The sequence below is a fragment of the Delphinus delphis genome, chromosome 17 (assembly GCF_949987515.2).
Source record: "Delphinus delphis chromosome 17, mDelDel1.2, whole genome shotgun sequence".
NCBI classification, from domain to species: domain Eukaryota; kingdom Metazoa; phylum Chordata; class Mammalia; order Artiodactyla; family Delphinidae; genus Delphinus; species Delphinus delphis.
In genome coordinates, this window is record NC_082699.1 from 64,624,818 (window position 1) to 64,746,713 (window position 121,896).

At 45.6% G+C, this 121,896-nt stretch overlaps 3 protein-coding genes, 2 long non-coding RNA genes and 1 other non-coding gene across 9 annotated transcripts; 1 reads left to right on the forward strand and 5 right to left on the reverse strand.

Moving 5' to 3' along the window:
- Positions 1-3,232: 3,232 nt before the first annotated feature.
- TRNAM-CAU (transfer RNA methionine (anticodon CAU)) lies at positions 3,233-3,305 on the reverse strand. Its single transcript has one exon. It is a non-coding gene; the product is annotated as a tRNA-Met (tRNA).
- Positions 3,306-10,399: 7,094 nt separating this feature from the next.
- LOC132413245 (uncharacterized) lies at positions 10,400-20,929 on the reverse strand. 2 transcript variants are annotated; one of them, XR_011246785.1, is made up of 7 exons: positions 20,826-20,929; positions 19,217-20,698; positions 18,426-18,630; positions 17,391-17,480; positions 11,441-11,574; positions 10,886-11,118; positions 10,400-10,736 (listed from the first exon to the last, which is right to left on the reverse strand). It is a non-coding gene; the product is annotated as an uncharacterized lncRNA (long non-coding RNA). The 2 variants fall into 2 exon arrangements; XR_009516644.1 differs by lacking the exon at positions 10,400-10,736 and having other exon boundaries at positions 10,817-11,118.
- A 189-nt stretch (positions 20,930-21,118) lies between these two features.
- On the forward strand, positions 21,119-42,458 carry FAM83A (family with sequence similarity 83 member A). Its single transcript, XM_059995148.1, has 4 exons — positions 21,119-21,638; positions 31,703-31,870; positions 33,487-33,611; positions 41,924-42,458. The coding sequence occupies exons 1-4, from the start codon at positions 21,159-21,161 to the stop codon at positions 42,456-42,458; spliced, it is 1,308 nt and encodes a 435-aa protein (XP_059851131.1). The 5' UTR covers positions 21,119-21,158.
- On the reverse strand, positions 21,134-27,001 carry LOC132413246 (uncharacterized). The gene is made up of 3 exons (XR_009516646.1): positions 26,901-27,001; positions 21,543-21,684; positions 21,134-21,197 (listed from the first exon to the last, which is right to left on the reverse strand). It is a non-coding gene; the product is annotated as an uncharacterized lncRNA (long non-coding RNA).
- Positions 42,459-56,599: 14,141 nt separating the features above from the next.
- Positions 56,600-79,590, reverse strand: C17H8orf76 (chromosome 17 C8orf76 homolog). Its single transcript, XM_059995150.1, has 6 exons — positions 79,441-79,590; positions 76,374-76,469; positions 75,517-75,660; positions 70,602-71,059; positions 61,039-61,171; positions 56,600-56,918 (listed from the first exon to the last, which is right to left on the reverse strand). The coding sequence occupies exons 1-6, from the start codon at positions 79,555-79,557 to the stop codon at positions 56,721-56,723; spliced, it is 1,146 nt and encodes a 381-aa protein (XP_059851133.1). The 5' UTR covers positions 79,558-79,590; the 3' UTR covers positions 56,600-56,720.
- A 12,282-nt stretch (positions 79,591-91,872) lies between these two features.
- Positions 91,873-109,292, reverse strand: ZHX1 (zinc fingers and homeoboxes 1). Of its 3 annotated transcripts, XR_009516647.2 has the most exons (4): positions 109,177-109,292; positions 96,754-99,603; positions 96,271-96,367; positions 91,873-94,238 (listed from the first exon to the last, which is right to left on the reverse strand). XR_009516647.2 is itself a non-coding variant. In XM_069541571.1 (3 exons), the coding sequence occupies exon 2, from the start codon at positions 99,376-99,378 to the stop codon at positions 96,757-96,759; it is 2,622 nt and encodes an 873-aa protein (XP_069397672.1). In that variant the 5' UTR covers positions 99,379-99,603; positions 109,181-109,292; the 3' UTR covers positions 91,875-94,238; positions 96,754-96,756. The 3 variants fall into 3 exon arrangements, 2 of the variants coding, with proteins under 2 accessions (XP_069397672.1, XP_059851132.1); XM_069541571.1 differs by lacking the exon at positions 96,271-96,367 and having other exon boundaries at positions 91,875-94,238; positions 109,181-109,292; XM_059995149.2 differs by lacking the exon at positions 96,271-96,367 and having other exon boundaries at positions 91,875-94,238.
- Positions 109,293-121,896: the final 12,604 nt, after the last annotated feature.

Consider the following 121,896-nt stretch of genomic DNA (forward strand, 5'->3'; position numbering starts at 1 on the left):
GGCAAAAGTAGGTACATTTAGACCTGCCCAGAAGTTAATGTTCTAATGTTTTATCCTATTCGAAACCACCCACTGAATTCTCTTCATTTAACTTAGTTTAGTTTCAAGTTTTGAAAATCTGTAGAGACTATTTTAGATAGACATTCCCAAAACATAATTATTCCTATAGAGTCTACCTTAAAGTCTTACCTCATTTACCTCTATTTTATTTACTTAAAATCTTTGTCATATTGTTGTTTTTCTTGCTGACAAACTTTGTAACAGGAATAATAAGGTCTTACTTCATTTCTACTAAACCTAAGTACAATAAAAGTATTATACTTAACGTTGATGACCCTAAAGACAGGTATGTATTAATCAAACCAACAAGCTCAAGCTAATTAATACCAGATATTAATTCAATACTGAATATTTCCTAGATCATGTGAACCCGAAATTCATTCTGGCCAGTTTCTTTTATTTTTGAGTATTTATATAAGTGCTTAATTTCCTTTAAGCCAATTAAATAGAGCTCTTTTAAAAATTAATTTTGGCAATGCCACACATCTATAACACATGTACAAGTACACAAACACAGGGACCTCATGGTTACCATTCTGAAATTTCACCCATGAATCAGGTCCAACAGTGTAAAACCCATCAGTTACAGAAGAGGTTAGATTCAGATTGGGTTTCTGGCAAATGGGACAAATCAAGGTCACCTGTCTAGATGGCTAAACCCTTTTTACTAATATTAATGGAAAAGACACTTCTATTTCTATTTGTAGCTTTTGGTGATGTTAGGAAACAAGTAGAACCTTTCTCTTCTTCCTGTGAATGTCCCTCCCTTGGACAAGAACAGACAGGTTTTGGTTTTGTCTTTTTCTGTTCCTTTCCTCCATTTGACATCAGCAAAAGTTTTAAGTATCACAAAACTGATTTGGCTGTAAATGGAGAAATAGTACCAAACAAAATGAAACGGAAAACGCAAAGGACAAACAGAAAATCCTAAGTAAACCCTCAAGTTTGGTCTTGAGGTTTTACATATACCAACGACACCGGAGACCATAAGGGGATCATAAATGAAGTAATTAACACAGCAAGGGTGGCAGTACATGGTGCACAGGGTCCCAGGATAACCCTGCCTAAACCCCTTGCGGAGATCCTAACAGGTACTGTGGCCACACATTGTTACAATAAAATGTCATCTTCCCCTCACCCATGGGTTCATAGCTGTAATCAGATCACTTATCCAAAATGCACCTCGGAGGACTTTCTTTAGGAATAGTTGAAATATTTCCCTTTTTTTTTTTTTTTTTTTTTTTGCGGTACGCGGGCCTCTCACTGTTGTGGCCTCTCCCGTTGCGGAGCACAGGCTCCGGATGCGCAGGCTCAGCGGCCATGGCTCACGGCCCCAGCCGCGGACGGCACGAACCCGTGTCTCCTGCATCGGCAGGAGGACTCTCAACCACTGCGCCAACAGGGAAGCCCCATTTCCCATTTTTAAAGACAGAATTTCAAGACGAGCAAAACACAAACCCCAAACACAAATGCTAGCGTCCAAAGAAACAAATGAACCAGTTCACAAATCAGGTAAAAGTCCAACAACTCCTTCCTCTCTCCAACAGGGTACCCCACTCAAATACAAATTGGCTTATTCCAGAGAAAACTCCCCAAACCCCAAATGGAGAGGAAATAAAGCTCCTGGCTGTACACAGCCAGAGTGACTTACCCCCCTGTATGGAGCCTGTCTGCTCCCAAATGTTGATTCCTTGCTCCAACTGCCAAGCGCTGGGGCAGTCAGTGCAGCTTCGGGGAGTTCTGAACGGAAGATCCTCAGGACAAGCGGTTGCAGCAGCTGCTGGGCCTTACCCCCAAATCCCCCAACTGCCAGCTAGCCAGGAGTAGCAAGGCAGGACAGGCCAATAAATGGAGAGAGGACTTGCTGGGGCAAGGAATAGCGACTCTATTCAGAAAGCCAGCAGACCAAGAAGACGGTGGACTCGTATCCCAAAGAACCACGTTATCTGAGCTAGAACTGAGGCTTCTTTTATACTAAAAGTGTGTGTTTGGGGTGGGAAGTAAAGTCAAACACTTCCTGGTTCCCATCAGCCTCCGGAGGGAATGTGTTAATTTCTTCCTCGCTGCGGTCATGCACAGGTGGGCCTGGTCAGGATGTTTCCTGTGAGTTAAACAAAGGTATTTCAGCTTAATGCTCATTACCTAGGAAGCAGGGTTCCCAGAGATGGGCCGTTATGTATAATTTAAGCTTATAGGCAACATCCGTTTAGTGATTAACTTGTAACAGAACACGAAGGTTCTTCCCTTTTACATCACATCTCAATTTAATTTGCTATTTGACCTGTTCAGAATGACTGAATTATCAGAAATTTCACGGGTGATCATTGCAATGCAGCAACTGTTTCAGATGCAGCGTCAGCACAGCCCCTGTCACGTTAGGCCGGGCTGCTGCCTGCATGACCTCCCTAACACCCCCATCCCCGAGACCGATCTTCTGCCACTTCAAAGCTCTGCAGCCCAAACTCCTCACCAAGGTGTTCAGCGCGGTGCACTGTCTGGCCTCTCATCACGGTGCCGCCCACTTCCCCACAGTTGCCTAGACCCACCCTTCCCTGGGGCCAGGTGTTGATAATCAGGACCCTCCCCAGGAAACTTTGGGTTCCAGGCACTGCCCTGGGGCCTCCATTAGGTGGCTTTGCAGGCAGCGGCGCCCTCAGCGTCCTCCTGGACCTCGAGCACCCCGGCCTCCCCTCACCCAGGGCTGTGCACGTTCCCGCCACCATCAGGGCTCAAGGGCCAAGGTAGGACACCTGGTGGAGGGTGGGACGACAGGGTGAGTGCACCTCCTGGGTACCCGGGCCGCAACGCTGGTGGTGAGAGTGGGGATCTTCCCGAGGGGCTCACCCGGGCCCCAGCCCGCCGCGCGCTAGTCTTCCTCACGTGCCCACACCCCATGCCCCACCCCCTGCCGCCCCGTCTTCAGGCGCTGGCCTCCCTTCCAGTCCTCCCACCCGGGCCCAGAACGCCGGAGCCGTCAGGGCGGCGGAGCAGAAGAGTGGTTATCTTCCATCAACGACTATGCCCCGCCTCGGTACTTCGGGTTGGCTATGCCAATACGCTGGTGACCCCAGGGCGGAAAAGCGCGGACGCCCAGGGTCTACAGATCCCCTCACAAGCAAGTAAAACCTATCCTTCTAGGACGATAAAGGAGCTGGAGCGAACAAAAGTATCGTGCCCCGTGTGAGGATCGAACTCACGACCTTCAGATTATGAGACTGACGCGCTACCTACTGCGCTAACGAGGCACCTACCAGCCGTTTCTCGGAGAATGATAATGAGTCTCATGCGGCGGCCCAGTACGCATGCTCAGAAAACCACGTTTTCATTTTCTCCGCTGAGTCCCTGATCCCGGACACAGGAGTTGCCGACCCCAGTGCCCGCCCTGGCTGAACCGGCCACGCCGCTCCGGTCTTCCTCCGCCTACCGGTCTATTTATCAATCAACAAGCACTGCGGCTTGTCGGACCCCATGTGCCGAGTACTGGGGATCCGGGGCCGTGGGATTCTTCCTGCTGTTGTAAACTCTTATTTTTGTAGACTGTTTACAAAGCGTTTGCACATGCGTTATCTCGTGAAACACTTCTTGGGCACCTACCGTGTCCCCGGCCTTGTGCTGGGTGCTGCGTTCACAGAGACACTCTCAGCCTCAAACAACTGGAGTCGGGGCGCACATGCATAATGATTTGAAAACACACACGCGCACACACAATGCACACTACTCCGGCCCCACCGCAGATCCCCAGATCCAGTCGGGTGCCCAGCCCCTTATGACGCTCCAAGTTCCCACCTCTGCCCGGAGCTCGGCGGCTGAGACCACCCTTCATAGAAGCGTCCGCAGCTCTGGAAACGACAACTCGGGTCGCAGCCTCAGCATCTTGGAAGCCCTCTCCCCTCTCCTACCCCCAGCCCTTTATATCAGCTCATTTAAATACATTCATCGTTAAAGGAAACTTTGTCACTATTATAAGTGGAAAACAGATGTTTATTTTTCACCTAATACACGTTAAAATAAATATTAAAATAAAAAGCACTCTTCCATGTACCATCTAAAATCGACCAGAGGAAGGCACACTTAAAATCTGTATATTTCGCTGTGTGTAAATTTTACCTTAAAAAATGTAAACTAAGACTGAACTCCAACCAACGACAGGCTAACAGAAGGGCTTTGGACGATTGCAAGTTTGAAGTGTTTCAAAGGGTAAGACGGTTTGATAGCCTGACGGACCTAAGGACAGAGAAGTGGGGAGAGATTCGGGAGACTGCGAGAGTAGCGAGACGTTAACGTAGGTCTAGGAGGTGGATGTACGAATATTCACCGTACTGTACAATTGTTTCAACGTTTCAGTTTATCTGAAAATGTTTCATTATGAAGTGTTGGGGAGTGTTTTTTAAATCACCCATTAAGAGGGAAACTCACAACATCAGCGTAAGAAGGTGAAAAATAATATCTTAAGAGCAGGCACCAGAATTCCTGGTTGTTGGTGTAGAGAACATTGGGCGGGGGAGCGCGGATTATTTGGAGAGAGACCCCTGGGAGTGAGGTCGGTGCAGATAAGGGGTGGGCACCTTACGGCGTCCTCCCGTCTCGTTAGGAGGAGTCGCGGACGGCGTAGGTTGCCTGGACCCCGGGCCTAGCAGATTGGATGAAACTTACCCAACCCTGGGGGAGCTCTCCCTCCCACGCTCCGCTGCGGGAACCCGGCCGAGGGAGTGTGCTCCGGCCTAAGGTTGCTGGGGCCCCAGGACGCCCGGCAGGTGCGGGAGAACAGAGGCCCAGGCAGAGGGATCCCGCCCCCAGCACACACGCACGGAGGAATCCGGGGACCCCGAGAACGGCAAACAGGGAGTGTCGCGGCAGTTTCACCCAGGTCTCCAGGCCTGGGGAGCGTTGACTGACTTCCTTACTGCCTCAAGGAAGCCCAAGCTGCGGCAGAATCTGGGCAGATACAGAAACCCCACTGAGCACCTCCTGGATACGCTGGAGGGACCCGACGGCTGGCTGCGCCCTGAGTCCTAAATAAAGGGCTCAGTGGTCGGTGTTACGTGCCCATCAGGGTCGCAGGCGCAGAGGCTCCTGCAGGTGGCGACCCCCAGGCTCGTCTAGTGATGGGTGACCGTGGCCGGGTGAAGGCAGGTTGTCCCTTTCCGCCGGGGGCTGGGGGCAGGGGCTCCTGGAGCAAGCAGTTCCCACCTCCAGGCCTTCGCGAGGGCTGTTCCCTCCGCCTGACACGGTTTTTCCCGTATCAGGCCCCTTTTCTGTGCCGGGATCTCCTCCTTGCCCTTCTTCAGCCAGGTCAAAGGACACCTGCTCTGAGCAATCTCATCCCCTTTTCCTTCCAGGATTGCTTCTCCCTTCCCCACCTCCCCCCCTCACTTGGCTGAATGGAGGCTGAACGCTTACACGGCGGCGGCTCATTTACTGCCGGGTAAACCACCCGGAGGGGGCCGGTGTTACCGCTGCACTACACACACCGATGCGCAAACGCAGACTCACAGAGGCTGGGCGACCTGCCCAAGTTCGAGCGGCTCGTAGCTACGCGAGGCGGGGCTCCGTCCCGAGTCGGACCACGGCGCGGCGCGGGGCTCTCACCAGCTCATCCCTCACCCCCAGCAGCAGTTTCCGCAAGTGTTTCCTCACGTGCACCTCCTACAATAATCTTGAGAAGCGTCTACACACCTCCTCGATTAATGCTAAATTTGTATCTAAACGTTCTCGTTGTAAATTCAAAGGATGTAATTTCCAGTAGATTGTATATGCTGATTTTCTAAAAATAAAACTGCATGTATGATTTTTTTTAACCAGGCATCCAATGAAATCGAAATACCTTATGGAGTCCATACAAACCATAATCTATTTTAAATACTCATGAGTAAGCGTCTCTAACATTTGTTAAGTTTACATTTATTTTCACCCCAGAACTCATATTTCCATTATACTCCCACCCCCAGCATTTTATCTTCATATAATAGTTTATGTTTGAATGTCTGTTACTGAGCACCCTAACTTGCCTCTCAGCGGCAAGAATATGTACATAAATTGAAAACTTTGTTTCCTGTGACCATAAGGTTTTGTGTCATATTTTTCTTCTAAGTTGACATCACTATTTTTGTTAGTACACAATCAAAAATCATAAATATATTTATGATTTTGAAGAATAATTATTAAATGGAAAATCTGAAACAAATATCCATGAGATGGATGCAACTTTTTAATTCCACTTAATTCATGTCTGCATGGCTAGCTATTCCCTTTTTCTAGAATGAGATGGGATTCAGCATTAATTCTGTTCCTATTTTCCATATTTATAGATGTAAATGTTGAGACACTCTGTTCATATGAAGAAATAAAAAAGGATGGAGAGAGCTTTGTGTCGACACTAAAACTCAATTCCTTTAACAATTTTGAGCTATATTCTAAACAATCATCTCTTACCCATCGCCTTGGTTATGTATGTCCTCTTTCAGTTTTGAATTAGAAGCCACTACAATTAGTCATTAGCGTCTTTCACGTTCTCAACTTCTAAACCAATGTTTTGAACTGAACATTCCCTTTATTTGCAGCACTGGAGGTTTTCTCATCTTCCATAAAATCCTGAAGGTGGAGAAAGAACAGATATGAAGGAGAGACAGGAAGGGAGCAGAGGCCCGACCGCCTACAGCAGCTTTTTCTCCAGCTCATCAATTTTGGGACATCATCACATCGTACCCCTGAGGTGCATATCCAGGTGACATTTGAGGGGCTTAGATTTGTTCTGATGGGCAGCAGAGGCTGTCGTAAGCCTTCTTTACAGATGAAAAGCGTGTGTGTGTGTGTGTGTGTGTGTGTGTATGTGTGTGTGTGTGTGTGTGTGTGTGTGTGTGTGTGTGTTGAGAGGCAGGCTCAGGGCTGGCTGAGCAGAGTAACGTACTGGAAACAGGTTGCAAATTATTCTTCCCCCATGGCCTGGATAGACCCTGGCAGGGAGACCACCTGGGAAGCCAGGAAACAATCCAGGCCAAGGGAGATGAAAACATGTTCTGGGAGATGCTGCAGAGCCGAGTGGAGACACAGTCTACAGGAACGGCCAGGATTTGGGTCTGGGTTACCGCCAAGAATAAAGAGAGAAGCAAAGTGTCACTCCAAATTTAGAGGAGCAATGTCCATAAATGCCCTGGTGCCACCACTGGGCAGGAAAACAGAAAAGAGGGGCCTGTTCAGAGGGAACCCGATAAATTCTGATTTTGCATATTTTTATTACACAAATAATATGTGCTCATTATAAAACACATGCATACATACTGTATCAGTCAGCTAGTGCTGCACAAGCGCTGCTTAACAAATCACCCAAAACTTAATGGCTTAAACAATGTGGGTTTCTTTTTGCATAGCTTTATTGAAATATAATTCTCCTGCCATACAATTTACTTGTTTAAACTGTATATAATTCAGGCACTTCCCTGGTGGTCCAGTGGTAAAGAATCTGCCTTTTAATTCAGGGAACATGGGTTCAATCCCTGGTCAGGGAACTAAGATCCCACATGCTGCGAGGCCACCGCACCACAACTAGAGAGAATCCTGCATGCCTCAGCAAAGACTCTGTGTGCCACAGCTAAGACCCGACACAGCCTAAGGAAAATAAGTAAATAAAATAAATAAATATTTTTAAAAGTAAGGTGTACAATCCAATGTATTTTTGGTATATTACATTATTATTTTTTAAAATTGTGGTATGAGATATACATAACACAAAATTTACCACTTTAACCATTTTAAGTGTCCAATTCAGTGGCATTAAGTACATTTGCGATGTTGTGCAACTATCATAACATCTGTTTTCAAAACCTTTTCATCCCCCCAAGCAGAAACTCTGTGCCCATTAAGTAATAGCCCTTCTTTCCCCTCTCTCCCCTCATTCTCCTCCCCTGGTAGCTTCTAATCTATTTTCTGTCTGTGAATTTGCCTTTTCTAGATATTTCATATACGTGGGATCGTACGATGTTCGTCCTTTTGTGTCTGGCTTACTTGACTCAGCATAATGTTTTCCAGGTAAGCATGTATTTTTCTTGCTCACAGGTGTGTTGTCGGCTGGGCTAGCGCCAGGCTGTGGTTCGGTTCAGCCCTTCTTGTCATGTCTTCATGGTCTCCATTGGCAGCAGGAAGGTCAGTCTTAAAGACTGTGGTCTTCGTGGTCAGCCATTTCCTGGGGTGCCTTCTTCTCACTGAGGGTCACAGAAGCCTGAGAGACCAAACTATACCAAGCAAGCACATTTAAGGCCTCTGCTCTGGGCACCTCCATCCAAATTCTATTGGCCAAACCAAGTCACCCGGCCAAGTTCAACATCCACGGGCCAGGGAGATATACCCAGCCCACAGGGGAGAAGCTGCAAAGCCAGGGCAAGGAGGGGAGTGAAGAATTGAGAACAATAATCCAATCTCTGCACAGACTTACACATATAAATGTCTCCCTCACCCCACCCTTACCCCAATCCTGTTACCTCTCCAGAGGGAACCACTGATATCAGTATCATATTGTCCAGTGACTTACTTTTTCCACTTAACAATAAGCTGGGAACTCTTTCCCTGTCAATACATATAGATCTTCCTTGTTCTTTGTAACTGCAGTGAAACTGTTTCTGAGAACAGGAGATTAGGATGCAGACCTGCCCGGGGGAAGATCAGATGAAGACTCAGAAGGAAGGTGGCCGTCTGCCAGCCAAGGAGGGAGGCCTTAGAAGAAACCAACCCTTCCAACACCTTGATCTCAGCCTTCCTGCCTTCAGAACTGCGAGAGAACAAATTACCGTGGTTTAAGCCCCACCCCACCCCTGACCCCTCCACCCTCAGCCTGTGGTACTTTGTCCTCGCAGCCCGAGCTGCTCTAGGTCTTCTAATTCTAGAACATCGAATTCTTCCCAATTAGTAACAATTACTGTAGCGAACATTCTTGTACACCTTTAACAATGGACATGTGAGGAGCTTGTAGGCAGCTGAAAAATCTGTTCTGTCCTGGATTCAGGTGGGTTTGCTGTTTCACCCCGCAGGGAGCACATGAGGAATTTTCCATTTATCTGAGGGTGAAGACCAGAGGTTCTGGGCGTTTGCCTGTGCTAGGGCAGTTGCCGCTGTTAAGAGCTTTTCTTTTCACCCCTGACCTCTCCCTGCACTTCCATCCTCCCCCACGGGTCATGGTCTCCATCTGCTTGGCAGGGGTCACAGCCAGATTGTGGGTGGCACCCGACCTGACCACAGCCCACGGTCTTTGCACAGTCCCCCGCAGTCACTGGTCCAGTGGGAGGGAAGTCGGGGTGAGTGGGCTTCAGAATCAGGCTCACTGTGACTCTCAGCTCCTTTCCAGTTCCCTCTGCTTACAAAAGTCAATAAATAAACATTGAAAATATAGAGGGAGTCAAGAGGCTAAGTAAGGAGAAAGCTTACTGGGGAAGGAAGGAGGCTGGAGAGAAGGGACCGGTTTGGGGTGTGGATTCTCCCACGGTGCTTTGAGAGGGAGCAGAGGTTTCCCAGACCTGACTCCTTCCCAGCCAGGACTCGATAACGTGGCAGGGCTTGGCCGCGGGCCCACAGGTCCCATCTGGTTATTCTGGCTGTGACAAGCCAGAAGCCAGGGCGCAGCCAGCTGGGCAAGTTCAGGGAGGCAGCGGAGGCCGCGCGTGGGGCGGGAGGGGGTTTTCCTCAGAAACGCCCTGCAGGGAGCAGCTGGCACGTCTTTGCCATCTGTCCCGGGCAGCGCCAGGCCATGGCCCTTCCAGCTCCATCTTTGACTGGGCGAGCGGCCGCCACCGCATGAGTCAGCCTGTTGCTGGAAGCTTCTGAGAGTCACTGCTCTGAGCCGTGCTGACAGAGCACCCAGGAGGAAGAGGGCCTCGCCCCTGACTGCCAGGATGTTCCCTGAGGGGCTGTGTTCTTGCCACACTGAGGCCAGAGGCAGCTGTCACATGTTCTTGCCACACTGAGGCCAGAGGCAGCCGTCACAGAAAACGCTTGTCTGGCCTCCTGTCTGTCCGCGTGACAGCTTCTGTAGCTCCCACATCCATGAGATAAAGACCCAAATCCTCTTGCCGTGCTCCCTCCCACCAGGGTCTGACCTCTGGGCTCACCTCTTCCCACTCTTGTGCCCCCCAGCACACACCCAACCCCTGCACCCCTGGGGCACCCATTCCCTCCCACCTCCCCCAGCTAATGCCTCCAACCTGTCGGGACCTCAGACAGGCCTCCTGACCCCAGGCTAGGTCAGCCCCCCCCCCCACCACCCCCCCCACCGCCCCCACCACCACCCCCCCCCCCTCGCTCTCTATGCTCCTGGCTCTTGCTTCTCTGACCTTAACACTCATCCCAGCTCAATGTCATGACTTTTCATTTGCCGTCTTTCCCACTGGACTGTAGGCATGGCCACAGTGGGGGTCATGCTATAGGCTCTGCAGAGCCCATGGTGGGCCCTAGAGCATTTGATGATGACAGAAAAGGCTTCTCACATTCTACTGTATTTGCTTGTCTTTCCTTGAGGGCAGACGCTGCAGTGGGTTCATTTCTAGATCCCCAAATTTTAGCCTGATCAAAGACCTCATTCCTAGTTCCAAAGATGGGCAGGCTCTGATTTCAATAACCAAGCAGGCCTTTCCATGAACTGGCCAGAAACACATTCAGGTCCATCTCCCATGCTCCACATACAGAGAGGTCCCCTAGCCAGAGGAGAGGAAAGGGTTACAGCACTCACCTCTCAGCGCCCTCCCACCCCACCCCCTCTGACAGGTGAGACAGGTGGTGGTAGGTGTGGTCCCAGCAGCCCTGGGGCCACAAGGAACTGGGCCTGCCCCTTCCAGGTTCAGACCTGGAACAGGGCAGTGGTTTTGCCCACAGTTCCAGCAGGTGTAATGGCAATGGCAGAGGTCACGGTATATGTCCTGGCACCCCAAGCGGTGCTGGGATGCAGAGCCATGAGGCCACCTTCATCACAGAGCTCATGGGTGTCGTGGCTCCGGCCTGAAGTCGGCAGGCATCCAGGGGCTGGGCTGCTTGCACAGTAATCCTTTCAAATCATGTCACTGACATCTATTCCTGCACCTGTGTTTCAAACGTAGGGTTTGTGCCTGAAATTGCACAACCCCATGGGAAAGTTGCATTATCAGGCTCATAATTAAAAGCTTAGAGACTTCAACTAATTTAGGTGACAGTCTGATGGCCAAAAGGAGAAAGTCTGATTACAAAGGGGCATTTATTGGGAGGTCTGGATCCCTTCCAGCACCTTGCACATACATGCATAGGAGGCACTTGGTACGTGTTTGTGGAATGAATGAATGATATAATGTTTGCCCTCCTGAGTCTGTGGGTCTTATTCTATTCAGAAATCTGTCCCCAGCTATCACACACAGACACGTATACTCACCACAGAGCAGGGCTTTGCTCATTGAAGGGAAGCAGGGAGCTGGCCACAGTGAGCTGATTCATCCTTATAGTCTTTTTAAGTCACTAGCAACAAAGAGGGGTGCAAGTGGGAATCTTCTACAACATTGCATTTCTCTGCAAAAAGAGGCAATCAGCAAGTGTTGGTGGCAGTGGGGAGCAGTTGTACGCATAGAGGGAATACAGCCCACTTGGTCCACAGAAGTGGTGAGGCTAGTGTTTCTGCTCTCTCTTGGGGTAAGGGGTGCTGGAAGGTGACCAATTATTTCACCCAACAGATAGCTACCAAGTGCTGCTGTGGGATAGCCACTGGGATCAAAGTGGTGAACAAGACAGAACTGGTTCCTCCTCATTAAAAGACACTAAGTAGGTAAACAAATATATAAACAAGGCAATTCCATATTTTGGTAAGTGCTATGAAGGAGACAATAAAAGATAAGCTGAGACCCAAAGGTTGAGTTCTTCATTGCAGACAACAGAATCCACTCTAACTGGTTAAGTAGAAAGAGGTTTGTTGCAGAGACTTAGTTCACTACAAAATTCCCAGGAGGCCTAGGGAACCACACTTGGATGCTACAGAAAACAACCCAGCCGGGAAGATGCCCAGTCCCACCATGGACTGCTCCAGTGGAAGCCTTCCTGCTGCCACCGCTCTCCACCTCTGACGCCTTGGACTAGCATCAGTGTTCCTGTCTGCTTAAGCTGCTGCCACAGAAAAACCTTCCAAGTCATGTGAGGATGCTGCTGCCTGTCAGAGCTTGGGTTCCATGCAGAGCTCTGCTTTTGGGAGGCCTGGGAAAAAGAGTTTTGAGCTTCCCGGATGCCATGGGAAAGCACATGAGAGGGAGACTGCAGTGGGTTCTACAGGATCTAATCTACATTGTTGCCACAACACACAAGAAAATGTTAAAAATTACAGTGCAGTGGCTAAGAATCCACCTGCCAATGCAGGGGTCACGGGTTCGAGCCCTGGTCCAGGAAGATCCCACATGCCGCGGAGCAACTAAGCCCGTGCACCACAACTACTGAGCCTGTGCTCCAGAGCCCGCGAGCCACAACTACTGAGCCCACATGCCACAACTACTGAAGCCCGCGTGCCTAGAGCCCATGCTCTGCAACAAGACAAGCCACCGCAATGAGGAGCCCATGCACCACAACAAAGAGTAGCCCCCGCTCGCCGCAACTAGAGAAAGCCCACGCACACAGCAACGAAGACCCAACGCAGCCAAAATTAAATAAATAAATTTATATTTAAAAAATTACAATGTCTAATGGTGTGGCTATGGAAGATGTTTGATTTTTTTCTTTCATTTTAATGCATTTTATTTATTTTTGCTTGTTTTCCCCAAATTTTTATAATGAACCCATAATATTCACAAAACAAAAGCAAAAGCCAATAGAGTTATTTTCAGAAGAAAAAAACCAGAGGAAGAGTTTCCCAGCCCAGCTCGGAGGGAGAGCCCTGATTCACATGGCAGCCCAATGGCCACCTTGGGCGGGTTCTGATCATTTGGCCACCTGCAGCATTTCCACTTTCCGATAAGAACAAAATACACATGCATGTATAAATGAAATACAGACCATGTAATTTCAGTGATTCTACATACAAGTTAAAAGCTCTCATATTTGCATTTATAATGGCTTTGCACATGGGAATTCTCTGGTGGTCCAGTGGTTATGAGTCAGCACTTTCACTGCCATGGGCCTGGGTTTGATCCCTGGTCAGAGAACTAAGATCCTACAAGCTGCGGCCAGAAATAAAGAAAGAAAAAAAGTCTTTTTAAAAAATGGCGTTGCACAATATAAAAATAAATGGTAAATGGCAAAGTTCATGCTAATAATTTTTAATTTTAGTTTTTCTTTACTTAAAACATTAAATAGCAAATTTAAAAAAATACCATGAGAAGATGAGAGAAAGACTACAGAAGAAAGGAAAAAACTTTCTATTTTAATACCATTAATGGCACTTTTTCCTTTTGTTTGAAACAAGGGGGCTCACATTTTCATTTTGAATTGGGCCACGTAAATTATGTAGCTGGCCCTGCTGTCGCCAGCACTGGATGTCATCATTTTGTAAAGTCTGTGCAGTAACAAAGATATGGGGCTACCAGAAGTCTCCTACATGGATGGTGGGCATGTAAAATGGTACAGGATCTTAGAAGACAGTTTGTCAGTTTCTTATAAAGTTATCTATACACCTACCGTAGACCCAGCAATCTTGCTCCTAGGTATTTATCTAAGTGAAATGAAGACTTATGTTCATACAAAAACCTCTATATGAGCATTTACAGTGGCTTTATTCATAAATGCCCCAAGCTAGAAACAACCAAATGTCCTTCACCTGGGAAAGGGATAAACAAGACGTGGTACATGCATGCAATGAAACATGACTCAGCCATAAAAAGTAGCTAAGCAGGGACACACACCACAATATGAATGTATCCCAAGTGCATTATGCTAAGACAAAGAAGCCAGATTCAAAAGGCTCACGCTATATGATTCCATTTATAGGACATTCTGGAATAGGCAAAACTTTTTTTTTTTTAATATTGAGGTTTTTGATGTTTGTTTTTTAAACTTCTCTATTTTATTATTATTTTTAAATTATTTTTGGCAACACCACATGAGATCTTTAGTTCCCCAACCAGGGATTGAACCCATGCCCCCTGCAGTGGAAGGGCAGAGTCTTAACCACTGGACCACCAGGGAAGTCCCTAGGTAAAACTTTTGGGAGAGATAACTGATCAGTAGTTGCCAGGGGCTGGGGGTGGGGGAAGCAGTTGACTACAGAAGGGAATGGGGATTTTTTTGTGTGGTGATGGAAGGATTCTAGATCTTAATCATGCTGCTGGTTATGTTACTGAAGCATACTTGGGTCCACTCACCCACACCCAGTAAAGCCAATCCAATGACACTGGGTTGTGGTGAAGGAAAGGGCAGCGTTTATTGCAGGGCACCAAGCAAGGAGTCCAGGCAGCTAGTGCTTGCTTATAAGACCTGATCTCCCCAATGGCTTTCAGGGAAAGGTTTTTAAAGATAGGACGTGGGGGCTTCCCTGGTGGCGCAGTGGTTGGGAGTCCACCTGCCGATGCAGGGGACACAGGTTCGTGCCCCAGTCTGGGAAGATCCCACATGCCACAGAGCGGCTAGGCCCGTGAGCCATGGCCGCTGAGCCTGCGCATCCAGAGCCTGTGCTCCGCAACAGGAGAGGCCACAACAGTGAGAGGTCCGCATACCGCAAAATAAATAAATAAATAAATAAATAACGATAGGATGAGGGAGAGGGGTTGCAGGGTGTGTGGTCAGCTCGTGGACATTTTTCTGATTGGTTGGTGGTGAGGTAATCAGGAGTCAACATCATCAACCTTCTGGTTCCAACTGGTCTGGGGTCTATGTGCTTGTGGGCAGCATACAGTTAACCCTTCCACCTGATGGGGGTTTCAGTATCTGCTAAATGGCTCAAAGGACATGGCTCAGAATATTCTCTATAGTCCTTGAGGAGGAGTTAGATGTCCTTGACTTTAGCCATTAAACAATGGCTAAACTATTATTTTGTCTTGCTTGACTGTTTTCCTTTGCTTTTGCCTTTTATCACTTCTCTGATTAAATTTATTCTTTGGAACTCGGGGAAGGCCTAGGAAGCTAAAGTTTTTCTACAAACAAAAGGGAGGTTGAGGACATGGGGAGGTCTGTCCCAGGAAGACCCTGTAGGGTCCTGCTCGGTTACAGTTATACAACTGTACACATTCCTCAAAACTCATAAAGCTGTACAGTAACAAGGGTAAATTTTACTGCATCTAAGTTATACTTTAATTTTTTAAAAAGCATCTGCAAATTTATTAGCCAAGAAAAGGGAGCTCTTTGTGGTTTTTATGCACGTCAGAAACCTCGAGCAATGGACCGGGAACTCGAAAGTAGGAAACTTGAGGGAGCAAAGGGACTTTGCAGCTGTGGCTTCCTGGGAGTTAAGCTGTAGCTTTGCTGGATGCCGAAGATGGACTTGCCAGGAGGCTGCTCCCATGAAAAGCAGTTGTAGAAGGACCTGGGGGTGGGGTGGGTTTAGGGTACCTGGCTGGACACCCTGTCCCATTTCTGCTCCCACCCTAGGCCCTGGCCTGCCAGCAGCAGCAGCAGCTGCTTGAGCTCTGGCCTGCCTGCACTGAGCTAATTATATGCAGAATGGATTGATTGGTGTTGACAGGGAGCTATTTACCCGTCTAATTAATTATGCCAACTAATTTTCAACTTAATTGCACTTCTTGGGTCGCTGGGTAATGCAAGCGTACAATTTTCCTGCTGCTGCAGGCCTTGATGGGGATGTGGTAGGGAGAGGCTGGCAGGTGCTCCGGGAGCTCAAACAGGCGCCCTGTTCCTCCAGGTTCCTGGGCCCACAGCCCAAGCTCTCAGGCCCCTGCTGCCCCACAGACAAGCTCTGGAATCCTATCTGAGCACCTTCTGCCTGTGCAAGTGGGCCTCTGCCCCAGGAGCTCTGAGCCGTTTATTCACCTAACAAACATTCATTGAATGCCTACCACGTGCAGCCCCAAAGTGGGAGAGGCGCTGGGGAAGCTAAGTCGTGCCTAACCTGTCCCGTCCCCCGCCTCAAATCGCTCACAGTCTAGAGGAGGAGATTTTCACTTACACCAGCAATTACAGAATTTGGGTGCAGATAGGAGCCAGGTCTTTGGAGACAAACCCAATCCAGGCTCTGCAGTTGGGCTCTTGAGGAATTTACTTAACCTCCCTGTGCCTCGGTTTTACAAAGACATGGCAGGGCTGTGACAGGATGCAGTGTATCATATAATATCGACAATATTCCGGAAGACATATTGGTGCTGTATTAGGCTGAGGAGCAGAGCAGAAACTGGGCAAGTTTGGACCACTCATCACACAGGCCTTCTCCCTTAGATCTCACACCCTCTGAGGCTCATCCCGTCAAGGAGGCAGAAGGCACCGTGGTTACCAGAGGGACCGGACCACCCGCCTGCGGCTCCTGGATCAGCCACTTCCCGGCCAGTGAACTTGGTAGTCAGGTAACCTCTGTGTTTCAGTTTCCTTCATCCATGAAACAGAACTGGTCATAATAGCACTTACTCACAGGGCTGCTGTGAGGACTGAATGAGTTTACACACGTAGAGCACGTAGAAGAGCACCTGGTACTTAGGACGTGTTCCAAAAGTGTTCTGTGGTTATATGGACAGAAAAGTGAAGTTCAGGCAGGTCCTCTAAGTTACCTACCTGAGGTCACATATTATCATAGGCACAATCTGAACACAGTTGTGCCTGATTCCAAGGGCATGGAAGCTTTTTGACTTTGCACCACTCAAGGAATTAAATGCAGTGGGAGATGGGGAAGTGCACCCATCACTAGTACAAGACTGACTGAGACAAGTTCTAGAAGCACCTTGGAGGCTCAGAGGAGAAGCAGTTAAGGCTGTTTAGGAATAGTCGGGAAAGGCTCCCTCCCATAGATGGGAATCGGGAGAGATCTTGAATGCAGAGAAGGATTTGAATAAATTGCGTTGGGGGAAGCAAGGACTTCCAGCTGAGGGGGCGGGCTGAGCAAAGGCAGGGGACTGGACCTCCTACATGGGCGAGGGCCAGTCATGTCACTAGTCATTCCCCGGGCCCTAGGCCAGGGTTCCTCAGTCTTAGCACTATTGACATTTGGGGCCAGATAGTTCTTTATGGTGGGGGCTGTCCTGTGTACTGCAGGGTGTAGCAGCATCCCTGGCTTATACCCACTTGATGCCAGTGGCTTCATCACCCCTCCAAGCTGTGACAACCAACAATGTCTCCAGACACCGCCACATCCCCCCCTAGATGGGCAAAATCGCCCCCTGTTGAGAAGCATGGCCCTAGACAAATGGAATTCTCAGGAAGCCCCAAACACCACTCATTTGCTAACAGGAGACTGGCTTCTCATTCCTTACCTCTTTGTCAGTATCCTCATGAGTCAGAGAGACTACACTTCAGGTCACAGGATGGAAGAAGGGAAGTAAGTTGTCCATAATCCACAGCGCCTGGAATCAAAGGCTCTTTGATAAGGATTTCTCAACGTATGACAATGTGGCTCAACAGCTGGCCAGACTTCCTGGTCCAGAAGTGCAATCCCAGGGGAGAAATTTGTTATTTCAGCCAGCAGACCCAGCAAGAATGATGACATTTCACATGGCTGGGGCTGCAGAGGAGGGGAGGGCCAACGCTGATGACAGTCACTGGCCAGCTGTGTGACTTTGAGAACAGTCACTTTCCCTTTCTGGGCAACAGTTTTCTCATTAGTACATCTTGGATGTACGGTTTTCTCATCAGTACATCCAAGATTCCTTCTAGGTGAGAACTTCTCTTTGAGCCCCGTAGAGAGCAGTGAGGGGATGGTTCCCAGCTTACAGGGAAGAAGTTCTATGATCAACTAGTAACGTCTGCCAGGAGTGCAGGAACGGGGGCAAAGGTGGGACAGCACACAGAGACTGCATTTGCTGTCTATTCTAAAGGATTTGATAAGAGTCCCTGGGGTCTGCGTAAGGGCAGGGAGCTGGGGACAGGAGAAGCAGGGCTCTTCTTCCTCCAGCAGCTTGAGGGGAAAGTTCCACTCAAAGAGTCTTTAAAAAAAAAAAAAAAAAAAGATAGCTACTGCGCAAGTAGACTAGTGAAAATGGCCCCCACAGGCCACGGAGACCTGCCTCTGTCTCAGAGGGACCTCCCATCATTTATTCATCTACCAAAGAGAATCAGGCCCAGGTGAAAGGCGAGCCCCAGAACATCTACCCACTTCTGTCCTTCTCCCATACACACTTTCTGGAACTGATAAGAGGACTTGGATTGTTCTGAGAGTGGAAAGGGACCGGGGAAAGGAAGGGAGGGTGAAGCTTGGCACAGTGGAAAGTGCACTGGCTTTGGAGGGACTGTGTCGGGCTCTGCCACTTACTAGCTGGGCAAGTTACTCAACTTCTCTGAAACTTGCTTACCTCATCTGTGAGACGAAGCCTCATCCTCCATGTGTCCCTTAGCTCAGAGAGCCAGCGTGCAGGGAGGACTCGATGACGGCCAGGTGGAGGAGAGGTCAGGCTGCAATGTTCACACAGGTCACAGACATGCAGGGCCCCAAAGGCTAGGCTCGAGACTTGGTGCTCAACGTGCCAGGCAACTGCGAGCCATCCACAGCTTCTGAGCCTCGGAGGGAACCAGCACAAATCCCACGGATTATTATCCCCTCACCAGACTGGGGACTGGATTTGATGACAGATTGGAGAGTGGGCTGAGGACCCAGAGGAGATGGAGAGGAGGGAAGGTCCAAGGAGAATGTGGGCAAGAGGTGAAGTCAATCTGCACAAGCAGGGAGCTGGCAGAAGGGAGGGCGTGCGGAGCCAGGGGCACCAAAGACAGAGAGGGTATTAGCTTTGTCCCCATCAAGGGTCCAGGCCCTGTGGAAGGAGATAAAGTGGAATAAGGGGAAGGGTGCCCGAGGTCTTGAATTAGATTCCTTCTATATCCTTCAAAAGAGAAGAAATCCCTTTTAAATCCCCTTTCTCTTTCTTGGACTGTGCGTTTAAAAACACTGCTCTACTTCCAGACAGCCTCCCTCCACAGCTTTTGTGGGGTTACAGATGCTTATATATAGCACTGTCCTCCAAAGAGTAGATAGATGTGCCGCAGAGAGGCATCTGGCTCTTACCACGTGCCAGCTGTTTGAAGACCACTCAATCCTAGTTTCCTGCCATAATTCTCATAGCGGATATTGTCAGGGCCCCGCTCTTACCTCGTTAGCTTGTCCTTTGCACTTGTGACCTCTGCCTGCAGGCTTCCTCGGGCTCCAGGGCTGTGCTTGGTGAGCCCACAGAACCGGCCAGTAGGGCTGGGGAACTAATGCAGCCCCAGAAGCAGCCCTGGACCAACGATCAGTGGGGGTTGGTAGATAGATTCTGCAGTTTTCTCAGCCTTTGGGTAGGAAAAGTCTGAGATGTATTCTATACCGTCTCCTGGAGGTCCCCGGCAGGACCAGAGCCCAGACGTTCCCACAGATGTTCATAAATCCCAGATGTCCACAATGGTGACATGCTCCTTAACATACCCTGCCCCGAGCAGCTTCCCCTCACCTTCCTGTCTCACTCCTCTGCTCCCCTACCAGAGCATCTTGGGATCACCTCCCAGTTAGCTACTTGTACTCGAATCCTAGTCTGTTTCTGGAAGAACCCAATCAAAGGCAGTCCGTGTAAGCAGCTTTGGGCAGGAAAGAGCTCTCTGCAGGAGGCCCCTTTGTCCTGTCACTAACCTCAAACCAGGTGCCCTATGCCCTACTCACCTCCGGCCCTAGCACACCTTTCAAATCTTTTGATCACACCACACCTTGTCTAATCTGTTGGTTCTTTCCATAGATCAAATTAGAAATGAAGAATAAGTAATCAGCCGATGACCAGATCTCTTCCCTAGCTTTTCTTTCAGCAATCTCACGAACAAACTGTGTGAACAAGAGAGCACCTAAGGGAGAATCACAAGGAGCCGACAAGCCTGCACACGGGGAGGGATGGCGACGACTCTGACTCCCTACGTCAATGACTGAGATTACTTCCCCTTTTCCCTTTACAAACTCCACGGCTGAGCAGAATTTTGGGAGGTGGGTTTTGGGGACACTGGGTCCATTTCCCCAGATTGCCAGCATTCTGATTAAAGGCAGCTTTCCTTTTCACCAACTTTTGTCTCTCTCTGGAATATTGATTTTTGCGCGTCAAGCAGTCAGACCTGATTCAGTAACATCAGGGCTCTAGGTTTTGCATTCCATTGACGTGGAATTGACCATGGCCTGACCTGGAAAGAAAAAGTGGCTCCTCCCTTAGCAGTTCATCTACTTCAAACACGCCTGCGGCCACCTGCCCCACCAGCACCAAGACAGACTGATCCCATCGGTCCGTGGGCCCGGACACAGCTGAAGATTCTTCTCCAGATAGTATTCCAAGCAGCCGTCGCTTCCAACAGATCAGCGCCGGCCCCAGAAATGGAACCTCTCTGGGGGTTCTGTTCAAGCATGACCGCTGCAAACACAATAAGGGAAGAGAGATGGGAAAGAAAGCTTTTCCAGAGAATGGGGAGGGCTGGGAACTTGGAGGTGTTACCAAGAGAAAGGAGCAGTGCCTGGTGAACAGTGCTGCCTGGGGGGCATCCAGCTTCCCTCCTCACATGGGCACAGGATGGATGGCAGATCTCAGGGGCCCATCAGGGAAACTGTCTCTGAACCAACTGGCGTCTGAAATGAGGAGCACAGGAGGGGACCTGAGGCACAGCGGTGACTGTGCTGGGAGAGGCTGCTTGCTTTGTAAATGGGGCCTGAGGGTCTTGCGAGAATTGCACAACAAGCTGGAAAGCTGGCTCACCTTGGCTGCTGGGAGGAGAAGAAGTCTCCCAGGGCTGAGTGTGCCCAGGCGTGATAGAGCCAGCCCTCCTGGCCCGCGGGTAGGGCGGGTGTCGCTCAGAGATAAACCAACCCCTGGCAGTGGGTGATGATTCCTGTGAAGCATTGCTCAGGAGGGCAGGATTACCTTGGAGCAGGTAATCCTGGATGCGGGCCGCACACCAGTGCTAGGAGTGGGTGCTTTCCAGAAGCGCTGTGAGCCCCGCTCCTCCTGGGTGGTGTGGCCCGCTTGCCCCTGACATCAGGAAGAGCTCGGGTGCCGGCTGCCCCCCACACGACTCAGGGACAGGGCAGCATGAGCGGGGCAAGACACGTGGGCAAGATCCAGAAACGCCTGGAAGAGGTCAAGAGCCAGTGGGTCCGGCCAGCCAGGGCTGACTTCAGTGACAATGAGAGTGCCCGGCTGGCCACAGATGCCCTCTTGGATGGGGGTCCCGAGGCCTACTGGCGGGTGCTCAGCCAGGAAGGCGAGGTGGATTTCTTGTCCTCGGTGGAGGCCCAGTACATCCAGGCCCAGGCCAAGGAGCCCCCCTCTGCCCCGGAGCCCCCAGGAGAGGCCGCGGCAGGTTCCAAGGGACTCGATTCCTGCTCCGTGGCCTCAAGTACCTACTTCCCTGTGGCCTCAGAGGGCAGCGAGCCGACCTTGCTGCACACCTGGGCCTCAGCTGAGAAGCCCTACCTGAAGGAAAAGTCCAGCGTCACCGTGTACTTCCAGACGGACAAGCGCAACAACATCAGGGACCTCATCCGCCGCTGCATCACCCGGACCAGCCAGGTAGCGATGGCGGAGTCTGCGTCTCCTTGGCCATGGGGTGGGGGGACTGGTGGAGAAGAGGAGAGAGGGATGTGTCCTGCTCTAAGGGATGGAGTCCAGGTGACTGGAGCTTAGGATGGAGCCAGGGATGTTACGCTCTGCCCTGCCCCAGATCATTGATTTCCTGATCCCATTTGTCACAGTCTGGGTCCCGGCCACCAACACCCATCACTGGAACTCCGGCAATAGCTTCCCATCTGACCCTCCTGTTCCATCTTGAGCCCGACCACCTAGTCTCCAAGCTGCTGTAGACACTTTTTCTATACTTCAAATTTAACTTGGTCCCTTTGTTGCTTAGAGCCTTCAGTGGCTCCCAGTTGCCCCCAGTGGGACCAGCAGACTCCGTAGCATGGCTCACGGCCTCTCCAGCTCCCCTTCCACCCCCTGCCACTCAGTCCTGAGTGACCTGCAGATTCTCAAACACATCAGGTTCTGTCCTGAGGCCTCTGCACATGCCGTTCCCTCTGCCTGGAGCCCCCTCACCTTCCCTGCTTTTCCCTTAACACCTACTCCTCAGGACCCAGCACTGAAGTCCTGTTCTCAGGAAGCCTTTCCTGAGTTCCCCAGCCTAGGCGAGGTGCCTCACTTCTGTATTTCTGAATGAAGCGGCCACTCCACTGGGACACAAACTCGCCCTGTTTCCTCTCAGGCTCGGCTTAGACCTGTCTGCCCACAAATTCAGTGCAGCGCTTGAATCCAACCTGTGGTCAGGCAGAGACAGAGGAGGCAGCAGAGGTTTCTCCCTCCCCAGAGTGTTTATATTTTAATAAGTGACTTTAGAAGAAGAAAAATCCTTCAAGGCCAGAGCTTAGCTGGCAGAATTTCAGGCACCGGGACTGGCATTTGGCCGGGAGTTCTCCCAATGCTCCTGGAACTGCAGGCCCACAGGGGCTGCCTGCTCCCCCGGGGAATTGGCGGGGGGCACCCCCGATCATTCTACCCAGGTGCACAAAATGACCATTCAGCACAGGGGTACAGGTGCCCCTCCACCTCCTGAAGCTGCAGGGGCAGGGGTGAGAGTGGACCCCAAGGAAAGGACTCAGTGTCATCTGCAAAGGGTCTCTCTCATCACTAAAATTATTTAGTTTGTTCCACTTAAAAGAATTCAAAAATGGGCAAATTGATATTTAAGCTCATTTTCTGCTGAGATCCCACTCTCATGACAGAATCCCCTCCCGTGTCTAATAGTGTGTGTAATCTCATGGCTCCAGAAGAAGCCACCAGGAGGGGGGAAGCTGTGCTCAAACGGGACGGAGGGAGTGGAGCTCTGGAGAATAAAATAGAAGGTGACAAGGGGTGGAGTATTGGCTTTTCACGCTGCTGGGCTACTTCAGAGCAGCATTTCATGCTTCCCTGGCAAGGCAGCATCAGGAACTGACAGGTGGGCTCAGGCAGGCAACCAGGAGTGCCCACACTGCCTGGGGTGGGCTGCACAACGCAGGGCAAGTCCCTTGACCTCCCCAGGCCCCAGATCCCACACTGGACTAAGGGGTCCCTTCCAGCTCCCAGGGCTTGTTCTTAAGTGTGCTACCTCTGGTCTCTGCTGGAGTGCAGTGCTCGCCTGAGGGCGGGGAACCAATGGTGTTGGCGAAATTCTCAGCCGCAGCTGCTGCGGCTCAAAGGGTGAGTGAGACTCCCTGGAAAGAAGCCAGGTTGGGGCTTGTCACAATCCCCAGGCTGAACGCTTCCCCTTCCCCCTACCCCACCTAGAGAGGCTTCTCTCTCTTCACCTCTGCGGCCTTGAGGCCTGCTGCTGTCCTTTGCTTTATCAACACAGTATGTTACAAATTTAGGACAACACTTAAAAATCAGAAGATTTCACCTGAAAGTAAGAATTTCCAGTTCCTCTTAGCAAGTCGGAAGACCTGGCTCTGTTGGCGCTGAGTTGAGGTCACCTCTTTGGGTGGGTCACCTTTGCGGCAGTCCCCACCACTCCCTCTTGTCCCAGGCCATGATGAACTTCACCCATCTTGTTACCTGTCAGACTCTTGCAGGCAGTTTGCAATACCATTCCCATACACAACACACACACACACAACAACACACGCACACACACACACAGAGGGCTCAGGAGTGACCAGTGACCTGTTCCCACAGAGATGCCAGAGGGGGCTGGATCCCCAGCCACAGGCTGTAGATGGAAGTAGGCTGTGTCCACACAGAGGGAGGACAGGGGGTTTGTTTTCTCCCTCTCCTGTGGCTTCAGCCCCCTCAAGAAGAGAAGACAGGGGCACAAATGGAGCCAGCCTGCTGGGCGTCTCCCGGAGCGGCTTCTGCTCCCTGAGGAGCAGGCATTCTCCCTCTTTCCCTTCATGCTCTCATCCCTTTATTCCACAAAGCCAAAGTCATTGGTCAGGCCCTGAACCCAGGATGGCAGAGCAGAACAAGGGGCCTCCCTCCCTCCAGCCACCTGCCCTTGGGGGAGAGGTGGGAAGAGAGGGGACACTGGTGGATGGCAGTGCTGGGCTTGAGCAACGCTTTGTGCCGGGGAGCAGACGGGAGGGTGACTAAGGCAGGCTTCACAGAAGCGGTGGCCTCTGAGTTGAGTCTCAACGGCTGAGTAAGAGTTTGCTGGGCAGAGAAGGGAGGTAAAGGAATTCCAGGTCTAGGGTGTGTCAGATACAGACGTCTAGAGGAGTGAGAGGTCTGGATGACCTGGAGGTAGGGAGGCGTGGAAAGGACTGTCAGGGAGGAGGAGGTTTTTGCTCACAGTGTCCTAGAAGCAGGAGGCACCACACACTGTGCAGGGCCACACGGGGAGCACCAGGGTGGCGAGGCAGGGCCAGGTGAACAGTTTAGGATTGGCTACTTTGAATAATTCTAGCAGGCTCTGGGCCACCTATGGTCCCTGGTTGTCCCATAGCTGGCACTGGGGTGGTTTAGGATGGGCAGGGAAATACTGTCTGGATGCTGGAGAGTCAGATAAAGGAGGCTTGGGACATGGCTCTGGATTGCTCGGTTAGCATATCAGAGGCTGCGCCTAGTCGAAGTGCTTGTGATCTCTAGTAATCAGTTGGTGCTGGGATGTCAAAGTGTCATAAAACACAGAAAACAAAAAACACGAATTATCCATCCTCCAAGTGTGGTCCAGGATCCCTGAGAGTTCCAAAACCCTTCCAATGGGTCTGTGAGGTCCTGCCCTTTCTAACCACTTATCTGTGTGAGGCCAGATTATCTTTATATATCTCCTTCCCAACAACACATCACAACAGATTGCTACAGGAGCCGATGTGAGAACCAGCTGTCTCCTGGTAAGCCAGACACCACAGAGAGTTGCAAAACTGTAAAAGGATGCCATTCTGCTCACTCATTTTGCTGCTGCTTTGGAAAGTATAGTTATTTTTGCTTTAAAATTGTTATTTATGTTAACATGTAATGGGCTTAATATTGTTTTAAGTAAGGAATATTAGTTATTTTAAAATAACTAATAAACACTAAGAATTTTCTCTGTTTGTTTCTAATCTGACAAGTCTCAGTAGTTATGACCCACAGAAACCAGAGCCCTTTGGAGCCTCAGTAACTTCTAAGAGTGTCAAGGGGTCCCAAGACCAAAAAGGTGGAGAACTTGAGCAGGCAAGCCCCCTGTCCCTGCTCGATCCCCTCTCCCTCTCCCTTTCACTGCACAGAGAAAAATCTATTCAGTTCTCTGGGGAGGTAGGGGGAGAGTGGGGTGAGCATGCAGAGGACCAAGGGGGCAGCTGTGAGAAGGTCCCAAAGAAGCTCCCCCCACCCCTAGGTGTCAAGGACCACCTTTTCAGGCCAAGCCCCTGCCCTGGGAGCAGCTGAACAAGGGACAAGGGTGGAGGGATGGGACACAGCAAGAAGTCTGAGCAGGAACTGCACAATCCTGCCCCCACCCCTACTGCACCCCCAGGGAGCTGACGAGCAGGTCTGCCTCATGCCTGACAACTGGGATTCCAGGGCCTCGAACACCACCAGGGTCCCCAGGGCGAGGTCTCCGGCTGTTCCCCCAACAAGGGCCGCTGAGGGACGGGCAGACCTGGGAGAGAGGGGTCTAGCCTGCCAGGCCTGTGGGGTCTCTGGGCCCAGGTCCCATCTAGGTCCTGCCAGAGTGGGGTGGGACGGCCCCCAAGGGCCAGCAGAGATGCTCCCTGAACCCCCGGCATCCTCCTGGGATCTGTGATTGGCCTGTCTCCCTTCCCACGGGAGTTCCCTAGAGGAAGTCCCTCTCCCCCTCTGGGAGGCGGGGCTCAGCGCTGGCATATTGTCACTGCTCCAGATTGGCGGTGAGGGAGGGGAGCGCCAGGCACACCCAGAGGCGACACAAACAGGTGGGAACATGTGGTTGCAGGGGTATGGTCCTCTCACTGCTGCCTTTTTAAGGGCTGCTGGCCCCCTCGCACTGTGGTCAGCAGATAGGTGACGGGGGAGGGTCCACCTGGGCCCCCTTCCCTTCTTCTGTCCACATTCTCTTTGAGTTCTGCTCTGGGGTCCCCCAACCCTCCCAGGGCTTGACTCTCCCTACTTGGCCCATCCTAACCCACAAGCAGAGGAGGGACAGGCTGTATCTGATGTAAGCAGAGATCAGAGTCCTTCTCTTAGGCCTGCAGTAGACTGCAGTTGGGAGCATGGCTCTGGGTTGGGGTCTGGGGCATCTCCTCGCATTCCAGCTTTTGGAAAGTTACTTAACATCTCTGCACTCCTGGCTCTTCACCCGGGAAGCCAGGGTAACTGTGCCGTGAAGGTTACAGGGGACGAACATACGGCTGAGAGTAGGTGCTCAAGAAAGAGTTGCTGGGGGCTTCCCTGGTGGCGCAGTGGTTGAGAGGCCGCCTGCTGATGTAGGGGACACGGGTTCGTGCCCCAGTCCGGGAAGATCCTACATGCCGCGGAGCGGCTGGGCCTGTGAGCCATGGCCGCTGAGCCTACGCGTCCGGAGCCTGTGCTCCGCAACGGGAGAGGCCGCAACAGTGAGAGGCCCGCGTACCGCAAAAAAAAAAAAAAAAAAGAAAGAAAGAAAGAAAGAGTTGCTGCTGTTATTACTCATCCACCAAAAGCAAGCTCAAAAACGAAGCATCAGCACGTAGGAGAGAAAGAGGGAAGAGTAGCAATCGAAGCACAAACTGGGCCTTGGGGTGCTAAGTGCCCCCCAACAACTGGCCCCAACATGCTTGGTGGTCCCACCAGGACCCAAATCCTCTTTCCCCTCCTGCCCCCTGCCCTTCCCAAAGCAGCAAGATTTCCAGCCCATGAGGAACTCACGTCTGCCGCTCAGGTAGTGAGGGATTCTCAGCCAGAATTTGAGGTCTCTGCAGGATGACCCCTGTCTGTGGGTATCACCCTAGTTGACCAGCAGCCCCCTGGCTGGGCCCCGCCATCTCACTGAAACTCCAGATTCTCAGAGCCTGCCGGCCAGGCAGCGCTCCCAGACCAACTTCCTTCCTTAGCACGGGAAGTACCTCCTTCCTGTTCTCAGCCAACCCCACACCTCTGGGCTGGGCCGTCTGATTGGCCCTAATAAGAACCCTACTCTGTTCCTTTTTTATGCCCATAGTGGTGTGGGCACTAATTTTAACCGTCTCCCATAACCTGAATTAAAACAACATTCTCTCATGCTGGTATTCTAACATTATCCACACTTGCTCAAGAATAATGCATATAAAAATCACAATCATATTTTAACGACACACTTTACTTCTGCATATGTTTCCGTTTATATTACCTGGGCTTACGGTTAGACCCAACTTACATGACAGCTAATGCTCTTCTATCGTGCAATGTTTTATAGGTAAAGAAACTGAGGCCCAGAGATGGTAAGTGAGTTGTCCGAAGGCACTCAGCTAGCCTCCACTAGCGCCACAGCTGGAGCTAAAGTTCCCTATCTTCCAGATCGTTTTTCCCCTGGATTATGTGCTACTGCTCTGTATTAGTTTCCTAGGGCTGCCGTAACAAATTATCACACATTTCGTGGCTCGAAACAACAGATAAGGGCTTCCCTTATGGCACATTGGTTAAGAATCCGCCTGCCAATGCAGGGGACATGGGTTCGAGCCCTGGTCTGGGAAGATCCCACATGCTGTGGAGCAACTAAGTCCGCGTGCCACAACTGCTGAGCCTGCGCTCTGAAGCCCGGGAGCCACCACTGCTGAAGCCAACGTGCTGCAACTACTGAAGGTCACACGTCTAGAGCCCGTGCTCCGCAACAAGAGAAGCCACCGCAATGAGAAGCATGTGCACCGCAATGAAGAGTAGCCCCCGCTCGCCACAACTAGAGAAAGCCCACACACAGCAACGAAGACCCAACGCAGCCAAAAATAAAATAAAATAAATTTATCAAAAAACAACCCTTAAAACAAAACAAAACAAAACACAGATAAGTATTCTTTCACAGTTCTGGAGGCCAGAAGTCCAAAATCAAGGTGTCAGCTGGGCCATACTCCCTCGAAAAACTCTAGGGGAGGATCCTTCCCTCCTCTCCCAGCTGCTAGTGGCTCAGGTGATTCTTGGCTTGTGGCTACAGAAGTCCAGTCTCTGCTTCCGTCCTCACATGGCCTTATCCTCTTCTCCCTGTCTCTCCTCTGAGGGCCTTTTATAAGAACACTTGTCATTAGACTTAGCGTTCACCAGAAAGCCCAGGATGATCTCATCTTGAGAATCTTAATTACATCTGCAAAGACCTTTTTTCCAAATGAGGTCACATCCACGGTTCTGGTGGTTAGGATGCGGACATATCTTTTGGGGCCTGATTGATCAACACACTACACCCTGCGAGGTAGAACGCCCACGTAGGGGATGCAAGAAGTTATTGGCCTTGAATCGATCCAGCTGGGAGGCAATCCCAAAAGGAGGCAAACAAGATAAACCTAGCTATCATGAGCCTGTCCTTCCCAGCATCGCTTAAGTCAGGACGCTGGGTTTTTTGCAAACCTCTCCCCTTCTCTGTCAATCGGTCACCTGCTTACCAGCCCTGTCTCTGCCAACGAAGACTCACTGGAACACAACTGGGAGGATTTACTGACCTGCTGGGGAGAGAGCATTGTCTCTTTTGCCAATACCTTGGATGAGGAGGCATTTATCTTTCAGGAGAGAGGACCTTATTGGTGCCATAAGCTTCAATGTGCACATATACCTAATTGTGTGTTAACAGGGCCATGGCTCTAAAGGATCAGGGGCCTCACTACTAGAGCAGCTCTAGCTCTAGTGACCTCTAGCCGAGGGTGAGCAATTTCTTCACAGTTCCGTCCCCGGTCCAGGCACCCACATCACCTGAGCAGAAAGTCAGCCCCGAGTGGGTACCAGCCATCTCCTTCACCTGCCTCCATGACACTCTTCTTGTCCTTGCTACTTCCCAGATGTGGATGGTCAAAAAAATTTATTGTAATTAGTAGAAAAGTGGTTGAACGTTATTATTACAGGTAATGTTGAAGAAAAGATCGCCATAGTCCCCCATCCAAATATGACTGTTAGTTTTTGCTTTGCACTCATCTATCCATACACCACCTTCCCTTGCTGGCAATAATAATGGACATGCTATAATTTTGTGCTTTGGTTTTTTCTTTTTTCACTTAATTCATTGTTAATGCACATTTGTTGAGCATATATTAAACAGCAAGTTTTACTTTAATATTTCACCGTGATTTATAGTTTCTTTTTTTTTTAATTTATTTTTTTATTTTTGGCTGCGTTGGGTCTTCGTTACTGTGCGTGGGCTTTCTCTAGATGCAGTGAGTAGGGGTTACTCTTCATTGTGGTTCGAGGGCTTCTCATTGCGGTGGCTTCTCTTGTTGCGGAGCATGGGCTCTAGGTGTGCAGGCTTCAGTAGTTGTGGCGCACGGGCTTCAGTAGTTGTGCCACGCAGGCTCAGTAGTTATGGTGCCCGGGCTTAGTTGCTCCGCGGCATGTGGGATCTTCCTGGACCAGGGCTCGAACCTGTGTCCCCTGCATTGGCAGGCAGATTCTTAACCACTGCACCACCAGGGAAGTCCTATAGTTTCTATGTAACCATTATAATGATCATTTTTACTGGCTGCCTAATAATCCACTTCTCAACACACCACAATTTAGGTACTAGAAGGACTTTTGATTGAGTGACAAAGAGTTCTAGTTCTGTTCCATTCCACTGTGTGGGAGCCTTTCCCACAGCACCAAGCAATTCTTGGACATCAGCTGGGTGTCCTACAACTCAACTCATGCCAATCGCAAGCCGAGATTGTCACCTGTGCTTCTGACCAACTAGCGACGGATTAGAGATTCCAACAACACCCTCCTTGGGTTTGATCAATTTGCTAGAGTGGCTGAGAGCAGTCAGAGAAACTTTTTCCTTAATCCAGTACCAGTTTATTATAAAAGGATATAACTCAGGAACAGCCAGAGGGAAGAGATGCACAGTGCATCTCTCTGAGTGCACCAACCTCCCTAAACCTCACGTGTCCAACAACGAGATGCTTTCTGAACCCTCTCCTTCTGGGTGTTTATGGAGCTTCATTACATAGGCGTGATTGATCAAATCATTGGCCATTGGTGACTGATTAACCTCCAGCTCCTCCCTTCTCCACCAGAGGCTGTGGGGTTAGACTAAAAGTTCCAACCCTCTGGTCACAAGGTTGGTCCTCCTGGCAAAGAGCTCCACATCCTTAAGTGCCAATATCCTTAGGTCTGAAAGTCTCCTCATGAACATAACAAAAGACCCCTTTATTGCTCTCAGCTCTCATCAGGTTGGAAATTCCCAGGGTATTAGGAGCTCTGTGCCAGAAACTGATATGAAGACCAAATATACATTTCTTATTATAAGTCACAACATCACAGAAAGTAACCCCAAAAAGCTTAAGAAGGGGACCATGCATTGACGTCCTCAGTGGACAAGTCAAGCATAAGATTGGCTTCAGGGGTAACTGAAATCAGATGTCGAAAGGATGCTGCTGGGCATCTGTCTCCACCTCTTAGCCCTGGTTTCTCCAGATCCGGCTTTGCTTTCAGGCAAGCTGTCCCCACATGGGGCAAGATGGCTGCCAGCAGCCGTAGTTTATAATCTACTAGCTAAGCAATCCCAGTAGAAGGAATGCCTCCTTTCCCCAGGAGTCCCAGCAATAGTCCTGGGCTGACTCCCATGAGGATAACGTGTCATGTGACCACCTTTGGGCCAATCCCTGTGGCCAGTGGTCTGGCTTCAGTGTGCCTCCCCCGCACCCAATCCAGGGCACGGCAGTAAACCCACCCAAAGCACATGCATGGTGGAGCAGAGGTAATTCCTTCAAGTGAGCTTGGGGGAGTTCCCTGGCGGTCCAGTGGTTAGGAATGGGCGCTTCCGCTGCAGGAGGCCCGGGGTCTATCCCTGGCTGGGGAACTAAGATCCCACAAGTCGCACGGTGTAGGCCAAAAATAAAATAAAGTGAGCTCGGGGTGCTGTTGGCAGGAAGGAGGGGTGCCTGGCAGGCAGGAACACACCCGTCTCTCCCCGTTGTTGGCTATCTAGGGCCCCCCATCCCCCAAGTTTCTGCTATGATGGAGGATGCAGCACCTGCTGGCTGAGCTGGACTCCCTTCTCCCTCCCACTGGGGCAGCTCAGCCTAGTCTAGTCTATATCCCCTGGGGTCTCCACAGGGATTTTGTTTGAGGCGAGGATTCCACGGCTTAAAAACATTTGAAAGCCAGTGGCCCTCGAGCGTCTTAAAGCTCCAAATGTTTGAGAACCTGTGACTTTAAATCTGTCCCTCTCCTGTGACCCTGCCAGGCCACTGCCCCTTGGCCTCATCTCCCCCCCACCCCACCCCCGCCTCATCTTTTTGCTCATCTCCCCTTTCTCCTCTGCACTCTCCATGCCAGCAGTGGGTGGAGAGGCCAGAGGATCTGTGGTGGGACTGGAAAGATGACGTCAGGACAGAGGCAGGGCCCGCACTGCAGCTCTGCGCCCCTCCTTGAGTCCTGCCCTGTCAGACCCTCCCCGCTCCAGTGCAGCAGCAAAGGGAACAGCTCTCCCAGGCTGGCTGGGACTGAGGGGGTTTGTCTGAAAGAAGTCAGCACCTGGCCCTGACTCTCTGGTGTCCGACCCCTCTGCCCTGGCCCAGGTCCTGGCCATCCTGATGGATGTGTTCACAGACGTGGAGATCTTCTGTGACATCCTAGAGGCGGCCAACAAGCGCGGGGTGTTCGTCTGTGTGCTCCTGGACCAGGGAGGCGTGAAGCTCTTCCGGGAGATGTGTGACAAAGCCCAGATCTCTGACAGTCACCTCAAGGTAGGGTCCCGTGACAGTGTAAAAGGTATTTTGTGTTAGGATAGAATAGGCTACGCTGTGGTAACGCATGCCTCCATCTCAATGGCTTAACACACATTCCTTTCTTGTTCAAAGTCCAGTTCAGACAGCCCTCCCTCACCTTGTAGCTGCACCACAAGGAATACACGGCCCCCGAGACATAGTGACAGGGAGAGAGAGGGAGGGAGGATTCTGAGGGATGTTTTTAGGACCTGGCCTGGAAGAGATTTCCATCATTCCCGCTCATAGCCCTTTGACCTCACACAGCTCCACTGGGGGCTGGGAAGGATAAAGGGGCCCGACCTCTGCCTTTTCTCCTCTCAGCTGAGGAGACCCGGTGGGTGCACTTCTGGGGCAGTGAGACATCCAGGACCTGTGGGACGCAACTTTAGGGCTCCACGGCCCCAACAGGATGCTGATCCTCTTGGACTTAACCAAACTCCTCACTTCCTTCTTCCAGCAAGGAGAAGGGAAACCCAGAGATGAGGGTTCACTTAGTCACGGCAAATTTGGGGCAGCTAATTCAAGCTCTAACGTGAAACCGCCCACAGCTTTCACAAGCAGACCCAGCTGAACAGCTGACAGGTGGTTTCCTTGGTGACTGCCCCCCAGCTCAGGCAGGTCAGCCCCGGGAGACCCCAACCTCCCCGCCTTCCTCCTTCCCGTCCCCTCCACACTGACCGGGATGCAGCTGAGTCCAGGCACCTCCGGTCGCCACAGGTCTCAGGTCCCCCGACTGCTGGGTCTGCTTGACGTAACGTGGATCACACGGCCTCAGCATGAGGCCATCGAAACAGGTCCAGAGAGTCAGTGCGGGCCTTGTCCTCGTGGCCCACACCCGCTGCACCAAGGGACAGTGGGACGTGGCCCTGTTCCCGCCACCCCCAGAGCTTGTGGAGAGGCTGGAAGGAGTGGTTGGAGGCGCTGGGCAACCCCTTCCCAGAGCCCGTCCAGCTACCAGCAGGCATTCTCGGCACCAGAAGCGTCCCGCTGGCCTCTGACAGCCCCCTGCCTCACCTGCCTTTCATTTCTTCAGCTTCCAGGGGTGCTGGCTTGAGGGCTGGAGCAGCGGGTGCCACTGGGGAGGAAAGGGACAAACAGGGCCACAATTTGGGTTGTGGCCACACCTTTTCTTACAGCAATCTAGGGTCCACTGAGGTCTCCACAAAGCCGCCCCCTCTGATTGCACTGGGCCTTCCCTCTGACCAGCCTGGAGTCAGGGACTCATGTCACTAAAGCCACTTACAGGGTGAGGCTGGGCCTGCCAGGCCTCTGTGGGCCATGGGAGCCTGGACTGAGGGCTCTGTGGACACCAGGCCCGCATCTTCCTTCTACTTTCTGCTTTGTTTGAATTCTACCATCTCCCCTTTCTTTTCTTTTCTTTTTCTTTTTTCTTTTCCCCCATTACTCAAATAATGTCAGGACATTGAAGAAAATTTAGAAAATTCGGCCAAGGAAAACATAACAATGGCCCACAATCTCACCAGCTAGCAATAACCCTTCTACTCTTGGCAAGCATCCTTCCAGATGTTTTCTTAGGCAAGTGTGTGTCTCTGGGTACACAATTAGCGAGGATACCTTGACTTCCCTTGCAACAGAACGTTTCCATCCGGAGCGTGGAAGGAGAGGTGTACTGCGCCAAGTCAGGCAGGAAGTTCGCCGGCCAAATCCAGGACAAGTTCATCATCTCGGACTGGAGATACGTGCTGTGCGGATCGTACAGGTGAGCGCTGCGCTTCACCTTCTGTCGGGGCTTTGCGGAGGCCAAGGCCCACAGGCCCACCGGCAACGCCCTGGGGGAGCTGGGGGCTCATCATATACACAGGCTGGAGGCAGGACCAGCCTGCGTGAAAGGGGAAAATCTGGGCCCTTCCTGGGAGGACTTCGGGGTAGGGAGACACTTCCAAGTGCCTTGGTTTCCCTTTGCGTGGCAATAGGACATAAAATCCTGTTTCCCTCCTCAGATCTCTCAGGTGTGATTCTAAAGCCATGTGATTTGTTTGGTTGTGTATGGGGGCCCCATTTTATTTTTAAAATGTTTGGTTATTTTAATATAGTGAATGTATTGAGATGTAATTCACATGTCAGATACTTCACCCATTTAAAGTGTGCAATTCTTTTTAGCATCACTTTTCTCATCCGTAAAATGGGGATAACAATACTTCCCCTTGCAGACTATTGTTAAGACTCAACGAGATAAAATTTGCAAAGCCTAGTGTAGCTCCCAGCACACAGTAGGTGCTCAGTAAGCGGTTGCTATCAGCCAGCCAAAGCCCCAAGGGAAGGGACACGTAATAGGCAAGACTTGAAAGGGTGTGGGCTGAGAAGACGCTGGTAGTGAAGGGCTGCCCAGCAGAGCAGGCCTGGGCGACGCCCCGTTGGCTGGGGGAGAGGGTGTGTGGGCCCCGAGAAGGCTGGAGAGCACCGAGACAGCCCTCCTCTCACTTCAGAATTGCCAGGGCTTTCTGAGCTGTCACCATGTCCTAGATAAGATTACAAGCGTCACCCTCTGTGGCCCCTGACCACCAGCTTCCTGGCCCCTCCTCCACTTCCCTGTCAGAAGTGTCTCCAAATTTCATGGGACCTCAGGCTGGCACTAGGGACGGGAAGTGGCAGCAGCCCAGCCTAGAAGATAGATAAGCTAAGTTCAGTTCCCAGCTCTGCAGCTTCCTGGCTGGATGACCTCGGGCAAGTCACTGCACCTCTCTGTTCCTTCATTCGCTCACCAGCTATGTAGAGACCTAGTAGATACAGACCAGGCCTGCTGCAGGCATGGAACAGGATGGGGCTCCCTCCTGCAGCTCTGCTCGAACTAGGCGGGTAACCGATAACAAACCCAGGGGAGGGAAGGGGGCCTGGGATGGCGCCAGGGTGCCCCTCTCTGGCTCCCCATTTCCACCTCTTCCTGAGCCTGTTCTCCTCAGCTGTGCGAAGGGCCTGTGGCCTCCACCTCACAGGCTGCAGTACAGGAAGCTGGGAGGCACTGTCCCTCTGCGAGGGGAAGAGCTGAGGTTTTACAACTAGTGTGCAGGGAGGGGGCTCAGGGACGAGGCAGCCCGGAGGGGACACCTCCAGTGTCCTGGGGCCACTGAGCCCACGTCTGTTTCCACCCACAGCCTCTCCCCTCATCCTCTGCTCCATCCGGGGGCACCTGTGGAAAAGGAGCCCCCCTGCTTCTGATTCTCAGGCCCTGTCTCCAGCCCTTGGTTGTTTGTAAGAGGCTGAGGTGGGGCTGAACTCCCCTCCCCAAGTGGCCAAAGCCACCTTATCAGCCTTTTGTTCTTTCCCTAGAGAGGGACAAAGGCCTCTGGGCAGCAAGCACATAAAGCTCAGGGCAGGAGCTCAGCCTAAAACCCTACATCAGGCCTCTGACCTTGACCTCTGACCTTGACCAAGCACCACTAGACCGAGTTCACCACCTGGAGGGCAAGGGTGAGGGCCGGGCCTGGGCAGTTGCCCCAGACCCCAGGAGCCAAGCCTGGAGGGAGGGGTCAGTCAAAGCAGAGGAATTCTCGCTCTCTTTTTTATTAGGTGAAATTCACGATAACATAAATTAACCATTTAAAATGTACAATTCAGAGGCACGTAGTACAGTCACAGTGTGTGCAACCGTCACCGCTATCTAGCTCCAAACACTTCCATTGCCCCCAAAGAAACCACGCACCCATTGTACGGGGAGGAAGAACTCTTTTCTTTTTCGGCTACACAGCTTGTGGGACCTTAGTTCCCTGACCAGGGATCGAACCCGTGCTCCCTGCAGTGGAAGCGCAGTGGTCCCGTGCCACCACTGGACCACCAGGGAAGTCCCAGGAAACACTTTTTTCTAATATCCTTCTCGGTTCTCTGGCTGGGGCCCTGTAAAATGGACTGGTGAGAGAGAGATGAACAGGAGAAAAGCAGACAAGTCTATTTAATACAAGTTTTACGTGACACAGGAGCCTTCAAAAGGAAATGAAGACCCAAAGAAATGGTTAAACCTTGGTGTTTTTATATGAGGTTGGATGAAGAACGGACAGCCACGGTAAAACGTGATAGGACGAAAGGGAAGAGCTAAGGGTAGTTACTGGGGGAAACAGAGCAAGGCTGGTCCATTCGGATCCCTCTGAGTCCCCCTGCCCTTGGAGATAAGGATGCTCCTTTCCTCTGGGTACAGGGAGGGCATCTCTCACATGAGGGCCTTGTGACTGGCTTCAGGGAGAAGGGGGAGGCCAGAGAGTCCTTCCTGCACCTGCTTCTCAAATTCCTTCAGCTCAAAATAACGTCTTTTGTCAGAGCGGCATACACAGACGTGGGGATGACACATCCACAGCCCCTCCACCACTAAGCGGTCACTTCCCCTTCCCCATCTTTGAGCAACCAGTTGTGCGACTGGCAAGTGGCTTACTTAGCCATTACAAAGACTTCCATACATTTGAAAAGGACAGAGAAAGAAATTCTGAAAGGAGATGAAGAGGGGGGAAGCCTCTCCTCTTATTTTCAATAAGGAGAATTAACTCTCTCAGGTTTCATTTGTATTTGCCCTTTGAGCTCATAATGCAGGGGTGGCCTTGCCCTTGGAAGGGGCAGAAGGAAGCATAACCACCTTGCTGAGCTTTGTGCCAGGCCCTGGGCCAGGTGCGATCAGACCTTTAGTAAGGATTTAATCTTCATGACTTCTTTTTTTTTTTTTTTTTTGGCTTGCCACATGGCATGCGGGATCTTAGCTCCCCAACCAGGGAGCAAACCCATGCCCCCTGCAGTGGAAGTGCAGAGTCCTAACCACTGGACAGCCAGGGAAGTCCCTTAATCCTCGTGACATTTTGAGGGAGGCATTATTCTTCTAAATGACAGAAGGGAACTGAGGCACAGAGAGGCTAGGTGATTGGGTCAGGGTCACCAGCTTCCTTGACTAGGATCTCCAGCTCGTTAGTGCCTGCCGAGGCCAGGTCGGGCTTGATATGGGAGGTACCAGGAGGAGGGTGGCAGTGGGCTTGAAGACATGCCGGGCCATTCCTGGGAACTGTGGAGAATCCAGCTTCTGGAGGGAGGGCAGGACAACTATAATGTTTTTGCTCTCAACATTCAAAGGTGATCTGTTTGCCAGCCTTTCAGAGGATCCTTTTCCCTGGGACCCTTAGAGCTGTTTCCAATAAAAACAAAAAATCAATCAGAAAAGCCTTCACCCCATCCTTTCAGTCCACCTGTCTCTGGGCCCCTCCCTCTGGTTGCACACAGTTTTCCCAAACTGAAGGGCTCTGTCCATTTCTCTGGCTGAGTCGTGGGGGTGGGAGTGGGGAGGGTGTGCATTTCAACATTTCAGCTCTTGTTGAGGGTCTCACCAGCATAGGGCTGTGCCACATGCTGGGGACACAGAACTCCTCTCTCTCCTTAGGAAATGTAGATGAATGACCACAGGGTGCGGTATGGTGTATGCTCTAAGATCAGCATGAGCTAAGAAAGTGCTCTGGGGTCAGCCAGGAGGGAGCTCCCACTTCTGCCGGCAGGTCCAGGAGGCTGGATTGAGGCTTGGAGGATGAAGAAGTTTGGGGCGGGGGTGAGGTGCAAAATCAGGCAGCTGCAACAGCATGAGCGACAGCATGATATCAGCATGGCCTTCCAACCGGCTCCTGAGTCCACTCCTGCCCTGACCCCTGCTGCCACCCTGGGCTTTACCAGGAACAGAAAGATTTTTAAACACAAACAAGATCAAATCACTTCCATCCTTAAAATCCTTCGATGCATGTCATTGCTCCTAGGGGGGAAAAAAAATCCACCTTCTTACTGCGGCCTCTGTCTTAGCAGAATTCTTCTTCCCCTCCTCTGTGCTGCAGCCACACTGGCCTCTCCCCAGGTCTTTCATGCCTCAGGGTCTTTACACTTGCTGTTTATTCCCTTTGCTGGACAGCTCAATCCTGTTGTCCTTACCCTGCTAACTCATCTTGCCGGAGGCAGCTTCCAGATCATTCCCTAGAGACCTTTTCTGTGAACTTGTTTAGCCAAGATTTAAGAAAGATGACGTTGGGGCCTGAGCTGGGTCTGTTTTCTTTTCTATTGCTTCCTGGCAGGAAGTACAGTTAATACAGTGCCGGTATGTTTATACATGACCATAAATATTTGTTGAATGAATGGATGTTCATGTTAGGTCCTGGCCATCCAGTATGGCTAGAGGAATACAACTTTTGAAACTGTGCATCCCTGTCTATGAAATTGATTTAGTGGCTGATCCCCAGAATTCTTCAAAAATGTTCTGAAATAGGACAGAACAAAAGTAATCAGAGCACTGAGGTAAAGGATGTTCTGGAGATTGTTGTGAGGTTATGTACGTATCTGTGTATGTGAGGAGGTTACAGTGTATCAATAAGATGTATTTCTCCAAGAACAGCCAAGATGAGTCTGAAGAAGAACAGGCAGGGCGGACTTGCCCTTGCAGATGGAGCTGTGGTAACCAAGACAATGTGGCATTGGGTGAAGGACACACACAAAGTGACAAATGGAACAGAACAGAAAGCCCAGACACAGATTCCCACATGACAGGGCATGTCAGAGCAGTGGGGAAAGGTGAAACTGGAAAAAAAAATGCTCCATGTGAGAAGGTGGATTCTACTTCACACATACACACTCACACATGCGGTGCACACACACAAAATCACCTCCTAATAGATTAAAAGAACTTAAATGTCAAAAACAAATTTTAAGACTCTTAGTAGAAAATATAGACGAATGTCTTTTAGACCTTAGGATAAGGATTAGGTGACTTAACATAGCCCCCGCTCTGTGTTAAACAGAACACAAAAAAGCATTAACTATAAAAGATTGCTAAATCTGACTGTATTACAATTAAGAACTCTGGTTCCCTCAAAGACAGCTCAAAGAATGTGAAAAGTCAGATTACAAACTGGGAGCAGGTTTTCATGATGCCCTGACAAGATTAGTGTCAAGAATCACAATGAACTCCCACAAACCACAAAAGAAACAGAACAATGAAAGTGTGGGGTGGGGGTGGGGGAGGTGAGAGCAGGTGGTTCACGGGGAGGAAACACAGGAAAAGATGTTCAGCATCCTCAGTGACCAGCAAAATGCAAATCAAGGCTAGAATGAGTTAACCATTTTATACCTATTCAGCAAAAAAAAAAAAAAAAAAAAAAAAAAAAAAATTGGGTTGGCCAAAAAGTTCATTTAGGTTTTTCCATAGCATCTTACAGAAAAAGCTGAGCAAACTTCTGGCCAGCCAGTAAGAAGCCTGACAGTACAAAGAGTGCATTTACAAATCTCTACACTGCTGATGGGATTGCAAATCGGCACAGTGACTCTGGAAAGAGTGTGGCATTTTCTCTAAAGCTGAACATTCACCTAGCTTTGTCCAGCAATTCCACTCCTAGGTGTTATTTCCAAGAGAAACGGGTCCGCAGGACAGTAGAAGACGGGTATAAGAGTGTTCACAGAAGCACTGGTCACAACAGGAGAACCATGGAAACAACCCAGATGCCTCTCAATGAGAGAATGTATGAATAAACCAGGATATAGCCCCCAGTGGAATATCATACAACAGTCAAAGACAAGTGAAGTACAGCAACAAGAGATAACATGGATAAACTGCAATGTTGAAGTGAAAAAAAATCCCCAAAGATTAATCCCCAAAGATATATGTTAAAAACAACGAAAATAGAAATATTTACAGTTGTTCCTCCGCATCTGTGGGGGATTTAGATACCTAAATCTGAGGATGCTCGAGTGCCTTATATAAAATGGTGTAGTATTTGCATATAACTTACCCATATCCTCCTGAATACTTTAAATCATCTCTAGATCACGTATAATACCTAATACAACGTAAATACTATGTAAAGAGCTGCCAATGGGGCAAATTCAAGTCTTGCCTTTTGAAACTTTCTGGAAAATTTTTTTCTGAATATTTTCCATCTGTGGTTGGTTGAATCGTCGGATGCAGAACTCGAGTATATGGAGGGCTGACGGTACTTTCAAGAGTATAGAAAACTTTTTCTTACTATAGAAAAAGGAAAGTTTGGGAACCATGACACAGGCTTCTGGGTGATGACTTCCTCTATTTGGGGGAAACTGGATGGGTTCCTAGGAGGGACCATGTGATTAGATGCTGGTTATTGTCAATGCTAGCTTTTTATTTTAGGTGATGGGTTCATAGGTGCTTATTAGAGTATTTAAAATAACTAAGTAAAGGGATTTCCCTGGTGGTCCAGTGGTTAGGACTCTGCACTTTCACTGCCAAGAGCCCGGGTTCAATCCCTGGCCGGGGAACTAAGATCCCACAAGCCGCTTGGCGTGGCCAAAAAATAAAATAAAGCTGCAGAAATGTAAATGGGCCATTAATAGATCAATGATGAGAGTGAGTCTTGAGCCAAAAATTATGATTAAATCAACTATCTGTACTTAAGGGCCAAAAAAACAATAAAAATAAAATGTAATTCTTACCATGGGTGGTGATAAAAGAAAGTGTAAAAGCTAGAGCACAGGATGAATGGACATGTGGGGTGTAGAGGAGGGAAACCCATGAGCAGCGAGCAGGGTCAGGGGATGGCACTCAGGTGGTGCAGGGATACACAAGGGGCACAGGGGCACAGAGGGTGCATGGGGCCCTGAAACACTGCCAGGGCACCTTTGGACCTGCCTTTTTTTTGGGTGGGGGGCCATGTGGCAGGAGGGATCCTAGTTCTCTGACCAAGGATCGAACCCATGACCCCTGGAGTGGAAGTGCAGGGTGTCTCAACCACTGGACCGCCAGGGAAGTCCCCTAGACCTGCTTTGTTAAGAAAGCATGCAGTTGCTTGTTCTAATCTAGCCTGATTCCAAAGAACACAGGGCGATTGATTTCTTCGTGTAGCCAAGAGTCCGGCTGTCCCAGAGTTTGCTGCCTTCCCCATCACCTGGTTGGCCAGAGGCACGGTATCAGCTGCTCACCTCTCTGGGGTGCATGGGTGGCTCCCGGGCAGGAGGTGAGGTTTAAACAAAGCCTCGCTGCTCTTCCCAGGATTGCTCCGGCCTTGCGTGGGCCCTGCCCTGCCTCACAGAGCAGGGGACTCCAGAAGCTGGGTCCGCCTTTTGGTGGCAAGACACGCGGGCTGGGGGCTGGGGGCTGGGGGCTGGGGGCTGGAGGCTGAGACTCTTGGTTGGGTCCTTTCTGTCCCCCACAGTGACCCTGTCCTCCTCTGACCATGCTGTCCTCATTGCTCCCCACGCCTAGGTCCACAGTATTAGGGACCCAGGAATCTCTCAAATGATGTTCTTGGTGCGTCTCCTGTGCTGCCACCAGGCTTTTTTGCGGGGAGTGGGGTGATGAGGGGAGTTTCCCATCAGAGATAGAAAGGAATCTGTTTAAATTAGGGAATCATAAAAGGTAACACACAAATGCCTTGAACATTTTGTTTCCATTTAAAATGTGTAAATGGAGAGAAGGCCAAGGCCTCTGCTTAAGGGCGGCCTCCCGTGGGTGTCTGGGCAAGCCCACTGATGCGGCATCTTTCCCATCCTGTGGGCTCACCCCTGTGTTCTCCTTTCCATCCCCCAAAGAGCACAGGAGTCTTCCCCCCACTCGCACCCCTTCCGGCCCATTTGCCTGAAAACTGGGCTACACCCTTCAGCTTTTCATGGAAATACAGCCCTTCCTTCCAAGGAGCAGCCCCAGACTGCTAACCTATTTGGTTAGAAGAGGCAGGTGTCACACCTGTCACAGGTGGAGCCGCTAAGGCCCCAGCAGCTGGTGACTCACATCAGCACAGAATTGGGGACACTGGCACTCGGCCCCTTTGGGCCTCCACAGGGATCTTCTAAGGGGCCATAATCTGCGCACCAGGAAGGAACACTGACCGGAGGCCCGGATTCACTCTGCATCTTAGCTACTCCCCTGCAAACACTTGCTGGTCTCTGAGCTTCAGTTCTCCCATCTGTGGGAGGGGAGGGTTTGGGCCTGGGTGGAAGCAGCCGGCGCGGAGAAGCGGTGGGCACGCGTTAGTGGCCCTTCGGGCGCAGGGTGCCCAAGCCCTCCCCATCCCCAGCCCTCACTCTCTCTCCTCTCGCCTCCAGCTTCACCTGGCTCTGTGGGCATGTGCACAGAAACATCCTCTCCAAGTTCACGGGCCAGGCGGTGGAGCTGTTTGACGAGGAGTTCTGCCACCTCTACGCCTCCTCCAAGCCCGTGATGGGCCTCAAGTCGCCCAGGCCGGCCGCACCCCTCCAGCCCAGAGCAGCCCCCGGCCCCCGACCCGGCCGCCTCAGTGGCAGTAGCTGCTCCACCAGCGACGGCACGTCCTCCAACCCCTTCAGCAGCCTGTCGACAGGCAGCAACCCCCAGAACCGGAGTCTGTCCACGTCCTCGGGGCCCGGCAGCCCCCTGGCCCCAAACCCACCTCTGGCCCCTAGGTTCCAGCCCTATCATGGCCCTTGGAGGGCCCTGACCTCACAGGCCCACTTCTCCCCGAGGCCCCATGATGGCCTGTTTGCTCTCTACAGCAACCTCAACGGCTACAGGCCTACGCGGCTGCAGGTCGAGCAGCTTGGCCTGGTGCCCAGGGTGGCCCACACCTGGAGGCCCTTTCTACAGGCCTCCCCGAATTTCTGAAGGGTCCCTTCCTCCAGCTGACCTCCCCAGGGCCAAAGCTGGGCATTCTTGGATTTTCTGGCTCAAGGACCCTACCTTAATCAGTGGCCCTTTGAACTAAAGGCACTTGGACGAAACCATTGCCTGTGTTTGAATGTTCCCAGGCCTCAGACGGTTCGCTTCCTGACCCCCACACTTCCCTGGGTTCCCCTCTCTAGTATGGCCTATGCAGCACATTCCAGAAGTTTCCAGGGAGGTGGCGGGCAGGGAGCTAGAGGACAAAATCATGAAAATAGAGCCCCTTTCTCCAAAGAGCAGCCAGTGCTTTCATATTAACATTTTCCAAATCTCTGTAATGTGAGAAGGGGCTGATGCAGCCCGAGTTTTACATATGGATAAACTGAGGCACTGAGAGCCAGGGGGTAGGTGTGACCAAGGAACTCCTGTGTCCCAGTGCCCAGGGGTGGTCTGCTCCCCAGAGATTCTGGAGAGACAGATTCAGGAGAAAGTATGGGGACATTCTAGATGTTTCTGGGAGGGGAGGTAAACTCTTCCTCCCTGGAAGAGCATAATACTAGAGTATCCCTGGCCCGATGAATGAGGGATGAGGCCCCAGAACCTGCCACTGTAAGTTATGTGTGGCTGGTTGAAAGGGTGGCCACCAAGGGTGGAGCAAACCAAGGCATCTAAGGGATGGACATGGACAAGGCAGTTTGGCAGCTCAGGTTTTTGCTCTGAAGAGCCTTGGGCTGGCCTGGAGGTCCCTGGAGTCTGGGCTGGAACCCAGGGGTTTGAGTTGTCAGATCTGGGAATGGCCCTGCAGCAGTGCTTCAGGAAGCCTTGAGCAACCAATGAGGACCCCGCATTGACCTTGCAGCTCCCAGGCTTAGTCAGCTACCTCCAGATCCAGGCCCCTCACCAGTCTCATCATTCTTTCCTTCTCAGAGTCACAGCACGTCCTGTTTGTTGCTGGGGTGGTAATAGATGCTAAGGCCACAGCGTTGCTGGGGTAGAAAGAACACAGGATGCTGAGGGAGCACAAAGGAGGGCCAGCCAGCCCAGCTTGGGAGGCCAGGGGACACTTCCCAGAGAAGCGACAGGTAACCCAAGACCTAAGGAACAAGGCTGTATGGCTGGGGCGAGGGATGCGACTTGGGCTGTTTCAGTCCAAGAGAAGCAGGGGCAAAAGCCCCACACATGTCTTTCGGTTTCCATGTCCTCCCCCGCCACCAAGTCGTCTCAGCAAATGTCTTCCTGTTGCCCTTCTCCGGCTCAGAAGCTTTGCCTTTGCTGCGGAGGCTGGAGGGACAATCCTTCCTCCTGGTGGCCTCTGAATCCTGATGCACATGGCATCCCGAGTCGTGCTCTGCAGAGGGCATCTCCCTGCAGCCCAGCCCTGTTTGTATTTGTCCAACACTCCTGGCAGAGGCAGAGGCAGAGGCATCTTTGCTTTTGTTTTAAACTGTGTTTCTGTCCTCACTTCACCTTTTTATTCCTTAGTTCCTGAAAATCCAACAATAACACCAAAAGCCCTTTGGCTGCTGAAGGTTGTTTTTTTTTTTTTTAAAAAATAAATCCATTTATTTATTTATTTTTGGCTGCCTTGGGTCTTTGTTGCTGCATGTGGGCTTTCTCTAGTTGCAGCGAGCAGGGGCTACTCTTCGTTGAGGTGTGCAGGCTTCTCACGCGGTGGCTTCTCTTGTTGCAGAGCATGGGCTCTAGGCGTGTGGGCTTCAGTAGTTGCAGCACGTTGGCTTCAGCAGTGGCGGCTCCCGGGCTTCAGAGCGCAGGCTCAGCAGTTGTGGCGCGCGGGCTTAGTTGCTCCGCGGCATGTGGGATCTTCCCAGACCAAGGCACGAACCTGTGTCCCCTGCATTGGCAGGCGGATTCTTTACCACTGCACCACCAGGGAAGCCCCTCCTGAAGGTTTTTTAAACCCCGGTCCTGATGACCGCCGTCATGAGGTTAGAATGACCAGGGCTGTGGAGTGTCCTAAGCTTGATTTCACAGCCTGACGAGAAAGCTTTGGGAAGGTAAAGCTTGCTGGGGTGCCCAGAGCTCCACAGGTGGGCTCTGTCCCCACATCCGGCTCGGTCTGGGTGGAGAGGGGGTCTGCAGCCAGAACAAGCCCTCCTCCTCCACCGGCCAGTTTCCCCTCTGCGGTCGTCTTAGGGGTTTGCGAGTATTGTTTTTCCTCCGCTGAGCACCTTGTCACTTCCTCGTGATCCCAGCTGGCCGGGAAGTTAGGTTTGGTTGGCTTTGGCCAGTGGAATGCGAGCTGAAGTGTTGAGGACTGCTTCCAGCTTTTAAGCACTTGGGTGCAGATGGCCTTACCTCAAGATGGAGCGCCTTTCACCAGTCCAGGTTTCTAGGAGACTACAAAGAACAGGACACGCCTACCGCACTGACCTGCGGTGGCTAAGTGGTATGAGCAAGAAATAAACTTTTGCTGTTTAAGCCACTGAGAGTTGGGGCTGTTTCTTACTGCACCATGATCCAGCCTAGCCTGACTGAGAAAATCTCGGGACCCACTGATGTGAGGCTGGGCTGTTCCTTTGTGGGACTGGACTCTCCAGGGCCCCCAGCCTTGGGCTCTTGTCCCAAAACATTATTTCCACCAGGGGACTACGTGGCTTTTACACACCTGGCAAGGCAGTGCTTGAAAGCCAAAGCAAGTCCTTATCCAAGTTTCCAATCCTCCCAAACCCAGTTTTGCCCAGCTTTAATTCTGCTCCAGGCGGGACTCACACCTGCAACTGCCTTGGCAGGCCTGTTTCCTGGGGGCCATCCTGAGACGTACAGAGTTTCTCCTACAGTGTGAAATTCAACGACAGCAGTGGAGTGCCCACCGTGTGCCAAACAGATTTCAGCAACAGGCAAAGAGACCCAGCTTCACATCCGTCCTGGAGAATGCCAGAGTCAGCTGGGGGCGGCGCCCATGAGAACCACCACCGTGAAAAACATGAGAGAATGGGAATTCCCTGGTGGTCCAGTGGTGAGGACTCTGCGCTCTCACTGCCGAGGGCCCGGGTTCAATCCCTGGTTGGGGAACTAAGATCCCACAAGCTGCGTGAGGCGCTGCCCCCCAAAAAAAGAAAATAAGAGAATGAAATTGTATGATGGTCATGTTCGGGGGGACACGGTGGAAACACAGTCCCCAACCAGGGATCAGGGATACTATTACCCACCTGTAGGGTTATCAGCCAGGACTGGGGTGTTGATTGGAATGAGCATCCCTTCCCCTCAGGCCTCCCTCTCCTAGAAATGATCTGTGGCATTCATTGGTCCTCACCAGATCTCCCTATCTGTATTGTAAGAGGCCCCCCATGGGTGGTCCCACACACAATGGATGCTAACTGACTGGTCAAGGAGCTTTGCTCCTGAGGGGGTCAAACATTCAGACACCCCAGGATGACCTGTACTCGCCCTCACCTTGACCTGGGCTCCCTGCCTCTCCTCTGCTGGCCCTGCTGGCCTGGCCTAGAAGTGCTAGAGCCGCATCTTCACATGATTCATTTTCTGGACTCAGTCCAAAAAGCTGTTGGACACAGAGAAACTGTCACTCATTTTCTCAGCTTCCTCCTGAAGAGGAAAAACTGTCATCAGAGAATGTAAATATTGCAGACACACGTACGAGTATAAACGACCTTTTTCCCTGGTTGCTCACTGCATATCCACTGAGATAGACATGCTGCCTCCCAGGGGCTCCATACTTCACTCCTCTGCAGGGTGTGGTGAGTGAGGGTGTCCACACGATGATGTGCCAGCCTGAGTGGACAGAGAGGCCCAGAGGAGGTGGCGTAGCATGAGGCTGCAGTGTGTGCACAAGGCCAAACGTGAGGGGAGGGTGGAATCCAGCTCTCGTAAGTGTGCTTGCCAAGGCCACCTTCCTCCACTGCCTGCTCACCGCGCCAGGCAAATTCACACAGACACCTTCTAGGCCGGTGGGCTGGGCTCTGAGAACAGAGTTTCTAGACCCACCCACTGAAATGGTTGCTAATGAGGAAGCCCCAAGCTCTCTGAACCTCATTTTCCCTGTGATCCTGAAGCGCACAAGCCAGGCCTCTCCCCTGACTTTTCAGAAATGGTGAGGACCTGTCCATTGGGGCTGCTGTAACAAAATACCAAAGACTGGGTGGCTTCTAACCCAGACATTTCTCACAGTTCTGGAGGCCGGGACTCCGAGATCAGGGTGCCGGCATGGTTGGGTTCTGGGGAAGGCCTTCTTCCTGGTTTGCTGGTGGTCACCTCTCACTGTGTCATCACATGGTGGAAGGGACAACCTAGCTCTCTGGGGCCTCTTTTCTAAGAGAACAAATCCTAATAATGAGGGCTCCATGCTCATGACTTAATCACCTCTCAAAGGCCCTGCCTCCTAACACCATCACCTTGGGGATTATGTTTCAACATGACAATTTTGGGAGGACACAAACATGCAATCTATAGCAAAAGGTCATAAGCATAGAAGGTATCTGAGAGAAAAAGAAATGAGTAAGAAGTCCTCTCAGGGGATGGGAACATCCCTTGTTTGGAAGAGAGTGTATTTATTTGCCAGGGATGCCGTAACAAAATACCACGGACTCGGTGACTTAAACAGCAGACGTTTATATTCTCACAGTTGTGGAGGCTGAAGTCCGGGATCAAGGTGTCAGCAGGACTGGTTTCTCCTGAGGCCTCTCTCCTTGGCTCGCAGATGGCCATCCTCTTGCTGTGTGCTTATGTAGTCTTTCCTCTGTCCATATGCATCCCTACTGTCTTTTTTTTTTTTTGCAGTACGCGGGCCTCTCACTGCTGTGGCCTCTCCCGTTGTAGAGCACAGGCTCCGGATGCACAGGCTCAGCGGCCATGGCTCACGGGCCCAGCCGCTCCGTGGCATGTGGGATCTTCCCGGACCGGGGCACGAACCCGTGTCCCCTGCATCGGCAGGCGGACTCTCAACCACTGCGCCACCAGGGAAGCCCCCTAGTGTCTTTTTGTGTGTGTCCAAATTTCTTTTCCTTATAAGGACACCAGTCAAATTGGATTATGAATTTAAGGGGATGAAGTTGACAAAGTATGGACTTTTGATGGCTTATTTTATGTGTCAACTTGACTGGACCATGGGGTACCCATGTATTTGGCCAAACATTGTTCTGGGTGTTTCTGTGCGGGTGTTTTTGGATGAGATAAACATTTAAAATGGTAGTGTAAGTAAAGCAGATTGCCCTTGCAAACGCGGGTAGGCCTCCCCAATCAGCTGAAGACCTGACAACAAAAAGGCTGACTCTCCCCCAGGTAAGAGAGAGTTCCTCCTGCCTGACTGCCTTCAAACTGGGACATAGGTTTTTCCTGCCATCAGACTCAAACTGAAACACTGGCTCTTCCTGGGGCTTGAACCTGCTGGTCTTTAGAACTAGACCACTGGCTCTCCTGGGTCTCCAACTTGCCGACTCAACCTGTAGGTCTTGGAACTTGACAGCTTCCACAACTGTGTGAGCCAATTCCTCATAATAAATCTCTCTGTACATAAGTAGCTATAGATATAGACAGATAATATAGACACAGAGATGCAGATACACATACAGCTATAGATACACACATCCTATTGGTTCCGTTTCTCTGGAGAATCCTGACTAATACAGATTTTGGTGCCAGGAGCTTAAAGGTCTTATCTCCTAATACGGTCATATTCTGAGGTACTGGGTTAGGGCTTCAACGTATGCCCTTTAGGGGGACACAATCAGGCATAAGAGGCAGGCCTCCCGTGTCAGCCCACGTGGCCAGAGGAGTCCCTGCTCTGTACACCCACCTACAGCTGCTCGCTCTCCGCCCCCGCACACTCCCCGGCCGCGCTGCAGGACAGTGGGCACCTGCGTCACCTCAGCTGGGCCTCCGGAGATGGCCCTTCTCAATACAAACTGCTCCTCTCTACCAGCAGAGCCAGCACTTGCTTCTGGTGGCCGGCTGCTCTTTGAGAACAGCGGCCCTAAAGTGGAAGGTCCCAGGGCCGGCTCCCCGATTTTTCCCCCCAACGCCCACAGCTGTGCTGTCCTCCCAGCGCAGCTCCTGTGAGAGACACAACAGCACTGCTGCTCTGGGAGCCCTCCCTGTGGCCACGGTATGAAGCAGCATCCAGTTCAGAGTCCCCTGGCTGAATGATTCTGTCCCCCGTCGTTGGAGGCCAGTCCTGGCTTCCATTCCCAAAGGGCCTGAATTCATGTATTTAACCACACGCTTGCCCCCAACCCTGTCCCCCAGTATGCCAGGGGCTGGGCAGCCCGCATGGGTGGAAACAGCGGTGTCCCAGCTCCCAGAGGGCTTATGTGATGGTGCCAAGAGCCTCCCTGCCTCCAGCGTTTGCTTCCCTGATCGGTGGTTTGCTGGGTCTACAAGGGAATGAAGGCGGAAGGAGAGATCGAGCTGAGACCTGAAAGTAAGGAGGACTCACCTGTGCACAAGGCAGGAGGGGCAGTGGGCAAAGCCGTCAAGAGTTTGGCCTTTTCCAGGTGGGAAAGCCCTTCAGGGTAACAAACTCCGCAACAGTGTGGATTCCCCAAAGCGTTGGGAGCTCTCAGTGACTTGAGTTCACCTCCACCCTCCACGTTAGTGCTCGTTATCTCCTAGACCCAGAAAACACATATTGCACGAAGCTGAAAGGTTGTTTAACACGTAGAAAGTGAAACCAGATTTATCGGCTTAAAGCACAACCCTAAACCAGCCATTCCCGGGCTCAGAGACCTTTCATAGCTCAGTATATCCCACGCCAAGTCAAGTTTCCTACCAGGCACTCAAGATCATCCATCATTTGACACCGGTTTACCCGCCCAGCCTCATTACCCACCACATCCCTTCACACCCACTAACCTGGATGACCAGCCTTCATGTCCTCCAGGCCTTGGCTGCTCTCATCCCTCAACTGCGAAACCTCGCGGGCCTGCCTTCCATTCTCTGCCGAGGCTGCTACAAACCACCCCCTCACCAGGTCCAGCTCAGATGTTACCGCCTTCGTGAAAACCCCCTTCCTCTGCACTCCTGCGCTGTCAAGTCCTCCCTCCTGACCCTTATTTGCCACTTATGTGGATGTCCTATTACGTCTACTAGAGATGGAAGCTCCTTGGAAATAGGTCTTGTCTAATATGTATAAAATGGATAACTAATAAGAACCTGCTGTATAAAAAAATAAAAATTAAAAAAAAAAAAAGATGAATTTCTCAAGCTTTTTCAGTCCACGATACCAAGCCAAGGCCCTTCCACAAACTTGGGCTCTATTAGATGACTTGCCAGAGACAGAATTATGAATTCCTGGTAATTACTAATGAAATCAGAAATGAAGTCCTTACCATTTGATTCAAGTCATTCCAATTCTGAAGACTAACACCAGTTATAAGAACAGATCAATGATATCCTGAAACTTTGTTTTTTTCAAAAAACAAAACCAAAAAACCTCAGTTACTAGGAGAAAACTGATCCCCTTTAGCCATGCAAAGCATGAGAAACGACCTTAAGTCCTTGGTTCTCTGTCAACCTTACTGTTCTCTAGCACACCCAGCAGTCTTTGTTCACAGCAAAGCTTAGACTCTTTACTTACAATCTCTCTCTCACCTGTGGATCACACCTGAGTAGGAAAACTTTTGCACCTTTTGTTTAGGATAAAGCAATTCTGTGGTCCTTCTCCCTAGGGATTCCATTCAAAGTCTCATTTCCCTCCAGCTTCTATAGAGATTGCCTTACTGTCAGTAAAATCATTCAGCTTTTGCCCTGGGTTGATTATGTATCAAGGGCTATGTTTGATGATTCGGAAAGAAAGGAGACATTGTCACTATCCTCATGTAGCTCACTGCCTAATGAAAAGGACAGAAAAGTTAAACGTGTCACAGGTGGAATGTCACAGGTAAGCACAGGGTACTAAGGGGGCGCGTAGAAAGGGATCCAAACTGAGACTTAGAGAGACAGGAAGTATTCTGGAGAAAGGTGATGGCTAAAATAAATTCTAAAAAAAAAAATAGGTGTTGTGTCTTATCTTTGGTATCTCCTACAGCGATGCTCTATTAAGGTTTTACAAAAGAATGTCATTTAAAAAAGAAATAGCCTTCTGAGACACAATGTCTTATTCTAAAACCAAGATTGAAAGGACCCAAGTGGTCCATACTAGGATTCTTTGGTTGCAAGTAGCAGAAACTGAAACTAGCTCAAGCAATCTTAAGTTATGGGTAGGTTACTTTGTATATTGGTTTCCGATGGCGGCTATAACAAATGACCACAAACATCATGGCACAAAACAACACAAATGTATCACCTTATAGTTTCTAGTTCAGAATTCCCCCATTGGTTTCCCTGGACTGAAATTAAGGCATCAGCAGGGCTGTGTTCCCCCCTGGACACCCTAGGAGAGAATCTGTTTCCTTGCCTTTTCTAACTTCTACAGGCCGCCCGCACTCCTTGGCCCACGGCCTCTTCCTCCATCTTCAAAGCCAGCCGCACAGCATCTCTCTGACCCTGACCCACTCCTTCTGCCTCCGTGTGATGGCTAATTTTATGTCAACTTGACTGGCTAAGGGATGCTCAGATAACTACTAAAACATTATTCTGGGTGTGTCTTGAGAGTGTTTCTGGAGGAGATTGGCATTTGAGCTGGTGAATTAAGTAAGATCACCCTCCCCAGTGCAGGTGGGAACCATCCATTTGTCAAAGGCTTGAATGGAACAAAAAGGCAGAGGGAGGATGAATTTGCGCTCTCTGCTTGAGCTGGGACATCTACCTTCTGCCCTTGGACATCGGCACTCCTGGTTCTCGGGCTTTTGGACTCAGATCAAGACTTACCCCATCAGCCCCCTGATTTTCAGGCCTTCAGACTTCAACTGAATGGTATTATTGGTTTTCCCCATTCTCCAGCTTGCAGAAGGCAGCTGGTGGGACTTCTTGGCCTCCATAACCACTTGAGCTAATTCCTATACTAAATCTCCTCTCACATGCATCTGTATCAGACCTATTGGGTCTGTTTCTCTGGCAAGTCCTAATACACTCCGTCTTCCATTTGCTAAGATCTCAGTGACTACACTGGGCTCACCTGGGTAATACTCTACTTTAAGGTCAGTTGATAAGCAACCTTAATTCCCCTTTGCATTGTAACCTAACATATTCACAGGTTGGGACACCCTGGGGGACCAGGACACCTTCGGGAGCCATTATTTCGCCTACCACACTCCAGGTATTTCGTGGAGGCCTCAGCCAAGACTGTAGCTGGGCCTACAGAACAGGAAGGGCCTGGAATCAGGAGGCAGCAGAGCAGACTGTCCCTCTGCCCCTTTCTGGGCGTCTCTTTCATCCTCTTTCTGCAGACCTGCTCTATCCCCCATTCCATTTGGCAAACACAGCCACCCCCCAGTTTTGACCCAGTTTCAGACACGAGAAGACTCATTTCTACATCTCTAGGGGAGATCCTGACTGGCTCAGCTTAGGTCAGGTAAACCCTGCTTCCTCTCTCCCATCATTAGGGTCAGTGAAGACAAATATGGTTGCCAGGTTCCCAGAGATCCCAGAGATGGGGGGCAGGGTGGTCGTCAGCTCAAGGGCTGAGCAGACACAACATCAAACTTTTAAGTGACCAAGTCATTCTGTGCCAAGGAAGGAGGAAAGGATAAGGAACAGTAGGCCCCAAGCAGACAAATGCCTGTCCTAGTTCTCTGACCTCATTAGCAAAGTCACCTGGTGGAGACACTTCGATCACGAAGACAGGATTGGAGCAGCCCTAGGCTGTGACTCATCAGGACCATTGTTTCTCGAGCTTTGAATTCTTTTGTATAATCCTCTCTGGTTTTTGTTTGCTTGTTTGTTTTCAAGATTAAGACCTTGGAAAGTCGTGTATAAATTACTTTTATAGATGAAATTTCAAAAGCACTAGAAAGCTATTTAAAATAATCATTTTTATAAACAGCGGCCTTGGATTTGTTTCATAGAGATTTCTACCCTAGGTTTTCCTAAAATGAAGCCCATCTTTGTTGAAATGCGGTACCGCAGACAGGTGGGGGCACCTGTGGCGCTGGCAGTGGAGCTCTGTACGGACTGGCTGCGGGCTCACTGGGCTTCAGGCCGTCTCTTCAAGTGCCTGGGGCTCCAGCAAAGCAGCACTGGGCAGAAGTCACGGCACGTCCAGGAAGCTGAGCTCCGCCATGAAGGGGCAAAGCAGAGACACAGTCCTGGAGCTTATGGCGTAGCCAGGAGGATTCATACAAAGAATATTCAATTACAATTCCATTAAGCACCTTGCGGGGGGAATAAAAAAGCAGGCGCTCTGACAACATTTAAAGGGGGGACCTGAGCAAGTCTGGACTCAGAATCATCTTGTCTGAGAGTGACCTTTGCGCTGGGATCTGTAGGAAGGGCAAGTTTATGGCAGGGTTTAGGGACCACAGGGAGGAGTGTTCCAAGTAAAGGTAACTGGATGGGCATAGGGCTTGGGTGGGAGGACACTTGCCGAGTTCAAAGACATGAGAAGAAACCAGAGTGAGCTGGGGTGAAGTGGGCCAGGGCCAGACCACACGGGGCCTCCCAGGCCTCAGGGGAAATCACTGAAGGACTCTGAGAGCAATCTTTATTTGTATAAGATCTCTTTGGCTATAGTATAAGATTGCAGGGGTGTCAGCATATGAGAGACAAAGGACTCTCAACAGCTCAAATTCTGGGCATGGCTATGCCCCCTTGGGAGAAAACACTGAAGACAGGCCTTTTGAGTCAAGAGAGGCAAGAACTGCCCTTGGGTCCCACCCCACCCACTGGAGGGCAGACACACATCTCTGTGCTTCACATTTGCTCACCTTCTGAGTGATTCATTCATCAACAAGAGGGTGGGGTTAGGAGGCAGGCTCAAGACGTCTTTACCACAATCATTGCTCAGTTAATTACCTTCACCATCTGTGATGGAAATGATCAAGATGACTTGTGTGTGATGACACCCAGAGATGCCCAGGCTTCCTGGGTTGCCCTTTCCTGTCCTGCATTACAGCTCCAGTATCAGGGTACAGGAGGCTGGGTTCTCACGTGGGTGGACGCGCTGCTGCCAGGAGAGTGAGGTGCGGTGGGAAGTGAGGGTGTGGGCAGATCCACGGAGACCACTCAGCGGTGCAGGACAGCGTTGATAGTGGGTCTGGGAGGAAAGCCAAGGGGCTGCAAGCTAGAGGTCTGGGCAAAGTTAGAAGGGGACTAGGATGAGACGGGAAACCTAGAGAAGTTACGAGGGAAAAGGGCATATCCAGGAGGCTGAGATGAACGGGAGGAAGGGCTTTCAGCTACAGAAAGAGAAATGGGCAACGTTTCTGAGCGGACTGCCTCAGCACTGTCAGACCTTTGAGGTATTAACCTTTTGTGCAAACAAAGATGCTGGCCGATTAATTCAGGGATTCTTCTCCACAAACATCTGGCGAGATGCCAGGTGTTCTGCCCTCGGGATACAAATATGAACAACAGTCCTGATTTTACAAAGTTTAAAGCGTCTCATGGAAAACAAACAGGCTATGACAAGACAGCATAATAAGGGCCAATACAGGGGTCAAAGAGCAGCGCGAAACCTACCACCACTTGGGGATCAAGACTTCTGGAAGCTGAAACCAGGCGGAGGCCTGTGAGCCGAATACGAATTAGCCACGTGAGGGCAGTGGGTGGGGAGAGGTTCCAGGCTGAGTTGCCGGCCTGAAAGCTTAAAGGTGACAAATAGGGCACATTCAAAGGTTGGGAGCGGGGAAAGACGAGAAGCCCCTGGGAGCCAAAGGCTGTGTCGTGAAGGGCTTGGCAACCACGGTCCCTTTGGGCTCTATCCTGCAGGCCACCCACAACCAGACCATAAACTCCACAGTAACCAGTGTCTCCATGGCAACCACACAATGCCTGTCCCCTAACAGGACCCAATAAGTGATTATTAATGACTCAATGAAGGGATGGGGGGCAGTGGGGAGCGGTAAAGGGGTTTCCATACTTTTTAATGGTTCCTAAAAATTGAAATGCCTGTTAAATATAGTCTTTTGTTTCACATTAGAGATAAATGACTAAACCTGCAATTGCTAGTCATGTTCTCACTCATACTAAGAGAGTCTCAAACTATAAACAAAACCAGACCTTCGTCTGTTTTGGGAAGGGGCCTGGGAAAGGGAGAAACGAGCTGGTGAAGTGGATGGGAAATCCTGATGACTTCACCTTTTTGCCCAGGGCTGGAATTTTCTTCCCTCTACTGAGAAAAAAAAAAAATTAAAAGCTGTGTGGGACTACTGGGCATATACCCTGAGAAAACCATAATTCAAAGAGAGTCATGTACCACAATGTTCACTGCAGCTCTATTCACAATAGCCAGGACATGGAGACAACCTAAGTGTCCATCAACAGATGAGTGGATAAAGATGTGGCACATATACACAATGAAATATTACTCAGCCATAAAAAGAAACGAAATTGAGTTATTTGTAGTGAGGTGGATGGACCTAGAGACTATCATAAAGAGTGAAGTAAGTCAGAAAGAGAAAAATAAATACCATGTGCTAACACATATATATAGTATCTTAAAAAAAATGTTTCTGAAGAATGTAGGGGCAGAACAGGAATAAAGACACAGACGTAGAGAATGGACGTGAGGACACAGGGAGGGGGAAGGGTAAGCTGGGACAAAGTGAGAGAGTGGCATGGACATACATACACTACCAAATGTAAAACAGATAGCTAGTGGGAAGCAGCTGCATAGCACAGGGAGATCAGCTCGGTGCTCTGTGACCACCTAGAGGGGTGGGATAGGGAGGGTGGGAGGGAGACGCAAGAGGGAGGAGATATGGGGATATATGTATACGTATAGCTGATTCACTTTGTTATAAAGCAGAAACTAACACACCACTGTAAAGCAATTATACTCCAATAAAGATGTTAACAAAAAGAATATAACATTGAAATGTAATTATAATAATTTACAAAGGCATAAACATTTTTACTTATTTTTATTTATTTATTTTTGGCTGCTTTTTGGTTCTTCGTTGTTGTGTGTGGCTTTCTCTAGTTGTGGCGAGCGGGGGCTACTCTTCGTTGCAGTGTGTGGGCTTCTCATAGCGGTGGCTTCTGTTGTTGCGGAGCACGGGCTCTAGGCGCATGGGCCCCAGCAGCTGTGGCACGTGGGCTCAGTAGTTGTGGCTCACAGGCTCTAGAGCGCAGGCTCAGTAATTGTGGCACACGGGCTTAGCTGCCCAGCGGCATGTGGGATCTTCCCAGGCCAGGGCTTGAACCCGTGTGCCCTGCACTGGCAGGCGGATTCTTATCCACTGTGCCACCAGGGAAGCCCATAAACATTTTTAAAGAAAATAAAACATTAGCCACGGGGGAAAAAAAAAGTTATGTGGGACAACACTTGATGAAGTTTTTGGTCTATTACTAAATTTCACTTCTCATAAGGGAGCTCTTCCACTAATTCAAGTAAGCCTTTTGCATTTGAAGATGATGTGGCTGAAAGGAGAGGATAATCACCTGAGACAGAGCTCCATGGATCTCGTGTTTCTGTACATCTTGTGAGCAAGGCACTTACAGCCCTTCATTCCAGACTATCTTCTCAACAATGCTTGCAAAGTAAACACCCTTAAAAAAGAGTGTTCTCCCCTGGAGCACACGGCAGGCCTGCTTACTGTTCGTTATAAAGGATCTGTGTCTCCTAAGCTCAGGGTTCCTCTCCTATAACGCACCCCACTGCACGTACACTCTTTCGTTTGGGCTCATGTGTGTCACGTGCCTTGGGACTTGGAGGCAAAGGAACTGATACAAATATGCTGAAGCTTATCCTGTTCCCTGGGCCACGAGTAATCAAGTCTCCTGCAGCATCTATGACACTGGCAGGTTAATGCGCGGGCTGACAGGTGTGGTAAAGTCTCAGAGCCTTCGCAGACCTCAAGGCACCCTTCCTGGAAATGGTTTACTATCACACTGTAGCATTCTTGGTCATTCTTGATGAATTGACCTAAACAACGTAATACTTACATCGCTGATTATAATACAATAACTGTTTTTAAAAGACAATAAAATCTGTAAGTCTCTTTTATACACTTTCCCAACAGATTATCTTCTAAAGGGGCAGTAGGCCTCACGTAAGTGAATGACAAAAATCTAAAAAGAAAACAAAAACCCAAAAAACTGAACACAGTAGAAATAAGCTGGGAGAGAAGCCATTTTTATAAGACATAAATAATTGTTTTTAATTCAGTATATTCCATGATTAGCAGTGGATTCTGTCTGAAGTAAACCAGCACAATTAATACAAGATGTTTTGTTCTGTTTTGAAAGGGACCACTAAACCAACATCTGTATCTCTGTATGGAACTGATTTTCAAAGGGACAGAAGTGGTCTTTGATCTTTCTGAACCACTTGTCTTCAAATTCTTTCGAAGACGCGATCACCAAGGCAGTCAGGGCTGCAGGGCCAACACACTTCACCTCTGTGTGAACCTCATCTCTTATTTTCTCTGGGACGATATCTTCACCCATAACCTGCAGTAGGAGGGGAAAAAAAAAAACCCTGTCCCAATAACAGGGGAAGCAGACACGGAATGACGGGATGAAGACCACGCTATTTATCAAGTGTAAATGATTTCGTACAGAAGGATTTCTTTAGCAGCCAGGTGACAACTCTAGCAATTCAACATATCGAAAGGATGTTTATTCAGAAGCAGTGATCCAAGACCATATTTGTAAAACATCCCCTACTTCCAGTCTCGTCTTCCCCTGAGCAAACAAATCACCAAAGCACTAGCATGGCAGCAGTACCATTCAGGCTACAGGGAGAGACAGTCAACCTTCTTATGTCATATGGAGCATCTGCAGCTGACAAGAATATGCACCACCAGTGATCCTTCCTCCTTGTAAACGACAGAAAAGCAGCGCTTGCACAGAATGTAACTGCTGCTGTGTAGAGAGCACAGATCCCTTCTCTTAGAAGTTCTCCAAAGAAGTCAAAGGCAGCAAACAGTCGAGCAGCAAGTAGCTGAGTCCACACTTCCCTGATCCAGAGAGACTCCATCCCTCCAGAAAGGTTACCACAGCAACCTCAGGGACTTAAGAGCATGCCCCGCACTCTAAAGGCACAATACTGCTCCCTACTGGTCAGATCCAGGTCCAGGTTCTGCGTTAGCTTCTCTTTGACAAGACACCCACAAAGTTAAGTTTGTAAGAAGCTTGCATCTGAACTCGCTAAGTGATCAGCCCACCTTTGGTAAAGGACAGTGAACTAAAATTAAGTCCCAAAACATTTCCCACGATTCGGCATGAAAAGTTAGGGAGCCATTTGGCAGGGATGTTGTAGAGGGAATCTGTCACTTGGATTTGGACTAGACGGTCCCTAGGTTTCCTACAAACCCTGAGGCCCTATGTGTCCATGAATACTCAAACTATAATGGATTAGAAACCCACTCAAAGAACAGGTTCCACTGGCTTTAAATCTTCAAAGACTACTTATTGTTTGAGGCTAGAGCTGACAGGATGAACAGCAAGCAACTGTCAGGATTTATTAAGGCATATTATTTTCATCAATTCAAAGACAATTTTTGGTTTTGTATTTTAACATCTCTGAAATCAAGATGTATCTTATACCCACTGGTGTGTCACAGTGTAAAGAGCATCTTGTTTTTCTTTTAGTGGCACATCAAATAATTATGTCTCTTAATGACTGATGACTGCTTGGACTCAATGAAATACAGTATTTTAAAGTCTGGGGTATAACACCAAAAGTGTTTTTTTTTAATTAAAAAAAAAAAAGAGGGGCTTCCCTGGTGGCGCAGTGGTCGAGAGTCTGCCTGCCAATGCAAGGGACATGGGTTCGTGCCCCGGTCCAGGAGGATCCCGCATGCCGCGGAGCGGCTGGGCCCGTGAGCCATGGCCACTGAGCCTGTGCGTCCGGAGCCTGTGCTCCGCAGCGGGAGAGGCCACAACAGTGAGAGGCCCGTGTACCGCAAAAAAAAAAAAAAAAAAAGAGAGAATTGAATAATAGTAATACTCAAACAATGCAATATTCCAAAACGCAGGCTCGGCAGGTATATCATTCACAGGTGTCAAAAAATCTGCAGAAGTCTTTGGCCAAATAAAAATTTAAACTTCTATATATCAAAAGTATCATAAACTTCAGAAAATACTGAAATACTGTATTTATAAATACAGTATTTATAGAAACAACATATAAAAGGTTAGTAAGCCTAGTGTAGAAAGAGCTCTTAAAATTAATAAGAAAAGCAGAAACATAAATAACGAAGAAAAAGCATGACTAGGTATTTCACAAAATATAAATGGCCAATGAATGTGTGAAAAAATTGTTCATTTTATTAGTAATCAAATAAACAGTAATATTAAAAAGCGCTATTTTTACCAATGAAAGTACAGATTTTAAAAAGTAATAATATTAAGTTGTTCAATATAAAATTCTGGTTTTATGGTCAAAATGATTGAATATTGACAATTTCACATGGTTCAACCTAATACCTAGGTTTGGAGAAGGAAAATCAGTATTCTCATATGCTGCTGGAGGATATATAAACAGAACCAACCTTTCTTCTCTCTCTTTTTTTTTTTTTGGCCACACCGCGTGACTTACAGGATCTTAGTTCCCCAACCAGGGACAAACCCGAGCCCTCAGCAGTGAAAGCGCAGAGTCCTAACCACTGGACTGCCAGGGAATTCCCGGAACCAATCTTTCTCAATGACAATTTGGAAACATGCTTTGAGGCTTTAAAATGTTCATATACTTTAACCCAGTGATTCTATTTCCAGTAATCTATTTTAAAACAAACACAAAAACTGATTTTTTTTTTGCAAAGACTTATTAAAGTCGGTACTGAATATTTGTTAAATGTCCAATATAGGACTTAAGTAGATAAATGATAGCTCATCAAAAGCTGTAACTGGACTACTATCCAATCATTAAAAATTATGCACTCAAATAATATTTAAGGATACAGTGTCATGATCATACCACAATGTTAGGTAAAAATATCAGCCTATAAAACAAAATGCAGTTTGGCAGTTCCTCAAAAAGTTAAACACAGAATTACCAGATGACCCAGCAACTCCATTCTTAGATAGATGCCCAAAAGAATTGAAATCAGGAACTCAAACAGATACTTGTATGCCAATGTCCATAGCAGTATTATTCACAAAAGCCAAAAGGTAGAAAACAATGCAAGTGCCCATCAACAGATGATGAATGGACAAATAGGATGTGGGGTGTGTGTGTGTGTGTGTGTACACACACACACAATGGAATATTATTCAGCCATAAAAAGGAATGAAGTTCTGATACATATGGAAGAACCTTGAAAACATTATGCTAAGTGAAATAAGCCAGACATAAAAGGACAAATATTGTATGATTCCACTATTTGAAATATCTAGCACAGGCAAACTCATAGACACAAAAAGCAGATTAGAGGTTACCAGAGGTTGGGGTAGGGTTAAAGTGTTTCTATTTGGAGCGACGAAAACGTTTTGGAAATAGTGCTGGTGGTTGCACAACATCGTGAATGTAACTAACGCCACTGAATTGTACACTCAACAGCAATTAAGATGGCAAATTTTATGTTAGATATATTTTTTATCACCAAAAAAAAAAGAGGGGGAAGGGGAACTGTTATAACATTAAAGAGATGTAAGAGACAAACACAGTATGTAGACCTTATATGGACCCTAATTCAAATAAAACAACTATAAAAAGAAAAAAGTATGTAATTAAGAAATATTTAAGGATACAGGGTCATGCTCATGTCACAATGTTAAGTAAAAGTAACAGCACAAAATGAAATGCACATTATCATCCCAAAGAGGGCCCAGACATTTCTTTTTTAAAAAGCTATTTTAAATGCAGGTATTTCCCATGCATTGTCCAGGCAGAGGACTACTATTCCAGTCACACACGGGGAAGAATATGAAGATGTTTAAGACACCTTGTAAGGATGTCTCACTTATAAGGACCTTAAAATCTAGCTGAAAAGATAAGACATTTTTAAATTTTGGGGGGGCCCCACAGAGCTATCTAATTCCAGCAATCACTCTCTGAGTTCAGAGAGAAACTGCCACAGACCAAGTTAAAAAAAAAGCCTGACATCTGAATTTCTCTGCAACCATCAAAGTAGTAACAGGGTGGAGCAGAAAGAAAATGGACTTGGAGCTGGATGGGTTCCAAACTAGTTCCGCCACTTAAAATCTGACCTTAGGGCAAGTCACAGCCTCTATGAGCCTCACTCCAGCTCCCCCCATCCCCCAGGCTGTTCTGAGGATGAACAGGAGAAAAAACAGACAAAAGAGCTGCCCAAATGTCAAGTCACTCATTCATTCATTTATTCAGCATTCACAAATCAATTACCGGGCATTTCTGATGTTCAAGCAGGCAGGTACTAACAAGCACTGACAAGTAAACGAAACACAGCCCCTGCCTCACAGCACGCTACTGCTCAGAGGGGATGAAGAGGCCACTTTCGGGGGTTAAGTGATCAAAAGGCACGTAAAGGAGGGAGACAGAAGTCCTTCAGAAGACGCGATTTGGCCCTGTTTTTTAAAAAATGGTCTCGGAGCCAGGAAAAATATCTATGATACTTTGTTTCACATAAACCCTAGAGGACACACTCACCTCTGCTATCAACAGCAAAGTGTCTTCTTTGAAGCTGAACCCTTTCATTTTAGCTTCAATTTCCTGCTGAGTCTTTAAGTTCCTCTCCAAAGCAAACGATGTTTGCTGAGATTGGGCGAGCTGAAGCAAAAGCCTGAAAAACAGAAAGTCCCAATGTGTAGGCTCACATAAAGGACAGCAGTGAGGACATGTTCATACACAGCACAGGAACTGGGCTGGATGTGAGTCCAACTCGGCCAAAGAGAAGGTCCTCACCTTCATTTGAATCCTGAAAGCTCCTTACTCTCAACAAGTTGCCCAACTTTACACTGGAGAGTTATCTTTTCTAAAATTCATAGACCAAAACTTCTCAAAGGAATCTTTAGAGAGCAAGCCTCAAAAGAGCTTCCTGTAGAAGTCAAGTGACTGAAAAGCACAAACAATGCAGAGTGAAAAGAACAAACCTCCCCATCAAAGGCTCCTCCCAGAAGTGTCAGGATGTAGCTCTCTGAAGTCGGTGCTCTATGACCCTTCCATCTCCCTGGGCCTCAAGGACTAACAGGATCTCTAGCACGCTTCCGTTACCCACAGCAGGGCCATCCCCTCCACGGCCCTCGCAGGGCCACTCTGCACCTGGCTCACCCCGGTCTCCCCGTCACGGTCCTGGCCTGGTCTCCTCTTCTCTCCTCCCACACCTCCTGCTCTTCTCTGTTTTCTAAAATGCTGACTGCAGATTTTTCCAATTCCCCTCAGGCCTCACTGCTACGTCCAGAAGCACTCAGCTCTCCTGTTCACTCACTTCCTGCCTTGAGAAATGCCCCCCACACTACTCTAGGCATTGAGGGACGTTGGTGAGCAAAACAGACAGGTTTCTGCCTCAAGGAACAGAAGGAGAGCAAAGCACAAGCAAATAAGATCACCTCAGGCAGTGACGAAGACTATGAAACAAAAACTCAAGACAGGGTGGACGAAGCATCCACCTCAGACGGGGCAGTGATGGAAGGCTTTTCTGAGCTACCGCTCAAGCTAAGGCTCAGATGGTGAGCAGCCAGCCGCAGGCTCACGGCGGGAAGAGGGCTTGGCCAGGGGAAGGGGGCCCTGCCAGAAGAACCAGCTTGCCGAGTCTGGAAATCAGGAAGATCTCTGTGGCCGGAACACAGCCAAGAAGAAAACAAACTGTAGTGAAAGAGGAGAAAAAGACAGTCAGGGCCAACTCACATAAGCCCCTGCAGGCCACGGAAAGAAACGTGGAGTTTACATAAGTGCAATGGGAAGCCGCTGGAGTTTTATAAAAGAACATGACCTCACTGGCCTTCACTCTGACTCTTCACATCACCTTACCTGGCCTCTGGAGGCACTTATACGCGAGGCCTCTATTATGTCCTTGCTTTCTCTCTCTCGCTCCTGAAGTTACCTGAAAATACAGCTTACCCTTGCTGCCTCCATTTCATGTTCATTCACCCTCAGTCCTCTGCAGTCTGCCTTGTCACCGCATCGCTACTGAAAGTGCCTTCTCAAAGGTCTCACAAGACCTCTCGCCTTCAAAGCTTCTCACTCCATCTGATCGCTGATCTTTCCTGGAGCTCAACCTCTACACTTCCCTTCTTCTGAGCTCAGCTCCCACTTCTAATGGAAAACTCCAGCTGGATTCCCACCCTCGATCCGCTCTGCTCTCCAGCCCTGTCCTGTCTCAGTGGAGGCACCAGCATCCACCCTCACCCACAAGGCAGACTCTTCAGGGTGGTCTGACTCTTCCGTCCTCCCCTCCCCACCCCGGCCTACCCACACATTCAGCTTGTCACCAAGTCCTGTCTGTTCCACCCTCAGTGCCATCCATTTCCCCTTTTGATTCTCAGCGCACTGTGCTAGGTCAGGGCCTCGGCACCATCCACTGATTGGTCCACAGCCCCTTCCCTTGTGTCCCTGGATCCAAACTCCTTCCTCTAATACGTCCTCCTAGCCACCAGATCTCCCTCGAAATCAGAGCTCTTGTCACACCACTTAAACATTTAAATATTCTTCAGACCTTCGGCATAAGGCCCAAACTCTTTAAGATGACATTTAACACCTTGTGCGAATAAAAACAAAACAGCAGAAGTACAACATTTACCAAATGTTTACACACAATGCATACTACAATAAGTGCTTCAGATACTTTAAACCTCACAACTCTACAAAGTAGGCATTTCCCCCATTTCTCCATCTGTCAAGATGAGGAAACTGGAGATCGGAGAGCTGAAGTAATTTGTGCAAGGTCAGACGGTGAGCGGTGAGCGAGCAAGCGCAGAAGTCCAGGCTAATTCCCTCAATAACAACGATGTATTAGGTCCCTTAAAATGGGATCTGACTCCAAGGTCCTGCCTCCTGCTCATGACGCTGTTCTGGTCTCGGGGTCCACAGCCCACCCCTCGGTCTCCTGCCACCAAAGCTGCTCTCACTGCACCGGACCACGTGACACCACCATTCTACACCAGCCCTTCCACTCCTTGGGCCGTGCTTTCTCTCTCGCAAGATATCCTGGCAAGAACACAGGCTCTGGAGTCAAAGATCTGGGTCCAGATCCTGGCAGCACTTCACAGCTGTGCCACCTTGGGCATGATTCCAAATCAGCTCCCCAGTCTGTACACTGGGATCCCAACATGTACCCCAGAGAGTGGTGAGGGTTAAAATGAAATAATGTATACACAGCATCGAGTACATTCATCTACACAACTGACAAATGTTCCCGGGAGCCCCATTCCATCTGTGGAGGTCCTTCTTCCTGCCACTCTGCACAGCTCCCAGGTACTGGTCCCTGAAGGGTTCTCTGCCACTGACACACTGTTTAGCACCTGTGCTGCTGGTCACCGACTGCACATATGTTTTCCTTAATACACTGAGCAGTGTAAGGAAAGGGACTCTTTTTTGATGATCTTTATGATCCCAAGCCCCAGCAGGTGCCTGGAACCCAGATGTCATTCAATGCACTTCTGAATTAAAGTGATATAGGCAATGCTAAATAAACATCCGCTGAAGGAAGTTTAAAATCTGCCAAATAGATACCGCTTTTCAGTAAGACTCACTGTTAACATCAATACTTCTTGAATTCTTCAGAGTTAAAAAAAAATAAACAAAACAAAACCCAATGCTATGTTTTTTTGGTATTATCTGAGACCTGAGAGAGTCTGTTTCTCTCATAAATTACAGAACTGGTCCAGTGTACTCTCCCCTCTCCCTAAACTCTTATACACTATGGATCCAAAACCATGGGAGTCCCTGAACCATGGGAATTCCCTGTAGAATGAATTAAACGTTGTTTATTTGTGTTATTAATAATGACTTGAACACACGAGCAGATTTCCTTCTTCGGTAGCTTTCTGTGGAATGTGAGTGAAAAATTCCTTCTTTAAAATATCGTTTCCCCTGTGTGCAAGCACAGGTCACTATCCACACCTCCCCTCCTGGGAGCCTGTGCAGCCCGCCACTGCAAGGGTCCCGGGATCCAGGGACAACTTCCCCGGGAGAACACACAGCGCGCCTCACGCTGATGCAACGTCATGCTGGCCTCTGCTGCCTGCTCGCCCTGCAGCCGTACCCCTCCCTCCCCCACAGCCTGAGTGAGCCAGAGCCACCGAATCAGCTGCTCCTTTAACCCCGTCCTGTCTGAGCGAAGAATAGAAGCCTGAAGGCGACCTACACACAGAGGCGGGGCCACACCCAAAGGTGAACCCAGGGAGCTGTGCGAACAAAGAAGAGAAAGGGAAATCTCTCCCAGCAGCCTCAGGAGCAGCAGATTAAATCTCCACAATCAACTTGATGTACCTGCATCTCTGGAATACCTGAACAGACAACGAATCATCCCAAATTGAGGAGGTGGACTTTGGGAGCAATGATATATACGTATTTTTCCCTTTTTCTCTCTTTGTGAAGGTGTATGTGTATGCTTCTGTGTGTGATTTTGTCTGTATAGCTTTGTTTTTACCATTTCTCCTAGGATTCTGTCCGTTTTTTGTTTTTTAATTACTTAAAAAAATTTTTTTTAATAATTTTTTTTTATTTTAATAACTTTATTTTATTTTATTTTATCCTCTTCCTTCTTCCTTTCTTTTTTTTCTCCTTTTTTATTCTGAGCCGTATGGATGACCGGCTCTTGGTGCTCCAGCCAGGTGTCAGGGCTGTGCCTCTGAGGTGGGAGAGCCAAGTTCAGGACACTGGTCCACAAGAGACCTACCAGCTCCACGTAATATCAAACGGCGGAAATCTCCCAGATATCTCCATCTCAACGCCAAGACCCAGCTCCACTCAACGACCAGCAAGCTACAGTGCAGGACGCCCTATGCCAAACAACTAGCAAGACAGGAACACAACCCCACCCATTAGCAGAGAGGCTGCCTAAAATCATAATAAGGCCATGGACACCCCAAAACACCCAGCTGGATGCAGTCCTGCCCACCAGAAAGACAAGATCCAGCCTCATCCACCAGAACACAGGCACTAGTCCCCTCCACCAGGAAAACTACACAACCCACTGAACCAACCTTAGCCACTGGGGACAGACACCAAAAACAACAGGAATTACGAACCTGCAGCCTGCGAAAAGGAGACCCCAAACACAGTAACTTAAGCAAAATGAGAAGACAGAGAAATACAAAGCAGATGAAGGAGCAAGGCAAAACCCCACCAGACCAAACAAATGAAGAGGAAACAGGCAGTCTACCTGAAAAAGAATTCAGAAAAATGATAGTAGAGATGATCCAAAATCTTGGAAATAGAATAGAGAAAATAAAAGAAATGTTTAACAAGGACCTAGAAGAACTAAAGAGCAAACAAACAGTGATGAACAACACAATAAATGAAATTAAAAATTCTCTAGAGGGATCAATAGCAGAATAACTGAGGCAGAAGAACGGATAAGTGACCTGGAAAATAAAATAGTGGAAATAACTACTGCAGAGCAGAATAAAGAAAAAAGAATGAAAAGAATTGAGGACAGTCTCAGAGACCTCTGGGACAACACTAAACACACCAACATTTGAATTATAGGGGTCCCAGAAGAAGAAGAGAAAAAGAAAGTGACTGAGAAAATATTTGAAGAGGTAATAGTTGAAAACTTCCCTAATATGGGAAAGGAAATAGTTAATCAAGTCCAGGAAGCACAGAGAGTCCCACACAGGATAAATCCAAGGAGAAACATGCCAAAACACATATTAATCAAACTAACAAAAATTAAATACAAAGAAAACATATTAAAGGCAGCAAGGGAAAAACAACAAATAACACACAAGGGAATCCCCATAAGGTTAACAGCTGATCTTTCAACAGAAACTCTGCAAGCCAGAAGGGACAGGCAGGACATATTTAAAGTGATGAAGGAGAAAAACCTACAACCAAGATTACTCTACCCAGCAAGGATCTCATTCAGACTTGACAGAGAAATTAAAACCTTTACAGACAAGCAAAAGCTAAGAGAATTCAGCACCACCAAACCAGCTTTACAACAAACGCTAAAGGAACTTCTCTAGGCAGGAAACACAAGAGAAGGAAAAGACCTACAATAACAAACCCAAAACAATTAAGAAAATGGTGACAGGATCATACATATCAATAATTACCTTAAATGTAAATGGATTAAATGCTCCAACCAAAAGACATAGACTAGCCGAATGGACACAAAAACGAGACCCGTATATATGCTGTCTACAAGAGACCCACTTCAAACCTAGGGACACATACAGACTGAAAGTGAGGGGATGGAAAAAGATATTCCATGCAAATGGAAATCAAAAGAAAGCTGGACTAGCAATTCTCATATCAGACAAAATAGACTTTAAAACAAAGACTATTACAAAAGACAAAAAAGGACACTACATAATGATCAAGGGATCAATCCAAGAAGAAGATATAACAGTTGTAAATATTTATGCACCCAACACAGGAGCACCTCAATACATAAGGCAAATACTAACAGCCATAAAAGGGGATATCGCCAGTAACACAATCATAGTAGGGGACTTTAACACCCCACTTTCACCCATGGACAGATCATCCAAAATGAAAATAAATAAGGAAACACAAACTTTAAATGATACATTAAACAAGACAGACTTAACTGATATTTATAGAACATTCCATCCAAAAACAACAGAATACACATTCTTCTCAAGTGCTCATGGAACATTCTCCAGGATAGATCATATCCTGGGTCACAAATCAAGCCTTGGTAAATGTAAGAAAATCGAAATTGTCTCAAGTATCTTTTCCAACCACAACGCTATAAGACTAAATATCAACTACAGGAAAAAATCTGTAAAAAATACAAACACATGGAGGCTAAACAATACACTACTAAATAACCAAGAGATCACTGAAGAAATCAAAGAGGAAGTCAAAAATTACCTAGAAACAAATGACAATGAAAACACGACAACCCAAAACCTATAGTATGCAGCAAAAGCAGTTCTAAGAGGGAAGTTTATAGCACTACAATCCTACCTCAAGAAACAAGAAACATCTCAAATAAACAACCTAACCTTACACCTAAAGCAATTAGAGAAAGAAGAACAGAAAAACCCCAAAGTTAGCAGAAGGAAAGAAATCATAAAGATCAGATCAGAAATAATGAAAAAGGAACGAAGGAAACGATAACAAAGATCAGTAAAACTAAAAGCTGGTTCTTTGAGAAGATAAACAAAATTGATAAACCATTAGGCAGACTCATCAAGAAAAAAAGGGATAAGACTCAAATCAATAGAATTAGAAATGAAAAAGGAGAAGTAACAACTGACACTGCAGAAATACAAAGGATCATGAGAGATTACTACAAGCAACTATATGCCAATAAAATGGAAAACCTGGAAGAAATGGACAAATTCTTAGAAATGCACAACGTTTTGAGACTGAACCAGGAAGAAATAGAAAATATGAACAGACCAATCACAAGCAATGAAATTGAAACTGTGATTAAAAATCTTCCAACAAACAAAAGCCCAGGACCAGATGGCTTCACAGGGCAATTCTGTCAAATATTTAGAGAAGAGCTAACACCTATCCTTCCCAAACTCTTCCAAAATATAGCAGAGGGAGGAACACTTCCAAACTCATTCTACGAGGCCACTATCACCCTGATACCAAAACCAGACAAAGATGTCACAAAGAAAGAAAATTACAGGCCGGTATCACTGATGAACATAGATGCAAAAATCCTCAACAAAATACTAGCAAACAGAATCCAACAGCACATTAAAAGGATCATACACCATGATCAAGTGGGGTTTATTCCAGGAATGCAAGGATTCTTCAATATACGCAAATCAATCAACGTGATACACCATATTAACAAACTGAAGGAGAAAAACCATATGATCATCTCAACAGATGCAGAGAAAGCTTTCGACAAAATTCAACACCCTTTTATGATAAAAACCCTCCAGAAAGTAGACACAGAGGGAACTTTCCTCAACATAATAAAGGCCATATATGACAAACCCATAGCCAACATCGTCTTCAATGGTGAAAAACTGCAACCATTTCCACTAAGATCAGGAACAAGACAAGGTTGCCCACTCTCACCACTCTTATTCAACATAGTTTTGGAAGTTTTAGCCACAGCACTCAGAGAAGAAAAAGAAATAAAAGGAATCCAAATTGGAAAAGAAGAAGTAAAGCTGTCACTGTTTGCAGATGACGTGATAGTATACATAGAGAATCCTAAAGATGCTACCAGAAAACTACTAGAGCTAATCAATGAATTTGGTAAAGTAGCAGGATACAAAATTAATGCACAGAAATCTCTGGCATTCCTATACACTAATGATGAAAAATCTGAAAGTGAAATTAAGAAAACACTCTCATTTACCACTGCAACAAAAAGAATAAAATATCTAGGAATAAACCTACCTAAGGAGACAAAAGACCTATATGAAGAAAATTATAAGACACTGATGAAAGAAATTAAAGATGATACAAATGGAGAGATATACCATGTTCTTGGATTGGAAGAATCAACATTGTGAAAATGACTATACTACCCAAAGCAATCTACAGATTCAATGCAATCCCTATCAAACTACCACTGGCATTTTTCACAGAACTAGAACAAAAAATTTCACAATTTGTATGGAAACACAAAAGACCCCGAATAGCCACAGCAATCTTTTTTTTTTTTTTTTTGCACAGCAAAGGAAACCATAAACAAGACGAAAAGACAACCCTCAGAATGGGAGAAAATATTTGCAAATGAAGCAACTGACAAAGGATTAATCTCCAAAATTTACAGCAGCTCAATATCAAAAAAACATACAACCCAATCCGAAAATGGGCAGAAGACCTAAATAGACATTTCTCCAAAGAAGATATACAGATTGCTAACAAACACATGAAAGAATGCTCAACATCATTAATCATTAGAGAAATGCAAATCAAAACTACAATGATATCATCTCACACTGGTCAGAATGGCCATCATCAGAAAGTCTAAAAATAATAAATGCTGGAGAGGGAGTGGAGAAAAGGGAACACTCTTGCACTGCTGGTGGGAATGTAAATTGATACAGCCACTATGGAGAACAGTATGGAGGTTCCTTAAAAAACTAAAAATAGAACTACCATACGACCCAGCAATCCCACTCCTGGGCATATATCCTGAGAAAACCATAATGTAGAAAGAGTCATGTAGCATAATGCTCATTGCAGCTCTATTTACAATAGCCAGGACATGGAAGCAACCTAAGTGTCCATCAACAGATGAATGGATAAAGAAGATGTGGCACATATATACAATGGAATATTACTCAGCCATAAAAAGAAACAAAATTGAGTTATTTGTAGTGAGGTGGATGGACCTAGAGTCTATCATACAGAGTGAAGTAAGTCAGAAAGAGAAAAACAAATACCATATGCTAACACATATATATGGAATCTAAAAAAAAAAAAAGTCATGAAGAACCTAGGGGCAAGATGGGAATAAAGACACAGACCTACCAGAGAATGGACTTGAGGACATGGGGAGGGGGAAGGGTAAGCTGGGACAAAGTGAGAGAGTGGCGCGGACATATATACACTACCAAATGTAAAATAGATAGCTAGTGGGAAGCAGCTGCATAGCACAGGGAGATCAGCTCGGTGCTTTGTGACCACCTAGAGGGGTGGGATAGGGAGGGTGGGAGGGAGGGAGATGCAAGAGGGAAGAGATATGGGGACATATGTATATGTATAGCTGATTCACTTTGTTATAAAGCAAAAACTAACACACCATTGTAAAGCAATTATACGCCAATAAAGATGTTAAAAAAATATATATGTATGTATCGCTTCCCCCTTTGTCAATGTTTTATACATTTAATTTTCTTTCCTAATTTTAATGGCTGCCAATTTTAACCTTTTATCTTGAGTGATGATACAAGTTGTATTTTTGAGCAAACATAGTTTTGTTTTTAAATCTTACATGCTAAAAGAATGCATTCAAAGGATTCTATCTAGACCATGGGAAAAATCTTAAAAACATATACTAAGTGTGTGGCCTAGAATTTTTAGAAGCTTAAAATTAGAAAAATAAAACCTTTACTCTGAGCTTAGCACCATGTGTGTTTAATTCACTCTTAGCTTACCTTGTTCGTATAAAAGAGGCACAGGCTTTCATCTGAGTTTCTAGCAACACTGCTGCTCTCTCTTCTGCCATACAGTTTTGAATATTTTTTAAAGCTTTCTCATTCTTCTGGTTATTACCACTGCTCGTTTCCACAGATAACGCAGAGCTCTCGGGCAACATTTCAGGGAAACACAAAAGACAGTCTTTTCCTGAGTGGGGACAAGAGGATTTGATAGCCTTGTCACTCGAGGTGAAACTGTTCTGTTTCTGAGATGACGCAAGCAATGCTGCAAGCACTGGCTCCAGATTCAGGTAAGCCTCTCCCAATCTGCCCCAGTTCCAAGGATTAAAGGGATGCAAAGAAATCAGTTTCTGTAGGCAGAAAATTGTTTTCTCCAAGTTCTGCAAACTTGAACAAATAGCAAACTGGAGGTAGAGCACAGTGGTTAAATGGTCTGTGTTAGTTGCCTTGTTTTCCTAAGAAGAAAAAAAAAAGATTAGGAAGTTTAAACTATGGAATGTTTCCCATATAAAAATGAAGATGCCTAAAAATCCAAGTTGTACATGTTATAAATGACAAGTAGCCACACAAGTAGGGTGAACTAAATATTTTTCAGTAGATCTCAGTTCAAAACCATAAACCTAGAGAAATATAAACTAACCTAACAAAATAATCACCAGTCATTCCCAAACACCCTAATGTCACAACAGTCACATAATCCAGGTGATAGTGGCCTGGCAAAGTTCAACACCAAAAACCTCTGTGTCAGTTTATTTTCCATTTGTATTATAATCTTTATTGTCTTCAGCCAGATATCTGAAAGACCCAAGCCAACTTTTTTATACCCTGTGCTAATGGTTCCATTTTAATATTCCAGGTTTTCTAAAAATCCAAATCGTAATTTCCTTGAGGATTCAAATGGACTCTATTTCCAAATTTTACTTGGCCTAGATATCCTAAACAGGATGGCCCTGCAGCTCTCAGTGTTTCGTGATGCATAACTGAATCCAAATGCCCTCTCTGGTAGCTATTAGCAGGGCCAATTATTTCTGGCTGGAGGGGATTGCTTGGTTTCCTTCTGATCAGAAAATCCTTTTCAAGTCTCCTTAATCAGAGCCATCACCTCTTGCCTAACTTGCCAAATGGCAAAAGCCCTGTGGGTTAGGGAAACAAGCCTCCTTTTTCTAAGTTAAAGTCTGTAGAGATTCAGTTCATTTTAAGTCTAAGGAAAACCTGGCCTACTAGTATTCAGATCAAGCCCCTGCATAGAACTGAGCAAGAAATATGAGTAAAACTACCCAGCATGGGGCTTCCCTGGTGGCACAGTGGTTGAGAGTCCGCCTGCCGATGCAGGGGACACGGGTTCATGCCCCGGTCCGGGAAGATCCCACATGCTGCGCAGTGGCTAGGCCCGTGAGCCACGGCCGCTGAGCCTGCACGTCCGGAGGCTGTGCTCCGCAACGGGAGAGGCCACAACAGTGAGAGGCCCGCGTACCGCAAAAAAACAAAAAAAAACCTACCCAGCATGCAGCTGGAAGAAACTGGCTGACCAGTGAGTGAAAGCTTGAGGAGGATTCTAAGTATTCATATATTGAGTGAAGAGACAGGAAATAAAGCCTCATGTAACCTATTCAGTCATACTATACCTTCCCGATGACAGATCTGATCTGGTTTTATTATTACTATTGTTCAGTATTCTGTCCTTCCCCAGAGACCATTAAGTTCCAGAAGTTTTTGTTCAATGCTGAATTCCTAGTAGAGAGCACAGCACCTCAGACATAGCAGATGTCTAATAACTGTTTAGTAACACATCTTTATGTTTTTTATTTATCATAGTGAAAGCAACATGTATAAACTACCTACAGCAAACGCCACCTTTCCTCTACAGTCTATAGTGCTCTATACTGTTTACAAACATTTTCAGATTGCGGAAGCAAGTATGTGGTGGGGTAGGGTGGAGCACGCAGACCATGGTTTTGATGGCCTAGCTAGTAAAGAACTCTCTGGAAACTACATTCCATTTAAACGAGTTTGTGTGCACAGTACTGCAACTCCTTCTATAATGCAATGATGATGACGAGAGTTAACATTCACAGAGTGCTTACCATATGCCAGACACTACTCTAAGTGCTTTACTCATTTAATCCTCAAGACAATCCTTTAAAATAGACTCTACCACTATCCCCATTTTATAGTTGAGGCAACTGAGTCCTAAGAGAGAAGTCAGACAAGCTGCCTGACGTCACACAGCTATAAGTAGCAGAGCAACAATCGGTCCCACTAGAAGTCACAGAAGAAAGGTACTTCAGAAGAGCTGACGCGTGTTAGCTGGCTTAGGATTCTCCCACTAGACACTAGGCCAGCAATGTATGGGCAGGGTATGGACATGGTTTTCTGTCTCCTTAGCACCGAACCCAGAACTGCACACATGGTAAGACTGAAATAAATGTTTGTGAAGTGATAAATGGAAAAAAAAAAGTCAGTAACTGTCAAAAAGCAGTTTCCTTACCACAGTTTATCACATGAGCCTATCAGCCGCTATAAGATGTATAAACTGTTTGTTTAAGAAATAAGTTCCAGGGCTTCTCTGGTGGCGCAGTGGTTAAGAACCCACCTGCCAATGCAGGGGACATGGGTTTGAGCCCTGGCAGGGAAGATCCCACATGTGAGGCAACTAAGCCCGTGCGCCACAACTACTGAAGCCCGCGAGCCTACAGCCCGTGCTCTGCAACAAGAGAAGCCACTGCAGTAAGAAGCCCGTGCACTGCAACAAAGAGTAGCCCCTGCTCGCCGCAGCTAGAGAAAGCCTGCACACAGCAACAAAGAACAAAATTTTGGCTGCACTGGCAGCCAAAATAAAATAAAATAAAAAGAAAGAAATAAGTTCCATTACAAATTTTATCCAAAAATGATTAAGAAGAGAGGTGAATAAACTTCAGTAGAAGTTGTGAGCATAAAGTGTTCATATCCTGCTGGGCACTCCAAGACTCACTGTGTTTTGTTCAATGCTGGGTCATGACCTGCCCACTCCAGAGCACGAGGGGGCAATAACCACTGGGACAAAACCCAGAAATGGGCCGGAGCGAGTAACAAGAAGAGGGCCTACAAGTAGGGAAAAAGAAAACAAAACACAGGGCATCAGGAAATGAGAAAACCATGCAAATGGGCAGGCTCCACTGAAATCATGTGAAGAGACCCAAAGAAAGGGGTGAGACCTATTAGCCTATGCTGCCATTTCTTCCCCAACACTCCTGCCCACCAGGGTGCCCAGCAGCCCAAGGACCAGTTCTCAAAGTCCTGACAGAGGAGCTGAAGGTCTTCTGACTGGTCCTTCCTCCTGCCTGGTAACTATCCCAAGCTCTGGATGGCATCTGCTGGCAAGAAATCCTTCTCTGAGCCACAACAGCAGAGACTCACTAAGCTAGAAGGAACCAGAGAGCCAGTCCAGCCCCTGACACTAATCCACCTGTCACTGCTTTCGGTGGTCTAGGGGGGGAGACAAAGCACAACAGTGATATGCAGGTGATGTGAGGAAGAGAGAGGTGATGGGAGAGCAGAACAGTGAGGAAGGACGGGTGACTGATGTCTAGAAAAAGCAACTGAAAGAACCGAAGTTGCTGTTAATTTTCAGACCAGGGAGACTGAACACCATTAAACCCCTCCAAGTTCACTGTGTTCATGCCATGTGCTTCCTTAACAGGGTAATCTTATCTTCCAGCTTAAGAATTAACCCACAATTAGTAGAGGGGAGAAAAAGAGTGAACAAAACACAGCTGTTTTCCATGTTCCGAAGACAATTACCACCAAGGGTTCCTCTCACTGCAAGAGGCTGAGGTCCTATGCAATGAACCCTGGCAAGCAAACTGTGGGATTTCTCTTAGTTAATGAAACGGAGGAGGACAACTCAATTGGCTGCGTACTTCAGGCTGACCTCTGGTCAACGAGATCCACAGGATTCAAGATCAGAGCCTCAGTGCCTCAGTAAGTCCCTCTGAGGAAGAAAACTGGTCATCTATAAACTAGGACTGGTCGACTGAGACTTGTCCCCATATAAAATTTACACTAAAAACTGTAGGTGCTTTAATCTGAAAACAAAAACAAGCAGGATATAGAATTGCAAAAAAACCTGCTTTTATTAAATTCCTTAAAAAAAATTCTGCAGACTCCATTTAAGAATAAAAAGGATTAAGCTTGGCCTAGTATGATATTTAGTCATTTTTTGGTAAACTTTTTTCCTGTTTATAAAAGTAATATATGTTCATTGTAGAAATTTTAGAAAATAAAAATCTAAACAACAACAAAACACCTAAAGAAGAAAACACATCACATAATCCTTCCACTCTGAGTATTTACTCCTAACAAGAGTAAAAACCTTTGCAAGTGAGACTTCCACGGTGGTCCAGTGCTAAAAAGTCTGCCTTCCAGTGCAGGGAATGTGGGTTCGATCCCTGGTCGGGGAACCAGGATCCCACATGCCGCGGGGCAACTAAGCCCGCACACCGCAACTACTGAGCCCGCGCTCCTCAACTAGAGCCCATATGCTCTGAAGCCTGTGTGATACAACTAGAAAGAGAAAAAAACTGCACACCACAACTAAAGAGAAGTCCGCACACCTCAATGAAAGATCCTGCATGCCGCAACTAAGACCCGACACAGCCAAAAAAAAAAAAAAAACCTTTGCAAGTGAGATTTTCAGGCAATGAAAAATTTTGAGCATAACACAGGAAAAAATATTACAAGCAAATGATTATGTCTAGACCTCCAAACTGTTCATCATAATAAAGTTCTTCCACCACTGACAATTTTCTTCTGCTTATCCAAACACACAGATTTAGCTGCAACAAGTTGTCTTTTGTTTTGTTTTGTTTTTTACAAAATAAACCATTCAGCCATCCTAGGGAAGCAAATGGAAATACGCACAGAAACCACTCACCAAGTTTGTAGCAATCTCCAGGGCTTCCTCGTGCCTCCCCAGGTGAACGAGACACCGAGCCTGGCCTTCCTGGACATCCCTTTTCATGGCAAAATTCGTAGACGGCAGTTTTTCTGAGATACTGGAATACTCCTGCAGTGCTTTCTGGCAAATATTTGTTAAATAAAGGAAAATGAAGGGAAGGGATGAAAAGAAAGGCAGAAAACACAGTAGAAAAAAGAATTCAGTCATGGGGGTGATGTGTTTCCTAGGCAGAAGGTAATGTTATAACTGACCCTACAATGAACTAAAGGAAGACTTGAGCATTTTAGTCAGTACTCTTTTTCTGAAAGGTAGAGAAAAAATGGCTGGAGACTATAAATAAAGCATTCTGGAGCCCAAAAGACCAGAATGTGAATCCTGGGTTTGCCACTAACTTGCTGTATAACCTTTTCACCTCAGCAAAATAACAACAGGACTCTTGTGAAGATGACATGAAGTCTCTAAATAAAGCAAGCTGACAACTAATCTAGTTGTTAGTTCTTTCCTTTCCTTACACATTTTCGGGTGCTTTGTTCCTGTGGCCCCATGAGGTATCTGTGCTAGAGGTTCCCACATAATTAGGAGATACAGAACCTGGGGAAACAGACCTACAAGGATCCCAACAAGCTCTCTATACTGGAGTTACAGGAAACAAAACAAATTATACAGAGCTAGAAACTTGGGATTCTAAGATTACAAACACATATCACAAAAGATTAAATTCATCTTCACAAACAACACACTCATAACTCAGTATACTGTTATTTAAATATACTGTAATGGACAGAACAAAAGCCCATTTCAAGTAGTGCAGTCTTCTATATGTTAAATTCTACCTGATACTCCTGCCGTCTGTAGGCCAGGTCCCCTTTGAATTTCTGGATAGTCAGAGCTTCAACATCATCACTGCTCCCCGTTTCTTCATAAAACCACTAGAAATTGTGAAAACAGCATATTATAGAGAATGAAACTACACTTTTCCACCCCCTACTCAGAAGCAATTTCCCATATATAATTGATTAAACCTCAAAAAAGACACAATTCTTCAGGATAAGACTCAGGAAAACATCTGACAAAGAAGAATGACAGTTCTAACGGTGGCCCAGTTTTTATGAAAATTATCACAAGTAGTAAATATACCAATAATACAATACCTCTTAACTAAAACACAAAAGTATATGGTTTTATCTACAGCATTTCCAATTTGGGGTTGTGATGCTTGGGAACCTACATTTAACTAGCACAGTTCACGATGGTTCTTTAGACTGAGATGTTTTCCTGCAGAGAAATTTTTAGGGTGAATGGAATAGGGATTGACAACTCTTTATGGAGAGGACACAGAAAAGAAGAACTGTCATTATAGTGCTACTATGAAAGTGTAAAAGCCAAAAGTAGAATCGACGCAAAGAGGGAATAGAGATGAAGGCTGAAAGGTGGCTTCCGTGCAATCAAATGCCAAAGTGCTATAGGAGAAAAGTCTCAGGAAATGCCCGTCTGGAATATTTTATTCACTTTTCTACTGATTTAAACCCTATGGATAGAAAGATCTTTTTTGATTATTGCATAAAGAACATTAAGATGAGAAAACACGAATGACGAGAAGCACTGTGTGCCAGTTTTCCAGCTCCAAAGAAGCATCTCATCCTCCCCCCGCCCCACCTTTTTAAAAAAATGTTTTTATTTCTGGCTGCATTGGGTCTTTGTTGCTGTGCATGGGCTTTCTCTAGTTGCAGCGAGCAGGGGCTACTCTTCGTTGCAGAGCACAGGCTCTAGGCGCGCGGGCTTCAGCAGTTGTGGCTCACGGGCTCTAGAGCGCAGGTTCAGTAGCTGTGGCACACGGGCTTAGTTGCTCTGCAGCATGTGGGATCTTCCCAGATGAGGGATTGAACCCGTGTCCCCTGCATTGGCAGGCAGATTCTCAACCACTGTGACCTCAGGAAAGTCCCCCATCCTCCCTTTTACTCAGAGTAAAACACACCGAGGCTGAATGAAGTCAGTTACACACTATAATTAATTCAAACGTAACTGCATTTGTGATGGTTCCACCATCACATCAAAATTTCTTGGTTCTATTTCTAAAAGAGTTGCTTGGGTATCACTGCCCCCCTGTTAATTAGTAATATCGTTAATTAGTAATCGTTTCCCTCCTTAGCCTGATTCATCATCGTGGAGAAAGCTAGCAACCACTGTTTTTCTGTTCTCCCTGAAGTACTGTGTAACCCAACAACAGCCTATATACTGAACCCATAATTTTCCTTTGCACTTTATTGCTCTCCAGTCACATACTCTATTAGATTATCAGCCAATCCCAACTTCTTGAACAATAACTGAATAACTGCAAACCTCCATCCAATGTTCATCATCCTACTGGGAAATGATCAAGCAAAATTGGCTTTCAAACGCAAGAGCGCAGATGGGGATGGCTTTAAATACCCCATTCTGATAAGAGTAGGAGGGAAAAGCTGTGAACAAGGGTGAGACTAAGAAGAGAAGTGCTGGTAAGGCAAAACACCTGGTCCCACACCAAACAGGCAGGGAACACTGATCTTCTAACCCAAACTCCTGGTTTTACACTTGGGGAAACCAAGAGGACTTGAATGGGGCCTGAATTTATGAGCAGTTACCATTTACCAAGTAAATTCTAATGACAAGTGATTTGGGGATTTTACTTTATAAGTATACAGCATACCACACCTGGCGAAGTATTATCTCATTCCACTCTCACAATAAACCTGTGAGCCAGCAAACATTATTTTTTCTCAAATGACAAATAAGGAACTGACACTTTGAAAGGCAACCGGTAAAGCCAACGCTGGAACGCAAGGGTCCTATCTCACACCTGTGGCTTTTTAATGCGGTACCCCAGGACTTTGAAAGCCCATTCCCCGCTTTTAGTCTACACAATCAAGTACTAAAGGTCACTCTGAAAGACTGCATGTGGCAAGGAGAAAATGTAAGTGAAATAAAGCAAGCATACAATTCAGTAATTTCTGAGTGCCTGACATCTGTAAGTACAAGGGTTTTAAGGAAAAATGAGACAATACGTGTCAAGGAACCCTGCCCAGTGCCTAGAACACTACCTGATAAAAAGGAATTATTATTGGTGAGATGAGATTTACACACATGAAAGAATACCAGGTTAACAGTCTACTTATTCAAAATATTCACGGACTTCCCACTATGAACAAAAACTGCCAGGCACTGTGGAGGACATAAAGTTAAGCACGCACGCTCCTGTGATCATTAAGCATTCTGGGTCTAAGAGTTTTATGAGATACTGACAAGTGCTTTAATAGGTAAAAGAGGGAAAAGGAGTCAAAACAAAAATATGTGGTTGGAAGGGGGAATCAGAAAAGACTTCTTGGAGGAGGTGGCATTTAAGGTGCGCCTTGAGAAATGTCTATAATTGAACGATTGTGACCATCTGAACGGGGTTAACATGGGCAGGGGGAACTCAGTGAACAAGGGCAGGCCCGTGGGTGGGACGTCACGGTTCAGGGAGCAGACAACACTGAGGTCTGAAAAGTGGGCGGGGGCTGGATTTCTGGGGGCCCTGACTGCCCGGCAGCAGAAGCAGTGAAGCTCCACGGGAGCTACTACAGATTTTAGAGCAGGGGCGTGAAGCCAGCAAGCCTCTGGGAGGCAGGCCGAACGCCAGGTGCGAGCTGATGGCCGACGGCGCGGGGATTCCCTCGGGGGCAGAGGGGGCCGGGCCCAGCCGGCTGCGGCTCGAGTAGGGGAAGGGACACCAGGGAGTCCGCGTGGACGCAGGACTCGTGCCGGGAGGGTTTGGGTTCGGGGGTAGGCCACGCGGCCTTGGGGCGTCTGAAGCGCTGTCGGGCCGGGACCCGGGAGCGCGAGACCCGGGGGCTGGGATGAGGCCGAGAGGCCCCGCTTTCTCACCTGCGGCTCGCAGAGCTTGGCGCGGTAGGACGCAAGCGGTCCAGGCCGCCTCTCCCGCCTCTCCTCGAACACCGAGTCCTCGAACTCGCCGCCAAGCAACCAGCAGCCGGTTTCCATTGCGCGCCCAGGACAGGAGCATCGAGAGGAGGCGGTGCCTAGAGCGGCGCCCTGTGCGGGCCAACGCGGAAGGGGCGGGGCCGTCGAGGCCCAGCGAGCGGCATGCTGGGACTTGTAGTCTTTGGGCGGGAGCCAGACCGGGACTTGGCCCACGGCAAGTTGGGAGTCGTTGAGCTGAAATTTTATCTGGTTCACGACGCGAGGACAGAACTTGACTTCTCTGTTTCTGGAGATGGACAGAGCGATCCTTACGTGCACGCATCAAAAAGCACTAGCCTCAGGGTAGCTGTTCAAAACTGGTAGGTACCAGTTTTTCACTATTGACCATACTCCTAGCACTGTGTTAAGCACTTTTTTTTTTTCTTCCATTTTACTGTATCCTTTCCTAACAACCTCTGAACGGCACGATGATTCTCATTAAAAACTGGGGCTTAGAGAGGTTACGTATCTTGCTCAGGATCAATTATTACATGGCAAAGAGCTGGGAAAAAAAGAATTGAGTCAGTAATACCCCCGTGTCTCCATAGAAGAGACACACCAATAATAAAGACCAGGGTACAGTAATTCACGCACTTGTAAAACAGAGGACATGGAGATTTACTCTGGGGACTCCATCAGGGAGCATTAATTCTGCCTAGAAAAACACTAAATCCCAGAATTCTAACACCAGCATTTACTAGAATTCTTATACCTTCAAGATGTTCCTTGAGACAAGAAGGTAGAGATTGTTGACAAAATACCGGCCAGTATTCCACAGCACAGTATTACTGTGCCATATTACACAGAAGGTAATAGACATGGAGGTTTTCTCTGGTTTTCCTCCTGTTTCTCCTCACTCTCACCAGCTCCTCTTCCACCAACTGTCTTCCAGGATTCTTTCCTCAACCCAAATTTCTACTCCACACATTCACCCTAGGGGAACCTAATTCACTCCCTGATTTTTTCAGAATCCATCTCTCTGCTGATGACTCCCCAAATCTAGAAGCAGCTCATATATCCTTGGTGGAAAGCTCCACCAGAACAGCCTCCAGACATTAACTACTGATGAATCCATCCATAGAAAAGCCATTAAGAAAAAGTTCTTAGGAAAAATTTAGAACTTATAGAAAAGTGAAGGAAAAAAGGTATCCATAATATTGTCACCGAGAAGCAATGACGTCTAAAGAAGGTAAACTTATTTGCCCTAATTCTAATATGCCCTTGTCCTACCAAAAGGCAATACAGCATAGTGTCAAAGGGCCTCAAGCACCAGATTTGTCTGGATTCGTGGTCCTGGTTCAGTTATTCGCCCACTGTGTGACCTGATCCGTGAAGTGGGCATTGATTAAAATAATGCATGTAAGGTGCCTGTCAGCGAGCGAGTAATACATGTTCATTCAAAATTCCTGTTCCAAGTGCAAAGAGAAAAGCAAAGGCAGGCAGGGAGATTTTTTTCAGCTTTCTCTTTTTGAAGGCTCCTTGGTTTTGGAACTTCCACCCTCTCTTGTTCTAAGGTGCCCCCAGGTCTGACCTCCTGGCCCAACAACTAACTGAGGTAGATATTTTGCTGAAATGGTCAGGAAGTCACGGAAGGGCAGTTTACAGGTAAAAGAGAGTTCTTTGCCCTTTGAACTCAGGCTTCCTGAGCTAAGGGGTTTCCAGCTTTTTTACCACTAAGAACCCTTTTAGTTATTTTCCCCCAGAGTAGTGGAGGATTTGTGTATGCAATAAAACTGCATTTATTAACCAATGCTTGCTTCATTTTCGTTTACAAAAATAATTGAATCCAAATCCTGTATAACAGCCAATCCAAGCCTCTGCCCAGCCTGAGCCTATCAGCATTGCCTCGCTGTGTGTTAGAATTCTATGAAAGTGAAGAAGTAACTGCCAAAGGACCCTGGGAAGCCTGAGGAAAGGTTAAACGTGATTGATGTTGAGTCTTTGGCAATAATGAAAACAGCTCAAAGACCCCTATCACTGTTGAGGACCCGGGGTCTGGAACCCCAGCTTGTAAACCACCACCTCAATTGATAGGCCCTGGAATACTTTTTTAAAAGAGGAGAGCACTCTGTAACTGTTAAATATATCTTAAATACCTAGGAAATGCCAGGTGTTAGGGAGTAGATGGAAATTCTGTAAGCATCTAAAATGGTATGGATGGTGATAAAAGTGATAAAAGTTGATTTCTATAGATTTGTATCTATAAAAATCTGAATTTAGATAGAGGGGTGTGATTGAGTTTCCCCAGGCAAGGTAGCTATCACCTCCTCGAGGCAGCCCGCCTTCCTCTTTCCTGTAATTTCCCCATGCTTCTATCCACCGTGGCATTAATCACACCATGGACTGTTGGAGATTGGAGACTGTGTCTTTTTCACTCTTGTAAACTCAGCCCCCAGACAGGGCTTGGCCCAGAGCAGCTCAATCAATGCCTGTTGCATGGATAGAAATGGCAGAAGGAGAAGACAGGAGCATTTCTCAGTTGTAAGTCACATGTTCATGTCCTCTCTATGAGTGGGAGAGGGGAGAACATTTATTGAGCATCTGTGACGAACTAGGTTGTGCTATGGGCAACCTATTAGCTTTATTTTAATTAATCCTCACAATCTCTCTCTCTCTCTCTCTGAATTAGACGTTATTATTTCCATTCAAAGAGCTGAAGGCTCTGGTGCTTTGCTGGTTGCTCAGAAGAGGCTGTGGGGCTGGGAGGTGACAGGGAAGCCAAATAGACATAGATGCGTAGTCTACAGGATTTACAACCACTGGGCTCTTTGCCTTGGCCTTGGCTGGGAGGCCCTGAGCACATCACTCTTAGGGGTGCTTCCAGGGACAGGACTGTTTTCACTGTACTTAGCAATTGCAGTCCTTCACGCTCCTCCCAGTATCGGGACCCTCTCAATTTCCACCTCTGCCTCTCAAAGGCACTCCCCTGCAGAACACCAAAATATCATCTTTAATCAAAGGTGGGAAGACTGGTTGTCTTCAGAGCACTTCTGGAATTGCCCAGAAATACAGACCTTCTGTGAGGCAAGAGGGAGCCTGAGGAAGTTCTTATCCAGCCCTCAAGGATGGGTGTCTGAGGTTAGCACTTTCCTCTCTGGCCCAAAGGAGATGTTGGAGGTGCTTCGAAAAAGCCTGACACCTTTCTAACTACGCACCCCTTAGCTAGGCAATCAAAGCCATCTACAACCTGTTGCCAACCTAACCAATACTGTTTCATTATTATTATTTTAGTGTTTTAGTTTTTACAACTTTATTGAGGTATAATTGAGGAACAGTAAACTTCACACATTGAAAGTGAGTTTATATAAGTATACATCTGTGAAACCTTCCCCAAAGTCAAGGTGATGAACACGTGCATCACCCCTGAAAACTTATCCCCGCCCGCCTCTTCCCCATCCCCTTAACTGAATCATTGCTCTACACCCAGGCTGGTCCTACCCAGATTCCGCCTCCCAGATTCTTCTCCCTGAGTCTTTCCCTCATCCTGCAACCTTCCCTGCTTACCAGGTTTCGGCTCACCATTTCCTTTGTCAGGAAAGTCCCTCCCAGTGCCCTCCATCTGGCTGACTCCCTGGAAGCCTTTCCTGATCCCCTAGTCTGGGCTACATGGCCCCTATCTGGGTTCACATAGTGCCACGTGCTTTCCTCTAACAGGGCGCTTCTCATCCCGGATAGCTCTTGTCCAAGCTCGCTTTTTGGCCCTTGCTCACTTGTCCATCACCTGCAGGAGACTGTGAGCTCGTTCTACGCAGGGACTGCGTCATTCTCTCTGTGTGTAGCACCGAGCAGTGTCTGGCACCCAGTAGGCCCTCACTCCATGTTTGTTAAGTGGATTAATCATTAGCTGTTTGCACAGAATTCTCTCCCCTGTACACTGTCCCCTCGTCCTCTAGGGAAACACTTGGTCCACAGTATTCACTTCTGCATTCTGTGTGCCACCCAATATATTGTTGAGGGCCTGCTCTGTGACAGGGGCTGAGGATACCACCCATGGTCCCTGCTCTTAAAGAGCCTAAATTAAAGTGGGGAAGACAGGTGATAAACACGTAAGCAAGCAAATTATTTAATTACAGGTTGTGGCAAAGTGCTAGGATAGAGAATAACAGGGCTTAGCAGGTGTAAAACATCTTCCATGATGAAATCACATCTCTTCCTCTCCTTTTCTTACCCAAGCAGTTTACCTCTGACCTCCCTTTCTCAGTTTCCATGGATATTTGTAAATATTGCTTTTCCTCCTTTTCCATCTCTTTTGGTTTCTTTTGAGCAAAGCATACCCTTCCATTACTGTTATGAGTTCCAGCCCACTAATTCTCAAGTATTTATTAATTTATATTACCGTATTAAGCTTGCTCATTTATTTCCCATATTCTGTAAGTTTTTATCGTTGGTACATTCATTGATTCAACTAAAATGCATTGAGTACCTGCTATAAGCAAGGACTGTTTTCAGAGTGGAGGATACAGTGATAAATAAGACAGATGAGATCCTTGCCCTCATGGAACTTCAGTTGTAGTGGGCAGACAAATAATAAACAAGGAAGTAAACGAACAAGGTAGTTTTAGACCATGTTAAGCGCTACAAAGAAAATTTGAGGGATGATGTATAAGGGACTCCTTCATGTAGGGTGGCCAGGGAAGGTGCCTCTGAAGAGCTGAGCCTGGAGTGAAGAGAAGGAGCTGGCCAAGAGGACATCTGGAGCAAGAGTATCTGAAAAACTGCAAGGCAAGAATGAGTGGGAGGCGAGCCACGGCGCCGAGGCCGGGCGAGCGTGCAGCAGAGCTTGCTGTGTGGCCTGAGACGGGAGGGTGGGTAGCCAGGCAGGGAGCAAATCGTGTGCACAACACATGTTTATTGAAAGAACGAATGATCTAATGATCCCAGACTTCAAGTATTGCATCTTACTAGCTTCTTGGCTGTATTTTTTTTTTCAGTTTTTAAATTTTTAAATTTGTTTCAAAGTTAAACCCAAGACACATTGACTTCATAGGAAATCCACTGAGAAATGTTTTTCTAGGCCGAACACCTCTTTCCCTTTAGTCTCCCCCAACAGAGCATGTACATGTTACTTTCATTTTATAATCACTGCTGTCCTACCACTATACCAAGATCAACTAAACTCTGTGTGTAGTATTCTGAATGTTCTTAGTTATACCGTAAGTTCACTGATTGCAAAAGATTTTCTGGGATAACGTGTCACTTGAATTCTTTGGCTACTTTTGAAGATGAAGTCCAAAGAACTGTTAAATGATTCTCCTTTTTGGGGGTGGTGGTATTTTATAGGCATTAGCAACTAGCACCTGGGGCTGTGCTGATCCCATCGGGCATCACTGGGAGACCCTATAAAGCCGAAGAATCATTTGATGCAGCAGCCAACTAAGTGACTCAAAACTGAAGGTTAAATTTAAAGAGAAAACTAACTTAGAGAAAAAAAAGTAATCCTAGCGGAGCCCATTCTAAGCAATCAATCATTATGCGTGTGTGTGTGTGTGTGTGTGTGTGTGTGTGTGTGTGTGTGTGTGTAAGGCACAACCAGATTGATTCAGTGCAGCCCGGTAGGTCCCAGATGACACTCCTTTTTGGGAGACAGTGGTCTGGGGGAGCAGAATCTGGCAAGTGGCCAGTACCCGTAAGCTTCTTGGCTGTACTTTATTGTATTTACTGTGTCTGGTGCCCATGATGTCGCATTATTTTGCCATCACTCCCTCGGTTGTCATATGATCTGACTCTGTAGCTGAATTTTGGCCTCTTTCCTCTTTCCCTCTACAAAACTCAATTTCATGCCCTTTTATTCAGGTCAGCAACTCCTGAGCCAAATGAAATTTTCTCAGGACTTGTGGAGTGTACTGTCTCTTGCTGAGATCATTTCATTCCAGTATCACAGGCTGTTGCCCCAAAGACAAACACTGCCTGCCAACACCGGCTATGTGCACAACCAGCCGGCATTGCTTTTTTCTCTCCTGGCTCCCAAACTTGCAATCTTCAGTGCAATTTGATGAACATTTACTGAGCAACAATTTTGTGAAGACAAGGCTAGGCACTAGAGGCAGTGGTTAAGGGTGAGAGCTCTGGAGACAGTTCATGTTTTATGCCTCCAACACTTACTAGGTATGTGAATTTGAGCCTTTGTGAGGCTTGCTTTCCTTATCTATACCGTGGGGGTAATAATAATATCTACCTCATGGATCATCCATGGATTGAAATAAATCATGTAACTCTCTCAATCCAGTGCTTGACACATAGTGTTCAATAAATGTTAGCTTAAAAAATTTTTTTTAAAATGTGGTTTCTGCCTTCAAAGTGCTATAAGATAGTGAAATAGATGTACATACAGAGTCAACTAGGACCTGCTGGGTAGATGTAGGGGGAGCAGTCAGTATTGACTAGAGCAGGAAGGGAATGAGGGAGGCCTCAAGGGGGCAGCAACTGTGGTGGTGACGTCAGAAGAACAAGCCAGACAGAAGGAATAACATAAATGTATTATTTCAGTCAAAGCAGCTGTGTACCTGTGTAAAAAACAGTTAATGAACAAGGGCCTGAATATAATACAAGATTGAAAGTAATGAACCCCTTAAGAGAAATATAAAGTGCAAAGGAAGTCAAGGAGAAAGAGAGCTTAATTCCACTAAGGTACTTTGTATTTCAAGATAGTCTTCAACAAATGGTGCTGGAATAACTGGACATCCACAGGCAAAAAAAAAAAAAAAAAAAAAGAATCTAGACACACACCTTACACCCTTCACAAAAAGTAACACAAAATGGATCATAGATCTAAATGTAAAATGCAAAACTATTAAACTCCTAGAAAATAACATGGGGAAAACCAAGATGACCTTCAGTATGGCAATGGCTTTTTAGATACAACACCAAAGGCATAATCCATGAAAGAAATAATTGATGAAATGGACTTCATTAAAATTAAAAACTTCTGCTCTATGAAAGACAGTTTCAAAAGGATGAGAAGACAAGCCATAACCTGGGTGAAAATATTTGCAAAAGGCAAATCTGATAAAGGACTGTTATCCAGGGACTTCCCCGGTGGCACAGTGGTTGAGAATCCACCTGCCAATGCAGGGGGGGCACAGGTTCGATTCCTGGTCCGGGAAGATCCCGTATGCTGCGGAGCAACTAAGCCCGTGTGCCACAACTACTGAGCCTGCGCTCTAGAGCGTGCAAGCCACAACTACCGAGCCCACAAAACTAGAGCCCGTGCTCTGCAACAAGAGAAGCCACTGCAACAAGAAGCCTGCACACCACACCGAACAGTAGCCCCGCTCACCGCAACTAGAGAAAGCCTGCATGCAGCAAGGAAGACCCAATGCAGCCAAAAAATAAATAGAATTTTTTTTTAAAAAAGGACTGTTATCCAACATATAGAAAGAACTCCTAAAACTTAGTAAGAAAACAAACAACCTGATTTAAAAGCAGGCCAAAGGGCTTCCCTGGTGGCGCAGTTGTTGAGAGTCCACCTGCCGATGCAGGGGACACGGGTTCGTGCCCCGGTCCGGGAAGATCCCACATGCCGCGGAGCGGCTGGGCCCGTGAGCCATGGCCACTGAGCCTGCGCGTCCAGAGCCTGTGCTCCGCAACGGGAGAGGCCACAACAGTGAGAGGCCCGCGTACCACAAAAAAAATAAAAATAAAAGCATGCCGAAGACCTTAACAGAAATCTCACCAAGGAAGATATACAGATGGCAAATAAGCACATGAAAAGATGCTCAACACCATATGTCATCAAGGAAATGTAAATTAAAACAACAGTGAGATACCGCTACATACCTATTAGAATGGCCCAAATCCAGGATGTTGACAACACCAAATGCTGGTGAGAATGTGGAGCTACAGGAACTCTCATTCATTCCTGGTGGGAATGCAAAATGGTATAACCACTTTGGAGGATAGTTTGGCAGTCTCTTACAAAACTAAACATACTTTTACCATATGTCATAAAGACATCACAAGAAGAGATACGTATAGACCAATATCCCTTATGAATGTAAGTGTGAAAATCCTCAACAAAATACTAGCAAACGTAATACAACAGCATATCAAAAGTATGGCACACCATAACCAAGTGGGATTTATCCTAGGAATATGAGTGACTCAGCAAAAGAAAATGAATCAATGTACTACATCATGTTAACAGAACGAAGGGGAAAAAAGTAAGCTTAGGGCTTCCCTGGTGGTGCAGCAGTTAAGAATCCACCTGCCCATGCAGGGGACACGGGTTCGATCCCTGGTCCAGGAAGATCCCACATGCTGCAGAGCAACTAAGCCTGTGTGCCGCAACTACTGAGCCTGTGCTCTAGAGCCCGCGAGCCACAACTACTGAGTCCACATGCCACAACTACTTAAGCCTGCGTGCCCAGAGCCTGTGCTCCACAACAAGAGAAGCCAACGCAGTGAGAAGCCCGTGCTCTGCAACAAAGAGTAGCCCCCACTCATCACAGCTAAAGAAAGCCCGCGTGGGGCTTCCCTGGTGGCGCAGTGGTTGAGAGTCCGCCTGCCGATGCAGGGGACACGGGTTCATGTCCCGGTCCGGGAAGATCCCACATGCCGCGGAGCAGCTGGGCCCGTGAGCCATGGCCACTGAGCCTGCGCGTCCGGAGCCTGTGCTCCGCAACGGGAGAGGCCACAACAGTGAGAGGCCCGCGTACCGCAAAAAAAAAACCAAAAACAAAAACAAAAAAAAACAAAAAGAGAAAGCCCGCGTGCAACAACTAAGACCCAATGCAGCCAAAAATAAATGAATAAATAAATTTAATTAAAAAAAAAAGTAAGCTCATTTCAATCGATGCAGAAAAGGCATTTGACAAAAGCCAAAACTCTTTCATGATAAAACCTCTTAGAGGGCTTCCCTGGTGGTGCAGTGGTTAAGAATCTGCCTGCTGGGCTTCCCTGGTGGCGCCGCCTGCCAATGCAGGGGACATGGGTTCGAGCCTTGGTCCGGGAATATGCCACATGCCACGGAGCTACTAAGCCTGTGCGCCACAACTACTGAGCCTGTGCTCTAGAGCCCGCGAGCCACAGCTACTGAAGCCCGTGCGTCTAGAGCCTGTGCTCTGCAACAAGAGAAGCCACCACAATGAGAAGCCCACGCACTGCAATGAAGAGTAGCCCCTGCTCACCGCAACTAGAGAAAGCCCGTGTGCAGCAACGAAGACCCAACACAGCCAAAAAATAAATAAATTAAATAAATAAGTTTTAAAAAATACCTCTTAGAAAACTAGGGTAGAACTTCCTCAACATGATAAACAGCATTTAATAAAAACCCACAGAGAACATCATATTTGATGGTGAGACTGAAAGCTTTCTTTTATGATCAAGAACAAGACAAGGATGCCCTCTTTCACTATTGCTATTCAACACAGTACTAGAAGTTCTAGCCAGAACCATTAGAGAAGAAAAAGAATAATAGGCATCCAAATTGGAAAGGAGTAAAACAACATCTATTTATGATTCTTTAGAATTTCCTATATATAGAAAATTCTAAAGAATCCACAAGAAATCTACTAGGGCTAATAAACAAGTTCAGAGAAGTTGCAGGTTACAAGATCAACAAAAAAAATTTGTTGTGTTTCTATATACCAGCAATGAACAATCTGAAAAGGAAATTAAGAAAGCAATTCTAATTAACAATAACATCCTAAAAGAATAAAATACCTATCAATAAATGTAACCAAGAAGGTGAAAGAAAGACTTGTACACTGAAAACTACAAAACATTGCTGAAAGAAATTAAATAAGACCTAAATAAGTGGAAAAACATCTTGTGTTCATATATAGGAATACTTAATATTGTCAAGATGTTAGTACTACCCAAAGCAATCTAAAGATTCAACATAATTCCTTCCATAATTCATAATTCAAACTTTCAACAACTTTTTTTGCATAAATGTAAAAACCAACCCTCAAATTCATATGGAATTCCTAGGGACCCCGAATAAACAAAACAGTCTTGAAAAACAAGAAAGCTGAAGGACTCGTACTCCTGATTTGAAAATGCACTACAAACCTAAAATAGTCAAAACTGTGGTACTGGCATAAGGCTAGACATATAGACCAATGGAGTGGAACTGAGAGCCCAGAAATAAACCTTTACATATATGGCCAATTGGTTTTTGACAAGGGCGCCAGGTCCATTCAAAGGGGAAAAGATAGGTGCCTCAACAGATGGTGCTGGGATAACTGGATTGCCACATACTAAAGAATGAAGTTGGACCCCTACCTCACAGCATATACAAAAATTTACTCAAACTGGATTAACCTAAATATTAGAGCTACAACCATAAAATCTTAGAAGAAAATATAGGGGTCAATCTTCATGACCTTGGATTTGGCAATGGATTCTTAGATATGACACCAAAAGCATAAGCAACAACAAAGAAAAATAAACTGGACTTCACCAAAATTAAAACTGTGCGTGCATCAATTTTTCTGTGTGCACTATCAATAAAGTGAAAAAGACAACCCAAAGAAGGGGATAAAGTACAGTCAATTCTCATTACTTACAGTAGTTATGTTCTATAAAGTCACCACGAATACCGAACAGATGCTCCTAGGGTTAAGATCCTGGGATCTGGACTTCCCTGGTAGTGCAGTGGTTAAGAATCCACCTGCCAATGCAGGGGATATGGGTTCGAGCCCCGGTTGGTGAAGATCCCACATGCCGTGGGGCAACTTAAGCCTGTGCGCCACAACTACTGAGCCTGCGCTCTAGAACCCATGAGCCACAACTACTGAACCCTCATGCCACAGCTTCTGAAGCCCGTGTGCCTAGAGCCTGTGCTCCGCAACAAGAGAAGCCGCCACAATGAGAAGCCCGCGCACCACTACCAAGAGTAGCCCTGCTCGCTGCAACTAGAGAAAGTCCACACGCAGCAACGAAGACCCAACGCAGCCATAAATTAACTAACTAACTAATTAATTTAAAAAGATCCTGGGATCTTCTGGTCATAAGTTTCATCAGTCAATACATAACCTTGCTTCATGTGTTTTTGCTTAAAGACACCTTTTTAAATATATATTGATATATACTATTTACTCATTAACATTGAATTCACGGCCAAGAGCACTAGTCCTCATGTCTGAATGAAGCTTATCTAACACACATTTTCTCCACAAGGCACCCCACAGCCTTCTTGAGTTTAGGAATGCTAGACAACACTTTGGTACTACACTTGGGGGATCATTTTAAACAGTGAAATCACCAACAAAAAACACAAAAGTGGCACTAAACATTACAAAAAGGATGCTTCTTTACAGTCTGAGAGCTGAAACAAGAGGCAAAACGTCACCTTTTTTGACCTCAGCTGGGAATGTACACACTGGGCAACTCAAATATTTTTGCCACTATGCACAAGCACATGAATGAGCACTAAAGTGCCATGAATATTGATTCGGGGGTTACAGTTAAGTTTTAACGAGTAAAATTTGCGTATATAGAATCTGTAAATGAGGATTGACTGTATTTACAAATCGTATATCTGATAAGAGTGTAACATCCAGAATATATGAAAAACTCCTAAAACTCAACAACGAAAAGGCAACCCAATTAAAAACTTAGCAAAGGACTCGGACAGACATTTTTCCAAAGACGATATACAAATGGTCGTTAACCACATAAAAGATGCTCAACATCATTAGCCATTAGAGAAATGCAAATCAAAGCCACAGTGAGATATCACTTCACACCTACTAGGATGGTAATAACAATAATTTAAAAAACTGAAAATAAAAGGTGTTGGTGAGGATACTGAGAAATTAGAACCCTTGTATATTGCTGGTGGAATGTAAAATGGCTACAGACAACTGTGGAAAACAGTTTGATGGTTCCTCAAAAAGTTAAACACAGAATTGCCATAAGATTCAGCAATTCCACTCCTAGATACATACCCAAAAGAACTGAAAATAGGGACTCACACTGTGAGTTGTATGCTGATGTTCACTGTAGCATTTTTCTAGCCAAAAGGTGACAACAACCCAAGTGTCCATCCATAAACAGATGAATACACACACACGTGGGCATACACACTGGAATATTATTCAGCCATAAAAAAGAATGAGGGCTTCCCTGGTGGCTCAGTGGTTAAGAATGCCTGCCAATGCAGGGGATATGGGTTCGAGCCCTGGTCCAGGAAGATCTCCCATGCCGTGGAGCAACTAAGCCCGAGCGCCACAACTACTGAGCCTGTGCTCTAGAGCCCACAAGCCACGACTGCTCAGCCCACATGCCTCAACTACTGAAGCCCGAACACCTACAGCCCATACTCTGCAACAAGAGAACCCACCACAATGAGAAGCCCATGCACCGCAACGAAGAGTAGCCCCCACTCGCCGCAACTAGAGAAAGCCCGCACGCAGCAACGAAGACCCAACACAGCCCCCCAAATAAAAATAAATAAATTTATTAAAAAAAGAATGAAATTCTGCTATATGCTACCATATGAATGAACTTTGAAAACACTATGCTAAATGAAATAATTCAGACATAAAAGGACAAGGATTGTATGATTCCACTTATTTGAAATATCAAGAATAGGCAAATTCATAGAAACAGAAAGTAGATGAAAAGTTACCAGGGGTTGTAGGGAGGGGGCAATGGAGAGTTATTGCTTAACAGTTACAGAGTTCTGTTTGGGATGATGAAAAGTTTTGGAAATAGTGGATACTGTTGCCCAACACTGTATATATAATTAATGCCATTGAACTGTACACTTAAAAATGGATATAATGGCAACTTTTGTTATATTTTACCATGATTTTTTGAAAATTCAGTTAATAAAATGAAAAAAAAATCACTGAAAACTACTAATCACTGCTAACTTTTATTTTGTATTCAAGGACACAGTTAACCAGGAGAAGAGGGTTCTTTGCTCTGTCAAATAAATATATTTAAAAGCTAGCAAACATCAGAGCAGATTTAAGTGTCAAGTCTTAAGAGACTGGGGAAAAATTACTAATAGTTATTTACAGTTATACAAAGTTAACATATTGCAAGGGAAACATAATATAAATATATTCAAAGGTTTCATTTCCAATACTTGACATTTCAAATTTTGAAAACATTAAAATTATTGTCAAACAAAACTCAGACCACATTAGCAATGATTTAAAAAAGGGAGCAATTTAATCATTATAATACAGAGTGCTTTAAGAAGTTTTTAAACGTGTAAAAGAAAGAACAGTTTAGTGCATTAAATCGTTACTGTCTTTACATTGCTTCTCTTAAAAAAAGTTAACAGTAGTATGAAAAAGCCACCCACAAAGCCAGCTGTTTGAATGAAGAAATAAGCTAAATTGCAGCATTTTGGAATTACTAATAAAGCTATAGTTAAAAAATGAAAAGTTTATAAAAATGAAAGCAGCATGCATAGTCAAGGCTTTTTCATAACATTTTCATTAGATGACAAACATTTAGGTAAAAACAAGAGCTTAATATTTATTATTCATTAAATTAGATAAAATAAACTGGCCAAGCCCACTACATCTGGTCATTCAGAAAAACATTTTAAAATCCAAAGCTAATGAAACTGAACATTTCTTCTATGAAGAAAGCACATTTTGAAAAATGGTCCTGTAGTCACAAAGGAAAGGGTCCTTCTCAACACGAATGAACAGCACCGGTCTTTACAAAGTTTGAGTTAGGAGGAACTTTCAGTCTCCTGAAATGGCAAGAGTTAACAGTGAACACTGCCATGTTCATAAGTGAGAAGCTAAGTTTTACCTCATTCTGATCAGTTCAGAATTTTTTTCTTTATTCATTGAAGTTGTTACACAAAGTAGAATTTCACCAAAAGATAATTCTTGAAAATTCTGATCTGTCACCTGTACAAAATTTCTGATTTCTATACGATTGTAAGAAAACACTAAGTTAATATTTACTACATGGTTCTTTTTCACATTTTTGGTACAATATTTATTTCAGAGTTTCACCCTATTCAAATTCTTATGCCAGTTTCTTTCCCTTCTTCAGTACTGATTATGTTCGGTTTAAGAAAAAGCTAATTCAATTTCTAATGAAAAAAAGTAACAGAGTATTACAAGTAGTAATAGTGGTATCCATGAATGTGTTCAATGAAAGATCCAATCATTAAGCGCCAATGATACCACAAAACCTTCTTGCTCCAATATGTCCACATCCTGTTTTTCACTTACGCTGTAATTACATAAACCCACGCACAACTCCTTAATCTTAGTGCAGGGCCTGAGAAATGAGACATAGAAATAAATCAGATTTTTCTTTTTCCTGCTTCAAACAAGTTTTACTCTGTAAAATGTTTGGTCACTCAAAGCTATAATCTTAATCATATATCAAAGAATACAGGCAATAAGGCCCATCTTACGAGACATACAGTATTAAGCTGAACAGAATATGAGGACAAGCTCTAGTGGTCATTAAACCCCCTCAGAAAGTCTAAGAATCAGAATGTCTCCATCATATCAGAATAAAAATGCACTTCATTGAAATGTGACTGCTTACAAGTTGTTTTAATTAGTGTCCTGTGTGCGCTGCGGGACTTCTGCCGTCTGCAGCAGTTTAACTTTGACACAACATTGAGTCCCACTGTTTTTGGGTATTGGATCCTATTTTTTGAGATTGTGTATGCCCCCAAACGTTTTCAGTGTCATCAAAGATTGAGCCCATTCACAGTAAACCAGACATCTGGAGTTGAAGAATTGATTCTCCTCCAACGTTTTAGGCAGCTATAAAAGAAAAACATAATAAAAAACTAAAATTTTAAAGATAACCATATTTTAACATTTACCACTTTTAGAAACAAAAATGATTAAAATACATCCTCTGTATTCGCTTATTAATCCTGAGATCACTTGCCATATGTATCTTGTGTAATGCAGATTTTGTGTGCAACTCCAGTGTATATGTTCTGCATATACCAGATTTGCTTATAGACATTTTTTACCTACATGTAATAATTTATAAAAAAAATTAGTTGGAAGTATATATTTCATTGTATTCATAATAGACTATGAAATCTAAAGACTTTTATATATGGGGCTAGCTTGTGCAAAAGACATATGTGTTTATCACTTTTTTGCAGTAACTGTTTTGGAAAGGTTTTGGTTACTTTTTTTTTTTGGTAAATTAAACCGTATCTAAATGAAGAAGTAACTGTTTAGAGTTACTATTTATGGTGAATCCTTTTATAAGATGAAAAATTATTTTGTTAAGCCAGTGATAACTTGGTAATTAATGGGTTTTATAATTTTAGACTTTTGCGTATTTTAAAATTAGAGCATGCCAATATAGGTACCACAAAAGTACATGTATAACATATACGATACAATTTTTTAAAAACCATGCATGGCTTTGTGTGAATTTTCTGACCCTAGTGTCCATTAGCGTATTGATATATAACTTAAGAATTACCCACACAAACTTAAAGTAAGGTCAAACTAAGCTGTACAACAAAGTTCACATTATTTTTAGAATGAGATTACAACTTCCTCCAAAATCACTGCAGAGCTTACTACTACAACGACAACAATTCACTGCAGCAACAAATTTGTTGATTCAGTCTTGGCCGAGTGCACATTCTTGTGTTTAGCAACAACAACAAAAAAGCCTGTAAAAAATATTTTCTGCATCTGGGTCAGAAGAAAGCCTGTCCTGAAGATTTCTAACATAAGGAAATGGAGGGCTGCGTTTCAGGATAAAGCCGTACAGACTGTTTAACTTCTGTGACTCACAAGGATACATTATGCTCTATAACCTGGAGTGAGATTCATTCTAAAATAGGTGCATTTTTAGTCTCATCTGTTTTTCTGCCTGAAAAAAAAACAACTGTTAATTAAAAGAATATCTGGAAAAAAAGAATATCTTGCTTACTGCCAAGCAATAAGAATAGTGCCTGGTACATATTAAGCTCTCTATAAATAATTGTTAAAACAAAATAAATAAAACCAGGGAGGAAGGCATGGGGGAATTAAAGAAATTCTGTGTAGAATAAGAGAGCATAAAAGTAGCAGATGGGGTAGGGATGCAAAAAGCTATGGAAGTAAGTATAATAAATATGCTCACATGATGAGGGTCTAAGCCTCTTTTCCTCCCCTGCTGTTTCAGAACACTGCAGTGATTTCTGACAACAAGGTGCTTTTGGACTACTGATGGACAGATACAAACACTTCATGACAATTGCACTGTTTTAAAAAAAAGTACAGTCTTATCCTAGAACACTCTAAAACAGAGAGTAGAAAAGAAGCCAACTATGCTACTGAATTCCAAAAGTATTAAGAATTCAAGCTCTAACTCCAAATCAGGTATCTGGATCTGCAACTACAGTGAAATTTTAATTAATCCAATCTATAAAAGAATTAAGAGTTAAGGAACAGGCCAAACCTTTCAAATTTAAAGCATATATACTTGCACTTTTATGCCTACAGAGAGATATTTTTAACTTAATAATGTGTTTCTGCTGGTAGCAGGTTTGTTTTATATCAAATAAGGAAAAGACATTTTAGGCAATTGAGTTAATTTAATATAAAATCTGTTATTTACCACTGATCCCTAAAACAGAAATAATTTATATCACAGTTTTCAAAGACAGATGCCACCTAAGCAAACATGAATTTATATATTGCTTAAAACAGACCTTTGGCTTTTAATAGAAAAAAAATTGAATAATTTTAATACTTAAAGCATTTTAAACTCTAGTTAAAAATCTAATAGTTTGGGGGGCAATACAATGAAGAAAGAAAGAGAGATAGCCATTTTCACCTAGTTTCCTAAAACTGAGCAATCTTCACCCCTGTGGTAAGTCTTTCCTTCGGTATACTTTTCCCCTTCTTTTTAGTTTTCGTTTTTGAATTCTTTCCTTAAACAGGCAAAAAATGAAGCTTTAGTGAAGGAGGGTTGCAAGAAATACATTTTAGTTATCTTTAGTATGTGTGAATCCCCAACCCGCCCACCAGTCTTCCTTCTTCGAGAATGGGTAACTTTCCCTTAAAACAAAGTAAAGAACATTTCACATAAAAAATAATTAAGGCAACATTAAACTCTACATAATAAACATAACCATCACAAGAATCAGACTACACATGATAATCGTATCTCTTGGCTATCCTCATGGCACCTAGTCCTCTTACGAGGCATAAGAGAAACTATTTTAGAAAAAATCCGTCAAAAGTGACGATGACAAATACGAGGTGACTGTGCTAAATGTATGTGGTTGGTGAATGCACACGCAGCTTAACAACTTACATTTCAGTCATCTGATTTAGAAAGCTTCCGCTTCACATGTCGTGGGGGTTCCCAAGTGTCACTGTCATCTGTTTCTTCTTCATCCTCTTCCTGATCATCAATAACTTCATCTTCCTCCTCATTTTCCTCAAATAATTCTATACCTAACTCTGATCTTCTCTGTCTTTCAGCAAACCATTCTCTGACCTGCTCGTAGCCCATATGTGATTTGTTAACAAGTTCATCGAGGTCTTGCTCATTAAGAAATTTGTGCTTCAGGTAATAATCCTTAAGTATTGCAGTTCCAGTTTTAAATTTGATGAGGGACGGCCCCCTGTCCCAGTTGTTCATTCTCTTGCTTCCTCTGGGCCGCCCGCGAGGTCTTCCTCTTCCCCTTCCTTTGGGTCTCCCTCTCCCCCTTTTTCTAAGAGAAGACAGACCGTTCATACTGCTTGAATTGGCGCTTTGATAGTAGTAGTACCATTTTAAGTTTCCATTTTTCCAAGCATAACGGGTGTCCCCAAACCAACTAACTATGTCTGTTCTAGCAAGCCCACTTTCTTCAGCCAACTTGTCATACTCTTCTGGCGACGGCCACTGTGTTCGGACAAATGCGCTTTTAAGCATGTGCAACTGCTCGGGTGTTTTTTTACATATTTTGCCCGTACTCCCTGACTTAGGTGCACTAGACTCATCTCCAGGAGAAGTTTCTCCAGTTTCTTCTTTGGAACTACCTGCATTGCTTTCCTCTATTTCTCCTTTCTCTTCCTTTAAAGCTTTTGATTTCTTCTTCTCTGTAAACCAAGCATCAATTTCCCTTCTGGTAAGTTTGGTTTGCGCTCTTAACCTATTTAATTCTTCTTCTGTAAGTACGGAGCTGTTGAGAAAACTTGCCTGTAGGGCACGAAGCTGCTCTGCCGTCTTCTCTTTAAACTTTTGGGGAGTAAAGTCTGGAAAAGGATTCCAGGATTGTTTCTGCTGTGAAGTAACAACAGTTGGGGATTCCGTGGTTTCATCACTGGAGTCTATGATAATAGTGGCGGAGGAATCATTGTTGAGATGTAAGCACTGATTACTCTTTGAATTTCTCTGGTTGTACCTTGTGTCACTAAACCATTTTTTAATCTCTCCTTTTGTCAGCCCTGTGATTTTCATAAGTCTGATAATTTCGGAATCATGGGGAAACTGATTCTTTAGGTAGCTCACTTTTAATTCTGCCAGTTGCTCTTTAGTCTTTTTTGCCCGAACGCCGAACGCATCAGGGTTCGCCACTGCAGTCTCATTTTTTACAAGCTGAGAGGATGGGGCTCCTGCTGCTGCTGGCTTGGTCTCTGCAGTAGGCTGAGCGGCTGGGAGCTGACTTTTCTGTGCGTTTGTTTGATTTGGAACCCCTGCCACTGTCAAGGCTATAGGTGCTGCTACTGGCAAGGTATTCGTGCCAGCCACTTGGGTAAGGACCAGACCTGGCTGGCCAACTATTTGGCATGTCTGTAAGATGGATGGTAAACCATTACTCCCTGTGGAAATGTGGGTGGGGATGACAGTTATGGTCTGAGGTACAGTGTGGACTGTTCCGTTGAATTGTTTTCTTCTCGCCTCCTCTACTTCCTCGGGAGTCCAGCTAACACCATGTTTTAGACGTTGGGCTGAAAACCATATCTTGATCTGTTCCTCCGTATATTTTGCTTGGGCAGAAAGAACAGTAATTTCTGACATTGTTGGATAAGGGAATTTGTTGTAGGTGTTAAGCAAAAGGGGGTTGTTATCCAATGCAGCATTGTAGGTAGGAATGCTATTAACAGGGATGAGGACTTTGGGAATCAAATTGGAATTCTGCTGAGCTGATACAGCAGTGATAACCTGTGCTAACCCAGGAAGAACTGCTGCCGGGGTCACAACTGTGCTGGCAGTATTTGGATGTATTCTGTTTACAATGGAAGTACTTGTATTCGATTCAGAAGCTGAAGAACTTGGATTTTCCACAGTTCCTTCACGGTCTGGTTTGATTTCATTCTCTTTCTCTTCCGGAACGTCCTCAACTGAATTATGATGAACTGTAATCCGTTTGTTCTCCACTTTATTTTTCATCATTTTCATGATAGGAGTTTTACTGATAGATATTCCCGAAGAAGAAACTTCTGTCGATTCAGCTTGCTCTGAATTCTCCTCTTTAACAAAACTACCATCAAAAGTCAGATCATTTATTGTTTGTTCAAAGATTGTCTGGTTATTTCGTTTCACCATAGTCAACTTGAAATTTTCTTCTCCCGGGTGATATTTCAGATTATGCTCGGAAAGTGCATCATACCTTTTGGTAAGAAAATTGCATTCGACACAAACATAGGATGAATTTAGCACTACATTGGGATGTTCTGAATCCACATGAAAAGTAAACATATTTAGATCTGGAGTTTGAAAAGTACAATATTTACATTCATAGCCACCTTCAACTTTTTTATTTTGCTGATTGTCAGAGTCTACGGATTCATGAACTTCTTCATCACTTGAGATACTCTCTGCTCTGGTGTTTTCTACAGGTGTAAGTACAGGAGGACCTTCATCCAAATCTGATATCAGCTCGAGGTCTGGATCCTGTTCACTGGCAAGGACCATGCAGGGTGTTGTGGATTTTCGCCTGCTTGCCATTCTGATGTTATGGGGGAAATCTCAGTGGTGATTAAAAAGCATTGGGGCTTAAAACTGTTCAGTATTCTTCATTTGAAAACAATGGCTTTTGGTTCTTCAAGTCTGTCTTTGTGCTCAACAAGTCTCATTAGCAGCTTTTTCATGGTGCTATCAAGTAAAGAGCTTATGGTTGGCAAATAAAATACTGCTGAACTGCTGAAATTTTTGAAGCACAACTCCAATCACCTACATTAAGATAAATTAAAAAATGTTTTTAAATGAGTGATTATGATCTATTAAGCAAATTACAGTTATATTTCACTTACATGAAGTTGTTGGAGAGCTCAGTTATAAAGATGTAGAATAAGACCAGACCAGGAAAAAAGTCCTCTAAGGGTCAAAATAGATGTCTCCAAGCCAACTCACTTTAGGTCATGTACTGTACCCCATGGGTCAGCCCACGGGCTTGTTTATTTGGATTTTTCAGCTAGCCAGCTATACATTGGAAGGGAAGGGGGAAAAAGAGTCTGCTTCGGCAGGCATACTAATATCAGTGTGAAATGATAATCTGTTAACAGGGGAGGAACTTTAAAACTATAAAAGCAGCCACAGATACTCAAGACTATGACCACTAAGTGTATAAGAAATTCAATCCATCAGTTATGCCCGCTTCTTCCTCCTGGTCTGTCTTATCCCCAAAGCATGCCCAAGTATGGCAAAAGCAACAAAGGCAGAATATAAATGATCAAAGTTTCAGAAACATTATCTTAATCATTCTCCACAATGCTATCAAAATTGGTAAAACATATCTAATCATGTCAGTCTCCTGACTTCAAGCTTATGATGGGTCCCCAGTGCTGAAAGAATGAAGTTCAAACTCCTTAAGCCACATGTAGTTCTCTTCACATCCTGGCTACAACCTCAATTTCCTACCATCTCCTATTTCTTTATGTTTTAGGCACAGAGCAAAAACGATTGCTATTCTAAGGACTCTCAGTGCAGGCCATTCCTTGTGCCAGAACACTTGTTTGTGCGCTGGGTGTGATGACCTCTCTATAAATCTGCCTGATAGATCACCTTCTCCCCTTAGCTCGGCCCAACCTCCTCCCCGGCTTGTTTTCTAGTCTAGAACTTACCATATTGTGCCAGAGGAATGTTACACTTCTGTCCCGAAACCTCCAGTTTCCTTATTCATTTTTTCCTTCTTTTTTAAAGTAATAGCTTTTTTGAGACATAGCAAAGCTCCTGAAACTCTGGATGGAGGCAACTTCCTTTATGTCTTCAATCTAAGCTCTCCCAGCTGAGCTATCTTGGCTGACTTCTCATACATTTCTATATCTCCTTTTGCATACAGAAGCCTGGAAGTAGAGACTCACTAAATGCTTGTTAACCTGAACTAGGGAGTTCCCTGGTGGTCTAGTGGTTAGGTTGCAGCGCTTTCACTGTTGTGCCCCGGGGTTCAATCCCTGGTTGGGGAACTAAGATCCACCCCCCGCCAACACACACACAAAAAAAACTACTTCCAACCTGAACTAGAATGAATAGGAAAAGAGTCCTGTAAAATTCAAAATGCCCTAAGGGCATCATCATGGAAAACGTAGCTGAAATTCACAAGAATGACCTTGAATCATCAAGAAAAAGTGAGTTATGTTCATACAAATACATTTTAATACTTTTGCACCCAAAATAGTTAAAATACAATTTTCATGCTAAATCAAAGTTGGCGTGCTTCTAAATTCTAAACCAAATGAAAATGAATACAGTAAGTGGTATCACTTATTTTGTACCACGAATTGGAACTATTTTCATTTACTAGCATAATCCTTGTCCTAGCTGAACTGAGGAGAAAAAGTTTATTTCAAAGATTATAGCAAAACTAGGTCTCCATGACTCAGTAAAGGGAGAAACATTTTTAGGAAACAGAGCTGTCCAAAGAGAGAATGTCCTGCCTTTGAAGGTGGTAAGATCCTCCTCACTGGGATTATTCAAATATATACTACATATCCATGTGATGGATCCAAGCAACAGGTGGAAAGTTGGACCAAAAGTCAGACTAAATGTCCTGATTTCCCATATTACAAAATAAAGAGCATCAGCTTAGTAATAATAATGGTATCAACAATCCAAACCCCACTCTCAAAAGTGTTAGTGTTCTTTTTTTTCTATAAAAAATCTTTGGGGATTCCCTGGTGACGCAGTGGTTGAGAGTTCGCCTGCCGATGCAGGAGACACGGGTTCGATCCCCGGTCCGGGAAGATCCTACATGCCGCAGAGGGGCTGGGCCCGTGAGCCATGGCCGCTGGGCCTGCACGTCCGGAGCCTGTGCTCCGCGGTGGGAGAGGCCACAACGGTGAGAGGCCTGCATACCGCAAAAAAAAAAAAAAACAATTTTGATTTCTAAGGGAACGTAAAGAAATCACTGAAATTTAAAATGATTTCTTAACTAAACGTTATAAACTAAGATAATACCATCTCTCCTACTCAGTTCAATAAGGAACACCACTGTTTTTATCATTTTTTCCTCATTAGAAACAGGGAATTCCTCAAATAAGACTTTAAGCAGAACAGTAACCAATGAGCAGCACCCACATTTTTAACAGTGAAGGAGAATTGCTGAAAGGCAGGGGAGTAAGCTATTTTGTGACTGTTATTCTCATAGAATCTTATTATGTTTATTAGGGTATATTAACAGCCAGAAGTCAAAGATATAGAGGAGTTTTTCTTGAAACTACATTTCCTGAAAATGGTGGTTTTCAAACTTTTTGTTGTAAGCAGGACAGCCCTTTCTTCAAACAAAATTCTATGAGAAGCCTAAGTGCAAAACTGATTAAAGAATATAGCCACTGGTCGGAGAAGTATAGAAGCTAAACTACTTCCTGACCCCATCCCACGGACCCCACAATCCCTACTTCCACCTCTGATGGGTTCTGAGATGTGTCTGAAGTCTTTGCCTTAAAAACGTAAATACTGGGGCTTCCCTGGTGGCGCAGTGGTTGAGAGTCCGCCTGCCGATGCAGGGGACACGGGTTCGTGCCCTGGTCCGGGAAGATCCCACGTGCCGCGGAGCGGCTGGGCCCTTGAGCCATGGCCGCTGAGCCTGCGCGTCCGGAGCCTGTGCTCCGCAACGGGAGAGGCCACAACAGTGAGGGGCCCGCGTACCACAAAAAAAAAAAAAAAAAAAAAAAACATAAATACTTTCATCAAAAATCCTCAGCTTGCCAGTGCTAAGTGAAATGTGAAAGCTAAAGTGAATTTAATGTGTACTTTCAGGTTGTTTCACTCTAAAAGGCAGGACTAGAGCGCCCAGGAGTAGAACAGAGTAACCCATACTAATAAAAAGATACAGAAGAGAAACCTGAGGAGCTCAGATCCCTTTATTATTCTGGTTCTCTAGTTCTTGGGTTAAACTTCTTACTTTTTATCCTATCTAGTATAAAAATAGGAACATGCTACTAAATTATTACTTTTATTTCTTTTCCTTATAGTTCACTAGCTCAGGATGGTCAGTTTGTAAGAACTGAAACAGATATAAAATTTTAAAACCTTAATTATTTTTTGCTAAAGTCATGAAAATTACAAAATATTCATGTATTATTATCTAATGATATATACACACAATTGTGCTTTTTCCTTTGAAAGCACTGGTCTTTGAAAGGAATTTGAAAATTTTAAATTATAAATTAAATTTAAATTAAATATTTTAACTTAAATGTATAATTTGAAAATTATAATTAAATTTAAATAAGCTACTTAAAAGAAAGGCTTAAGGGCTACCCTGGTGGCGCAGTGGTTGAGAGTCCGCCTGCCGATGCAGGGGACACGGGTTTGTGCCTCGGTCTGGGAAGATCCCACAAGCCGTGGGGCGGCTGGGCTCGTAAGCCATGGCCACTGAGCCTGCGCGTCCGGAGCCTGTGCTCCGCAACGGGAGAGGCCACAACAGTGAGAGGCCCGCGTACCACAAAAAAAAAAAAAAAAGAAAGGCTTAAAAAAAAATCTTCAGTAATGCAAAAGACTAAAAATCTGATTATTTTGAGTAGCCTAGGTTGCCTCAACCTGGATTACTTCTATACTCAACTACATAGACCTGAGAAATACTCTTTCCTCTTCACTTCTAAAACTGTTTGCTCACATTTTGCTAACAAAACCAGAGTCAATATATTATTTAACATATTTCCAAAGGGAGACTAAGAGTTTCCAAAAGAGCCTCAAGATTTGGTCCAATGGCTCAATTCTATTATTATGATATAACCTAAAAATAAATCAAAGCACAAACAAGGGCATCCTCATGGTCCTTATTATAAAGTCATGTTCTGGGGGGTAAGCAGGGACCTCAGCACAACCGTCCCTTTTTTTTTTTTCTTTTTTACCAGTACGCGGGCCTCTCACTGCTGTGGTCTCTCCCGTTGTGGAGCACAGGCTCCGGACGCGCAGGCTCAGCGGCCATGGCTCACGGGCCCAGCCGCTCCGCGGCATGTGGGATCTTCCCGGACCGGGGCACGAACCCATGTCCCCTGCAACGGCAGGCGGACTCTCAACCACTGCGCCACCAGGGAAGCCCAATCGTCCCATTTTTTTATGGAAGAAGAAACCCAGGCCCAGGGGGATAAGTTCACAGAGGCTTTGTGGTGTAGGGTAAAACCACAGGTTTTAGAGTCTCCTCTGTCACTTAGTAGTTAGGTGACTGGAAAAGTTACCCAATATCAACTTCATATCAACCTCAGTTTTCTCACCTATAAAACCAAAATTCTTCAGTTCAACAAATCCACTGAACAACTATTTGTTGAAGGTCAACCACGTGCCAGGCACTGTGTTGGGCACTTGGATTACAGCAGTGACCAGGACAGATCACCTCTGGTCTGCCAGATTCTAGCAGTTGAGCAAGGAAAACAGGCAGTAAACAATTACTTAGACTAACTATGATCAACGCAATGAGAGACGAAGTATCGGGAACTATATAAGCACACTACAGGAGGCTTCTAGAAAAGAAGCAGAGAACGCTGCCCTGGAGAAAATAAGAATACTGGTATCCTACCTCAGAGGCTGATCAAATAAAAATGCTTCACACACTCTGATACACAGCAGGTGCCTAACTAATGCTTTTTCCCCCAGTCCCTGAAAAATTCTTTTCGGAATAAATAAATACCATTTATTTACTATTATTCTCTTTCTTTCTATCTCTCAAGCAACATAATCAGCTGACAAGTTGATAATAATAATCATAATCAGCACACAAGTTGAACGAAAAAGCAAAAGAGGTTAAAAATACAGAATAAGAATTTCCATGGTGTGGTTTCAATTCATCTCCTTTCATCATTACAGTACAGGGGAGCTGAAACAGTAAAACTGCCATATAGAAATTTCTATTAGCTGACAGGCATCTCATCCTCCCTTTGAAAGTCAACTCAAAAAAGCTTAAAATCAATTTGCAGAAGCTTGCACTATTTACCTATAAAAGAGGGTTAGAGTTTAGTTGCACAACTGAGGAGCTAGGTGGCTTTGCAGTTAAAACATAAAGTGAAGTCTGCCAATAAAAGAAAAAATCATGCTCTAAATGCATCCAGCACTGTAAATATAATTATATTTGAATGCTATTTTCAGTTACTCTTTCAGTAGAGAAATACGTTAAAAAAATAAATGATCAAATCCATTACACTGCCATTAAAAATGATATTCAGGGCTTCCCTGGTGGCGCAGTGGTTGAGAGTCCGCCTGCCGATGCAGAGGACATGGGTTCGTGCCCCGGTCCGGGAAGATCCCACGTGCCGCGGAGTGGCTGGGCCCGTGAGCCATGGCCACTGGGCCTGCGCGTCCAGAGCCTGTGCTCCGCAACGGGAGAGGCCACAGCAGGGAGAGGCCCGCGTACCGCAAAAAAAAAAAAAAAGATATTCAAAAAAGTAATTAAGGAATATGGTAAAGTATCCATTTACTGTTAAATTTTTAAAAATCAGAATAAAATTTGTATATTGATTATAAAATAACTATGGGAAAATATGTATGCATGTGGACAAAGACTAGATGAGAACATAAAAAATGAAATTTTCACATGAGATTATGGGTGAAATTTTTTTATGTGTGGTATTTACAAGTTTTCTTTAATATTGTTATGATATTGCTTTACTGTAAATACAACAAACAATAGTTTCAAGGCCTTAAAACTGCAAATAGACTAAAATATTTCTATGGTCATTTGTCTCAAGCTGGAAACAAAGTTTACTTTCTATTTTTAAAGCAAAAACATGTGCTACATAAAGGTTTTTTTCAGGAGGAAGAAGAATCTGAGTGTGTACAGCATTCAGGGGTATTCCAGACGTCTTTGGGGACTGCTGCCCCACGGCAGAGAAGTCAGACTGGTTCTAAGAGCCCGCAAGACCACACATAATCTCCAGGGCGTAGATATAGGCCAAGCCAATTTCCATGGTTCTATCTGCGCACTGGTTCTTCTCCGGAGGGTAGGATGCTCCTTAATCAATTCATGATTCTTAACTCATGAAAATAATTACATGAAATTTTCTCTGCAGAAAAGCATTTAGTGAAAGCAAAATTTATTTCATCACAGAATAAAAATCTGGAGCAGTTCTAAGAGTAGTTCTTCTTACATGGCTCTCCACTATACTCTCAGGGCCAAACAGCGCCTATTAAGACTCCAATAATATTTGCTGGGGAAAAAACAAGCTTTAAAATATATGTGTATTGTGTATTATAACCTACATTCTACTTCATTAAGCACTCATTTATAGAGGCGCTATAAAGAACAGCTGTGCTCGCTTTACAGTACTTTCACTGGTAAAATCCTTACTAATAAAATTACCTTAGTCCCTAGAATACGAAAACATGCTCAAATATAAAACACTCTATTTATTAAAACACAGCAATGGATATTCAACAAATATTTACCAATATCTATAATTCTACCATAACAAATCAGTTTTATGTGTGAATAGTGTATATCTAAATTTGTAGACTATATAAAAATGAAACAAGGATGATAAATTCATTCAAAGAATTAGTCCTGCAGTAGAATTCAGAAGAAAAGGCACAGTTCTTATAAAGATAGCAAATGCAAATTTGAACTTAGAATCATTATTTCTCTATAAGAGAAAACTATATTTTAATGATATTCTATATTTTTAAAGAGATTTAAAAACAGGTTCTCAATGTAATACACTATAAAAAGTTAGTGAATTGTTTCAAATTCTATGCTTAGTGCTAAAAAAAAAGTTTAAAAAATTTTATAACTAAGTAGGTCCATAGCTACACTGAATTTCCAAGCCTCTATTTTTCAGACTGGCTTGTACTTTAAATTAAATGATTAACAGTTTATTGGCCTAGTTAGCCACAAAGGCATGTTATTTTGGTAAGATTTTATGCGAATAAAAACAAACTTTGTTTTTAGGCCAATTCTGGGTCAAATAAGAACATTTAGAAGATAACTATGATTTTTAAGTACTGTGTTAGTTTTGACCAAGTACCAACTAAGTAAAACTGTTCTTAGGACAACTAAAATATACAAACTAAGAATCCTTTGAAATGTGTATTTATACCTATCCTGAGAACTCTTAGGACTCTGTATTCTGTTTAGTTTCACTTCTCCCTCTCTGAGTCAGAGTTCTGTTTAGCCAGCTGAAAATACTTATTTTTACATGTTTGTATTCAAACTAAAAGTTACAAATCCACCAAAATCACAGAATGCCTGAAATAACAGTAGGAACAAAGAATAATGGACTCAAATTAAAACAAATGCTATCTACCATGTTTTTTCAAAAAAAAAGTGTCCAAGAGGATACTTTTTTTAATTACAAAATTTTTCTTTGGTCTTTACAAACTTGAGGCATTTTTCAAAGCTAAAATATAAAAATATTTAGAAACAAGAGTCAAGTTCTCAAAAAAAAATTAAATGAGCGATTTGTCAACCCAAATTTGTACCCACAACAAACGTTTGTAAAAATTACTGTAACCTAGAATTATTACCTAAGAGATAAGTCTCAAGAAAATTGCCAAAATGGTCTCAAAATAATAAAAATTCAAGTATCAAGGTGAATACAGACGGGAGTGAATGTGATCCAAGTAACAGCATCTAAGAAACTGTGGCCAAAGATTATCTAATTTCAGAAGATCCCTTTGCTAATGCTAATTAAGGCTTAAAGGGTTAGAAACTCTATCCTCTCTACCTGTTTTTTTTTTCTACCCGAGAAACCCAACTTTAATGCTGCTAAAGATTAAAAGAAGAATCTAAGCTAGACAGATTTCTCCTGGTAAGCTCTGACCCCAGATTTGAGGAGTGAAATGTCTTTTTGAATGGTCTCTAGGACACTTACATCCTGGTGTTCTACCTTCTGCTGGCATGTAGGTCGGTATGTAACATAATGAGAGTGATATACAAACTAGCCCTATAATGAAATCTCCTGTCTTTATTATTCAAGTTTGTGAATATGATCCAAAAGTAATTTTCGGCTGAAAATAATTTTCCCCTACTTTTCTCAAGGAAGCGTATTAAATCTTTCACAGACAATCTAACACAAGAATGCTATTCTTGATTCTAAGTGAGATTATCATTGAAAGGCTGAAAAGCCATTCATCTGTCCATTATCTTCCCCATTTATAAAATAAAGTAACTGTTACCTATTTCACTCAGGATATAATCATTCAATTTTTAAAAATACTTTGAAGGGGGCTTCCCTGGTGGCGTAGTGGTTAAGAATCCGCCTGCCAATGCAGGGGACGCGGGTTCAAGCCCTGGTCCAGGAAGATCCCACATGCCGCAGAGCAACTAAGCCTGTGCGCAACAACTACTGAGCCTGCGCTCTAGAGCCCACAAGCCACAACTACTGAGCCTGCGTGCTACAACTACTGAAGCCCACGCGCCTACAGCCTGTGCTCTGCAACAAGCCACCGCAATGAGAAGCCCACGCAGAGCAACGAAGAGTAGCCCCCGCTCGCCGCAACTAGCGAAAGCCCACGCGGAGCAACCGAGACCCAACACAGCCAAAAGTAAATAAATAAAATTAATTAATTAATTTAAAAAATACTTTGAAGGATAACAGTAATTAGTATTGGTAATGTCAACTTGTAAGAACACAAAAAATGAAAGTGAACCACCAAATTAATGGTTATGGAATCTTTCCTAGTACTTTCTGGAATCATATACAATAACAATTGGACTAAATAAATATTTCCAACAGTATAGTACGTAATCTAATGCTTCTTATAAAAGCCAAGTTATATCAGGTAAATAAAATATAATAAGTAATTAAGTAAAAATATATTCAAATATTTAAATAGTGGTATGCCTAACCTAAATCAAAGTATTTAATTATTAATATCTTAAATTTTATAATTGTAATTATTCTTAGAGGACTGTATACTGAAAACATATTTTCAGAAGTTGTTCTTGTAAGTCTTGAAGCATTTTTCTGGATATAGGCAAAAGAACAGTAAAATTTCTAGATCAATTTCCCCACAGAAAAGGTCTCTACCCTCATGACCTTCATTTGTCTGTTTCACCACTATTACCACAGCACCTGGTATAGTGCCTGATACACAGTGGATGTCAGCAAATGTATTGAATAGATTGAAAACTCAATTCTAAATATACCACATAGATTTATTATGAAGTGTGATGCTGTTTCCTTTGAAATTAAAGCAGACAATACTTCTATATTTTTCAAGTTTGAAAGTACATTTCTTGAAAAAGAGTTAAGAATATATCTGCTGCTTTTTTAAGAAAAGCTTTTAAAACTTTAGCCAAATATAGTATCACTATATTAAGTGAGCACATTCAGTATCTGAGTTTTTACCATACCAAAACGATGAAACACATACTTGCCATAGCTTCCTTCGCATTCTGTTCTTTGACACAGAAGGGTGTCCCCTCAAATTAGGAGATGTTTAGCTCAGGCCATCATTACCAACAGGTCCAAAGTACCTATCTGCCATCTCCTACAAAAAAAGTAATATCGCTTTATTATTCTAGATACGATTCAGTCTTATTCGGAAACTTTAAGCTTATGTTTTGGCTTTGTAAAAATAAATGTAATTTTTAAAAAATTTCATTTCCTCACAGAACTTTTAAAAGAATCATCGAAATGCCAAACTCAATCTTAGTAAGAAATTCAAAACTGAAAACTACATTTCAAAATATCTTTATATTTTATAAAACAACCAAGTCACTATTGTACTATTTTCAATAAAAGTTTTCAAAAGGTGAATATATGCAGTCTATAATATGAAAGCTGAGATGAAGAAATTGGGGATTGTAAAAAATTAGTACACAAAAGTTACGATAGACAACTTAGTTAAACTAAGAGTTGGGAGGAGGTGTGTGTTTGTATGTTTACATGTAAGCCTAGTGATATTTGTACCCTAATCTACTACATATTAATTGGAATGAAGTGGATCATTAATGCTGGGGACATGCCAATACTACTTAAATAAATTAGTGGTATTCTACCCCTAAACATATGGTATATCTAATAGAATGACTGGTGGTTATTTCATTTTTGCAAGAAAGCTACTACTGAATGGTTTTTCAATCAGTGCATTGTGAAGCATTAGATGGTACAAAATCAAGCAAACTGAAAATTCTCTGAAAACTCAGATTTGTGTCTAAAAATGTTGTGGTATATTATTCACAGTTGTTAAACCAGTCAGGAAAATTAAGTAAAAACTATAATTGTTTGTCTTATTAAATAAAAGTAAATAATGCTTTTGAAGGGTTGAAGCATTTTTATAATTGTTCTTTAAGCAGAGAAACTCTGAAAACCATAGTGAATGAATATTAAGGAAGATGATTTCCCTCAGTACCTTATCCTTTGATTCCTGCTATTACTACATACAACTTTTATGAAGAAGTTTGTTAAAACTTGGCTGGGAACTTCCCTGGTGGCGCAGTGGTTAAGAATCCACCTGCCAATGCGGGGGACACGGACTCGATACCTGGTCCAGCAGGATCCCACGTGCTGTGGAGCAACTAAGCCCGTGCGCCACAACTACTGAGCCTGCACTCTAGAGCCCGCGAGCCACAACTACTGAGCCCACGTGCTGCAACTACCGAAACCCGCGCGCCTAGAGCCTGTGCTCCACAACAAGAGAAGTCACCACAATGAGAAGCCCGCGCACCGCAACAAAGAGTAGCCCCAGATTGCCGCAACTAGAGAAAGGCCGCACACAGCAACGAAGACTTAACGCAGCCAAAAGTTGAAAAAAAACTTGGCTGGGCTTGGACTCTACTTGGGAGTGGGGGTTGGTGAAAAAAGAACAATCTCACTGTATTACTATGATAAGATTATTTATATCAGAAGTTTGTGAGTTCTATGAAACACCCCTTAAAACGTGTCATATATTAGTGATTCATCTTGAAGCTAAGGTCAGAGAAACTATGTGCATGTTGGGATGGGTGTTGGGGTGCATGTTGATTAATGTCTACCTGCTAGAGCCAGCCTATTCTAGCATTGCTTATGAAGAGCCCACTTAAATCGAGAAATCATGTAAATATACCAGTTCTTTAGTAAAATACTTGTAGGGTAAGTTAAAGCTTAGGCTGAATAATTACACTATTTTCATGAAAAGCAAAAGAGCATTTTCTTGGTAGACCCAGTGGAGCATCCTGTTCTGTCTGCAGCCTGGGATTCTACAATTTCATTTCCTGGTATCTCCTTGTTTGGACACTCCTTAGCCATCCATCTACAAGATGTGGACTAGAAGAGAGGATAGGAAACAGCTGTCAAAGCGGGGAGGTTATTTTCCAAAATGAATTATTAATATTATAGGAAATTGGTAACCTATTTGAATCCATTCTTAAATCACACAGTAATTGCAAGATGTTTTACTGAACCAGAGTCTCTGAGAAGAGCTGCCAAGACATGCAAAGGCACAAGGCAACTAGAGGAGCAACAAATGAGTTCCTCAGCATTTCTGGATGAAAAGCATACTTGCCTGATGTTAGTTCAGGTCCTGATACTGGGAGTACTTTAGGACACCTCTCAAATTCAAAGTATCATTTTAAAATTTAGGAATAGAGTGAACTTAGAAAATTAAATAAGTCATCTCAACCATATACATTATGTAATAAAACAGATCAGTTATTTTGGCAGTAGAGGACGGACTGGAAATAAAGATGAAGAATTTGGGTTTTGGAACCAGAGTGCATGGGTTCAAGTCCCAGCTTTGTCACTTACTAGCTGTGTGGTCCCGGATAAGCCACTTAGCCTGACTGTGCCATAGCCCCGTCATCTGTAAAATGGGGCTAATGATAGTACCTATTTAATAGGGTTGTTGTAAGTATTGAAAGAAATAACACATGTAAAGTGCTTGGACTATTTCCTGGCCCATGGTAAGTCTGCAATTAGATTTTTCTGACTCTTATTTAAGGTATTAACTAAGTTATACAACAAAGAAAGTCTTTGTTTAAATTTTGCTAAATGTTGAGAACTAGCATAGTGTTCTGGGTCAGTTATACTTCAAAAAACAAACAAACTCATAGAAAAAGAGATGAGATTTGTGGTTACTGAGGCAGGATACAGGACTAGGGGGTGGGGGAATTGGATGAAGGTGGTCAAAAGGTACAAACTTGCAGTTATAAGATAAATAAGTACTAAGGATGTACTGTACAGCACGATAAATATAATTAACACTGTTCTATGTTATATACGAAAGTTGTCAAAGGACTAAATCCTAGGAGTTCTTATCACACACACATACAATTTGCTAAATGTTGAAACATTATAAAATATTTTAAAAGTCCACAAAACAATCCATTTTATTTTCCATTTCATACCTCTGAGCATATTAAGCAATGATAGAATAGGCTGGCTTTAGCAGGTAGACATTAATCAATCATAATTTATACCCCCCACCCCAACATGCACATAGTTTCTCTGACCTTAGCTTCAAGATAAATCACTAATATATGACACGTTTTAAGGGGTGTTTCATAGAACTCACAAACTTCTGATATAAATCTTATCATAGTAATACAGTGAGTGTTCTTTTTTTCCAACCCCACTCCCAAGTAGAGTCCAAGCCCAGCCAAGTTTTTTTATTATTATTTTATGTATTTATTTATTTATTTTGGCTGCATTGGGTCTTCGTTGCTGTGCGTGGGCTCTTCTCCAGTTGCGCAGAGTGGGGGCTACTCTTCGTTGCGGTGTGAGGGCTTCTCATTGCGGTGGCTTCTCTTGTTGTGAGGCACAGGCTCTAGGTCCGCGGGCTTCAGTAGCTGTGGCTCGCGGGCTTAGCTGCTCCACGGCATGTGGGATCTTCCCGGACCAGGGCTCGAACCAGTGTCCCCTGCATTGGCAGGCGGATTCTTAACCACTGCGCCACCAGAGAAGCCCCCAGACAAATTTTAACAAACTTCTTTTTCATAATATCGGAAGGTAAAAGGGAATAAACTTAGTAAAGAAGAAAAACATAATTATGAGTGAAGTGCTTAGAAATATCAGAATATTCCTATGTCCCTTCATTCCTCACAACAATCAAAAAAAGAGAAAGACCTTTAGGAAGGGGAAAAAGGGAGTCAGAAGTCCTAAGGGAAATATTAAATCACTAAAATTTAATGACAAAGTTATTTTATTTTAAATGATAAATATGTATATGATATGTCTACCACTTTAATGGTTTAATTTTTTACATAAGCTTTGATAAAATGATGTTTAAAAAATCTAAATTTAAAACTGAAAACAAAAATCCTGTATAAAAAGTGGTTTACTCAGTTTTTACTCCCTTGAAAAAACGTCACTCTTAAACTGCTCATATATACTTGTTTTCCAAAGTATATCATCATATTTGTTCAGACCAAAGGTACATAAGACCATCTTTATACCTTTCAAATACATTATGGGATACTGATTATATAAACTGAAAAGATTAAGTACCCTTTAAGACCAAAACCTGGCAACCTACATAAAAATTTACATAAATATTTACTTTAAAAATTTACTGTATAGGTCTTCACTGGTGGCGCAGTGGTTGAGAGTCCGCCTGCCGATGCAGGGGACACGGATTCGTGCCCCGGTCCGGGAATATCCCACATGCCGTGGAATGGCTGGGCCCGTGAGCCATGGCCGCTGAGCCTGCGCGTCCGGAGCCTGTGCTCCGCAACGGGAGAGGCCACAACAGTGAGAGGCCCGCATACCAAAAAAAAAAAAAAAAAATTAAATGTATAGGGCTTCACTGGTGGCACAGTGGTTAAGAATCCACCTGCCAATGCAGGGGACATGGGTTCGAGCCCTGGTCCGGGAAGATCCTACATGCTGCAGAGCAACTAAGCCCGTGTGCCACAACTACTGAGCCTGTGCTCTAGAGCCCACGAGCCACAACTACTGAAGCCCGTGTGCCACAACTGCTGAAGCCTGCGCACCTGGAGCCTGTACTCCGCAACAAGAGAAGCCACCGCAATGAGAAGCCCTCAGCAACTAGAGAAAGCCTGCACACAGCCATGGAAGACCCAACGCAGCCAATAAATAAATAAATAAATAAATCTATATTAAAAAAAATTAACTGTATAAAACACAGATCTCCAAAATGTAAATGCAAATGTATATCCTGATTAGTAATTTAATCAGCAGCTGAGTCATGCAAATCTGGTTACTCACGGACTACAACTATTAATATATCAGAGCAACAGTATACAATCATATTAGGGAAACACTGGCTATTATTCAAAGGCTAGTGCCATAGTTTTTTTTCCCTTCAAATAAATGTAATTTAAATTACTTTTGAAATTACATAGGATGACTTAAGAGGATTTTAAGTTAGAAAAAATTTAGACATAAAAGTGAATGTGCTATACTGGCTATTACCACAAACAGTGCAATAGATATTTCTGGACACCTCCCTGAATTGACTGAATATGATATTAGATTAAAAACTAGCTTAGGCACTGAAATTTCAAAACTGTTAATATTCAAATAAATAGAGCCTTTTTTTTTTTTTTTTTTTTTTTGCGGTACGCGGGCCTCCCACTGTTGTGGCCTCTCCCGTTGCGGAGCACAGGCTCCGGACGCGCAGGCTCAGCGGCCATGGCTCACGGGCCCAGCCGCTCCGCGGCATGTGAGATCTTCCCGGACCAGGGCACGAACTCGCGTATAGAGTCTTTTGAGCCCAAATCCACAATGTTGCAACGTACATAAAAAGGTTATTTCCTCAGCTACACTTGTAATCATTTTAGTAATTTTAAGAGTACTTCCATTTAAGTAAGTCCCAAATATCACATTTTTGTGCCTATTTACCATTACAAGAAGGAAAATGTATAGTATATCATAACATCACCTTTCAGTCTCAATGTGAAATATAATAACAAAAGGGAGAAAATCTCCAAAATGAGCCACCTCACCTATGCTATCAAGTTCATAAATAAAATAATTGTAAAACTTTTTTTCACATTTATTGAAAAAAAGAACTTATAACACAAGTATCATTAAAGGTGAAATAATTGCTGCATCATTCGTGAACTGTCCTCCAATCCAGTGAAATAATCAGCTCACTATAAGGGAGAGACATCTACTAATGAGCGCTCACCAGCACAGGCACATTTATGTTTTCAGCCTTAGCATATTTTCAAACCATCTGGCAGCAATGCCTTTCTGGTTCATCCAGCCTAATCTGGTCAGAATTGAATATAAAACTAGACCTACGTGCACTTGGGGGAAACCAAAGAACAGCACACATGAATAACAATGTTCCAAACATGCAGCTCTAAACTAGTTTATACTTGAAATGTGTTTTTAAAAACATTTCTATTGAAGACGTTAAAGCTGTTTTAAAAAATACTAGAATGGTTCAAGAAATCTATATGAATCAGAGCTGTCATCAGTTACCCAAGTCTTCCTTTAATTCTTTTTTTTTTTTCATTTTAATCCTTATCACTAAATAAAGCATTTGAAGAGATTCTTCTACAAAAAGAGTCCTTGATAAATGAAATGCTATCAATTCTATATTGAAAGGACCCAAGGTTTGACAACTTATTTTGCACAAAATTAGTCTGCTTAGCCCTAAAATGCTTAGAGTAAGAAGGGAAAAACTAAGAGGAAAAAATATTCATGAAAGCCCTTTTTCTTTTATATCCTGTTACAGCATTATTGTTTTTGGCAGCACTCACATTTCTTTTGCTTAAAATCAAGAGTCAGAATTTCTACTTAAGAAATTTTTTTAAAAAATCTATGAGATATGCTAGGGTCAGTATCTTTGTTAACACCAAATCCTGTTCATCTTCACCACTGGCATAAAAACAAACGACTTTTTCAGGATGATTTTTCAGAAGCAAGGATAATTCACGTAGCACCATATAACACAAGTTAAAGCTTTCAGACAAAGACTGAGAAACAGTGACCAATACCGACAAATCTTAAGGTGCACTCATGTAGGTTATACACAAACATATACTCCAACCCAACAAATAGTCACTATTCCTGGGATAAAGCTGCTTCTTCCTCCCTAACTGGGAACTACTCTATTTCCCAATCCTGTGATTTTCCCTTTTTTGCTATCCTCTCACTCTCCAAGAGAATTGCTTCTTCGTTTCAAGTTACATGCAATCCCAACCTAAACACATTACAAATTCTCTATCAGTTAGTTTTCCTGACATTTTTTTCTCCCCACAAAGATTAGCCTCTTCTCATGTTTTTCTTTAGAGCTGGGGTGAGATGACAGAAAAACCCTGTGGAATTCCCGCTCTGCCCAATCTCTTCCCCATATGCCTCCTCTATCCATCCCCTCTCCCGCTTCCTAATTCTCCTACCCGAGTCTCTCACTGAAACCTGCCAGAGAGCTGGATCCTGCGCTAACATAAGCTAAGGATATCCAACGGAACCTTTTTCTTCTCTTTATTTTATTTTTTTCTTTCTTTCTTGTATTTTTTTTAATTTATCTTTTTTGTTTTCCTTCTTCTTCTCCAGGGTTTTGCTTTTCCCTTAGTGTTACCCACAGAGAGGTGGGGAGAGACGTACTGAAACAAAGAATTTCAAGTCCTGTTTCCTAGAACTTTGGTGTAAATACGCAGGGAAAGAGCATCCGCCAGGGCTCTTCTTTGCTGCCATTAGACCCCCTTCCTCTCACAGCTCCTTCCTAGCCCTTCATTCCCTGCAAAGACCGGGAGGTTGTTCCCTTCAGGCCCTAAGGCTTGGAGCGGTCCATGGTCAGCCTCCCTCTCTCCCTCCTGAAAGGGACGGATAACATTTACCTTCTCTCTAATCAACTTCTCCCTAAGTCCCAGGGCTCCCTCAAAAGCTAATATAGTTCTTAAGGACTCAGCTCTGAGTCTTGCCCCGAAATGGGTGCCCAGCCTTACCCGAAGTGAGGTACAGCCCTTCCCCGAAGGATCTCTCCGGGCTCCAACCCCAATACCAGTGCGCTCAGCTCCAGCAAGAGAATCTCTCCTGACTCTCAGGGAGACTAAGTCCCCACAAGGCCACACGCCCGTGCAGGGCAGGGCTCCGGACCTCCCCCAGGACCCTCAACATTGCTAGGGTGTTCCATCACTGCGGCGCCTGCCCCCCTTCTAGGGAGACCCAGTCCTCACTTCCTTCAACAATCCCAAGTTGCTCAGCCCTCTCGTAGGCAGGAGGACTGAAATTTCCCCTTACAGAGACCACCGCAGCTCCTTCCGCGGCCGCAGAGACCCCGGGAGCGCAAAGGAGGCTCAGGGTCTGTCCCCTGGCGGCGATCCCGGCCCAGGAAGGCCGGGTCCCTGCCCCTTGGACGCCCCGCGCCCATCCGCCTGGCCACCCGCCGCGCCGAGCGCGCTTAGCTCTCCGGGGTCTCTGCCCCGGGGCCGCCCTCCCCCGTCCGGCCCGCCGCGGACTCTGCGCCGCCGGTCCGCACCCGTAGCCCCGGACGCCCTGGGCCGCTGGTCGCGGAGCCCGCTCGCGCAGCTACCTGCAGGGGCCGCCGTGCCTCTCAGAGCCCCGCCGCCGCCATCTTGCATTTCAAACCGGCTGCACTATTCAGGGAGTCAACTTTGACCTGTGAACCCTACACCCGGAACCGCTCGGCGGGTCGGCTCACGGCTTCGGAAGCTCTGCGAACTCCGCGGAGCGTAGGGAGTCGGGGGTGGGGGTGCGAGGCGAGGCGCGCGCCCCAGCAGCCGACCGGGGGCGGGAGCGGGGGTAGGGGAAGAGCCGGCCCAGGCGGCGCCCTCCCACGTGCGCGCGCGCGCGCCCTCCGCGCGCCCCCACCCCGCTCCGTGCCTGGCTCTCCACTCCCGGACCCTCCTGCTTCCCTGGGGTCCGACCCGGCCCTCTGCGGGCCTCTGCCTCACGGCGGGAGGTAGGAAACCGTCCCGCCCCTCTGTCAACAGAAGCCCCGCCCAGGTCTACGGAAGCCCCGCCTTATGTCAACAGAAGCCCCGCCTTCTCCAGGTCTCGAAGTGGCCCCGCCCCTTGCCGGTGATAGCTCCGCCCGCTACTGGCAGAAGCCTGGTCTTCACTCAGGTCAATCCAGAAGGCACCCGGCCCTCTGTTAGTTGTGGCCCTGCCCTTTGAGCGCTCCGCTTTTCTAATGTCACCGCCAGATCGTGAGAAACGCCCCTTGTCATCATAAGCCCCATTTGGCGGCAGTACGATCCAAGCCCCGCCCCTTTAGGCGGGAGACCGCCCCCACTGTCAACAGAAGCCCCGCCTTCCTGAGACCCTTCTCGATTCTACCCCGAAGCCCCACCTCCTGTCAACTGCCGTCCCGCCTCCTCTCGCCTCCTACTCCACCAAAAGCAGCCGCTCCACTCGCGGACAGCAAAAGTTCGGTTCAACTTCACTTCGAACCGCGGTGCAAGACGGAGCCGCCCTCTCCCCGAAAACCTTCCTTTTCCCCCTTACGAGTCACTCTTCTGGAGGGTTTTCTCTTCAAGCTGTGTTCTTCAAATCCAGATGGCGTCAATGTGAACCAGCCCCGCAGAGGCCAGCGAAGGACCCAGGCTTTGGGGAAAATGGCCCCTTCCCACCTCTCTCCTTCCCTCTGCAGCCCCCACCCCCATCATTTTTAAAATGGAGAAAAGTACAGACCAAAGCAAAAAGAAAACGTCTCACCCTTCAAGCTACTCTGCATAGATTCACGGGCCAGGACGTGTGAGAACTCTCTGGTGCCCTGATGTTCATTCCCAGCCCCCATCCCAGTCACGGACCCTCTGTGCTTTGACAACAGCGCTCCACTGAGCCACTTGAATCCTAAAACATGCAGTTGCTTAAAGTGAAAGCCTGATGGTTGAAATCAATGTACACAAGCTTCCTTTTACTTGCATGTTTCGTGCTAGAATCCTAGAACGTGTGGAAGCAGAAGCAAGCAAAGCTTAGTCTTGTAAACGTAAGTATTCAATCCTGCCATACTCAACACCCTGTATATTACTCAACACAACAAAAATTTAACACCACTTTACTCTCCCGGAATTAAATTTATTGATAATGTAAACTATCTGCAAGAAAACACTGTAATATTCTAATAATACAAAGGTGAAATAAGCGAAAGTAATGTCTTTTAAAATACTGTATTAATATTGGGCTTCCCTGGTGGCATAGTGGTTAAGAATCTGCCTACCAATGCAGGGGGACACGGGTTGAAGCCCTGGTCCGGGAAGATCCCACATGCCGCGGAGCAACTAAGTCCGTGCACCACAACTACTGAGCCTGCGCTCTAGAGCCCACGAGCCACAACTACTGAGCCCACGCACCACATCTACTGAAGCCCGCGCGCTCTAGAGCCTGTGCTTAGCAACAAGAGAAGCCCTCGCACCGCAACGAAGAGTAGCCCCCGCTCGCCGCAACTAGTGAAAGCCTGCAAGCAGCAACGAAGACCCAACACAACCAAAAATAATAAATAAATAAATTTATTAAAAATACTATACTAATATCAATAAAAATAATAACGTGTTTTTCACTATGGAAAAACTGGCACCAATACGAGAACTACAGTACAAAAACTGCCCCAACAAAATTTCAATATGCCCCCTAGGGGCACTGCTGTGCCCACTGAGAACTGCTTAGGATTTATCTCTAAGGAAAGGAAAGGCTTTAGATATGGAAATTTATTCTTTTGTTCATGCATTTAACAACTAGTTTTTTGAGCACCAGGCACTGTGGAAGATGCAAAGCTGAGTCAGGCAATATTTCTGTCTTCAAGGAGATTACAGTCTAACAACCAAGCAAAATACATGAGCATAAAAACCTCAAGCAATGTGGGCAGTCAGAAAGATCAAGGAGAAATACATAGAGACCCCTTAAGGGTATGGACTAATGAATGTAAATCTCACCTCTCCCTTCCTCTCTCTCCTTCTCCCACCCTTTTTTCCTTTCTTCCTTTCCTCGACCCATCCTCCCCTTCCCCCTCCCCCTCCCCCTCCCCCTCCTCTTATTTAGCATCAGTTTATAGTCATCTTCTTCTGTCTATAAGCTGTCTGCCTGGTTCACTGCCTAGTGCCAGCAGCCCAGAGTCCTCCCAATTTAGGGCCATGCCCAGAGGGCAGTTCTGTCCAGGAAAACAATTTCAACAGCTCAGTGCTGAGAACAGTGTCCTTAGCTGAATTGCTGCCAATTATTTGTATCCTTGTACAAAGCAAGACTGTTATCATCACCACTCAAAAAAACAAAAAAAATTAAAAAAACCCAAAAACCCCCAAAGCAAAAAACTGGTTGCAGACCTAAGCAATATGAATATATGTTTAGCATAGCAGATTGTGCCAGCCCACATAAATCTGTTTAGAGATCATGTTCACAGAGTAACTTGTTTTTATTAAAATAAACTCATTTGTAAAAATTGTAAATATGACTGATTTCAACAGCTGTGTGGCTCCAGAAGTAAGTTTTTTACCCACGGATCGGCACAATTAGAAGAGTCTAGATTTCTTTATGCATATGTTTTGTGATTTGTCATACACAGTCTGATGTGGCAAAACTTCAGTACTCTTAGAGATGAGAAGTTGTCCAGCAGGTTTTAAAAAGCACAGAATTTTTGCTATTCAGAGCCACTTCTACCTTTGGAACAGTGAAAAAAAATATTTGTAGGAAATGAAAAGCTCTGAATCAAAAGTTCTAAGCACTGGTGTCATCTGAAGAGGAATAGACTTCCACCACTACTTATTGAAGTTGTTTCCTTCTGTTATTATTTTTCCTTTTTCTACTTTTGGTGAAAAGGTTTCTAAAAAACATGCTACCATGAAACAGATCAGCCAAAAAGACATCAAACTGAGACACTTTTAACTAGAGCTAGGTGAACCTGAAAATTTAGCCCTAGTCAAATACTCCCACTACTCTCTCTAATGGCTACTTTCAAACGATTTTTTGTTTTGTTTTGTTTTGTTTTGGCTGCTTTGGGTCTTTGTTGCTGCGTGCGGGCTTTCTCTAGTTGCGCCGATCGGGGGTCTACTCTTCGTTGTGGTGCGCAGGCTTCTCATTGTGGTGGCTTCTCTTGTTGCGGAGCATGGGCTCTAGAGCACGCGGGCTTCAGTAGACGCGGTGCGTGGGCTCAGTAGTTGTGGGCTTAGTTGCTCCGCAGCATGTGGGATCTTCCTGGTTCAGGGATCGAACCTGTGTCCCCTGCATTGGCAGGTGGATTCTTACCCGCTGCGCCTCCAGGGAAGTCCCTCTAATGGCTACATTCAGAAGGTGAACAAAAACATTCCTGCTTAAAGCTAGTTCAGACTGCACAAACTTTCAAAGTCAATTTAAGGTCAAGTCATTTCCTATTCCTCTTAGTGCTTGTTTTGTGAAAATAATAATGTAATTGATAAGAACAGTAAAAATAAGTTAATTTTGTTAACAAGTTAGTATTTTGGTAAATGCCCTCCCCACTCTTCTCCTCCCCTATTTCTGTAACTAGCATAAGTCCATATATAAAGATTATAGATGCAAAACAAGAAAAACAGGAAAAACTGATTTCCCAGTATTTATTCAGAGAGTAATATGTTGATACACTTAAAAAAATCATGGTGTCGGGGCTTCCCTGGTGGCGCAGTGGTTGAGAGTCCGCCTGCCGATGCAGGAGACGCGGGTTCATGCCCCGGTCCGGGAAGATCCCACGTGCCGCAGAGTGGCTAGGCCCGTAAGCCATGGCTGCTGAGCCTGCGCATCCGGAGCCTGTGCTCCGCAACAGGAGAGGCCACAACAGTGAGAGGCCCGTGTACCGCAAAAAAAAAAAAAAAATCATGGTGTCATCTGGGTTGGGTCATTCATTGATGTGTACTCTATTTCCACCAAAAAGTTAGTGGCTATGTCAACACTACTTCTGCAAAAAAGGTATTAGTTTTTGACCTAAAATCTTAGGACACAAACAACCCTAGGGGAACACCCAACTAGAAAGCAATATTAGAGTGAGAACATGCAACGCGTCTGTTTTTGTTTTTTTTTCCAATGTAACTTTTTTTAAAAAATAGATCTTTATTGGATTATAATTGCTTCATAATACCGTGTTAGTTACTGTTGTACAACAAAATGAATCAGCCATATGCATACATATGTCCCCTCCCTCTTGAGCCTCCCTCCCTCCCTCCCTATCCCACCCCTCTAGGTCATGGCAAAGCACTGAGCTGATCTCCCTGTGCTATGCTGCTGCTTCTCACTA

Bases quoted from the DNA above. Each gene is read 5' to 3' on its own strand.
- FAM83A (XM_059995148.1), top strand. From the start codon at position 21,159: ATGAGCGGGGCAAGACACGTGGGCAAGATCCAGAAACGCCTGGAAGAG. The intron at 21,639-31,702 runs GTAGCGATGGCG...GCCCTGGCCCAG, and splicing joins GCATCACCCGGACCAGCCAG to GTCCTGGCCATCCTGATGGA. The intron at 33,612-41,923 runs GTGAGCGCTGCG...TCTCGCCTCCAG, and splicing joins GTGCTGTGCGGATCGTACAG to CTTCACCTGGCTCTGTGGGC.
- C17H8orf76 (XM_059995150.1), bottom strand. From the start codon at position 79,557: ATGGAAACCGGCTGCTGGTTGCTTGGCGGCGAGTTCGAGGACTCGGTG. The intron at 75,661-76,373 runs GTAGAATTTAAC...AATATTTGCCAG, and splicing joins ACAGACGGCAGGAGTATCAG to AAAGCACTGCAGGAGTATTC. The intron at 71,060-75,516 runs GTGAGTGGTTTC...TTTTCTTCTTAG, and splicing joins TGGAGATTGCTACAAACTTG to GAAAACAAGGCAACTAACAC.
- ZHX1 (XM_069541571.1), bottom strand. From the start codon at position 99,378: ATGGCAAGCAGGCGAAAATCCACAACACCCTGCATGGTCCTTGCCAGT.